The sequence below is a fragment of the Pseudophryne corroboree genome, chromosome 11 (genome assembly GCF_028390025.1).
Source record: "Pseudophryne corroboree isolate aPseCor3 chromosome 11, aPseCor3.hap2, whole genome shotgun sequence".
Lineage (NCBI taxonomy): Eukaryota > Metazoa > Chordata > Amphibia > Anura > Myobatrachidae > Pseudophryne > Pseudophryne corroboree.
In genome coordinates, this window is record NC_086454.1 from 185,066,923 (window position 1) to 185,211,101 (window position 144,179).

General features: G+C 40.0%; 25 non-coding genes across 25 annotated transcripts; all 25 read right to left on the reverse strand.

Moving 5' to 3' along the window:
- Positions 1–219: 219 nt before the first annotated feature.
- TRNAV-UAC (transfer RNA valine (anticodon UAC)) lies at positions 220–292 on the reverse strand. Its single transcript has one exon. It is a non-coding gene; the product is annotated as a tRNA-Val (tRNA).
- Positions 293–2,226: 1,934 nt separating this feature from the next.
- On the reverse strand, positions 2,227–2,299 carry TRNAV-UAC (transfer RNA valine (anticodon UAC)). Its single transcript has one exon. It is a non-coding gene; the product is annotated as a tRNA-Val (tRNA).
- Positions 2,300–4,230: 1,931 nt separating this feature from the next.
- Positions 4,231–4,303, reverse strand: TRNAV-UAC (transfer RNA valine (anticodon UAC)). The gene has a single exon. It is a non-coding gene; the product is annotated as a tRNA-Val (tRNA).
- A 1,933-nt stretch (positions 4,304–6,236) lies between these two features.
- Positions 6,237–6,305, reverse strand: TRNAV-UAC (transfer RNA valine (anticodon UAC)). The gene has a single exon. It is a non-coding gene; the product is annotated as a tRNA-Val (tRNA).
- Positions 6,306–8,986: 2,681 nt separating this feature from the next.
- Positions 8,987–9,059, reverse strand: TRNAV-UAC (transfer RNA valine (anticodon UAC)). Its single transcript has one exon. It is a non-coding gene; the product is annotated as a tRNA-Val (tRNA).
- Positions 9,060–10,991: 1,932 nt separating this feature from the next.
- On the reverse strand, positions 10,992–11,064 carry TRNAV-UAC (transfer RNA valine (anticodon UAC)). Its single transcript has one exon. It is a non-coding gene; the product is annotated as a tRNA-Val (tRNA).
- Positions 11,065–12,996: 1,932 nt separating this feature from the next.
- TRNAV-UAC (transfer RNA valine (anticodon UAC)) lies at positions 12,997–13,069 on the reverse strand. Its single transcript has one exon. It is a non-coding gene; the product is annotated as a tRNA-Val (tRNA).
- A 1,934-nt stretch (positions 13,070–15,003) lies between these two features.
- On the reverse strand, positions 15,004–15,076 carry TRNAV-UAC (transfer RNA valine (anticodon UAC)). Its single transcript has one exon. It is a non-coding gene; the product is annotated as a tRNA-Val (tRNA).
- A 1,932-nt stretch (positions 15,077–17,008) lies between these two features.
- Positions 17,009–17,081, reverse strand: TRNAV-UAC (transfer RNA valine (anticodon UAC)). The gene has a single exon. It is a non-coding gene; the product is annotated as a tRNA-Val (tRNA).
- A 1,934-nt stretch (positions 17,082–19,015) lies between these two features.
- On the reverse strand, positions 19,016–19,088 carry TRNAV-UAC (transfer RNA valine (anticodon UAC)). The gene has a single exon. It is a non-coding gene; the product is annotated as a tRNA-Val (tRNA).
- A 1,932-nt stretch (positions 19,089–21,020) lies between these two features.
- Positions 21,021–21,093, reverse strand: TRNAV-UAC (transfer RNA valine (anticodon UAC)). Its single transcript has one exon. It is a non-coding gene; the product is annotated as a tRNA-Val (tRNA).
- A 1,931-nt stretch (positions 21,094–23,024) lies between these two features.
- On the reverse strand, positions 23,025–23,097 carry TRNAV-UAC (transfer RNA valine (anticodon UAC)). Its single transcript has one exon. It is a non-coding gene; the product is annotated as a tRNA-Val (tRNA).
- A 1,932-nt stretch (positions 23,098–25,029) lies between these two features.
- On the reverse strand, positions 25,030–25,102 carry TRNAV-UAC (transfer RNA valine (anticodon UAC)). Its single transcript has one exon. It is a non-coding gene; the product is annotated as a tRNA-Val (tRNA).
- A 1,929-nt stretch (positions 25,103–27,031) lies between these two features.
- On the reverse strand, positions 27,032–27,104 carry TRNAV-UAC (transfer RNA valine (anticodon UAC)). Its single transcript has one exon. It is a non-coding gene; the product is annotated as a tRNA-Val (tRNA).
- A 1,929-nt stretch (positions 27,105–29,033) lies between these two features.
- TRNAV-UAC (transfer RNA valine (anticodon UAC)) lies at positions 29,034–29,106 on the reverse strand. The gene has a single exon. It is a non-coding gene; the product is annotated as a tRNA-Val (tRNA).
- Positions 29,107–31,039: 1,933 nt separating this feature from the next.
- TRNAV-UAC (transfer RNA valine (anticodon UAC)) lies at positions 31,040–31,112 on the reverse strand. Its single transcript has one exon. It is a non-coding gene; the product is annotated as a tRNA-Val (tRNA).
- An 8,603-nt stretch (positions 31,113–39,715) lies between these two features.
- On the reverse strand, positions 39,716–39,788 carry TRNAV-UAC (transfer RNA valine (anticodon UAC)). The gene has a single exon. It is a non-coding gene; the product is annotated as a tRNA-Val (tRNA).
- Positions 39,789–41,719: 1,931 nt separating this feature from the next.
- Positions 41,720–41,792, reverse strand: TRNAV-UAC (transfer RNA valine (anticodon UAC)). The gene has a single exon. It is a non-coding gene; the product is annotated as a tRNA-Val (tRNA).
- A 1,933-nt stretch (positions 41,793–43,725) lies between these two features.
- Positions 43,726–43,798, reverse strand: TRNAV-UAC (transfer RNA valine (anticodon UAC)). Its single transcript has one exon. It is a non-coding gene; the product is annotated as a tRNA-Val (tRNA).
- A 790-nt stretch (positions 43,799–44,588) lies between these two features.
- TRNAV-UAC (transfer RNA valine (anticodon UAC)) lies at positions 44,589–44,661 on the reverse strand. The gene has a single exon. It is a non-coding gene; the product is annotated as a tRNA-Val (tRNA).
- Positions 44,662–46,589: 1,928 nt separating this feature from the next.
- TRNAV-UAC (transfer RNA valine (anticodon UAC)) lies at positions 46,590–46,663 on the reverse strand. Its single transcript has one exon. It is a non-coding gene; the product is annotated as a tRNA-Val (tRNA).
- Positions 46,664–56,007: 9,344 nt separating this feature from the next.
- TRNAV-UAC (transfer RNA valine (anticodon UAC)) lies at positions 56,008–56,080 on the reverse strand. Its single transcript has one exon. It is a non-coding gene; the product is annotated as a tRNA-Val (tRNA).
- Positions 56,081–72,970: 16,890 nt separating this feature from the next.
- TRNAV-UAC (transfer RNA valine (anticodon UAC)) lies at positions 72,971–73,043 on the reverse strand. Its single transcript has one exon. It is a non-coding gene; the product is annotated as a tRNA-Val (tRNA).
- Positions 73,044–73,497: 454 nt separating this feature from the next.
- TRNAV-UAC (transfer RNA valine (anticodon UAC)) lies at positions 73,498–73,571 on the reverse strand. The gene has a single exon. It is a non-coding gene; the product is annotated as a tRNA-Val (tRNA).
- Positions 73,572–90,799: 17,228 nt separating this feature from the next.
- Positions 90,800–90,872, reverse strand: TRNAL-UAA (transfer RNA leucine (anticodon UAA)). Its single transcript has one exon. It is a non-coding gene; the product is annotated as a tRNA-Leu (tRNA).
- Positions 90,873–144,179: the final 53,307 nt, after the last annotated feature.

Sequence of the window (144,179 nt, forward strand, 5' to 3'; positions counted from 1 at the left end):
AATCTGCTCCAGATTTTTAATCAGTTGTTTGCTGTAATAAGTTATTTTATAATGAAAAGCTAATAGATATTAAAAATAACATTTATTTCCATATTTAGAGAAGAAATTGAATTTTGTAAGTGAACAAATGACATATTTCACATTGAGCAGTAGCAGGTCAGATGTTATAAGAATGATAGTGAAGAACATTTTCATAAGTCATAAATTAGTGCAAAAATATGGTTCCACTGGGGATTGAACCCAGGACCTTCTGCGTGTAAAGCAGACGTGATAACCACTACACTATGAAACCAATATGCAATACAATAACAAACTGTTCAATTGTTTGGTTGTCCTGACAGTCGTAGTGATTTTTTTGTAAACTGTTCCGGATTATCGGTGAAACGTCAAAGTGATTGTTCTTTCATTATATATAATTTAAAAAAAAAACAGAGCACCATATTTTTGGCAAATTGACCCAATACTTAATAGTGGTACACCTAGCTAAAGAAAGTTATAGCCTGGTTGACCAACCTTGCATAATTAAACATTTAATATTAATCTTTATTAAAAAGCAATGACTGAAATGATAAATAAATGTGTATATCCATTTTAAAGTAAGCATTTTGCAAAGTTTTTTAAGTGATTATTTTTAATTTTAAGAAAACAAATATACAAAATTATTTATTTCTAACATCTTGACCAATTATTATCTACTGTAAGTACTCTTATCAAGATCACATTTTACTGGATTTTTAATAAATATGGGTTCACTTTGGATTAAACCCAGGTCTTTCTCCGTATAAAGCAGATGTGCTAACCACTATGCTATGAAACCACAACATAAACTGTTCTCACACTAGAAGAGATTTTTAGTCATCTTGACAATCAAATGCCCCAAAATCTGAGGTACACACTAAGTGATTTTGTTTAAAAATCCAATTATATGTTGCACAACACTGAATTTTCATATGTCCGCAATTAAGCAGCATGACTTAGTCGTGAAAAAATGCAGAAAATATGGTCAGTTTATCGAGAACCTCCAAGTACCACACAGTGCACTATTATAGTAGGCTGAGATTTTTTTTTTTATCTTGGCTGACCGATTCAATAACCGAAGGAGTGTGTTTGTGACCATCAGTTCTCTGGTTTATCGGAAATACACCAAATGGTCATTTAAAAACACTACCCAGTAAAACAGGAGGAGCAACCACTTTTTTGCAATTTACTTTAATAATTGTATAGTGGGTACAAAGCTAAAGACAGTTGTAACATGGTTGACCAAACTTGCATTACCCAACATTTCAAATAAAACTTTAGTAAAGAGCAATGTGTGCAATGTTGAATAAACCTGCATATTCCCATTTTAAATAAAGATTTTTTTAAGCTTTTCAAGTGAATATTTATAATTTGAAAAACTATATACACAAAAATCATTATTTCTAACATTTTTACCAATTATCATCTGCAGTTGTCACACTTCTCAAAATCACTTTTCAGTGATTTTTCTTGCCATGTTACCATAAAGTGCCTGTATTACAAATACTACATATAAATAAATGCCATTTCACAACATAACTTAAGCATAATACTCGAAAAAGACTTTAGTAATAATCAATATACTATCTATCCAGAAGTCAAATCTATCAGCATTTTTGCTAAACTTGCACATCACATAGTAATTATGGAAATATTTATTTACATTTAAAGTAAATGATCTGGAAGTGAATATTAGCTACTTTAAAACATGATTGCAGTTTATCATGCATTAATCATGCAATACCAAACTTTGGCAGCATTATCAAGTTGCTAGTAAAGTCATGTGAACAGTGAAGTCATGGAAAGAATAGCTGTGCTTTGGTGAACTGGTGATGGAAATGTTGGTTTAAGTGATTTATTTAACTGTACTCAGTTAAGATGATTTATGGAAAAAGGTAGTTAGATATGATACTACTATTTATTTGTTTACTATAAATGAAATATATGATACATTGCTACCAATTTCTTATAAAACAAGAAGATTATTTGAATCTGCTCCAGATTTTTAATCAGTTGTTTGCTGTAATAAGTTATTTTATAATGAAAAGCTAATAGATATTAAAAATAACATTTATTTCCATATTTAGAGAAGAAATTGAATTTTGTAAGTGAACAAATGACATATTTCACATTGAGCAGTAGCAGGTCAGATGTTATAAGAATGATAGTGAAGAACATTTTCATAAGTCATAAATTAAGGCAAAAATATGGTTCCACTGGGGATTGAACCCAGGACCTTCTGCGTGTAAAGCAGACGTGATAACCACTACACTATGAAACCAATATGCAATACAATAACAAACTGTTCAATTTTTTGGTTGTCCTGACAGTCGTAGTGATTTTTTTGTAAACTGTTCCGGATTATCGGTGAAACGTCAAAGTGATTGTTCTTTCATTATATATAATTTTTAAAAAAACAGAGCACCATATTTTTGGCAAATTGACCCAATACTTAATAGTGGTACACCTAGCTAAAGAAAGTTATAGCCTGGTTGACCAACCTTGCATAATTAAACATTTCATAATAATCTTTATTAAAAAGCAATGACTGCAATGATAAATAAATGTGTATATCCATTTTAAAGTAAGCATTTTGCAAAGTTTTTTAAGTGATTATTTTTAATTTGAAGAAAACAAATATACAAAATTCTTTATTTCTAACATCTTGACCAATTATTATCTACTGTAAGTACTTTTATCAAGATCACATTTTACTGGATTTTTAATAAATATGGGTTCACTTGGGATTAAACCCAGGACTTTCACCGTATAAAGCAGATGTGCTAACCACTATGCTATGAAACAACAACATAAACTGTTCTCACACTAGAAGAGATTTTTGGTTATCTTGACAATCAAATGCCCCCAAATTTGAGGTACACACTAAGTGATTTTGTTTAAAAATCCAATTATATGTTGCACAACACTGAATTTTCATATGTCCGCAATTAAGCAGCATGACTTAGTCGTGAAAAAATGCAGATAATATGGTCAGTTTATCGAGAACCTCCAAGTACCACACAGTGCACTATTATAGTAGGCTGAGATTTTTTTTTATCTTGGCTGACCGATTCAATAACCGAAGGAGTGTGTTTGTGACCATCAGTTCTCTGGTTTATCGGAAATACACCGAATGGTCATTTAAAAACACTACCCAGTAAAACAGGAGGAGCAACCACTTTTTTGCAATTTACTTTAATAATTGTATAGTGGGTACAAAGCTAAAGACAGTTGTAACATGGTTGACCAAACTTGCATTACCCAACATTTCAAATAAAACTTTAGTAAAGAGCAATGTGTGCAATGTTGAATAAACCTGCATATTCCCATTTTAAATAAAGAATTTTTGAAGCTTTTCAAGTGAATATTTATAATTTGAAAAACTATATACACAAAAATCATTATTTCTAACATTTTGACCAATTATCATCTGCAGTTGTCACACTTCTCAAAATCATTTTTCAGTGATTTTTCTTGCCATGTTACCATAAAGTGCCTGTATTACAAATACTACATATAAATAAATGCCATTTCACAACATAACTTAAGCATAATACTCGAAAAAAACTTTAGTAATAATCAATATACTATCTATCCAGAAGTCAAATCTATCAGCATTTTTGCTAAACTTGCACATCACATAGTAATTATGGAAATATTTATTTACATTTAAAGTAAATGATCTGGAAGTGAATATTAGCTACATCAAAACATGATTGCAGTTTATCATGCATTAATCATGCAATACCAAACTTTGGCAGCATTATCAAGTTGCTAGTAAAGTCATGTGAACAGTGAAGTCCTGGAAAGAATAGCTGTGCTTTGGTGAACTGGTGATGGAAATGTTGGTTTAAGTGATTTATTTAACTGTACTCAGTTAAGATGATTTATGGAAAAAGGTAGTTAGATATGATACTACTATTTATTTGTTTACTATAAATGAAATATATGATACATTGCTACCAATTTCTTATAAAACAAGAAGATTATTTGAATCTGCTCCAGATTTTTAATCAGTTGTTTGCTATAACAAGTTATTTTATAATGAAAAGCTAATAGATATTAAAAATAACATTAATTTCCATATTTAGAGAAGAAATTGAATTTTGTAAGTGAACAAATGACATATTTCACATTGAGCAGTAGCAGGTCAGATGTTATAAGAATGATAGTGAAGAACATTTTCATAAGTCATAAATTAGTGCAAAAATATGGTTCCACTGGGGATTGAACCCAGGACCTTCTGCGTGTAAAGCAGACGTGATAACCACTACACTATGAAACCAATATGCAATACAATAACAAACTGTTCAATTGTTTGGTTGTCCTGACAGTCGTAGTGATTTTTTTGTAAACTGTTCGGGATTATCGGTGAAACGTCAAAGTGATTGTTCTTTCATTATATATAATTAAAAAAAAAAACAGAGCACCATATTTTTGGCAAATTGACCCAATACTTAATAGTGGTACACCTAGCTAAAGAAAGTTATAGCCTGGTTGACCAACCTTGCATAATTAAACATTTAATATTAATCTTTATTAAAAAGCAATGACTGCAATGATAAATAAATGTGTATATCCATTTTAAAGTAAGCATGTTGCAAAGTTTTTTAAGTGATTATTTTTAATTTGAAGAAAACAAATATACAAAATTCTTTATTTCTAACATCTTGACCAATTATTATCTACTGTAAGTACTTTTATCAAGATCACATTTTACTGGATTTTTAATAAATATGGGTTCACTTTGGATTAAACCCAGGACTTTCTCCGTATAAAGCAGATGTGCTAACCACTATGCTATGAAACCACAACATAAACTGTTCTCACACTAGAAGAGATTTTTGGTCATCTTGACAATCAAATGCCCCAAAATCTGAGGTACACACTAAGTGATTTTGTTTAAAAATCCAATTATATGTTGCACAACACTGAATTTTCATATGTCCGCAATTAAGCAGCATGACTTAGTCGTGAAAAAATGCAGAAAATATGGTCAGTTTATCGAGAACCTCCAAGTACCACACAGTGCACTATTATAGTAGGCTGAGATTTTTTTTTTATCTTGGCTGACCGATTCAATAACCGAAGGAGTGTGTTTGTGACCATCAGTTCTCTAGTTTATCGGAAATACACCAAATGGTCATTTAAAAACACTACCCAGTAAAACAGGATGAGCAACCACTTTTTTGCAATTTACTTTAATAATTGTATAGTGGGTACAAAGCTAAAGACAGTTGTAACATGGTTGACCAAACTTGCATTACCCAACATTTAAAATAAAACTTTAGTAAAGAGCAATGTGTGCAATGTTGAATAAACCTGCATATTCCCATTTTAAATAAAGAATTTTTGAAGCTTTTCAAGTGAATATTTATAATTTGAAAAACTATATACACAAAAATCATTATTTCTAACATTTTTACCAATTATCATCTGAAGTTGTCACACTTCTCAAAATCACTTTTCAGTGATTTTTCTTGCCATGTTACCATAAAGTGCCTGTATTACAAATACTACATATAAATAAATGCCATTTCACAACATAACTTAAGCATAATACTCGAAAAAGACTTTAGTAATAATCAATATACTATCTATCCAGAAGTCAAATCTATCAGCATTTTTGCTAAACTTGCACATCACATAGTAATTATGGAAATATTTATTTACATTTAAAGTAAATGATCTGGAAGTGAATATTAGCTACATCAAAACATGATTGCAGTTTATCAAGCATTAATCATGCAATACCAAACTTTGGCAGCATTATCAAGTTGCTAGTAAAGTCATGTGAACAGTGAAGTCCTGGAAAGAATAGCTGTGCTTTGGTGAACTGGTGATGGAAATGTTGGTTTAAGTGATTTATTTAACTGTACTCAGTTAAGATGATTTATGGAAAAAGGTAGTTAGATATGATACTACTATTTATTTGTTTACTATAAATGAAATATATGATACATTGCTACCAATTTCTTATAAAACAAGAAGATTATTTGAATCTGCTCCAGATTTTTAATCAGTTGTTTGCTGCAATAAGTTATTTTATAATGAAAAGCTAATAGATATTAAAAATAACATTTATTTCCATATTTAGAGAAGAAATTGAATTTTGTAAGTGAACAAATGACATATTTCACATTGAGCAGTAGCAGGTCAGATGTTATAAGAATGATAGTGAAGAACATTTTCATAAGTCATAAATTAGTGCAAAAATATGGTTCCACTGGGGATTGAACCCAGGACCTTCTGCATGTAAAGCAGACGTGATAACCACTACACCAGGCTTTTTCAACTAGTGTGCCGCGACCAGTTGCAATGTGTGCCGCGGAGCCAGAGCAGCTTCCTGCACCTCCAGAGTGAACTGTTGGCCCGGGGTCTTCTTAGAGGATCATTCATGCTTCGGCTGTGACCTGTGCCTTGATGACACGGCGGGGTTATATCATAGGTCACGGCCGCCGCATCTCACCACCCAGCCAGCCCACCCGCCTGCATACACATCTTCCAATTTCCGCCTGCATCCACAGCTTTCCTTGCCCACCCACATCCACACCTGCCCGCCCGCCCGCTGCTCAGTATTTGCAGCACTCCACTATGAACAACCCCCACCACTGAGGGACAGGGAGGAGGACAGCTGACCGGTAGGGGCTAATATTTGATATGTTATTTCTCCTGTGGGGAGCAATAGGATTTATGGGAGGAACAAGGTAAATAATTCAATAGGATTTATGTGGGGAGAAATGTGATTGATTTATGTGTGAGCAACATGATTTATGTGGGGAGCATTGTGATTGATTTATGTGGGGAGCAATAGGATTTATTTAAGGAGCAACATGATTTATGTGGGGAGCAATGCCATTGTTTTTTTCTGTGTAGGCCAATGTATGTGTGGATTTTTTATTACTGTGAGGGCCATTGTGTGTTTTTTGGGGGGTTTTCTGTGGGGAACGGATGGTGTGCCTTGGCAATTTTAAAACATTGTTTGGTGTGCCGCGAGTTAAAAAAGGTTGAAAATCACTGCACTACACTATGAAACCAATATGCAATACAATAACAAACTGTTCAATTTTTTGGTTGTCCTGACAGTCGTAGTGATTTTTTTGTAAACTGTTCCGGATTATCGGTGAAACGTCAAAGTGATTGTTCTTTCATTATATATAATTTTTTTAAAAACAGAGCACCATATTTTTGGCAAATTGACCCAATACTTAATAGTGGTACACCTAGCTAAAGAAAGTTATAGCCTGGTTGACCAACCTTTCATAATTAAACATTTCATAATAATCTGTATTAAAAAGCAATGACTGCAATGATAAATAAATGTGTATATCCATTTTAAAGTAAGCATTTTGCAAAGTTTTTTAAGTGATTATTTTTAATTTGAAGAAAACAAATATACAAAATTCTTTATTTCTAACATCTTGACCAATTATTATCTACTGTAAGTACTTTTATCAAGATCACATTTTACTGGATTTTTAATAAATATGGGTTCACTTGGGATTAAACCCAGGACTTTCACCGTATAAAGCAGATGTGCTAACCACTATGCTATGAAACAACAACATAAACTGTTCTCACACTAGAAGAGATTTTTGGTTATCTTGACAATCAAATGCCCCCAAATTTGAGGTACACACTAAGTGATTTTGTTTAAAAATCCAATTATATGTTGCACAACACTGAATTTTCATATGTCCGCAATTAAGCAGCATGACTTAGTCGTGAAAAAATGCAGATAATATGGTCAGTTTATCGAGAACCTCCAAGTACCACACAGTGCACTATTATAGTAGGCTGAGATTTTTTTTTATCTTGGCTGACCGATTCAATAACCGAAGGAGTGTGTTTGTGACCATCAGTTCTCTGGTTTATCGGAAATACACCAAATGGTCATTTAAAAACACTACCCAGTAAAACAGGATGAGCAACCACTTTTTTGCAATTTACTTTAATAATTGTATAGTGGGTACAAAGCTAAAGACAGTTGTAACATGGTTGACCAAACTTGCATTACCCAACATTTCAAAAAAAACTTTAGTAAAGAGCAATGTGTGCAATGTTGAATAAACCTGCATATTCCCATTTTAAATAAAGAATTTTTGAAGCTTTTCAAGTGAATATTTATAATTTGAAAAACTATATACACAAAAATCATTATTTCTAACATTTTGACCAATTATCATCTGTAGGTGTCACACTTCTCAAAATCACTTTTCAGTGATTTTTCTTGCCATGTTACCATAAAGTGCCTGTATTACAAATACTACATATAAATAAATGCCCTTTCACAACATAACTTAAGCATAATACTCGAAAAAGACTTTAGTAATAATCAATATACTATCTATCCAGAAGTCAAATCTATCAGCATTTTTGCTAAACTTGCACATCACATAGTAATTATGGAAATATTTATTTACATTTAAAGTAAATGATCTGGAAGTGAATATTAGCTACATCAAAACATGATTGCAGTTTATCATGCATTAATCATGCAATACCAAACTTTGGCAGCATTATCAAGTTGCTAGTAAAGTCATGTGAACAGTGAAGTCCTGGAAAGAATAGCTGTGCTTTGGTGAACTGGTGATGGAAATGTTGGTTTAAGTGATTTATTTAACTGTACTCAGTTAAGATGATTTATGGAAAAAGGTAGTTAGATATGATACTACTATTTATTTGTTTATTATAAATGAAATATATGATACATTGCTACCAATTTCTTATAAAACAAGAAGATTATTTGAATCTGCTCCAGATTTTTAATCAGTTGTTTGCTGTAATAAGTTATTTTATAATGAAAAGCTAATAGATATTAAAAATAACATTTATTTCCATATTTAGAGAAGAAATTGAATTTTGTAAGTGAACAAATGACATATTTCACATTGAGCAGTAGCAGGTCAGATGTTATAAGAATGATAGTGAAGAACATTTTCATAAGTCATAAATTAGTGCAAAAATATGGTTCCACTGGGGATTGAACCCAGGACCTTCTGCGTGTAAAGCAGACGTGATAACCACTACACTATGAAACCAATATGCAATACAGTAAACAAACTGTTCAATTGTTTGGTTGTCCTGACAGTCGTAGTGATTTTTTTGTAAACTGTTCCAGATTATCGGTGAAACGTCAAAGTGATTGTTCTTTCATTATATATAATTTAAAAAAAAACAGAGCACCATATTTTGGCAAATTGACCCAATACTTAATAGTGGTACACCTAGCTAAAGAAAGTTATAGCCTGGTTGACCAACCTTGCATAATTAAACATTTAATATTAATCTTTATTAAAAACCAATGACTGCAATGATAAATAAATGTGTATATCCATTTTAAAGTAAGCATTTTGCAAAGTTTTTTAAGTGATTATTTTTAATTTGAAGAAAACAAATATACAAAATTCTTTATTTCTAACATCTTGACCAATTATTATCTACTGTAAGTACTTTTATCAAGATCACATTTTACTGGATTTTTAATAAATATGGGTTCACTTTGGATTAAACCCAGGACTTTCTCCGTATAAAGCAGATGTGCTAACCACTATGCTATGAAACCACAACATAAACTGTTCTCACACTAGAAGAGATTTTTGGTCATCTTGACAATCAAATGCCCCAAAATCTGAGGTACACACTAAGTGATTTTGTTTAAAAATCCAATTATATGTTGCACAACACTGAATTTTCATATGTCCGCAATTAAGCAGCATGACTTAGTCGTGAAAAAATGCAGAAAATATGGTCAGTTTATCGAGAACCTCCAAGTACCACACAGTGCACTATTATAGTAGGCTGAGATTTTTTTTTATCTTGGCTGACCGATTCAATAACCGAAGGAGTGTGTTTGTGACCATCAGTTCTCTGGTTTATCGGAAATACACCAAATGGTCATTTAAAAACACTACCCAGTAAAACAGGATGAGCAACCACTTTTTTTGCAATTTACTTTAATAATTGTATAGTGGGTACAAAGCTAAAGACAGTTGTAACATGGTTGACCAAACTTGCATTACCCAACAATTAAAATAAAACTTTAGTAAAGAGTAATGTGTGCAATGTTGAATAAACCTGCATATTCCCATTTTAAATAAAGATTTTTTGAAGTTTTTCAAGTAAATATTTATAATTTGAAAAACTATATACACAAAAATCATTATTTCTAACATTTTGACCAATTATCATCTGCAGTTGTCACACTTCTCAAAATCACTTTTCAGTGATTTTTCTTGCCATGTTACCATAAAGTGCCTGTATTACAAATACTACATATAAATAAATGCCCTTTCACAACATAACTTAAGCATAATACTCGAAAAAGACTTTAGTAATAATCAATATACTATCTATCCAGAAGTCAAATCTATCAGCATTTTTGCTAAACTTGCACATCACATAGTAATTATGGAAATATTTATTTACATTTAAAGTAAATAATCTGGAAGTGAATATTAGCCACATCAAAACATGATTGCAGTTTATCATGCATTAATCATGCAATACCAAACTTTGGCAGCATTATCAAGTTGCTAGTAAAGTCATGTGAACAGTGAAGTCCTGGAAAGAATAGCTGTGCTTTGGTGAACTGGTGATGGAAATGTTGGTTTAAGTGATTTATTTAACTGTACTCAGTTAAGATGATTTATGGAAAAAGGAAGTTAGATATGATACTACAATTTATTTGTTTACTATAAATGAAATATATGATACATTGCTACCAATTTCTTATAAAACAAGAAGATTATTTGAATCTGCTCCAGATTTTTAATCAGTTGTTTGCTGTAATAAGTTATTTTATAATGAAAAGCTAATAGATATTAAAAATAACATTTATTTCCATATTTAGAGAAGAAATTGAATTTTGTAAGTGAACAAATGACATATTTCACATTGAGCAGTAGCAGGTCAGATGTTATAAGAATGATAGTGAAGAACATTTTCATAAGTCATAAATTAGTGCAAAAATATGGTTCCACTGGGGATTGAACCCAGGACCTTCTGCGTGTAAAGCAGACGTGATAACCACTACACTATGAAACCAATATGCAATACAATAACAAACTGTTCAATTTTTTGGTTGTCCTGACAGTCGTAGTGGTTTTTTTGTAAACTGTTTCGGATTATCGGTGAAACATCAAAGTGATTGTTCTTTCATTATATATAATTTTTTAAAAAACAGAGCACCATATTTTTGGTAAATTGACCCAATACTTAATAGTGGTACACCTAGCTAAAGAAAGTTATAGCCTGGTTGACCAACCTTGCATAATTAAACATTTAATAATAATCTTTATTAAAAAGCAATGACTGCAATGATAAATAAATGTGTATATCCATTTTAAAGTAAGCATTTTGCAAAGTTTTTTAAGTGATTATTTTTAATTTGAAGAAAACAAATATACAAAATTCTTTATTTCTAACATCTTGACCAATTATTATATACTGTAAGTACTTTTATCAAGATCACATTTTACTGGATTTTTAATAAATATGGGTTCACTTGGGATTAAACCCAGGACTTTCACCGTATAAAGCAGATGTGCTAACCACTATGCTATGAAACAACAACATAAACTGTTCGCACACTAGAAGAGATTTTTGGTTATCTTGACAATCAAATGCCCCCAAATTTGAGGTACACACTAAGTGATTTTGTTTAAAAATCCAATTATATGTTGCACAACACTGAATTTTCATATGTCCGCAATTAAGCAGCATGACTTAGTCGTGAAAAAATGCAGATAATATGGTCAGTTTATCGAGAACCTCCAAGTACCACACAGTGCACTATTATAGTAGGCTGAGATTTTTTTTTTATCTTGGCTGACCGATTCAATAACCGAAGGAGTGTGTTTGTGACCATCAGTTCTCTGGTTTATCGGAAATACACCAAATGGTCATTTAAAAACACTACCCAGTAAAACAGGATGAGCAACCACTTTTTTGCAATTTACTTTAATAATTGTATAGTGGGTACAAAGCTAAAGACAGTTGTAACATGGTTGACCAAACTTGCATTACCCAACATTTCAAATAAAACTTTAGTAAAGAGCAATGTGTGCAATGTTGAATAAACCTGCATATTCCCATTTTAAATAAAGAATTTTTGAAGCTTTTCAAGTGAATATTTATAATTTGAAAAACTATATACACAAAAATCATTATTTCTAACATTTTGACCAATTATCATCTGCAGGTGTCACACTTCTCAAAATCACTTTTCAGTGATTTTTCTTGCCATGTTACCATAAAGTGCCTGTATTACAAATACTACATATAAATAAATGCCCTTTCACAACATAACTTAAGCATAATACTCGAAAAAGACTTTAGTAATAATCAATATACTATCTATCCAGAAGTCAAATCTATCAGCATTTTTGCTAAACTTGCACATCACATAGTAATTATGGAAATATTTATTTACATTTAAAGTAAATGATCTGGAAGTGAATATTAGCTACATCAAAACATGATTGCAGTTTATCATGCATTAATCATGCAATACCAAACTTTGGCAGCATTATCAAGTTGCTAGTGAAGTCATGTGAATAGTGAAGTCCTGGAAGGAATAACTGTGCTTTGGTGAACTGGTGATGGAAATGTTGGTTTAAGTGATTTATTTAACTGTACTCAGTTAAGATGATTTATGGAAAAAGGTAGTAAGATATGATTCTACAATTTATTTGTTTACTATAAATGAAATATATGATACATTGCTACCAATTTCTTATAAAACAAGAAGTTTATTTGAATCTGCTCCAGATTTTTAATCAGTTGTTTGCTGTAATAAGTTATTTTATAATGAAAAGCTAATAGATATTAAAAATAACATTTATTTCCATATTTAGAGAAGAAATTGAATTTTGTAAGTGAACAAATGACATATTTCACATTGAGCAGTAGCAGGTCAGATGTTATAAGAATGATAGTGAAGAACATTTTCATAAGTCATAAATGAGTGCAAAAATATGGTTCCACTGGGGATTGAACCCAGGACCTTCTGCGTGTAAAGCAGACGTGATAACCACTACACTATGAAACCAATATGCAATACAATAACAAACTGTTCAATTGTTTGGTTGTCCTGACAGTCGTAGTGATTTTTTTGTAAACTGTTCCGGATTATCGGTGAAACGTCAAAGTGATTGTTCTTTCATTATATATAATTTAAAAAAAAAACAGAGCACCATATTTTTGGCAAATTGACCCAATACTTAATAGTGGTACACCTAGCTAAAGAAAGTTATAGCCTGGTTGACCAACCTTGCATAATTAAACATTTAATATTAATCTTTATTAAAAAGCAATGACTGCAATGATAAATAAATGTGTATATCCATTTTAAAGTAAGCATTTTGCAAAGTTTTTTAAGTGATTATTTTTAATTTGAAGAAAACAAATATACAAAATTCTTTATTTCTAACATCTTGACCAATTATTATCTACTGTAAGTACTTTTATCAAGATCACATTTTACTGGATTTTTAATAAATATGGGTTCACTTTGGATTAAACCCAGGTCTTTCTCCGTATAAAGCAGATGTGCTAACCACTATGCTATGAAACCACAACATAAACTGTTCTCACACTAGAAGAGATTTTTAGTCATCTTGACAATCAAATGCCCCAAAATCTGAGGTACACACTAAGTGATTTTGTTTAAAAATCCAATTATATGTTGCACAACACTGAATTTTCATATGTCCGCAATTAAGCAGCATGAGTTAGTCGTGAAAAAATGCAGAAAATATGGTCAGTTTATCGAGAACCTCCAAGTACCACACAGTGCACTATTATAGTAGGCTGAGATTTTTTTTTTTATCTTGGCTGACCGATTCAATAACCGAAGGAGTGTGTTTGTGACCATCAGTTCTCTGGTTTATCGGAAATACACCAAATGGTCATTTAAAAACACTACCCAGTAAAACAGGAGGAGCAACCACTTTTTTGCAATTTACTTTAATAATTGTATAGTGGGTACAAAGCTAAAGACAGTTGTAACATGGTTGACCAAACTTGCATTACCCAACATTTAAAATAAAACTTTAGTAAAGAGCAATGTGTGCAATGTTGAATAAACCTGCATATTCCCATTTTAAATAAAGAATTTTTGAAGCTTTTCAAGTGAATATTTATAATTTGAAAAACTATATACACAAAAATCATTATTTCTAACATTTTTACCAATTATCATCTGCAGTTGTCACACTTCTCAAAATCACTTTTCAGTGATTTGTCTTGCCATGTTACCATAAAGTGCCTGTATTACAAATACTACATATAAATAAATGCCATTTCACAACATAACTTAAGCATAATACTCGAAAAAGACTTTAGTAATAATCAATATACTATCTATCCAGAAGTCAAATCTATCAGCATTTTTGCTAAACTTGCACATCACATAGTAATTATGGAAATATTTATTTACATTTAAAGTAAATGATCTGGAAGTGAATATTAGCTACATCAAAACATGATTGCAGTTTATCAAGCATTAATCATGCAATACCAAACTTTGGCAGCATTATCAAGTTGCTAGTAAAGTCATGTGAACAGTGAAGTCCTGGAAAGAATAGCTGTGCTTTGGTGAACTGGTGATGGAAATGTTGGTTTAAGTGATTTATTTAACTGTACTCAGTTAAGATGATTTATGGAAAAAGGTAGTTAGATATGATACTACTATTTATTTGTTTACTATAAATGAAATATATGATACATTGCTACCAATTTCTTATAAAACAAGAAGATTATTTGAATCTGCTCCAGATTTTTAATCAGTTGTTTGCTGTAATAAGTTATTTTATAATGAAAAGCTAATAGATATTAAAAATAACATTTATTTCCATATTTAGAGAAGAAATTGAATTTTGTAAGTGAACAAATGACATATTTCACATTGAGCAGTAGCAGGTCAGATGTTATAAGAATGATAGTGAAGAACATTTTCATAAGTCATAAATTAGTGCAAAAATATGGTTTCACTGGGGATTGAACCCAGGACCTTCTGCGTGTAAAGCAGACGTGATAACCACTACACTATGAAACCAATATGCAATACAATAACAAACTGTTCAATTTTTTGGTTGTCCTGACAGTCGTAGTGGTTTTTTTGTAAACTGTTTCGGATTATCGGTGAAACATCAAAGTGATTGTTCTTTCATTATATATAATTTTTTAAAAAACAGAGCACCATATTTTTGGCAAATTGACCCAATACTTAATAGTGGTACACCTAGCTAAAGCAAGTTATAGCCTGGTTGACCAACCTTGCATAATTAAACATTTAATAATAATCTTTATTAAAAAGCAATGACTGCAATGATAAATAAATGTGTATATCCATTTTAAAGTAAGCATTTTGCAAAGTTTTTTAAGTGATTATTTTTAATTTGAAGAAAACAAATATACAAAATTCTTTATTTCTAACATCTTGACCAATTATTATCTACTGTAAGTACTTTTATCAAGATCACATTTTACTGGATTTTTAATAAATATGGGTTCACTTGGGATTAAACCCAGGACTTTCACCGTATAAAGCAGATGTGCTAACCACTATGCTATGAAACAACAACATAAACTGTTCGCACACTAGAAGAGATTTTTGGTTATCTTGACAATCAAATGCCCCCAAATTTGAGGTACACACTAAGTGATTTTGTTTAAAAATCCAATTATATGTTGCACAACACTGAATTTTCATATGTCCGCAATTAAGCAGCATGACTTAGTCGTGAAAAAATGCAGATAATATGGTCAGTTTATCGAGAACCTCCAAGTACCACACAGTGCACTATTATAGTAGGCTGAGATTTTTTTTTTATCTTGGCTGACCGATTCAATAACCGAAGGAGTGTGTTTGTGACCATCAGTTCTCTGGTTTATCGGAAATACACCAAATGGTCATTTAAAAACACTACCCAGTAAAACAGGATGAGCAACCACTTTTTTGCAATTTACTTTAATAATTGTATAGTGGGTACAAAGCTAAAGACAGTTGTAACATGGTTGACCAAACTTGCATTACCCAACATTTCAAATAAAACTTTAGTAAAGAGCAATGTGTGCAATGTTGAATAAACCTGCATATTCCCATTTTAAATAAAGAATTTTTGAAGCTTTTCAAGTGAGTATTTATAATTTGAAAAACTATATACACAAAAATCATTATTTCTAACATTTTGACCAATTATCATCTGCAGGTGTCACACTTCTCAAAATCACTTTTCAGTGATTTTTCTTGCCATGTTACCATAAAGTGCATGTATTACAAATACTACATATAAATAAATGCCCTTTCACAACATAACTTAAGCATAATACTCGAAAAAGACTTTAGTAATAATCAATATACTATCTATCCAGAAGTCAAATCTATCAGCATTTTTGCTAAACTTGCACATCACATAGTAATTATGGAAATATTTATTTACATTTAAAGTAAATGATCTGGAAGTGAATATTAGCTACATCAAAACATGATTGCAGTTTATCATGCATTAATCATGCAATACCAAACTTTGGCAGCATTATCAAGTTGCTAGTGAAGTCATGTGAACAGTGAAGTCCTGGAAGGAATAACTGTGCTTTGGTGAACTGGTGATGGAAATGTTGGTTTAAGTGATTTATTTAACTGTACTCAGTTAAGATGATTTATGGAAAAAGTTAGTAAGATATGATTCTACAATTTATTTGTTTACTATAAATGAAATATATGATACATTGCTACCAATTTCTTATAAAACAAGAAGTTTATTTGAATCTGCTCCAGATTTTTAATCAGTTGTTTGCTGTAATAAGTTATTTTATAATGAAAAGCTAATAGATATTAAAAATAACATTTATTTCCATATTTAGAGAAGAAATTGAATTTTGTAAGTGAACAAATGACATATTTCACATTGAGCAGTAGCAGGTCAGATGTTATAAGAATGATAGTGAAGAACATTTTCATAAGTCATAAATTAGTGCAAAAATATGGTTCCACTGGGGATTGAACCCAGGACCTTCTGCGTGTAAAGCAGACGTGATAACCACTACACTATGAAACCAATATGCAAGACAATAACAAACTGTTCAATTGTTTGGTTGTCCTGACAGTCGTAGTGATTTTTTTGTAAACTGTTCCGGATTATCGGTGAAACGTCAAAGTGATTGTTCTTTCATTATATATAATTTAAAAAAAAAACAGAGCACCATATTTTTGGCAAATTGACCCAATACTTAATAGTGGTACACCTAGCTAAAGAAAGTTATAGCCTGGTTGACCAACCTTGCATAATTAAACATTTAATATTAATCTTTATTAAAAAGCAATGACTGCAATGATAAATAAATGTGTATATCCATTTTAAAGTAAGCATTTTGCAAAGTTTTTTAAGTGATTATTTTTAATTTGAAGAAAACAAATATACAAAATTCTTTATTTCTAATATCTTGACCAATTATTATCTACTGTAAGTACTTTTATCAAGATCACATTTTACTGGATTTTTAATAAATATGGGTTCACTTTGGATTAAACCCAGGTCTTTCTCCGTATAAAGCAGATGTGCTAACCACTATGCTATGAAACCACAACATAAACTGTTCTCACACTAGAAGAGATTTTTAGTCATCTTGACAATCAAATGCCCCAAAATCTGAGGTACACACTAAGTGATTTTGTTTAAAAATCCAATTATATGTTGCACAACACTGAATTTTCATATGTCCGCAATTAAGCAGCATGACTTAGTCGTGAAAAAATGCAGAAAATATGGTCAGTTTATCGAGAACCTCCAAGTACTACACAGTGCACTATTATAGTAGGCTGAGATTTTTTTTTTTATCTTGGCTGACCGATTCAATAACCGAAGGAGTGTGTTTGTGACCATCAGTTCTCTGGTTTATCGGAAATACACCAAATGGTCATTTAAAAACACTACCCAGTAAAACAGGAGGAGCAACCACTTTTTTGCAATTTACTTTAATAATTGTATAGTGGGTACAAAGCTAAAGACAGTTGTAACATGGTTGACCAAACTTGCATTACCCAACATTTAAAATAAAACTTTAGTAAAGAGCAATGTGTGCAATGTTGAATAAACCTGCATATTCCCATTTTAAATAAAGAATTTTTGAAGCTTTTCAAGTGAATATTTATAATTTGAAAAACTATATACACAAAAATCATTATTTCTAACATTTTTACCAATTATCATCTGCAGTTGTCACACTTCTCAAAATCACTTTTCAGTGATTTTTCTTGCCATGTTACCATAAAGTGCCTGTATTACAAATACTACATATAAATAAATGCCATTTCACAACATAACTTAAGCATAATACTCGAAAAAGACTTTAGTAATAATCAATATACTATCTATCCAGAAGTCAAATCTATCAGCATTTTTGCTAAACTTGCACATCACATAGTAATTATGGAAATATTTATTTACATTTAAAGTAAATGATCTGGAAGTGAATATTAGCTACTTTAAAACATGATTGCAGTTTATCATGCATTAATCATGCAATACCAAACTTTGGCAGCATTATCAAGTTGCTAGTAAAGTCATGTGAACAGTGAAGTCCTGGAAAGAATAGCTGTGCTTTGGTGAACTGGTGATGGAAATGTTGGTTTAAGTGATTTATTTAACTGTACTCAGTTAAGATGATTTATGGAAAAAGGTAGTTAGATATGATACTACTATTTATTTGTTTACTATAAATGAAATATATGATACATTGCTACCAATTTCTTATAAAACAAGAAGATTATTTGAATCTGCTCCAGATTTTTAATCAGTTGTTTGCTGTAATAAGTTATTTTATAATGAAAAGCTAATAGATATTAAAAATAACATTTATTTCCATATTTAGAGAAGAAATTTAATTTTGTAAGTGAACAAATGACATATTTCACATTGAGCAGTAGCAGGTCAGATGTTATAAGAATGATAGTGAAGAACATTTTCATAAGTCATAAATTAGTGCAAAAATATGGTTCCACTGGGGATTGAACCCAGAACCTTCTGCGTGTAAAGCAGACGTGATAACCACTACACTATGAAACCAATATGCAATACAATAACAAACTGTTCAATTTTTTGGTTGTCCTGACAGTCGTAGTGATTTTTTTGTAAACTGTTCCGGATTATCGGTGAAACGTCAAAGTGATTGTTCTTTCATTATATATAATTTTTTAAAAAACAGAGCACCATATTTTTGGCAAATTGACCCAATACTTAATAGTGGTACACCTAGCTAAAGAAAGTTATAGCCTGGTTGACCAACCTTGCATAATTAAACATTTCATAATAATCTTTATTAAAAAGCAATGACTGCAATGATAAATAAATGTGTATATCCATTTTAAAGTAAGCATTTTGCAAAGTTTTTTAAGTGATTATTTTTAATTTGAAGAAAACAAATATACAAAATTCTTTATTTCTAACATCTTGACCAATTATTATCTACTGTAAGTACTTTTATCAAGATCACATTTTACTGGATTTTTAATAAATATGGGTTCACTTGGGATTAAACCCAGGACTTTCACCGTATAAAGCAGATGTGCTAACCACTATGCTATGAAACAACAACATAAACTGTTCGCACACTAGAAGAGATTTTTGGTTATCTTGACAATCAAATGCCCCCAAATTTGAGGTACACACTAAGTGATTTTGTTTAAAAATCCAATTATATGATGCACAACACTGAATTTTCATATGTCCGCAATTAAGCAGCATGACTTAGTCATGAAAAAATGCAGATAATATGGTCAGTTTATCGAGAACCTCCAAGTACCACACAGTGCACTATTATAGTAGGCTGAGATTTTTTTTTTATCTTGGCTGACCGATTCAATAACCGAAGGAGTGTGTTTGTGACCATCAGTTCTCTGGTTTATCGGAAATACACCAAATGGTCATTTAAAAACACTACCCAGTAAAACAGGATGAGCAACCACTTTTTTGCAATTTACTTTAATAATTGTATAGTGGGTACAAAGCTAAAGACAGTTGTAACATGGTTGACCAAACTTGCATTACCCAACATTTCAAATAAAACTTTAGTAAAGAGCAATGTGTGCAATGTTGAATAAACCTGCATATTCCCATTTTAAATAAAGAATTTTTGAAGCTTTTCAAGTGAATATTTATAATTTGAAAAACTATATACACAAAAATCATTATTTCTAACATTTTTACCAATTATCATCTGCAGTTGTCACACTTCTCAAAATCACTTTTCAGTGATTTTTCTTGCCATGTTACCATAAAGTGCCTGTATTACAAATACTACATATAAATAAATGCCATTTCACAACATAACTTAAGCATAATACTCGAAAAAGACTTTAGTAATAATCAATATACTATCTATCCAGAAGTCAAATCTATCAGCATTTTTGCTAAACTTGCACATCACATAGTAATTATGGAAATATTTATTTACATTTAAAGTAAATGATCTGGAAGTGAATATTAGCTACTTTAAAACATGATTGCAGTTTATCATGCATTAATCATGCAATACCAAACTTTGGCAGCATTATCAAGTTGCTAGTAAAGTCATGTGAACAGTGAAGTCCTGGAAAGAATAGCTGTGCTTTGGGGAACTGGTGATGGAAATGTTGGTTTAAGTGATTTATTTAACTGTACTCAGTTAAGATGATTTATGGAAAAAGGTAGTTAGATATGATACTACTATTTATTTGTTTACTATAAATGAAATATATGATACATTGCTACCAATTTCTTATAAAACAAGAAGATTATTTGAATCTGCTCCAGATTTTTAATCAGTTGTTTGCTGTAATAAGTTATTTTATAATGAAAAGCTAATAGATATTAAAAATAACATTTATTTCCATATTTAGAGAAGAAATTTAATTTTGTAAGTGAACAAATGACATATTTCACATTGAGCAGTAGCAGGTCAGATGTTATAAGAATGATAGTGAAGAACATTTTCATAAGTCATAAATTAGTGCAAAAATATGGTTCCACTGGGGATTGAACCCAGGACCTTCTGCGTGTAAAGCAGACGTGATAACCACTACACTATGAAACCAATATGCAATACAATAACAAACTGTTCAATTTTTTGGTTGTCCTGACAGTCGTAGTGATTTTTTTGTAAACTGTTCCGGATTATCGGTGAAACGTTAAAGTGATTGTTCTTTCATTATATATAATTTTTTAAAAAACAGAGCACCATATTTTTGGCAAATTGACCCAATACTTAATAGTGGTACACCTAGCTAAAGAAAGTTATAGCCTGGTTGACCAACCTTGCATAATTAAACATTTCATAATAATCTTTATTAAAAAGCAATGACTGCAATGATAAATAAATGTGTATATCCATTTTAAAGTAAGCATTTTGCAAAGTTTTTTAAGTGATTATTTTTAATTTGAAGAAAACAAATATACAAAATTCTTTATTTCTAACATCTTGACCAATTATTATCTACTGTAAGTACTTTTATCAAGATCACATTTTACTGGATTTTTAATAAATATGGGTTCACTTGGGATTAAACCCAGGACTTTCACCGTATAAAGCAGATGTGCTAACCACTATGCTATGAAACAACAACATAAACTGTTCTCACACTAGAAGAGATTTTTGGTTATCTTGACAATCAAATGCCCCCAAATTTGAGGTACACACTAAGTGATTTTGTTTAAAAATCCAATTATATGTTGCACAACACTGAATTTTCATATGTCCGCAATTAAGCAGCATGACTTAGTCGTGAAAAAATGCAGATAATATGGTCAGTTTATTGAGAACCTCCAAGTACCACACAGTGCACTATTATAGTAGGCTGAGATTTTTTTTTATCTTGGCTGACCGATTCAATAACCGAAGGAGTGTGTTTGTGACCATCAGTTCTCTGGTTTATCGGAAATACACCAAATGGTCATTTAAAAACACTACCCAGTAAAACAGGATGAGCAACCACTTTTTTGCAATTTACTTTAATAATTGTATAGTGGGTACAAAGCTAAAGACAGTTGTAACATGGTTGACCAAACTTGCATTACCCAACATTTCAAATAAAACTTTAGTAAAGAGCAATGTGTGCAATGTTGAATAAACCTGCATATTCCCATTTTAAATAAAGAATTTTTGAAGCTTTTCAAGTGAGTATTTATAATTTGAAAAACTATATACACAAAAATCATTATTTCTAACATTTTGACCAATTATCATCTGCAGGTGTCACACTTCTCAAAATCACTTTTCAGTGATTTTTCTTGCCATGTTACCATAAAGTGCCTGTATTACAAATACTACATATAAATAAATGCCCTTTCACAACATAACTTAAGCATAATACTCGAAAAAGACTTTAGTAATAATCAATATACTATCTATCCAGAAGTCAAATCTATCAGCATTTTTGCTAAACTTGCACATCACATAGTAATTATGGAAATATTTATTTACATTTAAAGTAAATGATCTGGAAGTGAATATTAGCTACATCAAAACATGATTGCAGTTTATCATGCATTAATCATGCAATACCAAACTTTGGCAGCATTATCAAGTTGCTAGTGAAGTCATGTGAACAGTGAAGTCCTGGAAGGAATAACTGTGCTTTGGTGAACTGGTGATGGAAATGTTGGTTTAAGTGATTTATTTAACTGTACTCAGTTAAGATGATTTATGGAAAAAGGTAGTAAGATATGATTCTACAATTTATTTGTTTACTATAAATGAAATATATGATACATTGCTACCAATTTCTTATAAAACAAGAAGTTTATTTGAATCTGCTCCAGATTTTTAATCAGTTGTTTGCTGTAATAAGTTATTTTATAATGAAAAGCTAATAGATATTAAAAATAACATTTATTTCCATATTTAGAGAAGAAATTGAATTTTGTAAGTGAACAAATGACATATTTCACATTGAGCAGTAGCAGGTCAGATGTTATAAGAATGATAGTGAAGAACATTTTCATAAGTCATAAATTAGTGCAAAAATATGGTTCCACTGGGGATTGAACCCAGGACCTTCTGCGTGTAAAGCAGACGTGATAACCACTACACTATGAAACCAATATGCAAGACAATAACAAACTGTTCAATTGTTTGGTTGTCCTGACAGTCGTAGTGATATTTTTGTAAACTGTTCCGGATTATCGGTGAAACGTCAAAGTGATTGTTCTTTCATTATATATAATTTAAAAAAAAAACAGAGCACCATATTTTTGGCAAATTGACCCAATACTTAATAGTGGTACACCTAGCTAAAGAAAGTTATAGCCTGGTTGACCAACCTTGCATAATTAAACATTTAATATTAATCTTTATTAAAAAGCAATGACTGCAATGATAAATAAATGTGTATATCCATTTTAAAGTAAGCATTTTGCAAAGTTTTTTAAGTGATTATTTTTAATTTGAAGAAAACAAATATACAAAATTCTTTATTTCTAATATCTTGACCAATTATTATCTACTGTAAGTACTTTTATCAAGATCACATTTTACTGGATTTTTAATAAATATGGGTTCACTTTGGATTAAACCCAGGTCTTTCTCCGTATAAAGCAGATGTGCTAACCACTATGCTATGAAACCACAACATAAACTGTTCTCACACTAGAAGAGATTTTTAGTCATCTTGACAATCAAATGCCCCAAAATCTGAGGTACACACTAAGTGATTTTGTTTAAAAATCCAATTATATGTTGCACAACACTGAATTTTCATATGTCCGCAATTAAGCAGCATGACTTAGTCGTGAAAAAATGCAGAAAATATGGTCAGTTTATTGAGAACCTCCAAGTACTACACAGTGCACTATTATAGTAGGCTGAGATTTTTTCTTTTATCTTGGCTGACCGATTCAATAACCGAAGGAGTGTGTTTGTGACCATCAGTTCTCTGGTTTATCGGAAATACACCAAATGGTCATTTAAAAACACTACCCAGTAAAACAGGAGGAGCAACCACTTTTTTGCAATTTACTTTAATAATTGTATAGTGGGTACAAAGCTAAAGACAGTTGTAACATGGTTGACCAAACTTGCATTACCCAACATTTAAAATAAAACTTTAGTAAAGAGCAATGTGTGCAATGTTGAATAAACCTGCATATTCCCATTTTAAATAAAGAATTTTTGAAGCTTTTCAAGTGAATATTTATAATTTGAAAAACTATATACACAAAAATCATTATTTCTAACATGTTGACCAATTATCATCTGCAGGTGTCACACTTCTCAAAATCACTTTTCAGTGATTTTTCTTGCCATGTTACCATAAAGTGCCTGTATTACAAATACTACATATAAATAAATGCCCTTTCACAACATAACTTAAGCATAATACTCGAAAAAGACTTTAGTAATAATCAATATACTATCTATCCAGAAGTCAAATCTATCAGCATTTTTGCTAAACTTGCACATCACATAGTAATTATGGAAATATTTATTTACATTTAAAGTAAATGATCTGGAAGTGAATATTAGCTACATCAAAACATGATTGCAGTTTATCATGCATTAATCATGCAATACCAAACTTTGGCAGCATTATCAAGTTGCTAGTGAAGTCATGTGAACAGTGAAGTCCTGGAAGGAATAACTGCTTTGGTGAACTGGTGATGGAAATGTTGGTTTAAGTGATTTATTTAACTGTACTCAGTTAAGATGATTTATGGAAAAAGGTAGTAAGATATGATTCTACATTTTATTTGTTTACTATAAATGAAATATATGATACATTGCTACCAATTTCTTATAAAACAAGAAGTTTATTTGAATCTGCTCCAGATTTTTAATCAGTTGTTTGCTGTAATAAGTTATTTTATAATGAAAAGCTAATAGATATTAAAAATAACATTTATTTCCATATTTAGAGAAGAAATTGAATTTTGTAAGTGAACAAATGACATATTTCACATTGAGCAGTAGCAGGTCAGATGTTATAAGAATGATAGTGAAGAACATTTTCATAAGTCATAAATTAGTGCAAAAATATGGTTCCACTGGGGATTGAACCCAGGACCTTCTGCGTGTAAAGCAGACGTGATAACCACTACACTATGAAACCAATATGCAATACAATAACAAACTGTACAATTTTTTGTTTGTCCTGACAGTCGTAGTGATTTTTTGTAAACTGTTCCGGATTATCGGTGAAACGTCAAAGTGATTGTTCTTTCATTATATATAATTTAAAAAAAACAGAGCACCATATTTTTGGCAAATTGACCCAATACTTAATAGTGGTACACCTAGCTAAAGAAAGTTATAGCCTGGTTGACCAACCATGCATAATAAAACATTTAATATTAATCTTTATTAAAAAGCAATGACTGCAATGATAAATAAATGTGTATATCCATTTTAAAGTAAGCATTTTGCAAAGTTTTTTAAGTGATTATTTTAATTTGAAGAAAACAAATATACAAAATTCTTTATTTCTAACATCTTAACCAATTATTATCTACTGTAAGTACTCTTATCAAGATCACATTTTACTGGATTTTTTTTATAAATATGGGTTAACTTGAGATTGAACCCAGGACTTTCTCTGTGTAAAGCAGATGTGCTAACCACTATGCTATGAAACCACAACATAAACTGTTGTCACACTAGAAGAGATTTTTGGTCATCTTGACAATCAAATGCCCCAAAATCTGAGGTACACACTAAGTGATTTTGTTTAAAAATCCAATTATATGTTGCACAACACTGAATTTTCATATGTCCGCAATTAAGCAGCATGACTTAGTCGTGAAAAAATGCAGAAACTATGGTCAGTTTATCGAGAACCTCCAAGTACCACACAGTGCACTATTATAGTAGGCTGAGATTTTTTTTATCTTGTCTGACCGATTCAATAACCGAAGGAGTGTGTTTGTGACCATCAGTTCTCTGGTTTATCGGAAATACACCAAATGGTCATTTAAAAACACTACCCAGTAAAACAGGATGAGCAACCACTTTTTTGCAATTTACTTTAATAATTGTATAGTGGGTACAAAGCTAAAGACAGTTGTAACATGGTTGACCAAACTTGCATTACCCAACATTTCAAATAAAACTTTAGTAAAGAGCAATGTGTGCAATGTTGAATAAACCTGCATATTCCCATTTTAAATAAAGAATTTTTGAAGCTTTTCAAGTGAATATTTATAATTTGAAAAACTATATACACAAAAATCATTATTTCTAAGATGTTGACCAATTATCATCTGCAGGTGTCACACTTCTCAAAATCACTTTTCAGTGATTTTTCTTGCCATGTTACCATAAAGTGCCTGTATTACAAATACTACATATAAATAAATGCCCTTTCACAACATAACTTAAGCATAATACTCGAAAAAGACTTTAGTAATAATCAATATACTATCTATCCAGAAGTCAAATCTATCAGCATTTTTGCTAAACTTGCACATCACATAGTAATTATGGAAATATTTATTTACATTTAAAGTGAATGATCTGGAAGTGAATATTAGCTACATCAAAACATGATTGCAGTTTATCATGCATTAATCATGCATTACCAAACTTTGGCAGCATTATCAAGTTGCAAGTGAAGTCATGTGAACAGTGAAGTCCTGGAAAGAATAGCTGTGCTTTGGTGAACTGGTGATGGAAATGTTGGTTTAAGTGATTTATTTAACTGTACACAGTTAAGATGATTTATGGAAAAAGGTAGTTAGATATGATACTACAATTTATTTGTTTACTATAAATGAAATATATGATACATTGCTACCAATTTCTTATAAAACAAGAAGATTATTTGAATCTGCTCCAGATTTTTAATCAGTTGTTTGCTGTAATAAGTTATTTTATAATGAAAAGCTAATAGATATTAAAAATAACATTTATTTCCATATTTAGAGAAGAAATTGAATTTTGTAAGTGAACAAATGACATATTTCACATTGAGCAGTAGCAGGTCAGATGTTATAAGAATGATAGTGAAGAACATTTTCATAAGTCATAAATTAGTGCAAAAATATGGTTCCACTGGGGATTGAACCCAGGACCTTCTGCGTGTAAAGCAGACGTGATAACCACTACACTATGAAACCAATATGCAATACAATAACAAACTGTACAATTTTTTGTTTGTCCTGACAGTCGTAGTGATTTTTTGTAAACTGTTCCGGATTATCGGTGAAACGTCAAAGTGATTGTTCTTTCATTATATATAATTTAAAAAAAAACAGAGCACCATATTTTTGGCAAATTGACCCAATACTTAATAGTGGTACACCTAGCTGAAGAAAGTTATAGCCTGGTTGACCAACCATGCATAATAAAACATTTAATATTAATCTTTATTAAAAAGCAATGACTGCAATGATAAATAAATGTGTATATCCATTTTAAAGTAAGCATTTTGCAAAGTTTTTTAAGTGATTATTTTAATTTGAAGAAAACAAATATACAAAATTCTTTATTTCTAACATCTTGACCAATTATTATCTACTGTAAGTACTCTTATCAAGATCACATTTTACTGGATTTTTTTATAAATATGGGTTAACTTGAGATTGAACCCAGGACTTTCTCTGTGTAAAGCAGATGTGCTAACCACTATGCTATGAAACCACAACATAAACTGTTGTCACACTAGAAGAGATTTTTGGTCATCTTGACAATCAAATGCCCCAAAATCTGAGGTACACACTAAGTGATTTTGTTTAAAAATCCAATTATATGTTGCACAACACTGAATTTTCATATGTCCGCAATTAAGCAGCATGACTTAGTCGTGAAAAAATGCAGAAACTATGGTCAGTTTATCGAGAACCTCCAAGTACCACACAGTGCACTATTATAGTAGGCTGAGATTTTTTTTATCTTGTCTGACCGATTCAATAACCGAAGGAGTGTGTTTGTGACCATCAGTTCTCTGGTTTATCGGAAATACACCAAATGGTCATTTAAAAACACTACCCAGTAAAACAGGATGAGCAACCACTTTTTTGCAATTTACTTTAATAATTGTATAGTGGGTACAAAGCTAAAGACAGTTGTAACATGGTTGACCAAACTTGCATTACCCAACATTTCAAATAAAACTTTAGTAAAGAGCAATGTGTGCAATGTTGAATAAACCTGCATATTCCCATTTTAAATAAAGAATTTTTGAAGCTTTTCAAGTGAATATTTATAATTTGAAAAACTATATACACAAAAATCATTATTTCTAAGATGTTGATTAATTATCATCTGCAGGTGTCACACTTCTCAAAATCACTTTTCAGTGATTTTTCTTGCCATGTTACCATAAAGTGCCTGTATTACAAATACTACATATAAATAAATGCCCTTTCACAACATAACTTAAGCATAATACTCGAAAAAGACTTTAGTAATAATCAATATACTATCTATCCAGAAGTCAAATCTATCAGCATTTTTGCTAAACTTGCACATCACATAGTAATTATGGAAATATTTATTTACATTTAAAGTAAATGATCTGGAAGTGAATATTAGCTACATCAAAACATGATTGCAGTTTATCATGCATTAATCATGCAATACCAAACTTTGGCAGCATTATCAAGTTGCTAGTGAAGTCATGTGAACAGTGAAGTCCTGGAAGGAATAACTGTGCTTTGGTGAACTGGTGATGGAAATGTTGGTTTAAGTGATTTATTTAACTGTACTCAGTTAAGATGATTTATTGAAAAAGGTAGTAAGATATGATTCTACATTTTATTTGTTTACTATAAATGAAATATATGATACATTGCTACCAATTTCTTATAAAACAAGAAGTTTATTTGAATCTGCTCCAGATTTTTAATCAGTTGTTTGCTGTAATAAGTTATTTTATAATGAAAAGCTAATAGATATTAAAAATAAGATTTATTTCCATATTTAGAGAAGAAATTGAATTTTGTAAGTGAACAAATGACATATTTCACATTGAGCAGTAGCAGGTCAGATGTTATAAGAATGATAGTGAAGAACATTTTCATAAGTCATAAATTAGTGCAAAAATATGGTTCCACTGGGGATTGAACCCAGGACCTTCTGCGTGTAAAGCAGACGTGATAACCACTACACTATGAAACCAATATGCAATACAATAACAAACTGTTCAATTGTTTGGTTGTCCTGACAGTCGTAGTGATTTTTTTGTAAACTGTTCCGGATTATCGGTGAAACGTCAAAGTGATTGTTCTTTCATTATATATAATTTTTTAAAAAAACAGAGCACCATATTTTTGGCAAATTAACCGAATACTTAATAGTGGTACACCTAGCTAAAGAAAGTTATAGCCTGGTTGACCAACTTTGCATAATTAAACATTTAATAATAATCTTTATTAAAAAGCAATGACTGCAATGATAAATAAATGTGTATATCCATTTTAAAGTAAGCATTTTGCAAAGTTTTTTAAGTGATTATTTTTAATTTGAAGAAAACAAATATACAAAATTCTTTATTTCTAACATCTTGACCAATTATTATCTACTGTAAGTACTTTTATCAAGATCACATTTTACTGGATTTTTAATAAATATGGGTTCACTTGGGATTGAACCCAGGACTTTCTCCGTATAAAGCAGATGTGCTAACCACTATGCTATGAAACCACAACATAAACTGTTCTCACACTAGAAGAGATTTTTGTTTATCTTGACAATCAAATGCCCCCAAATTTGAGGTACACACTAAGTGATTTTGTTTAAAAATCCAATTATATGTTGCACAACACTGAATTTTCATATGTCCACAATTAAGCAGCATGACTTAGTCGTGAAAAAATGCAGATAATATGGTCAGTTTATCGAGAACCTCCAAGTACCACACAGTGCACTACTATAGTAGGCTGAGATTTTTTTTTTATCTTGGCTGACCGATTCAATAACCGAAGGAGTGTATTTGTGACCATCAGTTCTCTGGTTTATCGGAAATACACCAAATGGTCATTTAAAAACACTACCCAGTAAAACAGGATGAGCAACCACTTTTTTGCAATTTACTTTAATAATTGTATAGTGGGTACATAGATAAAGACAGTTGTAACATGGTTGACCAAACTTGCATTACCCAACATTTAAAATAAAACTTTAGTAAAGAGCAATGTGTGCAATGTTGAATAAACCTGCATATTCCCATTTTAAATAAAGAATTTTTGAAGCTTTTCAAGTGAATATTTATAATTTGAAAAACTATATACACAAAAATCATTATTTCTAACATCTTGACCAATTATCATCTGCAGGTGTCACACTTATCAAAATCACTTTTCAGTGATTTTTCTTGCCATGTTACCATAAAGTGCCTGTATTACAAATACTACATATAAATAAATGCCCTTTCACAACATAACTTAAGCATAATACTCGAAAAAGACTTTAGTAATAATCAATATACTATCTATCCAGAAGTCAAATCTATCAGCATTTTTGCTAAACTTGCACATCACATAGTAATTATGGAAATATTTATTTACATTTAAAGTGAATGATCTGGAAGTGAATATTAGCTACATCAAAACATGATTGCAGTTTATCATGCATTAATCATGCATTACCAAACTTTGGCAGCATTATCAAGTTGCTAGTGAAGTCATGTGAACAGTGAAGTCCTGGAAAGAATAGCTGTGCTTTGGTGAACTGGTGATGGAAATGTTGGTTTAAGTGATTTATTTAACTGTACACAGTTAAGATGATTTATGGAAAAAGGTAGTTAGATATGATACTACAATTTATTTGTTTACTATAAATGAAATATATGATACATTGCTACCAATTTCTTATAAAACAAGAAGATTATTTGAATCTGCTCCAGATTTTTAATCAGTTGTTTGCTGTAATAAGTTATTTTATAATGAAAAGCTAATAGATATTAAAAATAACATTTATTTCCATATTTAGAGAAGAAATTGAATTTTGTAAGTGAACAAATGACATATTTCACATTGAGCAGTAGCAGGTCAGATGTTATAAGAATGATAGTGAAGAACATTTTCATAAGTCATAAATTAGTGCAAAAATATGGTTCCACTGGGGATTGAACCCAGGACCTTCTGCGTGTAAAGCAGACGTGATAACCACTACACTATGAAACCAATATGCAATACAATAACAAACTGTACAATTTTTTGTTTGTCCTGACAGTCGTAGTGATTTTTTGTAAACTGTTCCGGATTATCGGTGAAACGTCAAAGTGATTGTTCTTTCATTATATATAATTTAAAAAAAAACAGAGCACCATATTTTTGGCAAATTGACCCAATACTTAATAGTGGTACACCTAGCTAAAGAAAGTTATAGCCTGGTTGACCAACCATGCATAATAAAACATTTAATATTAATCTTTATTAAAAAGCAATGACTGCAATGATAAATAAATGTGTATATCCATTTTAAAGTAAGCATTTTGCAAAGTTTTTTAAGTGATTATTTTAATTTGAAGAAAACAAATATACAAAATTCTTTATTTCTAACATCTTGACCAATTATTATCTACTGTAAGTACTCTTATCAAGATCACATTTTACTGGATTTTTTTATAAATATGGGTTGACTTGAGATTGAACCCAGGACTTTCTCTGTGTAAAGCAGATGTGCTAACCACTATGCTATGAAACCACAACATAAACTGTTGTCACACTAGAAGAGATTTTTGGTCATCTTGACAATCAAATGCCCCAAAATCTGAGGTACACACTAAGTGATTTTGTTTAAAAATCCAATTATATGTTGCACAACACTGAATTTTCATATGTCCGCAATTAAGCAGCATGACTTAGTCGTGAAAAAATGCAGAAAATATGGTCAGTTTATCGAGAACCTCCAAGTACCACACAGTGCACTATTATAGTAGGCTGAGATTTTTTTATCTTGTCTGACCGATTCAATAACCGAAGGAGTGTGTTTGTGACCATTAGTTCTCTGGTTTATCGGAAATACACCAAATGGTCATTTAAAAACACTACCCAGTAAAACAGGATGAGCAACCACTTTTTTGCAATTTACTTTAAAAATTGTATAGTGGGTACAAAGCTAAAGACAGTTGTAACATGGTTGACCAAACTTGCATTACCCAACATTTAAAATAAAACTTTAGTAAAGAGCAATGTGTGCAATGTTGAATAAACCTGCATATTCCCATTTTAAATAAAGATTTTTTTTTTTTTAACATCAATAATTTTTATTGGGTTTTAAATCGAATACATAAAGAAAAAAAAAGGGGGGGGGTACAGAAGAAAAACAGGGTGGGGAGGGATGTACGCGTCAATGAAATGCAACATACACATGAAACAGATAACATATCACTAAGCAGGTATTCAGGTATCCTAGTCATGTTAACAGTTGGAAGTGTGCAGAGCTAATTCGGTATAGTTTTTTTTTTTTTTTACTCCGTCTCTAGCATCAGGGGGAAAGTAGCTGATAGCATTATAAGTGTAATACCTAGTATAAACCTAAGGGGAAAACATGAGAGATGGGGCACTCAAGAAGCAGAAGATTCCTCATTCAGGCTAAATTGTAAAGGGGATGTCTTCCCCGGGTGCGATATGAGGGCAGAGCCTTCCCCCTCCATAACGTATTCATGCCAATGGAACCATTTCACTATGGGAGAGGAAGCAGAGGAGGAGTAGGGCACACATTCAGTTTCCATAGTATAATGGAAGTGGACTTTATGAAACACCCTTAGAGCTGGAGGGACCACCGCCTGTTTCCAGGCTTGGGCCAAGGTTGCCCTTGCTGCTATACAGATGTGTCCCAATAAGTATCTTTGGGAGGCTGAGACCTCTAGGGGATACATATGTAGGAGAGCTAAAGCTGGGGATGGGTTTAAAGATAGGCATAAAACTTTATTTATCAGCTTAAATACTTCTGCCCAGAAAGTTCGGAGGAGGGGACATGACCAGAAAATGTGGTACAAATGTCCTATTTCTCCGCAATTTCTCCAACATAATGGTGAGCAGGAAGGCCAGAAGGTGTGGAGTCTGTCCGGGGTCAGATATAATCTATTCAGTAATTTAACATGCATTTCTGAGTGGTTTAAACAGCGTGACATGCGGAATGTTAAACTATATAATTTCTCCCATTGTGTCTCTGCTATGGGAATACCTAAATCCCCCTCCCAGCGCTTCTGAGCATTAGACTTTTGGTATGGGACCAGTGAAATGAGTGTATTGTACCAATAAGTGATATCTTTAGTTGATGTAGGCAACACCACGCGGGATCGGATAGACTGAACTAGAGAGCTGGGGGGAGTTTGTACAATGGGCAGACTCCTAAACCAGTGTCTGATTTGAAAGTAGTGGAATAGTTCAGTACTCGGGAGGGAGAATTTATCGTGCAATTGGGCGAATGAAAGGAAGGCAGTGCCATCTAATAAGTCTCCTAGGGTATAAATATTACAAGCAGTCCACGTAGATATATGTAAGTTAGGAATTAACTTACTCACTGCTTTAAGTGAGAGGGCTGTGTAAGGGGTAGTAATGCCAGGGAGCCTACTCATCAAGCCATCCCATACTCGTAAAGAGGAAGCCGTAGAGGGAAGGATGTCCAAGTCATTGGGACAGAGGGCTTTAGGAGTCCACAGCAAATCTGCTAAGGGGTATCCTATGCAACCGACTTCTTCAATATGAGCCCACAAGGATACGGGATTGGAGAGGTTCCAGGATTTCAGTTGGGCAAGCACACATGCTTCCTGATACATACTCAGGTCGGGTAATGCAAGACCTCCTCTGTGTCGAGGGAGTATCATTCTAGCGTGTGCCAATTTTGGGGGGTGCAATTTCCACAGGTACCTTGTCAAAACAACTCTGCATTTATCGAGATATGGCTTGGGGAAAGTATAAGGTATAGTGCGAAATAAATACATAAGTTTGGGTAATAGGGACATTTTAAAGGCAGATAAACGACCTAGCCAGGATATTTCATACAAAAGCCACGAAGATGTCAGGGTCTGGAGAGTGAGTATCAGGGGAGGGAGATTTAAATCAAAAACAGTAGAGGAGGTAGGGGGAATATGTATCCCGAGGTATACAAGTGAGTTGAGTTTCCAGTTGTATGGATATTGAGATCGGAGAGCAGCCGTGAGTGTATCGGGTAAGTGGACAGGTAAAGCGTCAGTTTTAGTTGTGTTCAGTTTGTAGTATGAGGCCTCACTGAAGTCGTGTAGTATTGAATGTAGATGCGGGAGAGAAGAGGAGGGTCGAGATACAAAGAGAAGAACGTCGTCAGCAAAGAGACACAGCTTATGGGAGAGTTTCCCATGGGTCAGGCCGGGGAATGCAGCATCCGCTCTGATTTTAGCCGCCAGGGGTTCAATGCTAAGAGCATATATTAAAGGTGAGAGAGGGCAGCCTTGGCGGGTACCATTAGTGATTGGGAAGGCGTCCGACAGGAATCCATTGCTAAAAACTCTCGCTGACGGTAGGGTGTATAATGCTAAGATTGACGCCAGAATCTGGGCCGAGAAACCAAATTTACCCAAAACAGTTCGCATATATAGCCAATTTAATCTGTCGAACGCCTTCTCAGCATCCAATGAAAGTAATAAAAATCCCTCGGTGTCAGGAGCCCTATCTATCAAGTTGAAGACCCTGTGGGTGTTGTCAGAGGCCTGTCTGCCAGATACAAACCCAACCTGATCGGGGTGAATCAACAGTGGTAAATAAGCGCTAAGTCGGGATGCTATAATTTTAGCATAGAGCTTTACATCACTATTAAGTAATGCAATTGGTCTGTAATTATGGCAGTGGGCAGGGTCTTTCCCAGGTTTGGGGATAGCTACCACCTGAGCCTCCAGCATTTCCTTAGGGAAGGTACCAGTACTGGTTATATTATTAAACAGAGCGGTCAAAGTGGGGGAGAGACGGTCCGCAAAGGAAGCATAAAAATCGTTAATAAACCCATCGGGGCCAGGGGCTTTATCCTTAGGGAGGGATTTAATCGTAGATTCGACCTCTATTGCGGTCCAAGGAGCATTTAAGGCATCTAGCTGATCAGGGGTCAAGGTGGGGAGGTTAATAGAAGAAAGAAATGCTTGTATAGAGTCAGGAGTAGGCTGGAATGTGAGGGGGTCAGAGTGTAAATTGTACAATTTAGTATAGTAGTCTGCAAATTGGTTAGCAATATCAAGAGGGTTGGCGAGCTTAGAGCCTGTGGAGGAAAGGATAAATTTAATTCTGTTGCGAGCTCGTTGGGCCCGAAGTCTGCGAGCAAGCATTTTACCGGGTCTGTTACCCACTAAATAGAATTTCTGTCGTAATCTATTGAGGGCTGCTTGGGTTCTAAAAACCAAGAGTTTTTGTAGTTGGCTGCGGATGTCAGACAGTTCTTTACGTAAAAGCCGGGTGGGGTGCTTCTTATTCTTATCTTTAGCTATTTTAAGTCTCTGTTTCAGGTCTAGTTGAAGTTGTTTAGCTTGCTTTTTAAGCGTAGCTCCAGCCTGAATAGCGGAGCCGCGGACAACCGCTTTTAACGCACACCAGTAATTTGGTAAAGAAGTGTCTGACGGGGAATTTGTGTCTGTATACAAGGACAGGCAATCTGAGATAATTTTTTGGGCCAGCGGGTCGTGTAATAGATGGGGGGATAATCGCCATGGTCTGGGGGGCACGGAAGCGGACCCAATGCTCCACTTCCAATATAGTGGAGCATGGTCGGACCAGGTGATAGGCAGAATATCAACCGCACCAGAATCCTGTAAGGTCCATTTATCACATACCACGAGGTCAATTCGTGAATATGAATTGTGAACTGGTGAAAAGAACGTGTAGTCTCTACCTGAGGGGTTGCGAATGCGCCAGCTGTCATATAAATCAAACTCCGCTAGCACATTACGTAGCGCTAATGAGGGGCCAGGGCGGGTTTTAGATGTAGTTGAAGAGGGCTGGGACGATTTATCTAGTTTGGGATCTAATACTAAGTTGAAGTCTCCTAGGAGGATTAGAGAGCCAACCCGGACCTTTTGGATAAGCAAGCATAGCTTCCGAATAAAGGCCACCTGGTTCGAGTTAGGTGCGTATAGAGAGACTATAGTGACAGGTTTACTTTCCAAAACACCCGTGAGGATCAAGTATCGGCCTGCTTTATCTGCAATTTGGGAGTGGAGAGTAAAAGGGACATTATCTCTAAACAACACAGCTACTCCATTTCTTTTAAAGGGGCCGTTAGCGAAATATCCTGTAGGAAACCTGCAGTCCTTCAATACAGGGGGACTGTGAGAGGAAAAGTGAGTTTCTTGCAAGGCGACTATATCGGCTTTATACTTGTGGAAGATGGATAGAGCTAATCTACGTTTGCTGGGGGAGTTTAAGCCCTTAACATTTAATGAGAGAATACCAACCATACTTATTCAATTAAAATACCATGTAAGTGGCGACATCCCATCCAGATGGGGGGGGGGACACAAAAAACATGGGAAAGGGGCGAAATGCTCAAAAATAGTAAAACAAAAGGAAAGGAAAAGTAAACCGACCCAGTATATCGGGTCTGCATAGCTACTGCAGGGGAAAAATGAATGCAGTAGATAAACGAGGGGCAGGAGGACTCTTCGATCCAACCAGAGTCAATGAAAAAACAAATAGCTAATGAGTAGGGGGAATAAATGCACATCTCCATCTAAACATAAGTGGCACGTGGGTAATGAACATATATTAAAGAAACACAAATGCAGCACAAAATGGAATGGCTTATCTTACTAGCGGAAGTACATCAGTCTGCCGTAATCAGCGTGTACTATAAAGATAAACTATTAAACAGATAAACAGGTAATTGGGGCGAAAACTGAACGACCACGTTTAAGTGGGAGAGTATGCGCTATGAAAACCAGCGGGGAGAAAGTGTAACTCACCTAGAGGGATTTAATAACTATATGAGCAGCAATAAACAGAAATATAATAAAGTCGATATCTCTAACGAAATATAGAAAGACATGTTAGAACATTCATTAATTATATAGTGCGTTCACTCCGTGGACCATTCCGACCGAGGTGGAGGACGTCTCTCTTGAGAGGATGGTAGTTTCACCGAGATGTCCCAGTCCTCGAGCAGCTTCACTCCGGCTTCCAGCTCTGATATAATAAACGAAGAGCTGTCGTAAAATACAATCAGCTTCACTGGAAAGCCCCACCTATATCGGATATCTTGGGCTCGGAGGGCGGAGGTGATCGGGGCTAGACTACGTCTTTTAGAAAGGGTGAGTGCGGAAAGGTCCGGGAACAGTTGCAATCCTCCTAGGGTATCAGAGTTCTCTGCATCTCGAGTAGCTTGGAGAATACGTTCTTTGACGGTGAAAAAGTGTACCCGGAGTAGCGTATCTCTAGGTAGGGAGTTGGAGAGAAACCGAGGTTTAGGAAGGCGATGAATTCTGTCAATTAGCAGTTCCGCATCGGGTACTCCAGGTAGCAGTTTACGGAACAAGGCCATGGCATATTCCGTCAGATCCGAGTTGTCGACCGAATCGGGTATTCCACGTATTTTAATATTGTTCCGTCTGGAACGGTCCTCCAAATCTGCCATTTTGTTTTTAAATGTGTCCAACTCGTTTTGTTGTTGGTCATGAGCTGTAATGAGATCATTATGCGACGTCACCAGTTCTTCCAATTTGCGCTCTAGAGTGTCGGTTCTATCCCCAATGGCTGTCAGCTCAACCTTAACTTCACGTATGGCAGCTGTGAAGTCGTGAGTTAAGTCTGATTTGAAGGCTGTCAAGACCTGGCAAAGGGTCTTCACAGTAAGGGGAGCATCAGAGTTCGGATCCACGCCCGACACTGAGAGCGAGCTGGTTAGGTCCGATGGACATGGGCTTTTCGTGGAAGGGACCGACACTCCTCGAGGTGGCGGGGACGCCTGATATTGTTTCCGGATCGGGAGAGATATCCGAGGAGGTAGTGTGCCTTTTGCTTTTTTAGGCGCCATATTGAGATGGAAGATAAAATGGAGGAAAAAAAAAAATGATCTGAGAGTGATGCAGCAGACGGATCCCTCTAGGCTGGTGTGTTATAAAGTAGACAGGGTGCTGATTTTCAAACGTAGTCCCATGTTAAACGGTAAGACTCTGGGCGGAGAGGGCTCATATTAGGGGTCACATCCCGGCTGTATGAGTATGGAGACGAGGGCCGCCTCAACCCCGATAGTGATGGTAGGAAAGTTCCAAACAGGGCTTGAAAGCAGTCTCAGATTAGTATGAAAGGGCACAATTAGATAGCAAAACGTACCTCATTAGCTGCAGCCAGAAGTGTATTATATATCTTCAATAGGCAGAGGTTACTTGTAGATATACAGCAGACAGGGTTTGTGGGCTAAGAAGTTGCTACAGAGCTGCTATGTAGTGACCCTGGGTTATGCTGCTTGTGTTAACAGGAGCTGAGATGTTTTTCAAGATGGCCGCCGCCAGCACCAACAGCACAGAGACTCTTCTTCCACCCGCTGTCTCAGGCACAGGAGGAGATCTGTTGGCCCTCTACAGGTACCTGAGGGTCTGGGGAGGGTCTCCGCCAGTCAGGGGGTATGTGGAGTGCCCGCAGGAGGTCCGTCGGGTCCCGTCGCGGCCGCGAACGGGTCCCGGAGCTCGGCGCCGGGATGCCTCCAAACTCAAGGCCCCGGCTTCTGGAAGTCGCGTAGGCCGCGGGCTCGTAGCGGCGGAAAACCTCCCTCAGCGGTGCAGGAGTCCTCTTAAAAGATCCCACACCCGACAGCAGCTCACTGGGGGAAAGATGAGGGGCCAGTAAAAGCTATTTTGAGCAGATTTTGGGTATTTTAGAGTCCTTATTAGCAGGAGCTCCAGCTTAGGGTGACTATCCAGGACAGCGTCCAAGCCACGCCCCCTAAATAAATAATTTTTGAAGCTTTTCAAGTGAATATTTATAATTTGAAAAACTATATACACAAAAATCATTATTTCTAACATTTTGACCAATTATCATCTGCAGTTGTCACACTTCTCAAAATCACTTTTCAGTGATTTTTCTTGCCATGTTACCATAAAGTGCCTGTATTACAAATACTACATATAAATAAATGCCCTTTCACAACATAACTTAAGCATAATACTCGAAAAAGACTTTAGTAATAATCAATATACTATCTATCCAGAAGTCAAATCTATCAGCATTTTTGCTAAACTTGCACATCACATAGTAATTATGGAAATATTTATTTACATTTAAAGTAAATGATCTGGAAGTGAATATTAGCTACATCAAAACATGATTGCAGTTTATCATGCATTAATCATGCAATACCAAACTTTGGCAGCATTATCAAGTTGCTAGTAAAGTCATGTGAACAGTGAAGTCCTGGAAAGAATAGCTGTGCTTTGGTTAACTGGTGATGGAAATGTTGGTTTAAGTGATTTATTTAACTGTACTCAGTTAAGATGATTTATGGAAAAAGGTAGTTAGATATGATACTACAATTTATTTGTTTACTATAAATGAAATATATGATACATTGCTACCAATTTCTTATAAAACAAGAACATTATTTGAATCTGCTCCAGATTTTTAATCAGTTGTTTGCTGTAATAAGTTATTTTATAATGAAAAGCTAATAGATATTAAAAATAACATTTATTTCCATATTTAGAGAAGAAATTGAAATTTGTAAGTGAACAAATGACATATTTCACATTGAGCAGTAGCAGGTCAGATGTTATAAGAATGATAGTGAAGAACATTTTCATAAGTCATAAATTAGTGCAAAAATATGGTTCCACTGGGGATTGAACCCAGGACCTTCTGCGTGTAAAGCAGACGTGATAACCACTACACTATGAAACCAATATGCAATACAATAACAAACTGTTCAATTTTTTGGTTGTCCTGACAGTCGTAGTGGTTTTTTTGTAAACTGTTTCGGATTATCGGTGAAACATCAAAGTGATTGTTATTTCATTATATATAATTTTTTAAAAAACAGAGCACCATATTTTTGGTAAATTGACCCAATACTTAATAGTGGTACACCTAGCTAAAGAAAGTTATAGCCTGGTTGACCAACCTTGCATAATTAAACATTTAATAATAATCTTTATTAAAAAGCAATGACTGCAATGATAAATAAATGTGTATATCCATTTTAAAGTAAGCATTTTGCAAAGTTTTTTAAGTGATTATTTTTAATTTGAAGAAAACAAATATACAAAATTCTTTATTTCTAACATCTTGACCAATTATTATCTACTGTAAGTACTTTTATCAAGATCACATTTTACTGGATTTTTAATAAATATGGGTTCACTTGGGATTGAACCCAAGACTTTCACCGTATAAAGCAGATGTGCTAACCACTATGCTATGAAACCACAGCATAAACTGTTCTCACACTAGAAGAGATTTTTGGTTATCTTGACAATCAAATGCCCCCAAATTTGAGGTACACACTAAGTGATTTTGTTTAAAAATCCAATTATATGTTGCACAACACTGAATTTTCATATGTCCGCAATTAAGCAGCATGACTTAGTCGTGAAAAAATGCAGATAATATGGTCAGTTTATCGAGAACCTCCAAGTACCACACAGTGCACTATTATAGTAGGCTGAGATTTTTTTTATCTTGTCTGACCGATTCAATAACCGAAGGAGTGTAATTGTGACCATCAGTTCTCTGGTTTATCGGAAATACACCAAATGGTCATTTAAAAACACTACCCAGTAAAACAGGATGAGCAACCAATTTGTTGCAATTTACTTTAATAATTGTATAGTGGGTACATAGATAAAGACAGTTGTAACATGGTTGACCAAACTTGCATTACCCAACATTTAAAATAAAACTTTAGTAAAGAGCAATGTGTGCAATGTTAAATAAACCTGCATATTCCCATTTTAAATAAAGAATTTTTGAAGCTTTTCAAGTGAATATTTATAATTTGAAAAACTATATACACAAAAATCATTATTTCTAACATTTTGACCAATTATCATCTGCAGGTGTCACACTTCTCAAAATCACTTTTCAGTGATTTTTCTTGCCATGTTACCATAAAGTGCCTGTATTACAAATACTACATTAAAAAAAAATGCCCTTTCACATTATAACTTAAGCATAATACTCGAAAAAGACTTTAGTAATAATCAATATACTATCTATCCAGAAGTCAAATCTATCAGCATTTTTGCTAAACTTGCACATCACATAGTAATTATGGAAATATTTATTTACATTTAAAGTAAATGATCTGGAAGTGAATATTAGCTACATCAAAACATGATTGCAGTTTATCATGCATTAATCATGCATTACCAAACTTTGGCAGCATTATCAAGTTGCTAGTGAAGTCATGTGAACAGTGAAGTCCTGGAAAGAATAGCTGTGCTTTGGTGAACTGGTGATGGAAATGTTGGTTTAAGTGATTTATTTAACTGTACTCAGTTAAGATGATTTATGGAAAAAGGTAGTTAGATATGATACTACAATTTATTTGTTTACTATAAATGAAATATATGATACATTGCTACCAATTTCTTATAAAACAAGAAGATTATTTGAATCTGCTCCAGATTTTTAATCAGTTGTTTGCTGTAATAAGTTATTTTATAATGAAAAGCTAATAGATATTAAAAATAACATTTATTTCCATATTTAGAGAAGAAATTGAATTTTGTAAGTGAACAAATGACATATTTCACATTGAGCAGTAGCAGGTCAGATGTTATAAGAATGATAGTGAAGAACATTTTCATAAGTCATAAATTAGTGCAAAAATATGGTTCCAATGGGGATTGAACCCAGGACCTTCTGCGTGTAAAGCAGACGTGATAACCACGACACTATGAAACCAATACGCAGTACAATAACAAACAGTTAAATTTTTTGGTTGTCCTGACAGTCGTAGTGATTTTTTGTAAACTGTTCCGGATTATCGGTGAAACGTCAAAGTGATTGTTCTTTCATTATATATAATTAAAAAAAAAAACAGAGCACCATATTTTTGGCAAATTGACCCAATACTTAATAGTGGTACACCTAGCTAAAGAAAGTTATAGCCTGGTTGACCAACCTTGCATAATTAAACATTTAATATTAGTCTTTATTAAAAAGCAATGACTGCAATGATAAATAAATGTGTATATCCATTTTAAAGTAAGCATTTTGCAAAGTTTTTTAAGTGATCATTTTTAATTTGAAGAAAACAAATATACAAAATTCTTTATTTATAACATCTTGACCAATTATTATCTACTGTAAGTACTTTTATCAAGATCACATTTTACTGGATTTTTAATAAATATGGGTTCACTTGGGATTGAACCTAGGACTTTCTCCGTATAAAGCAGATGTGCTAACCACTATGCTATGAAACCACAAAATAAACTGCTCTCACACTAGAAGAGATTTTTGGTTATCTTGACAATCAAATGCCCCCAAATTTGAGGTACACACTAAGTGATTTTGTTTAAAAATCCAATTATATGTTGCACAACACTGAATTTTCATATGTCCGCAATTAAGCAGCATGACTTAGTCGTGAAAAAATGCAGATAATATGGTCAGTTTATCGAGAACCTCCAAGTACCACACAGTGCACTATTATAGTAGGCTGAGATTTTTTTTTTATCTTGGCTGACCGATTCAATAACCGAAGGAGTGTGTTTGTGACCATCAGTTCTCTGGTTTATCGGAAATACACCAAATGGTCATTTAAAAACACTACCCAGTAAAACAGGATGAGCAACCACTTTTTTGCAATTTACTTTAATAATTGTATAGTGGGTACATAGATAAAGACAGTTGTAACATGGTTGACCAAACTTGCATTACCCAACATTTAAAATAAAACTTTAGTAAAGAGCAATGTGTGCAATGTTGAATAAACCTGCATATTCCCATTTTAAATAAATAATTTTTTGAAGCTTTTCAAGTGAATATTTATAATTTGAAAAACTATATACACAAAAATCATTATTTCTAACATCTTGACCAATTATCATCTGCAGGTGTCACACTTATCAAAATCACTTTTCAGTGATTTTTCTTGCCATGTTACCATAAAGTGTCTGTATTACAAATACTACATATAAATAAATGCCCTTTCACAACATAACTTAAGCATAATACTCGAAAAAGACTTTAGTAATAATCAATATACTATCTATCCAGAAGTCAAATCTTTCAGCATTTTTGCTAAATTTGCACATCACATAGTAATTATGGACATATTTATTTACATTTAAAGTAAATGATCTGGAAGTGAATATTAGCTACATCAAAACATGATTGCAGTTTATCATGCATTAATCATGCATTACCAAACTTTGGCAGCGTTATCAAGTTGCTAGTGAAGTCATGTGAACAGTGAAGTCATGGAAAAAATAGCTGTGCTTTGGTGAACTGGTGATGGAAATGTTGGTTTAAGTGATTTATTTAACTGTACTCAGTTAAGATGATTTATGGAAAAAGGTAGTTAGATATGATACTACAATTTATTTGTTTACTATAAATGAAATATATGATACATTGCTACCAATTTCTTATAAAACAAGAAGATTATTTGAATTTGCTCCAGATTTTTAATCAGTTGTTTGCTGTAATAAGTTATTTTATAATGAAAAGCTAATAGATATTACAAATAACATTTATTTCCATATTTAGAGAAGAAATTGAATTTTGTAAGTGAACAAATGACATATTTCACATTGAGCAGTAGCAGGTCAGATGTTATAAGAATGATAGTGAAGAACATTTTCATAAGTCATAAATTAGTGCAAAAATATGGTTCCACTGGGGATTGAACCCAAGACCTCCTGCGTGTAAAGCAGACGTGATAACCACTACACTATGAAACCAATATGCAATACAATAACAAACTGTTCAATTTTTTGGTTGTCCTGACAGTCATAGTGATTTTTTGTAAACTGTTCCGGATTATCGGTTAAACATCAAAGTGATTGTTCTTTCATTATATATAATTTAAAAAAAAACAGAGGACCATATTTTTGGCAAATTGACTCAATACTTAATAGTGGTACACCTAGCTAAAGAAAGTTATAGCCTGGTTGACCAACCTTGCATAATTAAACATTTAATATTAATCTTTATTAAAAAGCAATGACTGCAATGATAAATAAATGTGTATATCCATTTTAAAGTAAGCATTTTGCAAAGTTTTTTAAGTGATTATTTTTAATTTGAAGAAAACAAATATACAAAATTCTTTATTTCTAACATCTTGACCAAATATTATCTACTGTAAGTACTTTTATCAAGATCACATTTTACTGGATTTTTTAATAAATATGGGTTGACTTGAGATTGAACCCAGGACTTTCTCTGTGTAAAGCAGATGTGCTAACCACTATGCTATGAAGTATATGATACATTGCTACCAATTTCTTATAAAACAAGAAGATTATTTGAATTTGCTCCAGATTTTTAATCAGTTGTTTGCTGTAATAAGTTATTTTATAAGTAAAAGCTAATAGATATTAAAAAATAACAGTTATTTCCATATTTAGAGAAGAACTTGAATTTTGTAAGTGAACAAATGACATATTTCACATTGAGCAGCAGCAGGTCAGATGTTAAAAGAATGATAGTGAAGAAAATTTTCATAAGTCATAAATTAGTGCAAAAATATGGTTCCACTGGGGATTTAACCCAGGACCTTCTGCATGTAAAGCAGATGTGATAACCACTACACTATGAAACCAATATGCAATACAATAACAAATTGTTCCATTTTTTGGTTGTCCTGACAGTCGTAGTGATTTTTTGTAAACTGTTCCGGATTATCAGTGAAACGTCAAAGTGATTGTTCTTTCATTATATATAATTAAAAAAAAAAACAGAGCACCATATTTTTGGCAAATTGACCCAATACTTAATAGTGGTACACCTAGCTAAATAAAGTTATAGCCTGATTGACTAACCTTGCATAATTAAACATTTAATATTAATCTTTATTAAAAAGCAATGACTGCAATGATAATAAATGTGTATATCCATTTTAAAGTAAGCATTTTGCAAAGTTTTTTAAGTGATTATTTTTAATTTGAAGAAAACAAATATACTAAATTCTATATTTCTAACATCTTGACCAATTATTATCTACTGTAAGTACTCTTAGCAAGATCACATTTTACTGGATTTTTTAATAAATATGGTTTCAGTTGGGATTGAACCCAGGACTTTCTCTGTGTAAAGCAGATATGCTAACCTCTATGCTATGAAACCACAACATTAACCCTTCTCACAGTAGAAGAGTTTTTTGGTCATCTTGACAATCAAATGCCCCAAAATCTGAGGTACACACTAAGTATTTTTGTTTAAAAATCCAATTATATGTCGCACAACACTGAATTTTCATATGTCCGCAATTAAGCAGCATGACTTAGTCGTGAAAAAATGCAGAAAATATGGTCAGTTTATCGAGAACCTCCAAGTACCACATAGTGCACTATAATAGTAGGATGAGATTTTTTTTTATCTTGGCTGACCGATTCAATAACTGAAGGAGTGTGTTTGTGACCATCGTTTCTCTGGTTTATCGGAAATACACCAAATGGTCATTTAAAAACACTACCCAGTAAAACAGGATGAGCAACCAATGTTTTTGCAATTTACTTTAATAATTGTATAGTGGGTACCTAGCTAAAGACAGTTGTAACATGGTTGACCAAACTTGCATTACCCAACATTTAAAATAAAACTTTAGCAAAGAGCAATGTGTGCAATGTTGAATAAACCTGCATATTCCCATTTTAAATAAAAAAAAATTGACGTTTTTCAAGTGAATATTTATAATTTGAAAAACTATATACACAAAATTCATTATTTCTAACATCTTGACCAATTATAATCTGCAGGTGTCACACTTATCAAAATCACTTTTCAGTGATTTTTCTTGCTATGTTACCATAAAGTGCCTGTATTACAAAGACTACATATAAATAAATGCCCTTTCACAACATAACTTAAGCATAATACTCGAAAAAGACTTTAGTAATAATCAATATACTATCTATCCAGAAGTCAAATCTATCAGCATTTTTGCTAAACTTGCACATAGTAATTATGGAAATATTTATTTACATTTAAAGTAAATGATCTGGAAGTGAATATTAGCTACATCAAAACTTGATTGCAGTTTATCATGCATTAATCATGCAATACCAAACCTTGGCAGCATTATCAAGTTGCTAGTGAAGTCATGTGAATAGTGAAGTCCTGGAAAGAATAGCTGTGCTTTGGTGCTCTGGTGATGGAAATGTTGGATTAAGTGATTTATTTAACTGTACTCAGTAAATATGATTTATGGAAAAATGTAGTTAGATATGATACTACAATTTATTTGTTGACTATAAATGAAATATATGATACATTGCTACGGATCTCTTATAAATCAAGAAGATTATTTGAATCCGCTCCAGATTTTTAATCAGTTGTTTGCTGTAATAAGTTATTTGTATAATTAAAAGCTAATAGATATTAAAAATAACATTTATTTACATATTTAGAGAAGAAATGGTATTTTGTAAGTGAACAAATGACATATTTCACATTGAGCAGTAGCAGGTCAGATGTTATAAGAATGATAGTGAAGAAAATTTTCATAAGTCATAAATTAGTGCGAAAATATGGTTCCACTTGGGGATTGAACCCAGGACATTCTGCATGTAAAGCAGATGTGATAACCACTACACTATGAAACCAAAATGGAATACAATAACAAATTGTTCAATTTTTTGGTTGTCCTGACAGTCGTAGTGATTTTTGTAAACTGTTCCGGATTATCTGTGAAACGTCAAAGTGATTGTTCTTTCATTATATATAATTAAAAAAAAAAACAGAGCACCATATTTTTGGCAAATTGACCCAATACTTAATAGTGGTACACCTAGCTAAAGAAAGTTATAGCCTGATTGACTAACCTTGCATAATTAAACATTTAATATTAATCTTTATTAAAAAGCAATGACTGCAATGATAAATAAATGTGTATATCCATTTTAAAGTAAGCATTTTGCAAAGTTTTTTAAGTGATTATTTTTAATTTGAAGAAAATAAATATACAAAATTCTTTATTTCTAACATCTTGACCAATTATTATCTACTGTAAGTACTCTTATCAAGATCACATTTTACTGGATTTTTTAATAAATATGGGTTGACTTGGGATAGAACCCAGGACTTTCTCCGTTTAAAGCAGATATGCTAACCACTATGCTATGAAACCACAACATAAACTGTTCTTACACTAGAAGAGATTTTTGGTCATCTTGACAATCAAATGCCCCAAAATCTGAGGTACACACTAAGTGATTTTGTTTAAAAATCCAATTATATGTCACACAACACTGAATTTTCATATGTCCGCAATTAAGCAGCATGACTTAGTCATGAAAAAATGCAGAAAATATGGTCAATTTTTTGCAATTTACTTTAATAATTGTATAGTGGGTACAAAGCTAAAGACAGTTGTAACATGGTTGACCAAACTTGCATTACCCAACATTTAAAATAAAACTTTAGTAAAGAGCAATGTGTGCAATGTTGAATAAACCTGCATATTCCCATTTTAAATAAAGAATTTTTGAAGCTTTTCAAGTGAATATTTATAATTTGAAAAACTATATACACAAAAATCATTATTTCTAACATCTTGACCAATTATCATCTGCAGGTGTCACACTTATCAAAATCACTTTTCAGTGATTTTTCTTGCCATGTTACCATAAAGTGCCTGTATTACAAAGACTACATATAAATAAATGCCCTTTCACAACATAACTTAAGCATAATACTCGAAAAAGACTTTAGTAATAGTCAATATACTATCTATCCAGAAGTCAAACCTATCAGCATTTTTACTAAACTTGCACATAGTAATTATGGAAATATTTATTTACATTTTAAGTAAATGATCTGGAAGTGAATATTAGCTACATCAAAACATGATTGCAGTTTATCATGCATTAATCATGCAATACCAAACCTTGGCAGCATTATCAAGTTGCTAGTGAAGTCATGTGAACAGTGAAGTCCTGGAAAGAATAGCTGTGCTTTGGTGATGGAAATGTTGGATTAAGTGATTTATTTAACTGTACTCAGTAAAGATGATTTATGGAAAAAGGTAGTTAGATATGATACTAGAGCGATAAAAAATACCCGGGCGCTGACCAACAATAGATTCTGGGATATTAATTAAACTGATAAAGGACTGCTGCTTCACTTAAGAGGTCACTGTTAACCCCACAAAACAACAAATCTACAACTACAAGAAATGAAGCGCTGTCCAGATCAGTACATTTTTAAAACATAAAACATTTATTTATACATTACATACAAACATTAATCACACGGCCGGTGTGTAACAGCAAATTAAAAAATGTAAATAAAATACATATAGAAAGGCTTGTGGCCACTCCTGAATAGATTTGGCTTGATTGCTGCACTAATAATTAGCAGCATAAGATGATATTTTGCAGACAAATTATGACTTCCATTTTTTGCTCAATATAAATGATAAAGCTCAAAGATGATAACAAGCGCAGGAAGCACTAAGGGTTAATGCCATGTAGCATTGGTGAGTTGACAGTTCATGGTATTTGTCAATTGGTGATAATATGAATTCAAAGCATATGCATGCAAACTTGGTTAGTAGCAGAAATTTTGTATTAGTGGTTTTCTATATAATCTCTTGGCAGAGATAAACTTATACTTATCAGTACAGCGTGGCAATGCTATTAAGTATCCAGCTCGACGTGTCTTCAGACCTGGGGTCTAAAATGCAGGCTGACGTCTCACTGCTATTAACGCACTCCGGTCCTCACGTATAACCGCTGGATAGACGCTGTGTCACAGCCGTGAATGGCACTCCTCTCTACGCGTTTCTCCGCCTGTGTGCAGATCGGTGGCTTCTTCCAGAGAATCAATAGATAGAGGTATAGCATTATAGGATCACTATTTATACCGGATCCGACTCTATTACCACTTCCTGGTCCCGTAAGATGCGCATGCGCACACCGTGCGTTCCACTCATGCGTTCCGGAACTACAGCCTAGTTCCTTATCAGCTTGGTCCCATAAGATGCGCATGCGCACACCGTGCGTTCCACTCATGCGTTCCGGTACTATAGCTTAGTTCCTTATCAGCTGACCGGTTTTTAGATCTTATAGCTGACGCATGCGCACGCGGTCCAATCATGCGTTCCACTTGTACTATAAATCTTTATTCACATGCTTAGCCAAATATGTTACTAGGCTGTATATTATATATATCCAATAATGCCTCTCACCAATAAACACATCCTTTTTCCATATAGAATATTAATATTAATATAATGTAATTATACCATAAAAGTAGTATATTATCTAATTAAAATAAATTAATATAAATATAAATATCCCAGAATCTTTCTATACCGCTGATAACTAACAATTAAATGCATAGATGAACAAATCAATACATAGATAAATACATAGACAAATAAATGCCCATATATATATATATGTATATATATATACACGTAGATACAATTTATTATATATAGGTAGCCAATACCTCAACCTTGAAACCCAAACATATATTTATCTAATTGTCCATTGAGCCAAAATTGTATTATTATAATAACTTTAAAATCCCAATTTCATATATTATTTAGCTCAACTGTATCGTTTAATCCTTGTGGTTTCAAGGTACATAGTCTAAATATCCAAAAGGCTTCACACCTGCATAACATATTGTAGCGATCACCCCCCCTTTGTGTACCGCTAATTTGTTCAATACCTTTAATTCTAATTTTATCACGTGTGCCATCCGGACAATTAGATATATGGTGTAACGATTTCTAGAGTTCTCTGTGTGTGCGTGCTTGGAAAGATGTCAGCTGAAGCCAGGTGAAAATTAATTAAAGTTTATTGTGGAAAAAGTGGTGGTAAAAATAAATATAAACTGGATGCTTGATTACATGGAACAAAACACGATAAATGGAATATTTCAGGTTAAACATAGATGCAAAATAAACATGAAGAAATCCGGGTTTAAATCAAGCAGGGGAAAAATAACATACCCAAAAATGAAGTGATCAGGCAGGAATGGAAACAAACTGCAAATAATAGTCCAGAAATGTAGATGTTGAACCGGCAGGGTAAGAAGTCCAGAAGCAAGGCACATGCGTTTTAGCAAACTGCAGGGAAGTCTCCAAGAAGCAAATAAGGCAGAATCTGGACAGGGTTACTGGAGAGAGCCCAGTCTCACTCCATACGGAACCGCAATGATCTGCAACTAGGTGCCTGTGAGCTGGAGTTAAATAGCAGCAGGGTGTTGGGCTCCAGGTGCACACAATCAGGTAATTACCCTGCAGAGGCAGTGTGCAACTGCCATTCAGACCTGAGGCAACAAGTGAGACCCCTAGAGGCAGGAATGAGGTAATGCAAGGCAAAACAAACACAAATATTCCTAACATTATCCCCCCCTTTAAACAGGCGGATTCCAGACGCCTCAAAGTTCATCTTCTCTTCTTTTTTCCTCCTTTCTTTTTGGGTTGCCTAGACTTACTAGAAGGTGTCACAAAGACACTACTTGGCAATACAGGTCCATCAATAACAAGTCTAGGATCATACAGAAGCTCACTCTCAGAGTCGGAGCCACAACCCAGCGGTAGAACTGACTTCTTATTTTCCTGGATGGAATCAAGAACGGAAGGTAAATTTGAAGATGCTAAACTTGCCGAGCAATCTGCGTGAACACCTAGAGATACCTGCACACATCTGAAAAACTGAGGGTGCTCCCCAGACTGCAAAGGCAGGTTCTCAGACGGGCACACCTTTATAGACTCATCTAGGAGAGTGAGGACAGTTGATGGACAGAATCTTTCGGTCACAGCCTTGAGGAAACCGGGCAAATCTTGTAACACTGGATCTCCCTTATCTATAAGACCATTTACCCACTTCAAGGCCCTCCCTCTGAATCTCATACATACGTTAGCAATGATATCAATAGGGGACAAGTCATCAAAACTCAGATAATATCTGAAGAGAGCTAAACAGTGAGAGATATTTCCATAAAAGTAAGGCAGATCCTCGGGCAAATCTTGGATCTCGGGCATGGCAGGCACCTCTATCTGGTGTTGGACAGGCGGAACCCCCTCCTGGGGCTGGACAGGCGGAACCCCCTCCTGGGGCTGGGCAGGCAGAACCCCCTCCTGGGGCTGGGCAGGCAGAACCCCCTCCTGGGGCTGGGCAGGCAGAACCCCCTCCTGGGGCTGGGCAGGCAGAACCCCCTCCTGGGGCTGGGCAGGCAGAACCCCCTCCTGGGGCTGGACAGGCAGAACCCCCTCCTGGGGCTGGACAGGCCTTGGCCGGACCTCTGGCAAGGTGGACACCTCTCGGACCTCTGGCGAAGCGGACACCTCTCGGACCTCTGGCGAAGCGGACACCTCTCGGACCTCTGGCGAAGCGGACACCTCTCGGACCTCTGGCGAAGCGGACACCTCTCGGACCTCTGGCGAAGCGGACACCTCTCGGACCTCTGGCGAAGCGGACACCTCTCGGACCTCTGGCGAAGCGGACACCTCTAGGACCTCTGGCGAAGCGGACACCTCTAGGACCTCTGGCGAAGCGGACACCTCTAGGACCTCTGGCGAAGCGGACACCTCTAGGACCTCTGGCGAAGCGGACACCTCTTGGACCTCTGGCGAAGCGGACACCTCTTGGACCCCTGGCGAAGCGGACACCTCTCGGACCTCATGCCGTGAGGCAAGGGCAACGGGGACCTCATGCCGTGAGGCAAGGGCAACGGGGACCTCATGCCGTGAGGCAAGGGCAACGGGGACCTCATGCCGTGAGGCAAGGGCAACGGGGACCTCATGCCGTGAGGCAAGGGCAACGGGGACCTCATGCCGTGAGGCAAGGGCAACGGGGACCTCATGCCGTGAGGTAAGGGCAACGGGGACCTCATGCCCGAAGGCAAGGGCAGCAGGGACCTCATGCCCGAAGGCAAGGGCAGCAGGGACCTCATGCCCGAAGGCAAGGGCAGCAGGGACCTCATGCCCGAAGGCAAGGGCAGCAGGGACCTCATGCCCGAAGGCAAGGGCAGCAGGGACCGACACCCCTCCTGGAGTCGCTGGGCCGGACACCCCTCCTGGGGTCGCTGGGCCGGTCACCCCTCCTGGGGTCGCTGGGCCGGACACCCCTCCTGGGGTCGCTGGGCCGGACACCCCTCCTGGGGTCGCTGGGCCGGACACCCCTCCTGGGGTCGCTGGGCCGGACACCCCTCCTGGAGCCGCTGGGCGGGACACCCCTCCTGGGGTCGCTTGGCCGGACACCCCTCCTGGGGTCGCTTGGCCGGACACCCCTCCTGGGGTCGCTTGGCCGTACACCCCTCCTTTCGAAATTTGAGCACCACAGTGGCATAACTGAGCAGAATTTGGCACTATGGCAGAATGAGAAAAGCTCTTTTTATGTTTGCGAGCAGGACATAACTGAATAAAATGTCCCGACCTGCCGCAATAAAAACAGAGCTTCTTATCCCTTCTATGTCTCCTTTCTTCCTCAGAGAGACTGGGTCGTGGAAAACTCCAAAACTTGCCTTTGCTTACGCTAGAAAAACAGCAGCCAGAATTGAGAGCACCAGACTGATCTTTTCCCCTTTTTTCCTGCGTCTCCTTAAAGGGAGCAGGTAATCTTACTGAATCTTCAGGCAGAGCAGACAGTATCTCTGAAGATAGGATTTGAATACCCTCCAGTTTCTCTCTGAAATCCACCAGCAATGCAGAACTCAAAAACGGCAAAAACTTGAGAGGCAGGGAACCTTTCTGAAGTGAAGCCATCTTATGAGATTCAGCTGAATCAAAACAAAACTCCTGCACACGTTTATTTTGGCAGATCATTCTGTAACGATTTCTAGAGTTCTCTGTGTGTGCGTGCTTGGAAAGATGTCAGCTGAAGCCAGGTGAAAATTAAGTAAAGTTTATTGTGGAAAAAGTGGTGGTAAAAATAAATATAAACTGGATGCTTGATTACATGGAACAAAACACGATAAATGGAATATTTCAGGTTAAACATAGATGCAAAATAAACATGAAGAAATCCGGGTTTAAATCAAGCAGGGGAAAAATAACATACCCAAAAATGAAGTGATCAGGCAGGAATGGAAACAAACTGCAAATAATAGTCCAGAAATGTAGATGTTGAACCGGCAGGGTAAGAAGTCCAGAAGCAAGGCACATGCGTTTTAGCAAACTGCAGGGAAGTCTCCAAGAAGCAAATAAGGCAGAATCTGGACAGGGTTACTGGAGAGAGCCCAGTCTCACTCCATACGGAACCGCAATGATCTGCAACTAGGTGCCTGTGAGCTGGAGTTAAATAGCAGCAGGGTGTTGGGCTCCAGGTGCACACAATCAGGTAATTACCCTGCAGAGGCAGTGTGCAACTGCCATTCAGACCTGAGGCAACAAGTGAGACCCCTAGAGGCAGGAATGAGGTAATGCAAGGCAAAACAAACACAAATATTCCTAACATATGGTTTGACAAACAATGTGTTTTTATGTTATTTGTGATATTACGTTTATGTTCCATGAACCTTATATGCAATGTCCTTGTGGTGCGGCCCACATATTGTTTCCCGCAACCACAGGTCAGTACATATATCACATAGATAGAGTTACAATTAAGGAAATCCCTTATATCATAACTCTCCTTTGTGACAAAAGATGTAATATTAACAGCCTTTTTGTCTGTATATTTACAGGTTTCGCATCTCTCTTTTCCACATCTGTGGAATCCCGCTGGTCGTTTGATGGGTAACCAATTCCCTTCTTTAATCTCATCCTTTAAATAGGGAACTTTCTTTTTAAAGTGACTGGGTTCTAATTTTCCTTTAATATTTTCTGCTCTCCGAAATGTAACTCCCCCCTTCCCTATAATGGTCATCCAACTTTAATAATTGACAATTCTTCCTTATAATATTTTTAATTTCTGTGGCGTGTGAGTTATATTGAGTGATAAAATTAGTTGTCATATCTCTTACCTTCTTTTCACTATTAACTTTATTTCTAGATCCAGAGAACAATGACTCTCTAGCTATTCCCTGTACTTCCTTGTATGCCTTATCAACTATCTCTGTTGGGTACCCATGTTCTACGAACGACATATATAACTTTCGTGCTTGTCTCTCAAAACTATTGTCTGATGAGCAATTCCTTTTCATACGAATAATTTGTCCCTTAGGAATGTTATCACACCATTTCCTAAGGTGGCTGATTTGATAATTCAAAAATTTATGCTGATCTACTTCCTTGATATATGTCTCTGTGACTATTCTATTGTCCACAACAGAGAGAGCTATATCCAAATACGTAATGTATTCCATACTAGAACAACTTGTAAATGTAAGACCAAATTGATTATTGTTTAAACTATCTAAAAAAGGTGCTAAAGGTGCTCGGTGTTGATCCCAAATGAAAAATATGTCATCTATAAACCAACAATAGAGAACCAGGCCCACCCCAAGCTCGCTCCCCCACACATGTTGGTCTTCAAACCCACCCATGTATAGGTTCGCAAAGCTCGGGGCGAACCTGGTTCCCATCGCCGTACCCCGTGTCTGTAAATAATAACGTGCATCAAAAACAAAATAATTATGATGTAATATAAATTTAATAGACTCCAATATGAAATTACAAAGATCATTAGACATTGATTCATCTCTGGATAGATACTGTTCGATCACCTGTGTGCCCTGATCTTGTGGTATATTTGAATACAATGACTCCACATCACAAGTGACCATACAGTAACCATCCTTCCATGCCGAGCCATTAATAAATTTAAGAATTGTGTGGTGTCTTTAATATAAGACTTCAAATCTTTGACGTGACATTGTAAAAATGAATCAACATAATGTGATAAGTTATTAGTTAAAGAACCTACTCCCGAAATAATAGGTCTCCCAGGAGGTGCAGTGAGGGACTTGTGTATCTTGGGTAAATGATAATATGTGGGAACAATGGGGTGAGGTGTAAACAAAAAAATTATATGTGTCTTTGGATATAGCTCCCTTCGCTAGCCCCTTCAAGAGCATCTCTTTTAATTTGGATTGGAACAGATCAGTCAGGTCCCCCCCCAATTTTTTATATATCTGAGTATTACTAAGCTGTCTGTCTGCTTCCAATAAGTAGTCACTTCAATTTTGCACTACTAACCCCCCCCCCCCATCCTTATCTGCAGCTTTTATAATTATATCTTGGTTTTTACATAAATCCCTCATGGCCAATCTCTCTGCTTGAGTCAAGTTATCCCGAAGATGTTTTTTATCTGCATTATTGCACATTACACGGAAGTCATCCAGAGTTTTCTTATAGAAACTTTCTATGTAGGGGCCTCTATGTTGTAATGGGTAGAAATCAGATTTACGTTTGAACTTACTTCTTGCATTTATATCATAAATCTTTTCATATGATGTACCCATATAATCTGTATCGCACCCTGTATCTAATGTTTCCAGAATGGATAAAGCAACTGCATCATTGTCATCTAAGATAATGGGAAAGTCAGTGCTATCTCTTTTAGCTAAATTTTTTATCGCAAAATAAAGGCCACAAGCCTTTCTATATGTATTTTATGTAAATTTTTTAATTTGCTGTTACACACCGGCCGTGTGATTAATGTTTGTATGTAATGTATAAATAAATGTTTTATGTTTTAAAAATGTACTGATCTGGCCAGCGCTTCATTTCTTATAGTTGTAGATATGATACTACAATTTATTTATTAACTATAAATGAAATATATGATACATTGCTACCAATCTCTTATAAAACAAGAAGATTATTTGAATCTGCTCCAGATTTTTAATCAGTTGTTTGCTGTAATAAGTTATTTGTATAATTAAAAGCTAATAGATATTAAAAATAACATTTATTTCCATATTTAGAGAAGAAATTGAATTTTGTAAGTGAACAAATGACATATTTCACATTGAGCAGTAGCAGGTCAGATGTTATAAGAATGATAGTGAAGAAAATTTTCATAAGTCATAAATTAGTGCGAAAATATGGTTCCATTGGGGATTGAACCCAGGACCTTCTGTGTGTAAAGCAGATGTGATAACCACTACACTATGAAACCAATATGCAATACAAAAACAAACTGTTCAATTTTTCGGTTGTACTGACAGTCGTAGTGATTTTTTGTAAACTGTTCCGGATTATCGGTAAAACGTCAAAGTGATTGTTCTTTCATTATATATAATTTAAAAAAAAAAACAGAGCACCATATTTTTGGCAAATTGACCCAATACTTAATAGTGGTACACCTAGCTAAAGAAAGTTATAGCATGGTGGACCAACCTTGCATAATTAAACATTTAATATTAATCTTTATTAAAAAGCAATGACTGCAATGATAAATAAGTGTATATCCATTTTAAAGTAAGCATTTTGCAAAGTTTTTTAAGTGATTATTTTTAATATGAAGAAAACAAATATACAAAATTATTTGTTTCTAACATCTTGACCAATTATTATCTACTGTAAGTACTCTTATCAAGATAACATTTTCCTGGATTTTTTAATAAATATGGTTTCACTTGGGATTGAACCCAGGACTTTCCCTGTGTAAAGCAGATGTGCTAACCACTATGCTTTGAAACCACAACATAAACCATTCTCACACTAGAAGAGTTTTTTGGTCATCTTGACAATCAAATGCCCCAAAATCTGAGGTACACACTAAGTGATTTTGTTTAAAAATCCAATTATATGTCACACAACACTGAATTTTCATATGTCCGCAATTAAGCAAGATGACTTAGTCGTGAAAAAAGGCAGAAAATATGGTCAGTTTATCGAGAACCTCCAAGGACCACACAGTGCACTAATATAGTAGGCTGAGATTTTTTTTTATCTTGGCTGACCGATTCAATAACCGAAGGAGTGTGTTTGTGACCATTAGTTTTCTGGTTTATCGGAAATACACCAAATGGTCATTTAAAAACACTACCCAGTAAAACATCTTGACCAATTATCATCTGCAGGTGTCACACTTATCAAAATCACCTTTCAGTGATTTTTCTTGCCATGTTACCATAGAGTGCCTGTATTACAAAGACTACATATAAATAAATGCCCTTTCACAACATAACTTAAGCATAATCCTCGAAAAAGACTTTAGTGATAATCAATATACTTTCAAACCAGAAGTCAAATCTATTAACATTTTTGCTAAACTTGCACATAGTAATAATGGAAATATTTATTTACATGTAAAGTAAATGATCTGGAAGTGAATATTAGCTACATCAAAACATGAATGCAGTTTATCATGCATTAATCATTTAATACCAAACCTTGGCAGCATTATCAAGTTGCTATTGAAGTCCTGGAAAGAATAGTTGTGCTTTGATGCTCTGGTGATGGAAATGTTGGATTAAGTGATTTATTTAACTATACTCAGTTAAGATGATTATGGAGAAAGATAGTTAGATATGATACTACAATTTATTTGTTGACTATAAACAAAATATGAGATACATTGCTACCAAACTCTTATAAAATATACATTATGGTAATAACTTACCATTGATTATGGTATTTCTTCTATGTCCACAGGTTTCCACAGGATAACAATGGGATATGATGGAGCGATAGTGGATTGGCACCAAATGATCACATGCTTTCAGTCCTCCCAAGATGGAACGGGCCCGTCCATATATCCCTGCCCACTGGCTCAGGCAAATCAGTTGGATTCCAAAGCATTTATGCTTTCTGTAGAACCCTATTCAGGCGAGAAGAATACACATGCACACCCTTCCATGCAAGAGGGAAGAGTTTAGTGAGTATAAAGATCTTCAAATCAGGTGCGTCATGGTGGGATCCCTGTGGAAACCTGTGGACATAGTAGAAATATTGTTATCAACGGTAAGTTCTTACCATAACGTATATTTCTTTGGCAGGGTACACAGTTTATCCACAGGATAACAATGGGACTTCCCAAAGCAATTTTTTGTGGTGGGGACGTTCCTGATTGGTAGAAGATCCTTTCGCCCGAATTCAGCATCATGGGAGGCAAAAGTATCCAAGGCATAATGTCTATGAGTGGGTTAATGTAAGACCATATGGCTGCCTTACATAGCTGTTCAGCTGAAGCACCATGCTGTGCTGCCCATGAATGACCTACCTTACGAGTAGAGTGAACAGAGACATTAACTGGAACAGGGAGATCAGCTTGAGAATATGCTTCTGAAATCGTCATTCGAAGCCATCTTGCCAGCGTCTGTTTAGTAGCAGGCCATCCTCTCTTTTGAAATCTGTAGAGAATGAAGAAAGAATCTGTCTTTCTGACGGCACTGGTTAATGCCTGGACTATGTCCAGCGGCGCATCTCCCGAAGAAAGTCCCGATACCTGAAAAAATCAGGACTACAATTTCTACACTAAGGTTAAATTTAGATCCCACCTTTTGAAGATACCCAGATCTAGTTCTGAGAACTACCATTTCTGTATACACATCAGAAAAGGAGATTAACATGACAGTGCTCCTAAATCTGATACTCTTGTAACTGATGCCATAGTCAGCATAAAGAGAACTTTAGCTGTTGACCATTTAAGATCCACTTTTTTTTCAAAAGGAAGGCTGAATACACGGCATTCCGTGGAAAAAGTGCGCACATCCTGAAAATTTGCCATTTTCTTTCGGAACCATGCATTCAATGCTGACACTTGCACTTTCAAGAAAGCCATCCTTAACCTTTATCCATTCCCGTCTGAAGGAATGCTAGAACTCTGGAAATTCTGAAAGATTTTGGGTCCATAACTCTTCCTTTATACCATTGATTATAGGCTTGCTATATTCGGTGGTAAATATGAGCCGAGGAAGTCTTTCCTGCTCTGAACATTGGGGGTAATTCTGAGTTGATCGCAGCAGGAACTTTGTTAGTAGTTGGGCAAAACCATGTGCACTGCAGGGGAGGCAGATATAACATGTGCAGAGAGAGTTAGATTTGGGTGTGGCTAGTTCAATCTGCAATCTAAATTGCAGTGTAAAAATAAAGCAGCCAGTATTTACCCTGCTCAGAAACAAAATAACCCACCAAAATCTAACTCTCTCTGTACATGTTATATCTGCCCCCCCTGCAGTGCACATGGTTTTACCCAACTGTTAAAAAATGTCCTGCTGCGATCAACTTGGAATTACCCCCATTGTTTAATTTACCTGTGAGAATCCTCTTGACTTCAGGATATAGATTTCAAGAGCCACGCCGTAAAAGACAGCTGATCCAGATGTCTTGTGATAACAAGGACCCTGCATTAGCAAATCTGGGTGTTTGAGGAATCAGAAATGGAACATCCATCGACATTTTCTGTGGATCTGTGTACAAACGCCTTCTGGCCAAGCTGGAGCTATTAGAATATCGGCACCCTTAGCTTCTTTTATCTTCCTCACTACCCTGTAGCAGGATGATTGGAGGAAAAAGATACAGCAACTTTGTTGTATTTTCCTCACCATCCTGTGCTAGCAGGATGATCTGAGAATAAACACAAGTGAAATGAAATTCCCACTTTATCAAAAGACGTACACAAAGATCACTACCTGATCCCTTGTTCCTGACCCTTGTATGGGTCTTTTGCTGATGGGATGTCCTGAGATCTATATCTGGCAAACCCCACTTGTTTACCCGAGTCTGAAATGACTTTTGGGTGTAGAGCCCATTCGCTTAACTGAATGGCGTGTCGACTGTGAAAGTCTGCTCTCCAGTTTAGGACAGCTGGAATGAATACTGCGGACAAGGCTGGAAGATAGAGTTCTGTCCATTTTAGTATGCGACTTACCTCCTTCCTTGTTGTTTAGCTGCGTGTTCTTCTCTGAAGGTTGAGGTACACTATTGCCATTGCATTGTCCCTGTGGATCTGGACCAGTTTCCTTTTTAGGAATGTTCCTTGCCCAAAACATGACCATGTATGTGGCCCGAATTGCTAACAGGTTAATTAGCAGGCAACTTTTTTCTGTGATTCATAGTTCCAGAATATTAATCTTTTGGACAATGGCCTTCCCCAGCCCCGAAGACTGGCATTTGTTATCAGGAACTCCCAACCTGATATCCAACAAGGTTGTCTCCTTCTCTAAATGGGATGTCTGAGGCCACCAGGTTAATGACTTTCTTACCTTCTGTGACAGTACCACTTTTGTTTGTTTACTGTCCTTCTGGCCCACATACAACACCTGGTATTCACAGGTGGTCTCCTATCAGAAATTTTTAATCAGGCACAACACTGGTTAACTTCCAGCATCAGATGAGATTGGACCGATCAGGTGTGATACGGCTGTAGACAAAATCAGAAGCTGCAGAAGTCTCGAGTGGAATCGTTCATACTCCACCATGTCAAATGTTGACCCCATCAAACCCATCATTTGCATGCTGCGTGAATTGATATTGTTTGACTCTGTAACACCTTTGAGTGTACCTTGGATATCTTATTCTGAGGTAAATGCTTTCTGCAGGCTTTGATTCAGTTCAGCCTCCCCATGAGTCATCCATTGTGATGGAACCAGGGATGACCTTGCCCCATTTATGAACCACCCATACCTCTTCAGACAAGTTATTGTTTGTTCGGGATGACACAGAAGCCTTTCCTGTATTTGTTCCAGAAAAAAGTGGTCGAGGTATGGCAATTTTTCTTATCTCCTGCTTGTGGAGATAAACTGCCATAATTAATTTTAGAACATACTCTGGAGCTGTGGTTACCCAACGGTTAAGACCTAGAACTGAATGTTGTTGAAGGATGGTAAACATTGAAATAACACTGATGGACAGTGCTATAGGAACCTGTAGTTAAGCATCCTGACTATCCAGTGATAATATGTAATATACTGGCGCCTTACCCAACTATGAAATGCTTCCATGTGAACCGTGGTACCCAAACCTATCTGTTTAGGATTTTAGAGAATGAGAATGGAGTAAAGAATCCTTCTGAATCAACCCCAGGTTGGAGTAAACCCCTGTCCCCATTGTGCATGGGTTACCGGGATGACCACTCCTTACAAAAGCCATTTCTGAACGGTTTCCTGCGATCCCCTTATCTTTGCCTCTGCCCGGAATGGGCTGGAGCTGAAGAATCTTTGAGGAAGATGCTCTTGAAAAGGAAAGCATAAACTAGAGCTATTGCTTCTTGCACCCAAGCATCTGTTACCACATCTGTTCAACCTAAGAGATTTGCCCCTTTCCCTGGGATCCCCCAGAAGAAGGCCTATACCATCATGCTGATGGGTTATCCTCTGGTTTGGAAGCTGGCCCTCTGGTCATTGTTACAAACCTATTGCTTTTCTTTTATGACCGAAAAGGCCTAAACCAGACCCCTAACTAGGTTATATGTGGAAGGAAACGTGACCTTCCTGGAGTCTGCTTCTGACTCTCCACTATCTTCCTACTCAACAGAGACTTTAAACCAAAGTCATGTTCCCAGAACCGTCTTTGATTCTGAATCAGCTTTGCCTGTATTAAGCAAATTGATCTGTTAACAGCTATTGTTAAGGTTGATGCCCCAAAAGCATAACCCATATCTTTGCTGCCTGTTATGTAAACTTGTATGGGATTCCTGCTCTCCTGCAGGTACTGAAAATCCATCTTCCAGTACCTCAACCCAGGCAGCTATTTGCTTTCATGCCAGCTGAAGTCATGGCTAGCCTTATGACTGCCCTAGATAGACATTATGGGTTTTTTGAAAACCATTACTCTTATGTTGATGGCAGAGGCCATATACAGTAGGTTTTTTCACTATCCAGTATGCATAGCTATTTTAGGAGGCACTTCCCCTTTAACAGTTTGTTGTCAGGCATTAATGAGTTAACTGCCATTACATTAGCAAGCTTTCAATATGCCTCACCCCTGCCGCAGTGCACCCCCTCCCCGCCATTTGGTCAAGGTGTCTAAGCTTCTCTCTGCCACCGCTGCCTCTCTGGAAGTGAGGGGAGCACAGCGCTACTCTGTGAGGGGAGCTGGTCACGCAGTCCCCAACGCCCACTCGGTGCCACCTGAGGCGGCGGTGAGCGGTCACCCACCTCCCTCTCCCTCAGTGCTGCGGGCCTGGCTGTTGGGTGTTACAGCCAGCCCTGCAAGCACACCAAGCCAGCCACAGTCAAATATAAGCAGTGGGTCCGGTGCATCAGCCCCCCGCTGCAAAAAGCCACATCGCCATTTCAGCAGGTGCAATAGCCATTAGCCCTCCTCCCACAGCTTTAGGAGCTGTGGGGAGCACGACTTCAAGGGGTATTAGTTCACTAGCAGAGCTCCAAGGGAGAGGCAGTCTATTGGCCTTTCCCTTAGCAGGGGCAGTAGATGTTGATTTTAATCAGGTGGGTATGATAAGGGATAAATTCAATTCCCCAGGGCCTGCAGTGGCAGTTTCAGATTTGACAGGGGGATTACTTAGAATACCCCCCTCCCCCTCCTTCCTCTCAATTTCTAAACCAGGCAGGTGGGGCTTTTAGCCCCCACAGGTATCATGGTCCCCATATTTCAGCCAAGGGGCACAACAAAATGTAATGCATCTGCCTTTGGTGGGGGAGCAGCATTTGTTTAATCCTCAATTTTCTCATTTAGGTCAGTTGTATCATCCATATGCTGTACCTCAATTTGTGCAATTTTCGGGCCCCCCCACAGGCAGGCAATTAATATGCACATTGGTTGCAGCCTGCGCCTAATCAATTGATGGGCGCTCATCAGATAGGGCTGCTGCCCCTGCCCCAAGTTCCTCCACTGGCCAGACCTCCATCACCATGGCAGTCAGAGGAGAAAATTCCACGCGGTCAATCTCATGTACGCATGCCCTTGGTAGTGACCGGCAGGTCAGAAGGGGCCAGTTGAGCAGGAAGTAACGCTGTTTTATTGAGTCTGCAGGTTTTGACTTATAATGCAGCTTCGCTGGACACGTCTGGATCAGGCGGGATTTCAATTGATCAGCAGTCAGTTCAAGCTGCGGCGGACAGTCGCACAATGCGGGACAAGAAGTCTCAGGAGATGTTATGAACCACAGGTAGTGGTTCATTCCTATTTTATGTTATAAAGTTGTCTTGCATGCCAGGATTTCCTGTTGCTCTGTTTTAGAATACTCTTGTCTGCTGCCGCTTGTGAGTCTGTGTAATTGCAGCTTGTTCCCTTGTGTTCAGCCTCACCTGGCTGCTAATTGCATCTGGTCAGTTTGGAATCATGCAACAAGGCAGCTGCATGGGATTATTAATTAGGCCTCTCTGTTATATGCTGGCTGTTTGCAATTCACAGATGCTGGTGATATTTCTGGGTTTTCAGTCTGCTTGAGTTCTGAGCTTGGCTCCTGCTAGTTCCTGAGCTTCCTGTGTCGATTCCTGTGTCAGTCCCTGTGTCGATTCCTATGTATGATCCCGTGTCCTGCCATGAGGCGTTCCTGTCCTGAGGTCCAGTACCTTTGCCTGTGCAAGTTTCTGGCTACTTGGTGTCCACCGGTCTGTCGTTTGGGATTCTGCCTGTCCTCCAGTTCTGAGAGTCTGTGTCAGCAGCATTGGGAGTTCCTGTCCGTTTGCCAGTATTCGTACCGGTTCCGTGAGTAGCGGCACGGCCGCGTCCGTCGGCCTAGGCCGCTGTATTCCCTTATTATTTCTGTCACTGGTGTTTTGCAGAGGGTTCTGCTTATGCTGTCACCGCCGGTACACAAAAGTATTGTGTCGGCGTGTGGTCAGCATTTCCTTTGTTGTTCTTTTCCTTTGGCGGCAAGCCGCACATACTTTGGTTTTAGGTTTGTTAGTAGCCCCTGGCCTTGTTGTTTAGTCAGAGGGCCCCTTGTTATCACCCTGTCTCGGTTCACTCTTTGTCTCTCATTAAGACCTGAGGGGACATCGAAGTTGGGCAGACGTAATCCGCCCTTCAAACGCGGCTGCCATGGGCTCAAGCAACCATAGTCTCGCAGGAGTGTACTGACAGCACGGGTGAGACAACGGAGATAGGGCGCCAGGGGCTGTTCCCTTTCCATTCCCCTTTCCCAGCGTTACGTCCTGGTGCTCTGGACTCGCTTCATAACATCTCTCTTGTTCTGAGCACCAGGAACCTAACATTATCACCAGCCATACCACAAAAAAGAAATAAAACTTTTTTTTTTCTTTTTTGGCCCAGTCCAGTGTCTAGTTTAGAATCCAGTCCGGTGTTCAGAATCCAGTCCGGTGTTAAGAATCCAGTCCGGTGTTAAGAATCCAGTCCGGTGTTAAGAATCCAGTCCGGTGTTTAGAATCCAGTCCGGTGTTTAAAAAAAAAAAAAGTCTAGTTTTGTTTAGTAAAATTTAGTCTTGCCTTGCCTTGTCTTGTCTTGCCTTGCCTTGTCTTGTCTTGTCTAGTTTTAAATCCTCCTATGTCTACTATGCAAGCCCTGCAGGCATCTCTCGCAGCCCTGAACTCTGTATTCAGTGCTTTGAGACCAGAGCGACTAGAAGTTTTGCAGCAATCCCTAAAGCAACTGCAAAACCTACTGACTAAAATCTTGCTCATCTTGCCAGAAGTCGTTGAGAGTACATCTATCTCTAAAGAGACTCTTGTTCACAGTATGGTGACAAGAGAATCCTCTGGTTTAATTGAAGAGAAAAGATTTAAAAGTTTTCTGCGGCCCAGGCTCTCAGAAGAGGAGCATCTGCGTCGCAGAAACTTAAACTTGTGCCTATATTGTGGGGGTTTAGGCCACTATCTGCAGACCTGTGAGTTGCGCAAGCCAAAGTGTGGTGACGAGTCTTGCCCTCTGGCCAAGTTGAGTCAGGATACAAGACCTACTCCTGTCTCTACTGTGGCAGAGGTACTTGTCACACAACCCACACTAAAAAGCTCTCTGTCCTATAATTGGGGTCCTTGGGCAAGGGAGCCCCATTATAGATTCAGGAATAAAAAAAAATGTTTTTCTCCTCTCTTGAGGTTCCTGTGGAAGCGGAGTTGCAAGCCCCTGGAGTGGTGCCCGTAGCCCAGGGTCCTGGAGTGGTGCCCGTAGCCCAGGGTCCTGGAGTGGTGCCCGTAGCCCAGGGTCCTGGAGTGGTGCCCGTAGCCCAGGGTCCTGGAGTGGTGCCCGTAGCCCAGGGTCCTGGAGTGGTGCCCGTAGTCCAGGGTCCAGCAGTGGTGCCCGTAGTCCAGGGTCCTGGAGTGGTGCCCGATGCTCAGGTTCTTGGTGCGGTACCCGATGCCCAGAGTGCTGGAGCGGTACCCGATGCCCAGAGTGCTGGAGCGGTACCCGATGCCCAGAGTGCTGGAGCGGTACCCGATGCCCAGAGTGCTAGAGCGGTACCCGATGCCCAGAGTGCTGGAGCGGTACCCGATGCCCTAGCTTATAGAGGGACATCAAATATTATAGTTCAGGTGTCCATACCGGAAGGGGTCTCAGAACCTGTCACCCCAGGTAGGGACTTGAAAAGCGCAACCCAAGAAAGGGTCTCTAAAACCATAGTTCTTGAAGGGAACTCGAGAAGCAAAACCCCAGAAGGGATCTTTGAAGTAATATCCCCAAGTGGGGTCTCGAGAGACGCAGCCCCAAAGAAGGGTCTAGAAGTCGCTTCCCCAGGAAAGAACTTAAGAAGCATAGCATTAGTGGAGGATCTGAACGTTATTGCTTCAGCAAAAGTCCCGGAAGTCATAGTCCCGGGAGAACTTTCGATAATTATCGACTCAGAGAGGGAGGCCGATGGCCCGATCCCAGTCAGGGAGGCCAACGGCCCGGTACCAGTAAAAGAATCCGAGGTGCTGGCCCCAGCGGGGTTCCTGGAGGCCACTGCCCCAGCGGGGTTCCCGGAGGCCACTGCCCCAGCGGGGTTACCGGAGGCCACTGCCCCAGCGGGGTTCCCGGAGGCCACTGCCCCAGCGGGGTTCCCGGAAGTCACTGCCCCGGGTGGGGTTCAGAAAGTCACTGCCCCGGGTGGGGTTCAGAAAGTCACTGCCCCGGGTGGGGTTCAGAAAGTCACTGCCCCGGGTGGGGTTCAGAAAGTCACTGCCCCGGATGGGGTTCAGAAAGTCACTGCCCCGGGTGGGGTTCAGAGAGTCTCAGCCTCGAGTAAGGTCAATAGTGACCAGGTCCTAGCAAAGCACTCCAGTCAGTCAGATGAGAAGGAAACAGATCCTGACTCTGATATCTCAACATCCATAACCTTTGATGGGGACTTCTCCCAATTTCTGGCGCTTTTCAAACACTATTACACTATTATGTTGTCTAGACCATTTCTGGGCATCACTTCAGAAAACCTTGGGCTCTATCTGATTTATTCTTTTAGAGGAGAGCCTTCTGAGTGGGCGACCAGTCTAATGAAAGCTGAAGATCCCATTCTTCAGGATCCCCTAGCATTCTGTGATGCAATTGTTAAAAGATACGGTTCCAAAGAAATTGGTTCAGGTTCCTCTAAGTCACCCGTCTTGTCTGCTGAGAGTCCACCAAATACTGTAAACTCTGCACAAGAGTCCCAGCCCGTTGTTTTGACTGCAGGATGTGCTTTTTTGACTTCTTCTTCTAATAATAGTACTTTACCAGAAAGTTCAGCTCCCAAGGGTAAGAGACCTGTCTCTGATTTGAACGCAGCCTTGCTGGGTGGTACCATCAGTTCAGACAATGTTTGGGGAATTACCTTGGTCAGACCTAAAGAGCTTTGTAAAAAGAAGAAGAAGAAAAATAAATAATTTTTGACTCTTGCCTTGATAAAAAAAAAAAAAGATTTTTTTTTCCTTGTCTTGTGTCCAGTGGCCACCATCAAGGGGAGGGCACTGTTACAAGTTGTTGCTACAACTTGTTTTTTTTTTGTTTTCTTGTCTGTTAGACCAGTGTGTAAGGTTTTTTTTTTGTATCCCTTGTTCTGGATAGTCTGAATTTTGGGGTCTTTTGACCCCTCCTCAAGGGGGGGGTAATGTTATGAGCCACGGCTGTGGCTCATTCCTGTTTTGCAGTTTTGTTCTGTATTTCATGTTATACTTCTGTTTATGTTCCCCGTGGGTGTCATGGGGTGCTCGGAGCTCACCCTTAAGGAGGGGATACTGTTATGAACCACAGGTAGTGGTTCATTCCTATTTTATGTTATAAAGTTGTCTTGCATGCCAGGATTTCCTGTTGCTCTGTTTTAGAATACTCTTGTCTGCTGCCGCTGGTGAGTCTGTGTAATTGCAGCTTGTTCCCTTGTGTTCAGCCTCACCTGGCTGCTAATTGCATCTGGTCAGTTTGGAATCATGCAACAAGGCAGCTGCATGGGATTATTAATTAGGCCTCTCTGTTATATGCTGGCTGTTTGCAATTCACAGATGCTGGTGATATTTCTGTGTTTTCAGTCTGCTTGAGTTCTGAGCTTGGTTCCTGCTAGTTCCTGAGCTTCCTGTGTCGATTCCTGTGTCAGTCCCTGTGTCGATTCCTATGTCTGATCCCGTGTCCTGCCGTGAGGCTTTCCTGTCCTGAGGTCCAGTACCTTTGCCTGTGCAAGTTTCTGGCTTCTTGGTGTCCACCGGTCTGTCGTTTGGGATTCTGCCTGTCCTCCAGTTCTGAGAGTCTGTGTCAGCAGCATTGGGAGTTCCTGTCCGTTTGCCAGTATTCGTACCGGTTCCGTGAGTAGCGGCACGGCCGCGTCCGTCGGCCTAGGCCGCTGTATTCCCTTATTATTTCTGTCACTGGTGTTTTGCAGAGGGTTCTGCTTATGCTGTCACCGCCGGTACACAAAAGTATTGTGTCGGCGTGTGGTCAGCATTTCCTTTGTTGTTCTTTTCCTTTGGCGGCAAGCCGCACATACTTTGGTTTTAGGTTTGTTAGTAGCCCCTGGCCTTGTTGTTTAGTCAGAGGGCCCCTTGTTATCACCCTGTCTCGGTTCACTCTTTGTCTCTCATTAAGACCTGAGGGGGCATCGAAGTTGGGCAGACGTAATCCGCCCTTCAAACGCGGCTGCCATGGGCTCAAGCAACCATAGTCTCGCAGGAGTGCACTGACAGCACGGGTGAGACAACGGAGATAGGGCGCCAGGGGCTATTCCCTTTCCATTCCCCTTTCCCAGCGTTACGTCCTGGTGCTCTGGACTCGCTTCATAACATCTCTCTTGTTCTGAGCACCAGGAACCTAACAGGAGATGCGGACGTGGGTCCTTCTACATCTGGAACTGATAAGAAAAATTCAGAAGTTCAGCTTAGCACAATTTTTTCTCATTCTGATGAATCATATTATACGTCTAGTTCACTGGAGAATCTGTGCAAATTTATGCTGACATTCATTCAGCACCTTAGAAGGAAACTTAAAAGTTCAAAGGGAGGGCGTAGCGTAGCAAGCAGCTTGGCTCCTGATGCAACTGGTGATAGTATTGCTGTATTCACGTAATGTACGCTAAGAGAAGTTAGGTCTAAGGTTAGGGAAAGAATAAAGAAAGGCCGATTTGTAGACATGTTTGCGATTACGCATGATGCTAAAAAAGCTTTGCATACAGCAAAGGCTGGAGGGCAGGCTGCTGAGGAAGCAAGAAGGAGTTATCATAACTGACTTGCGGGGATGTATATATTTGTGGCCTGCTATACGGAGTCTCTTTCATCAGAATTTATGAATGTTCTGAAGTATTTTCATCTGATACATAATATGTATCTGACGGTGAGGCACAATGTTTGGAGGAATTATGATGAGTTATTCAGGAAAAAGCAGGATGGCCAAAACATTTTTAGTTTGGGTTTTAAAGATGCAGAGGTATGGTTAACTCAAAGCAATAAGCCTTTAAAGGAACAGATGGGTAGAAGGCAGCCCTTTCAGGTCAGACCAGGTTTTAACACGGTAGGAAGAGGGAAATGTTATGCGTTTAATAACGCGCAATGTAATAGGGGAACATTGTGTCGATATAGGCACGTCTGTATGCTGTGTGGGGGAAATCACCCAGCAAAGAACTGCAACAGACTGTTCAGTCAGCAGGTAGAGGTGAACAGAGAACCATCCCTAAATAAAGCAAAGTCACCAGTGATTTTAGAAGTTTTAGAACGGTGGTTGGGCCGCTATCCTCTTAGGGAGGAGGTAGCATTTTTATTGCAAGGTTTTAAATTCAGTTTCAATCTACCTGTAGTTAGGCCAGTTATAGTTTTAGCCAGTAGGAACCTAAAATCAGCTAGAGATTTCCCAGAGATCGTAAGAGCAAAGATCGCAGCTGAAGTTGCTTTAGGGTGTATGTGTTGCCCTTTCGAAAGTCCACCTCTAGCTGAATTTTGCGTTTCACCATTGGGTGTAGTTCCAAAGAAGGAGCTGGGAAAATTTAGGATTACTCAGCACCTTTCCTACCCGGAAGGGGACTCAATAAACGAGGCTCTTGCCCCTTCTTTGTGTAGCATAAAATATCAGTGTTTTGAAGAAGCTGTGACTATGGTTAAAGGTTTTGGTTTGGGCGCGCTGTTAGCGAAGGTGGATATAGAATCAGCTTTTAGACTGTTGCCGCTGCATCGTGATTCGTTTAAGTATATGGGTTTCAAGCTGGATGGTCATTTTATACAGATAGGTGTTTGCCTATGGGCTGTTCAGTTTCGTGTTCTTATTTTGAATGTTTTAGTTCATTTCTGCAATGGTGTGTGCGGGCAGGCACCGGTCAGTTAGGCGTCACCCATTATTTGGATGATTTCTTGTTGGCAGGTCCTGTGGGTAGCTCAGTATGCCAGGAATTACTTTTTTTGGTGCAAGTGCTTGTTTCAGTTATGGGAGTACCGATAGCTAAAGATAAAACAGAGGGACCTGTGACTTGTTTGTTTTATCTGGGCATAGAAATGTATACTGAGGCAGGCCTTTGTAGATTGCCAGCAGAAAAAGTGAATCATTTAAGGAGTTTGTTAGAAAATTTAATTTCAGCTAAGATGACGTTGAAGCAAGTACAATCACTACATGGGTTATTGAATTTTTCGTGCAGGGTCATTCCGATGGGTAGGATTTTTAGTCGTAGGTTGGAAAGAGCCACAGCAGGGATTAAGAAATAACAACATTTTATTCAGATTTCATTCGATTTGAAAGAGAATTGTAAGGTTTGGTTGAAATTTTTGAGAGAGTTCAATGGTGTACGCATTTGGTTGCATGAAGAAGTGAGTAATCGTGAGCTGCAATTTTTCACAGACGCATCAGGGTCGTTAGGTTTCAGCGCGTATTTTGAAGGAGAATAGTGCGCCGAAGTTTGGCCTAAGGAGTGGCGCACAAGGAAGCTTACTGATAGTATGCTTTTGCTTGAGCTTTTTCCAATTATTGTTGCAGTTGAGATATGGGGTTTTAGGCTCAGGAATCAGAGGATTTTATTCTGGTGTGATAGTTTAGGGGTGGTTCAAGCGATCAATAATCAAAAATCTTTGTGTTCGCATGCTTTGAGGTTATTACAGCATTTGACTTTTAGGTGTTTGCAGTTGAATATAGATTTGAATGCTAGGCATATCCCTGGAGTTGAGAACAAGAGAGCTGATGCTTTGTCTCATTTTCAATGGGCTAGATTTAGAATTTCATATTTTTCACGTTTGGAATTGTCGTCAGACCCAACTAAATATTTTATTTTAACAAAGGCTTTGAGGGGTTGGGCTAAAGAACAGGCAGGCGGAAGCGACGCGCGTAGACCAATCGAAATTGAGTTATTGAAGGATTTAATTAACGCTGTTTCTGGTATTGCATTAGAGGGATTTGAGGTGGCCCTTTTTAGTTTAGCATTTGCTATAGCTTTTTTCGTCGCTTTAAGATTAGGTGAGTTAGTGGCAAAAAGCAAAAGTTCAGTGGATTCAGGTATATCATTAGATAATGTAGTGTTGAAGGATAATAAGCTGCTTATTAAAATACATCGTTCAAAAATGGATCAACTAGGGAGAGGTAAATGGATTTCTGTTCCTATGCATATGGAGCCGAGCATTTGCCCAGTAAGATTAGCAGAGGCTTATGGCCGGATTTGTCTGAAAAGGGGAGAGCAGTGGTTGGTCCATAAGGATCTTAATCCTTTATCTAAATTTCAATTTACAAGTGTTTTCAATAGGTGTTTGATAGCATTGGACCTTCTACTGTAGAGTTATGGGACCCATTTTTTTTATGATAGGTGCAGCGACTTGCGCGGCATCGACAGGTTCTTCCAGCGAGGATATTAAAAGGTTAGGGTGGTGGAAGTTGGATGCTTATAAGGGATATATTAGGAGTGATAGGTTGCATTAGTAGTAGGCATCCTGTGAGTTTGTTGTTTGGGAATCCCAGGGCCATAAGCCACCCGACATTAAAAGGGGGATTGGAGTTCTTTTCACCTTTTTCCTCACAAAATTTTTGAGGTTTGGTGTTGTTCACCTCCATCTAGGTCGCCTAAACAACTAAGTTTTTTACCCTTCCCTGTTTTTCTTTAGCATTTTCGTTAAATATTAAGTAAATATTAAATAAAATTTTCTTTGTTTTGCTGTTTTTTTTCTTCAGGTTTTTTGTCATTATCAAGCCGGGTGTGGATTGTAGATCACTCATATGTTTATTGGGCCAGTAGGCACAGGATGTCCAAGTTGTTCCCCTTTGAAGTGAGGTGGATAGGTTTAAGGGGAATGAGATGGAGCAACCTATTAAGTGTGCTCTGGGACTTCGAAGAAAAGTGGGGTGCACCTGATTGTTTATTGATACATTTAGGAGGTAATGACTTAGGTACGTGTAAAGGTATAGAGCTTATTAATGCCATAAAAAAGGATTTTCAGCTAATCACAGAACATTGGCCTTTGGTTAAGGTGGTATGGTCAGAAGTGGTACTGCGCAGATTTTGGAGGGGCACCCAAGGGGGAGTGGCTTTAGATAAAGTAAGAAGAAAACTCAATGCCGCAACCTCCAGATATGTCATTAGTTTAGGGGAAAAAGTTGTTAAACATCCAGATTTGCGTTACGAGAAGGAAGATTTATATAGGTTAGATGGAGTGCATTTATTGGAGAGTGGTTTGGAGTTATTTGTCACAGCCTTATTAAAGTATTTAAAGGAGGATTGAGATTTAAAGTTTTGTGGTGGCGGTTTTCGTAGTCTAGAGCCTTCGAATCTGGCGTAAAGCAGTGTTATTCAGTGGCTCAATTTAGCGCAGCAGAGCTTGGCTAGCATTCCCCTTTGAGAAAAGGCGAGTCGGTCACTACATTAGGGGAGGACCAGGTCACCATCTTATGGAGGGATCAGCACTGTGCTAATTAAGGGGAGATGGTTCTTACCCAGGACGGATTGCGCAAGGGGTGGAAACTCCGCCCCATTTGTTTAAAGATTAAAGTTTTAAGCCATGGCCAAGATAAAACTGCTTTTTCGCCACCGATGATTAATATTTTCAATTCTGATTCGAATTTAATAAATCTGGCTGTGACCTCCACTTTTCCAATTTATACAGTTGTCTGTGTCATTATTTCTAGGTTTATTGGTTCTCGTTTGTGTAATAATAAAACATATGGGTGACTTATCAATATACTATCAAACCAGAAGTCAAATCTATCAGCATTTTTGCAAAAATTTACACATAGTAATTATGGAAATATTTATTTACATTTAAAATAAATGATCTGGAAGTGAATGTTAGCTATATCAAAACATGAATGCAGTTTATCATGCATTAATCATGCAATACCAAACCTTGGCAGCGTTATCGAGTTGCTAGTAAAGTCATGTGAACAGTAAAGTCCTGGAAATAATAGTTGTGCTTTGGTGCTCTGGTAAAGGAAATGTTGGATTAAGTGATTTATTTAACTGTACTCAGTTAAGATGATTTATGGAAAAAGGTAGTTAGATATGATACTACAATTTATTTGTTGACTATAAACAAAATATATGATACATTGCTACCAATCTCTTATAAAACAAGAAGATTATTTGAATCTGCTCCAGATTTTAAATCAATTGTTTGCTGTTTTAAGTTATTTGTATAATTAAAAGCTTATAGATTTTAAGATAACATTTATTTCCATTAGTAGAGAAGAAATGGAATTTGTAAGTGAACAAACTACATATTTCACATTGAGCAGTAGCAGGACAGATGTTATAAGACTGATAGTGAAGAAAATTTTCATAAGTCATAAATTAGTTGAAAAATATGGTTTTATTGGGGATTGAACCCAGGACCTTCTGTGTGTAAAGCAAACGTGATAACCACTACACTATGAAACCAATATGTAATCCAAGAACACACTGTTCAATTTTTTGGTTGTCCTGACAATCGTAGTGATTTTTTTGGAAACTGTTCTGGATTATCGGTGAAACATCAAAATGATCGTTCTTTCATTACACATAATTTTTTTTAAAACAGAGCACCATATTTTTGGCAAACTGACACAATACTTTAATAGTGGTACACCTAGATAAAGAAAGTTGTAGCATGGTTGACCAACCTTGCACGATTAAACATTTAATATTAATCTTTAGTAAAAAGCAATGAAGGCAATGATAAATAAACATGTGTATATCCATTTTATAGTAAGCATTTTGCAATGAGTTGTGAGTATTTTAAATTTGAAGAAAATAAATATACAAAATTCATTATGTCTAACAAGATGTTACCAATTATCATCTACAGTTAGTACTCTAAGCAAGATCATATTTTACTGGATTTTAAAAAAAAATATGGTTACACTGGGGATTGAACCCAGGACTATTCTGCATGTAAAGCAGACATGATAACCACTACACTATGAAACCATAACATAATCTCTGAACACACTGTAAGATGTTTTGGTCATCTTGACAATCAAATGCCTCAATATGTGAGGTACACCGATGCAATTTAAGTTTTAGCAGCTGTAACAATAAAGTAGTACTAGTCCCAAGTAGGATTTGAACTACAACCCTTGGTTTACAAGACCAGTGCTCTATCCCCTGAGCTATGGAGTCACATGAGTAGAAAGAAGTGTGACCAATATGGGGTCTGAATTATGGTGGAAAACAGTCTTCTTCAAATTTCAGTAACCTTATTGGATATTATTAATTGTAGCACATTCTCCAAATGTACACTTCTTACAAATTACCCATGCTGAAATGCTTGCTTGGAACATGCAGTGGATAACCTATTAAACAATTTGAAGAAATTTTCAGATTAGCTGTTGTATGTTGAATAGGGGTATATATAAATAAGGAAATGTTGGTCATATTTTCAATGCGTCGCAAACCTTGTGCACCTTAGTCTGGAATGCCTTCAGAATGATATGGGTGAATGTCTTTGTTGAGTTATTTGTGATACATAGTGGTCATTTCCTTGAGTATGCTTGCATTTGTACTTTATGTATGCTTACATGTCCAAAACAGCCTTCAGTTGTGCCTTCTTCAAGCTACAGTTGTCAGTTCAAAACTCTTCTGGGTCAACTGATGAAGAAACCTGCACGGTGCAATATAGGCTGATACACTGTACATACCATTGTTGCTATCATTAAAGTTTATTTATGGGAAATCGCTTTCTTCAGTTTGTAATGATATTGAATAATTATGAAGGAATTATTAGCATGTCTGACAATAAATCTATTAAAATAATTCTCAGACATGCTCTTGGAACCAATTAGCAGATTAAACTGAACATCATAAATCTCTGTCCAAATTGAAATGTATATCCTCACTTAAAGCTCTTGAGCAGATTATTTTAACACTGATAGCTGCAATTTAAGTTTTAGTAGCTATAAACAATGAAGTAGCTCTAGGCCCCACTGAGATTTGATCTCACAACCACTGATTTATAAGACCAATGCTCTAACCCCTCAAATATGGAGCTGAATACGTGAAAAGAACTGTGACCAATATGGGGGCTGAATTATGGTGGAAAGCAGTCTTCTTTTTTTTCCCCAATACAGTTGTGCTCATATGTTTACATAACCTAGCAGAATTTGTGATTTTCTGGCCATTTGTCAGAGAATATGAATGATAACTCACAAACTTTTCTTTCACTCATGGTTAGTGGTTGGGTGAAGCCATTTATTGTCAAACAACTGTGTTTACTCTTTTTAAATCATAATGACAACAGAAACTACCCAAATGACCCTAATCAAAAGTTTACATTCCCTGGAGATTTTGGCCTGATAACATGCACACAAGTTGACACAAACGGGTATGAATGGCTACTAAAGGTAACCATCCTCACCTGTGATCTGTTTGCTTGTAATCAGTGTGTGTATTAAAGGTCAGTGAGTTTCTGGACTCCTGAAAGACCCTTGCATCTTTCATCCAGTGCTGCACTGACGTGTCTAGATTCTGAGTCATGGGGAAAGCAAAAGAATTGTCAAAGGATCTGCGGGAAAAGGTAATTAAACTGTATAAAACAGGAGAGGGATATAAAAACATATCCAAGCAATTGAGAATGCCAATCAGCAGTGTTCAAACTCTAATTAAGAAGTGGAAAATGAGGGATTCTGTGGAAACCAAATCACAGTCAGGTAGACCAACAGAAATTTCAGCCACAACTGCCAGGAAAATTGTTCGGGATGCAAAGAAAAATCCACATATAACTTCAGCTGAAATACATAACTCTCTGAAACAAAGTGGTGTAGTTGTTTCAAGATGCACAATAAGGAGGCATTTGAAGAAAAATGGGCTGCATGGTCGAGTCGCCAGAAGAAAGCCATTACTACGCAAATGCCACAAAGCAACCCGCTTACAATACTCCAAACAGCACAGAGACAAGCCTCAAAACTTCTGGAACAAAGTAATTTGGAGTGATGAGACCAAAATTGAACTTTTTGGCCACAACCATAAACGTTACATTTAGAGAGGAGTCAACAAGGCCTATGATGAAAGGTACACCATTCCTACTGTGAAACACAGAGGTGGATCGCTGATGTTTTGGGGATGTGTGAGCTACAAAGGCACTGGAAACTTGGTCAAAATTGATGGCAAGATGAATGTAACAAGATCAAAGTGTCTGGCGCTAGATTAATGATAAGTACTGTCTCTATAAAAAGAGAGAGGACAACCTATATTCAGCTGCCTTCACAATGTGGACCTAGAAATCCACCCAACATACATATGCAAACAAGAAAAAATATAAGTGAAGGCGCACAGAAAAATATAGTAACCGACTGCTGTTTTGATACAAATTAATGATTTATTACTAATTAAATGTAAAATCTTAAAATGCACACACTAAAACAAGAGTAATTACCATAAGACCAAAAAACATTAATTTTGTTAATTACTCCACATATATTAATATTAGCTCCACACAGACTAATGCTTTGGTTAGTATAATGCTCATTCAGGAAAAAGGGCTTAAATGCATGCACCTATCTAGATTAGAACAATTGTGTATTAGTTCTCCTTCAGCTGATATGGTCAGATTCCATGCACATATGTAAACAGAATTAGATTAGTTTTAGTCTGTTAGTTGTGCAGAAAGTTGGCTGTTAGTTGTGCAGAAAGTAAATCACAAGGAAGAGAGCTTAATTGCATGCACCTGTATAGATTAAAGAAATTACAGGATAGTTCTCCTTCAGCTGAATTGGTTTGATTTCATGCACACGTGAATACAATATTGACTCCAAACCGGCTGATTAATAATTTGTGTAGAGAATATTCACAGATAATGATGTAAACACACGCCACTTAGGAGAAAGGTGCTGTTTTTTGTAAAGATGTTGTAAATACTTCACTCATTCATAGGTATCAGGAGCGCTCCTGTGATGTGCAAAACCTGGATGTCTTCCTATTAATTCCTCCTGCCTGGTCCACAATCGCTGGGGTCCTGATGTCGGGTGCAGGGGATGGGGGACTCGTAGCTGTGTCCACAGGTTCGTGCACAGCCGCAGCAGCTGTGGGAAAGTGGAGACGCCTGTGTGTGTCGCGTACCGCGACTTCCGGTTTCGGGCTACCGGCTTCTGGACTTTGCGTTCCACTTGCGGTTCACTTGAAAACGAGTCACCTGATGCATTTCTCCGCCCACAAAGATGGCGGTTTCATCAGAGGATGATAGGCTCATTTCCATGGTCTCTTTTTATCCCCTCAAGGGGCTCCCAATTGGATAATTCATATGAACTCTTAAGCTCCCTTAATTGGAATACGCTCCCATTCTGTTCTATCAGCATTATTTCATATCCACAGCAAATAATTAATAAGTGAATCATTAGCTCGTTAATATGTCCTTGCTAACATTTACATAGTACAAAACAGTTATATTATATTATTGAGGTGCCTGTCTATTACTCAATTCAGAATAAAAGAGATAATAAAACGAATATACAATCTATAATCCAACAATTATTAAATACTAGATAAACAAAACAAATATGCATATATATGCATATACATACATACATATAAACACATAGACAATACATAAATCTGAGAAAGATTTCTTTTAAATATCTGAATAAATATATAAACATATTACATATTATCATATCTTCTCAGATTTCAATTAAATTTAATCTTCCATGTATATATTGATATTAAATACTTGTTTGACAGATTATTTATATATATATATATATATATATATATTTATTTATAACGATCTTATTAAAAAATAAAATAAAATATATGCAAATATTTATAGGTCAGACAGGTCAAAGTATATAGAGAGATGTTTATAGAAAAAACAGTCATATATCCAGTTATCCTATAGGAAGAGACAGAGATCATATATAGAGACATATATTTTAATTTAATATTCAATATTTAATAATTAATAGTTTATAGGGAGGAAGAAACAAAGAAAGACAAATAGAGAACATCCCTTCAGTTTTCCTTCTCATAAGGGGACAATATTAGTATATTTAATACCTAATCATTATAAATACTCATCCAGATATAATTATTTTTATATATTTATTATTTTAATTATTATTCATATTTAGATTAATTATTGTTATTTTTCGTTTCGTTTCGTCTATAGAATACCAAATATTCAATTTGGAAAGAGGCATCATAATTCCTGTATGTTATTTAATTCAATGTTCTCATTGAGCCCTAAGGGTTCCAATGTCTTTAATCGGAATATCCAATAAGCTTCCCTTCTGCATAGCAGATTAAACCTATCTCCCCCTCTTTCAGTCATTCTAACTTGTTCAATTACACATATGGTAATATTCTTTAATTCCCCTTGTTGGCAGTGGTATGTGTGTCTAGATATACTGTGTAATAAACTTTTCTTCAGGATGTTACGTCTATGTTGCAAAAAACTTATTTTTAATTTTCTAATGGTGCGACCAACATATTGTCGGCCGCACCCACAAGTAAGTAGATACACAACATAAGAAGATTCACAATTAGTAAAATTTTCTATAAGATGGATTTCTCCTGTAATAGTTGACTTATAACTGGTTACTTTCCTTGAACCAACATAATTACAAGTAAGACACTTATTTTTAGCACACTTGAAGAAGCCCTTTGGTCTTTCTAATCTCCAATCTTTAATACCCATACTCTTTTTTATCTTATCATTCTCTTGTTTGGGTTTCCTCTTCCCAAACATACTGGGAGCTAATTTTGATTGCAAAGTGTCCGACTTCCTATATACCACTTTAAGATTAATGTCAGACCCTACATTCAATAAAGTGTCTACTTTAAATATAGCCGAGTTCTGATTAATAATTCTTCTTATGTCCGCAGCATGAGTATTATACTGTGTCACAAAAACTAATGTATCCCTGATGGAGTCTTCTTTATCTCTTTCCCCTCACCTTTACTAATAATTCTATTAATATTTTTATTTTTATTACTATTTACATTTTTTACAAGTAATGCACATCTATCTTTCTTGTTAGTATCCTCTAACGCATTTTTCAAAATATAAGAAGGGTAACCTTGATCCTCAAAAGCTTCATATACTATTTTAACATGTTCTTGATAGGTATCTTGTCTGGAACAATTTCTTTTAATCCTATAAAATTGGCTTTTGGGGACATTATCCCGCCATGCACGCAGATGACTACTACCATACCTTAGAAAGTTATTTGTATCAACTGGCTTGAAGAAAGTTTTAGTTTCTATATTTTCTGCCCTAGACAGGAGCACAACATCCAAAAAAGTAATAAAGTGAGGGTGTGCCGAGTGCGTAAATTTTAAACCAAAATTATTACAATTAAAGTGATTAACGAATGAAGTGATAGAAGTTAAATCCCCATCCCAAATAAAAAAATAAATCATCAATGTACCGCTTATATAGGACCAGGTTTGCCCCAAAGTCACCACCCCAAATGAGCGCATCCTCAAGTGTGCCCATATAGAGGTTTGCATAATTCGGGGCGAACATGGTCCCCATAGCGGTACCCCGTGTCTGTAAATAAAATTGTTTATTAAATGTGAAGTAATTGTGTTCCAATATATATTTTATTGATGCCACTATAAACATCCTCAGTTTTTCTTCTAAGGATGGATCTTTATCTAACACCTGAGTAATTACTTCCAATCTGGAATAAAGCGATTCTACATCGCATGTAAGGAAGTAATATGATTTTTTCCATCTGATTTCTTTAATAATATTTAGAAATTGTGTTGTGTCTCTAGTATATGATTCTAATTTAGTGACATACTTTTGTAAATGTGCATCAACAAAATGTGACAAATTAGAAGTGATAGACCCGATACCAGAAATAATGGGATTCCCCGGGGGTCAAATAAGTGTTTTGTGAATTTTAGGTAAATGATAATAAATTGGAGTGATAGGGTAAGTGGTATAAATGAACTGCCAGGTATCTTTTGGAAATTGCGCCCATGTCCAGGGCATCATCCAAAAGAACCTTTAATTTTTTCTGAAAAGTTAATGTAGGGTTCGAGGATAAGGTTTGATAAAACAGTTTATTACCCAACTGAGAAGAGGTTTCTTTGAGATAATCACTTGTATCTTGGATTAAAAGATCACCACCTTTATCGGCTTTCTTAATGGTGATATTAATGGTGATAAGGTTATAAGGTGGTGTTTGGTATCCAGCTGAAGGGTATTTTAAGGGTAACATTCTGGTGTTGTTTGAGAAAGATTGCATGTTCCTGCGGAAAGTTATGTGCAGGAGCAGAATATAAATATAAACTGTATTTACTGTACATTATGTATGCGGCGGGAATCCAGAGGAGACCACCCACAAGAGCAGTTGGGAAAGACATCGCCTACCTATTCAAACCGACCTATGACCTCTCCTGTACTGTAAATGTGCATCCTTGTGTCCAATGGACAAAGAGATTACAGTCTCTATTGTATTGCTTTTTGGAAGAATTGTATAAAGAGAGCCTGCTGCAGGCCTGGTCAGACACAAGACTCACAACGTTATCTATCAGATGATGGAGGACCGGACCGGGTAGCGCAAGCGAATCCACTCACGTATGTAACATTGACTGTAACCATTATTCTGTTGTATTGTCTTTCTTTCCCTGCTAAGGTTTAAAGTGTAATAGCATCACACTGCATTGCTGCATAAGGTTTAAAGTGTAATAGCATCACACTGCATTGCTGCATAAGGTTTAAAGTGTAACAGCATCACACTGCATTGCTGCATAAGGTTTAAAGTGTAATAGCATCACACTGCATTGCTGCATAAGGTTTAAAGTGTAATAACATCACACTGCATTGCTGCATAAGGTTTAAAGTGTATTAGTAATGCATCACATTGCTGTACAAGGTTTAAAGTGTATTTAAGGTGTGTTTAAGGTATAGCTTTCATTCCTAAGGATAAATCAGCATTATCAATTGGGGGCTCTCACGTTCTTGATGATGCACTGTACATTACAAACGCGGCTGTAATTGACCGGCTCCAATGGACGCATTGAGAAGCTGATGAAAATTACATCCACGTTAATGTATTGTTGTGGTATCAGTAAGCCGCTGATATGAAATTCAAGGGACAATGCGTTTCTCATAATATTTAAGATGCTAAAATGTATTTTTATTGTTGCAAAACAAGGTTCAAATAAGTCATATTGTGTTTGATTCAGATTGGATTGTTTATCTGTTAAGTAGGTTTAAAAGTACATTTAAAAGTTGCTGCATAGCCTTGATATAGTTTTTATTTTTAAATCAGGCCTAAAATAACTTCTGGTGCTTGTATGATGTGTGATTTCTTTGTGAAAGGAAGCTGCATGGTCTGTCCTCCATTTTGGACTAACCACATGGCCTGTCCACCATTTTGTGTAACCCTCATGGATGTGGAAGGGGGAGGAGCAGCGGCCATTTTGGGAAGGTCATTTTTCTAAATGGCTGATTTTCAGTCTGCTCAGAATAATCAGCTTTCATTGGTCACATGAAACACGGTTTATGAGTTACCAATGCATTTATTTAACCCATGCCATAGTCAATTACAAATAGTTTCAATGGGGCCTAGTGAAAATTAATAGTGAGATGAATACTTGATGTAAGAATTACACACAGATATAAACAAAGTTTTTTTTTCTTTTACCTCTAGGATTTAGTTAACTCTGCTTGCTATAAGATAGCCATTGAAATGCAAATTAACCTGTGTAACTGCTTTTTCCTAACAGTGAAAAACCACCTTTACATAGCATTGATATGCAAATTAGAAGCACTGAATGGGTAAATGAGTCCCATAGGAGACCAGTGAATGGTACATATATATAATATTATAATTATGTGTGTGTTTATATCAATGTATATTCTGCAAGATGGCTATCCAATCTGAATCATATCATTTAAATTATTAATCATTGCTAGATTCATATAGATCTGTGTGAAACCGAATACATTTGTTGCTTTATAGTTAAGACAAAAAAAAATGTTTAAGGATGTAAATGTAAAAGACACAAAATGCAGGTCTGGCCCAGTCGTAATAGGTTTTATACAGAAAGAATGTGTGTTGTGTTAAGTGAGCAATTATAGTTGGTATTGCTCACATTTATAGAAGTTGTGGGATTTGTTTAATTGCAGACGTACGGTTTTGTACACGTCTCGGACAAAGTACAGAACTGCACACGCGTCGTAAGAGACACGCACGGTAGCGTGTTTACGCAAATTGCATAAGAAGTACGGTCGCTAAGTACAAATTACACAATAGTTCGTTTAGTTTAAAGGCGGGACAGTAGCCACGCTACAATAGCACCAAACTACCCGGTTTCTAAAGAAATTTTATATAAAAACAAAATTTAGTATAAATAATTTTTTTAATTGCCTCTGGGGGTAAAGCTGCCAACTTGAATGAATCCTAATTTTCTGTACAGAAAAACCAAGTATACCTGAGTGAGCGAACGTAGGAGTGAGTGAAATTCGAACCCAGTACTTCGGGATCCCGTCGTTCGGTACATCAAGTGAGTGGAGGCTTGGTGGCGTGAGAAGGCTGACTCACGTTAGTATAAGGTTTAATACGCAAATCGTGAGGTGATTTGTAGAGGAGCGTGATAGTGCATTGTATTGCGAAGTATTGAAGTTAAAAGTTTTTTTTTGTATTACGCTCCGGACTGAGGGTCCCAGTTTGTACAACGACCCGTGGTCGTACGGCAGATAAGTAACAAGTACCTATATGCTGTGCGATTGGACCGCGCGTTTGTGGGTGCGATAGATAGCGCAACTTGATATCCTTTTTACGAGCTTTTGCATAAAATCGCGGTATCATTAGCGCTGCATAGAGCATACGCAAGCGTGATTTGTGTATAACAAAGTGCATAGGGAGTTTTCGCTGGTCTCTCTCAGGAAAATCTCCAACGGTGGATACTTTACTGGAAAGGGTTAGTTAAACCTAAAAACTTCCAGTAAATATAGGTCAGATAGGGCCCTAGGTTGGGTACATTGCCTTCGCTATGGACAGTGTATGGTAGTACTGGCCAACGTGGGCGTTGAGTGGGTGAAAGCGCTCTAAGAACTTTCACAGTCTATTCGTATTGTGCATTAGGGATTGCGTAAAAGGAAAAAGCCCATGATGGGATCCAATTGCACAAGCGGTGGACGTTTTGTCACCAGGGTTCAGGTTGAAGAGCCACGGCCCATGGGGTCAGCGAGGTTTGTTATGTGTGGGAAATATGGTCCACACATGGAAGGCTTTTTGTCTGAATGGGTACGTATGACTAACAATGATAGGGAACCATTCCCTAGGGTGGGCGGCTTTGAACCAGAGGCACTGCAGAATGTAGGCAGTAAAATATGTCTTCTTAAATCCAGAAAACAAAGGATTAGACAGATTGTTTAAATTTATGGCAACAGGAGGGGGATATACAAAGAGAATTAGCTCGCGCAGCAGGTTCCAAACCTAGCGGGAAAATAATGGCGACCGCACCACCACCACTACCGTATGTTGCGGGAGAGAAGATGGCTGCAGTCAATGGTATATCCGTAAAATATAGTAGTATGTAAAAACATTGTATTAACCCTAATTATTTTTTTTGCAAGATGTATCCTGTTTTTGAAGTCTTTTCGAGGTTATAGGTCACAAGAGGATGATGGACTTGCTGGCGACATAAGATGCATTGAAGGGAATGGTAATTGTATCGCTGGCCTGTAACTGTAATTGTATGTAACTATATGTTTTAGCTGCTTACTGTATGAGTTGTAACTATAGGTATACTGTACTTTGTAATATATATATTGAATTTATATTTTTTTTTAATAACAAATATATCCAGCCAAATCGCAGCTCTTCTCCAAGCAGTCACCTTGCTGCAGGAAACTCAGGTGGAGCCTGTCCAACCAGGTAGAGCAGTAACAATATTCCCCAATGAAAGAACTGGTGAGGTCACAGCTACCGGTAAGAGTGAGACAGTTCATTGCACAGAGACAAGAACACCTCACAGTAAACAGATTAGGAACGGAATGGTAGGATTACACCCTGTCTTGGAAATAGTAACCCCCAATGGGGGAACCGATAGTCAGGGAATAATCCTCACCAGGAATAATGTCATGTATTGGCCATGGCCCAGAGATGAGCTGCGATCAATCATTTCAGAATTCCCCGACCCTCGGAAGCATTTAGCCAGATGTCAGAAATTTTTCAGAGATCTGGGTAATGCGTATGAACCGACAAACAAACACTGGCGGATATTTTTGAAAGCGTGCCTACCTCCTAATATTGACACCCAAAAAATGTATCACTGATTGTAGATTAGAGTCGGATAGTCTTATGACTGACAAAACACAATCAGGAGAACTTAGAGCAAATTAACATGCAACTAGAGTTGTATTTCCCCACAACTGTTAAATGGAGAAAAATTTTCTCCATAAAACAGAGGGAAAATTCAATGACATCTAAATACTTCCATCAGGACCTGCAAATAATAGATAGATACATGGGCGTGTTAGATACAGGGAACGATGCAAATTACAGGGAGGTAGCGGTTTCTGTATTAATGGACGGACTCAATCAGACAGTAAGGGACAGGTACAAACATTTTTTGCCTGATTGGAGAGGGGCCACAGTAGCTTGTCGTAGACAGTGCGCAATTGAACAGCATAAGAATATTGCTAGGCGTAGTGAACTGCAGGAGGAGAGGCTGAGGATTGAAAGTATACAGGCTCTTGCACCAGAGTCTCATCAGCCTAAACCCCAAAACCCTGGTGATAAGAAAAGACCGAGAAATTGTTAAATTTGTAAAACAATAAAGGACATTTTTCTAGAGAGTGCAATAGTAGTAGAGCACATAGCCAATATAGACCCCTAGACATAGAAAACAAGCCACATTATTAAACACATAGACGGGATCAAGGGACATATAGTAAGGAGTCACGAGCCATATAGAAAACACAGATTCGGTTAATGGGAAGAATGAAATAAAAGCAACTTTACCCTTTTGACAGAACTTACTGGGGTTAGGAGGAGGCCTCTAAACTTTTGCTTCTCTCTCTAGCAGAAGTGACCTCTAATTAACTTAACAGAAGTTTTGTTAGAGATGGTATACATATAGCGTGCTCCCGCCCAGGAAGTACGAATTATGTTGGATACCCACAAAGACTAAGGTTGCATTTCGCTGTTCTAGATGCATGTCCATCACAGGTAGAGGAAATTATCTCAAAGATACCGGGTTCCCTATGAATTTAGAATGGACAGGACACTGGATTGATGGCTGGGATAGTCCCAGTAGAGATATAACACACATAGATTTTTTTGGGGGGGAGCAGACCGAGTAGAGAATCATTCCCCTTAGTGCCCAATACAGATGTCAAACTTTGTAAAATCTTCTTTGCCTCTACCAACTTATCTGTTACTAAACTCTATGTGATTTGTCTTCAAAGTTTCCTCTTCATCTCTTATGTTCACCAACAGGGTTACAGTTCAGATGCCACAAGCCTACTCGGTCTTTCAGAGTTCTGCCCAAATCCAGTATATCTCACCAGCATAGGGACACCAGTATCAGTGTGCCTGGTCATGCACAAAGGGTGGAGAATGTGATACGGGTGAAGGGAGACTGTATATAGACACCGATATGCATGATGGCGTGACAACCTGATGGTAAACGCAAATCTGAAAAATTTTCTTTTTATTATTTCCTCTTTTCACTTTCCACAGATGGTTTACTTCACACAACTGATAATACACAACAGTTAAACACATTGAAATGCAAGATTTATGTTCCCTACAGAAAGGCCGCTGACCCGGAGAGAACTTGTGACAAAGAGCAGAGTGTAGAGAACCTCGTATCACTGGAGTGTCTGTTCCGGGAAGGTTGAGAGGCAGGACTGTTGAAGGGCATCCGAGCACAGATCTAGAACGGTTGTAGTATCATTCTTTGTTTTCACCTCCCCCTGCATTTTCCTGTTTTTGCCCCTTCTTATTTTCCTCCTTTCCTTAAACGAAATGGATCGATCACAAGAGACTGCGTTTAGGGTTCTGTTAGTATTTCTGATAAGGACAGTATGTTTATGTTTTGTTCTGATAAGGACAGTATGTTTTGGTGAGGGTCCCAGAGAGGTCGAGCAGGGATCTGGAATGGGTTCTGATGGCAAGTATGAATTTGTATCTCAGGATCAGCACATCATTTGGTAAAGGCTGGCATCAGTAAGCGCTCTGGTAGTCAGGGAGCTCGGAGGCACTGTGAGGGGTTATTGTCTGATGAATATTGTATTTGTAGGAATTGTGAGAATATAGATGAGGATGGGTGCATCCAGAGATGTCAGTCCAACCTTAATATCGACGTGGACCGTCATCCGTTGAGTGATTACCACTCACTAGTGGGTAAGGTCTTAAACCAGACAGAATGCTGGGTGTGCTCACAGGTACCTCAAGGTCAGAGCAAGTCAGGATTAGTACCGTACCCTTTAGCAATAGATGAGGTACTCAAATTACGGGGTGGGAGACCGGTAGACAAGAAATTCAATATCTATAGGCCCCCTAGGTTGAAGCTCCACCAGTATCATGTAGACAGGTCCTTATTGTGTTTTAATATTTCCAATTACCGAAAACCGGGAAATTGGGAAGTGACGTGGAATAACCAGACAATGACCTTTTCACACAGAGCTGATAGGATACCCATAGACTCTGAACTTGTACGCCAAATAACCAACAGTGGGAGGTATTTTCGGTATAGGTATACTCGTGGAAGCAAGACCATGTGGGTTGGAAAAGTATCGCCAGGGTATTGTGCTCATATCATCCAGCCCGATACTTGTACTGAGCAGATGGGAGAACTAGGGATTGGTTTCTTTAATTTGAAAATTTGCAATATGGTGATGTTATATTTTGTCCCCTATGTTCTCCCAGATGATGCCTATTTCATATGTGGGAGGAAGGCGTACAAGTGGCTTGCCCCGAGCTCAGAGGGATTGTGTTATATTGAGAGAGTACTACAAGAGGTCATGACCATAACCCAAGATAAGATGAAAGACTTTCACCGCAGTGCTCAGGCTCCTTATACTCATACTCACTATGAACACATCATCAAGAGACACCTCATAGATAGGACAGAGCACGCAGCCTCTGATTTGATCCACGAATCCACCGGGATTCAATTCCTTCTCGCATTAGACATCACCCGTACTGCCAGAGGAATTATAAATTCTAGGTATATCCATGCGCTAGCGAACTTGATAGATAATATCACTGAGATGTATGACGACACCTTCAGGTATACGGGAAGGGAGTTACAAGCTTACAAGAAGGAACTGATTCAGCACAGGATGGTCCAAAATTATATCACAGCCGTGACGGGTGGGTACTGTGTTACTCTGGCAACTCAATATGGGGTGAAGTGCTGTACGTATATTACGAACAGTACTGACGACCCAACGGAGATCATCGATCAAAAGATGGACGATATCTTGCAGTTGAAGTGCGAGTTCAGGAGGAAACACAACCTTACCTTGGCGACTGTGAGTAATGAACTGACCGGCTGGGTCTCATGGTTGAACCCACGAAATTGGTTCTCAGGTTTAGGAGAGTGGGCTCAAAATGTTATTATGAGTGTAGTGAAGGTTCTACTTTGTATCCTGGGAGTGGTCATAATTATTGGTTTGATATTTAGGTGTGTTCGAATTCTGATGCGGCGCAAGCACGGCACAAAGTTGATGAGTCTAAGGAGCGAGGGCACTGTTATAGCAGCAGATTTAATTTATGACCCATCCATAGAGACTGTGATATGCTAAGGATTGCAAATGAATTCATGGCCTGTTTCATTCACCCGTTTTTCTTTTGTCTCCCCCTCTGCCCAGATACATCCATCCGGAAAAAGACATCAGCCCTACCCAAAATGTTTATGTGAATGTATTTTACTTATATGTCTTATCTTCATCTCTGCAACTTTCAGTTAATAGCACACATAGTCGACAGGTGATATCCACATATACTAGTACTTACTTATGTTTCCCCCTCCATGTATCATCAACTAAATGTGCACCCCATTTGTTTTAACAAGAAGCCGAAAAGAGCTCGGTAGTGTTTGTTGGCCCATTTACAGACCCTTAGTATGGGATGAGAAGGATTTAATGTATACTTCGCAATACCTTGAAGCTTATTTAGAACATATACGGCACAATGATACATGCCCCTCAGACATGGATTCATACATACATGCTTTCTACTATCCCACTAGGTCATACATTTCCCACCTACAACTCTCCCCCGACCATCCAAACTTCTGTAGAAATTGTATTGATATTTTTTTGTTTAGTGATTAGATAGTGGCAGTTATTGGTGACTGCCAAAGTGTGGACTGTCAAAGTCGAAAAATATTGCAGTACACACATCACGTACAAACTACGCACAGATGGCCTCCGTGCGCGTACTTGCTCTGCTGTGCGTGCGCATATTCGCAATTTGCGTATGGTCGCTCCCACGGTCCTGCGTATTAGTGTGTGGTATGAGTATTTACGGTAGAGTTTGTTGGTGCATGGAAGGCTATCAAAACATCTCCTATATAATAGCCCAGATCTGTGACTTTGTGCCTCACTTGCTAACACAGGGCGGAGTTTGTCAAATGAGTCACAGATCTTGGCAAATCTATAGGAGACTAGGAGCAGATGGTATGGACATGGCACAGACAGGGGGTGCATACCTCCCAGCTTTCTTCAGGCAGAAGGAGGGACACACACACACGTGGCGAAAAGGGGGCGTGGCCAACAGAAAGGGGTGCGGCTTCGTGGGAGGATCGTGATCGCGAGCCATGCCTACATTTTCGTCAGTAAGGGGGAATGCCCAGCGCTCTGTGAGCTGCTGGCATGCCCCCAGGGGTGGATCCCGGCGCACAGTATACCAGCGCCGGAATCCCGACACCCGGCATACCGACAGCTATTCTTTCTCGTGTGGGTCCACGACCCCCCTGGAAGGAGAATAAAATAGCGCCACCGTACCCACAGCGTGGTGAGCGCAGCGAGCCCACAAGGGGCTCCTTTGCACTCGCCACACTGTTGGTATACCGGCGGTTGGGCTCCCGGCGCCGGTATGCTGGTCGCCGGGAGCCCGGCCACCGGCATGCCATACTACACCCCTACAGACCTGCCAACACGCAGCAGCGTGTGCTGACTGTAGCTGGCAGGATGGGGGAGATTCAGAGCAGAGACAGAGCTACTCCAGCCGGGGGGCCCCCTAAAACTGTGGGGCCCACAGTACATACCCCCTGGGCCCCCCTCTTAATCCGGCTCTGCTGCCGGAACCCCCCTTAATCCGTACCCCCTGATGCCCCCTCTCCCTACACTAAATAGACGCTGTACGTATGCGCACAGCGTCTATTCACCGCTGCCCTGCTAAGCAGAACAGCAAGTACAGGAGCTTCCCACCTGACACACCTCCCCCCCCCCGCGGGACACTGCGGCCCGCAGGTGGGACAGCGGGACACCCCCGTAAAAATGTGACTGTCCGGCGAAAATCGGGACAGTTGGGAGGCATGGGGGTGTGTGAGGGGGTATGCCATACAGACAGACCCCCCACATCAGCAAACTCAGCAGGGTCTCTCTGGCGCGGAGGAGCATCACTTTCTGGCACACTCTATGCTTCTTAGCTGCAGTTTTGTGGGGCACCTGCCGCTGTGCAGGTTCCGTACTGCCTCTGTTATCTCCAGCCCCGGCAACCCCACCGCTAGCTGCAGTGCTGCCGCCCACAGTGAGGTGCGCCCAGCTCCTTCACACACTTTAGCCGGCAGGGAAGCACTGCAGAAGTCCACGGATGGGGAAGGGAGTCCGGAGGTGCTGCAGGTGGTGGAGTGGCAGATGTGGGGGTGCCGTGGGTGGGGGAGGGGTGGGTGAGGGTGGGGGGACCGCGGAGGGAGAAGGATGTCTGCAGATGCTGCAGCTGGAAGGGGGGCTGATGTGGGGGGTGACATATATGGGGGGTGGATGGTGGAGGGGGTCTGAAGGTGCTGTAGGTGGTGGAGGGGAGGGGGAGTGGGAGCAGCGGGTGGTGTAGGGGGTCTGGAGGCACTAACAAAGGAATGCAGGTAATACTCCATATAATACAAATATTGAACCCCAGATAGACATGCAAGGGTTAAGGGGGCGTAGCCCCTTGCGACGGTGTGAAGAGCGCCCATAGGGCGCGATGAAGCACCTAGTATTACATATTTAATCCAAATAGTGCACAATGTACACATAGTTTCCCTGCACCACATCAGAAAGAAACAGCAGTTTAAATAGTATCAGAACAAAGGGATTCACCTTTACAGGATAGGAGGGGACAGAACAAGGTTATAAGGTGGTGTTTGGTATCCAGCTGAAGGGTATTTTAAGGGTAACATTCCGGTGTTGGTTTGAGAAAGATTGCATGTTTCTGCGGATAGTTATGTGCAGGAGCAGAATATAAATATAAACTGTATTTACTATACATTATGTGTGCGGCGGGAATCCAGAGGAGACCACCCACAAGAGCAGTTGGGAAAGACATCGCCTACCTATTCAAACCAACCTATGACCTCTCCTGTACCTTAAATGTGCATCCCTGTGTCCAATGGACAAAGATTACAGTATCTATTGTATTGCTTTTTGGAAGAATTGTATAAAGAGAGCCTGCTGCAGGCCTGGTCAGACACAAGACTCACAACGTTATCTAGCAGATGACAGAGGACCGGACCGGGTAACGCAAGCGAATCCACTCACGTATGTAACATTGACTGTAGCCATTATTCTGTTGTATTGTATTGATTATATTGTAACCCCCTTTCAGCAATAATACGCTGTGGTGTCGGAACCCAGTGGTTTAGCCACAGACTGGTGTCGTGTCTTTCTTTCCCTGCTAAGGTTTAAAGTGTAATAACATCACACTGCATTGCTGCATAAGGTTTAAAGAGTATTAGTAACGCATCACATTGCTGTATAAGGTTTAAAGTGTGTTTAAGGTATAGCTTTCATTCCTAAGGATAAATCAGCATTATCACTACCAATCTCTTATAAAAGAAGATTATTTGAATCTTCTCCAGATTTTTAATCAGTTGTTTGCTGAAATACGTTATTGGGATAATTAAAAGCTAATAGATTTTAAGATAACATTTATTCCCATTAGTAGAGAAGAAATGGAATAAGTGGAATAAGTGGTACACCTAGCTAAAGAAAGTTGTAGCATGGTTGACCAAATTTGCATAATTGATAAATTTGCGCAAAACTATGATTTCACTAGGGATTGAAGCCAGGACATTCTGCGTTTAAAGCAGATGTGATAACCACTACACTATGAAACCAATTTTCAATCCAAGAACACACTGTTAAATTCTTTGGTTGTCTTGACATTTGTGGTGATATTTTGGAAATTTTTCCTGATTATCGGTGAAACATCAAAATGATCGTTTGTTCATAATATATAAACAAAAAGCCAGAGCACCATATTTTTTGCAAATTGACCCATTACTTTAATAGTGTACATTGCATCTGGAAAGTATGCACAGCACTTCACTTTTTCCACATTTTGGTATGTTACATCCTTATTCCATATTGGAATGAATTCATTTTTCCCCTCAAAATTCTACACACAATACACCATAATGAGAATGTGAAAAAAATGTTTTGAGAATTTTGCATATTTATTAAAAACAAAAAACTAAGAAATCACATGTACATAAGTATTCACAGCCTTTGCTCAATACCTTTGCTCAATACCTTTAGCAGCAATTACAGCCTCAAGTCTTTTTGAATAAGATGACACAAGTTTGGAACACCTATCTTTGGCCAGTTTTGCCTATTTCTCTTTGCAGCACCTCTCAAGCTCCATCAGGTTGGATGGGAAGTATCGGTGCACAGCGATTTTCAGATCTCTCCAGAGATGTTCAATTGGATTCAAGTCTGGGGTATGGCTGGGCCACTCAAGGACATTCACAGAGTTGTCCTGAAGCCACTCCTTTGATATCTTGGCTGTGTGCTTAGGGTCATTGTCCTGCTGAAAGATGAACCATCGCCCCAGTCTGAGGTCAAGAGTGCTCTTGAGCAGGTTTAATCCAGGATGTCTCTGTACATTGCTGCATTCATCTTTACTTCTATCCTGACTAGTCTCCCAGTTCCTGCAGATGAAAAACATCCCCACAGCATGATGCTGCCACCACCAAGCTTCACTGTAGGGATGGTATTGGCCTGGTGATGAGCGGTGCCTGGTTACCTCCAAAGATGATGCCTGGCATTCATGCCAAAGAGTTCATTTGTGTCTCATCAGACCAGAGAATTTTGTTTTTAATGGTCTGAGAGTCCTTCAGGTGCATTTTGGCATACTCCTAGCAGGCTCCCACGTGTTTTTTTTAACGAAGGATTGGCTTCTGTCTGGCCACTTTGCCTTACAGGCCTAATTGGTGGATTGCTGCAGAGATGGTTGTCCTTCTGGAAGGTTCTCCTCTCTCCACAGAGGAATGCTGTAGCTCTGACAGAGTGACCATCGGGTTTCTGGTCACCTCACTGACTAGGGCCCTTCTCCACCCAATCGCTCAGTTTAGACGACCGGTAAGCTCTAGGAACAGTCCTGGTGGTTATGAACTTCTTCCAATTGTGGATGATGGAGGCCACTGTGCTCATTGGGACCTTCAAAGCAGCAGATATTTTGCTGTAACCTTCCCCAGATTTGTGCCTCAAGCCAATCCCGTCTTGAAGGTCTACAAACAAATCCTTTGACTTAATGCTTGGTTTGTGCTCAGACATACACTGTTAAGTGCGGAACCTTATATAGACAGGTATGTGCCTTTCCACATCATGTCCAATCAACTGAATTTACCACAGGTTGACTCCAATTAAGCTGTAGGATGATCTCAAGGATGATCAGTGGAAACAAGATGCCCATGAGCTCAACTTTGAGCTTCATAGCAAAGGCTGTGAATACTTATGTACATGTGATTTCTTAGTTTTTTATTTTTAATACAATTGCAAAAATCACAAAAAACTTTTTTCATGTTGTCATTATGGGGTAATGTGTGTAGAAGTTTAAGAGAAAAATAAAATTTATTCTATTCTGAAATAAGGCTGTAACAAACTTTATTGGAAAAAGTGAAGAGCTGTGAATACTTTCCAGATGCCCCGAACACTTAGCTAAAGAAAGTTTTATCATGGTTGACCAAACTGGCATGATTAAACACTTAATATTAATCTTTAGTAAAGAGCAATGACTGCAATGATAAAATGCATTTTTTTTATAAAGAGCAATGTATGCAATGTTGAATAACCTGCATATTTCCATTTTAAAGAAAGCATTTTATAAAGCTTTTTGAGTCAATATTTATAATTTGAAAAACTATATATACAAAATTAATTTTTTCTAACATCTTACTAATCATCTGCAGGTGTCACACTTACCAAGAGTGCCTACCAGTGATTTTTCTTGCCTTGTTATCATCAAGCTGCTTGCAAAGACTAAAAAGTCATTTGACAACCTAATTCAAGCATATTCCTCGAAAAATTCTTTAGTGATAACCTATATACTATTAATCCAGAAGTCGAACCTATCAGAATTTTTGCTAAATGTGCACATAGTAATTATGTAAATATTTATTTACATTGAAAATGAATGATCTGTTACAACAAAACATTATTACAATTTATAATGTATTTGTTAGAAACCACGGTTCATGCGCTGCTTGCGCACGCCACTTATTGACATGCTGGTGTATTCTTTGCCGAAGATTAGCTGCTGGTGCGCTCTGTTGTTACTGGCATAATGTTCACTGACTCTGGCAGAGTCATATGATTCTGGTATCCAGGTAAATACTTTCTAGTTCTGTGAATGTTGCTGATGCTGCCAGCAGCAACCAATCAGCATCCTTCTTTGGGAATGTAAGCAGGCTTCCCAGAGACCTCATTGCCTTGAGCAACTTGTCAGTTCTCCTGCAAGTTCTCCAGCATTAGTTTCCGAAGCTCCAGGCTTGCTTTAGAGATCTGGTTAACCGTGTCCTGCTGTACTTGCCTTTCCTGGTTAATTACCTGCTGCCAGAGACTTCCACTATCTTCATCTCAGTGTGTTACCAGTCTGCTGTGCTCAGTCCGGGATTACCCTCACAGGCTCAGGATATTCTCGGCTACCAGGCTATACCATCAGTTCCCAGTCCGACCCTGCTCAAAGCTCTCAGGCCGCATCATCAGTTTCCTCACCTCCACAGAGAAACATGAGCAGGGGGCCGTGACCTGCTCATCAGGTGCAGCGAAGACCATATCCCCTGGCAGGGTTCACTGGCACAAACCCCGGGTGAGTTAGACTCCATGCCTCTGCTTCAGCTCTCACCAATTCTCTGTGCTCACTGTGTAATCTTCCAGAGTGCTCCAGCATATGATTTACCAATATCTCAAGCCACACAGGAACAAGTCATTATCTACCTACAGGAAGTGTCCACTCACGTAGATGCCATCCAGCAGTCGCTCAAGTCACCCGCTCCTGTAGTGTCCACTCCGCCAGCTACTCACTCTTCTGTATTTGTCTCTCGCTTAAAGCTTCCTGCTCCAAATAAATATGATGGCAATCCCAAGCTCTGTAGTGGATTTCTTAATCAGTGTGACATCCAATTTGAACTACAACCACAGAATTTCCCTTCTGCAAGGACCAAGATAGCTTACATTGTCTCCCTGCTAATTGGTTCAGCTTTAAGTTGGGTATCACCACTGTGGGAAAGGTCTGACCCCTTACTCACTGATTATGTCAAATTTGTTTCCACAGTCAGATGCATATTTGATGAGCCAGGTCGAATGTTGTCCACCTCTACAGAGATACTATGTATTAAACAAAGCTCCCGTCCAATGGGACAATTTGTAGTCCAATTCCAGACCTTGGCTTCCGAATGAAAGTGGAACAATGAAGCACTAACTGCTGCCTTCTGGATAGGAGTTTCAGAGCGCATTAAGGACGAGTTGGCTACCCCTGATCTTCCAGTTCAGTTAGATGATTTAATCTCCCTGTGTGTTAAGATAGGCCTACATCTCAGAGAAAGAGGTCTATAGCACCAGGGGAAAGTTTTCCCCAGAGTTTCTACCCCATCATCCAGTGACTGCTAGCACAGAAGAACCTGTGCTGATAGGAAGATCCGGGCTACCACCAGAAGAATGATCCAGAAGGCAAAAAGAGAAATTGTGTTTGTATTGTGCCGCTCCCAGTCATTTTATCGGGTTCTGTCCTGAGCGTCAGGAAAAACGCTAAGCCCTAACCTGTAATGGGGTAATCAGGTTAGGCCGTTTAATAAAGCCTCCTTCTCCTGACTTAGTACTTCCAGTTACCCTTGTGACTCCAGCAGGTTCCCATCACATCCCTGCCCTGGCCTACTCTGGGGCAGCAGGGAACTTCGTTACCTCAGACCTTGTCAAGAAATGTAATATTCCAGTCTCTTCATTGTCTCATCACCTCTGCCTGACTGCAGTCGATGGTAGTAAAATTCTTGGCAGTGATATCACACATCAGACAGCTCCTGTTACTGTCCAAGTGGTGGTTCTTCATCAGGAACAGATTGAGTTTCTCATCATTCCTAAATCTTCTTATGACATGATGCTAGGTTGCCGTGGTTATGACTCCACAATCCTCACATCAATTGGGTCCCGCTTCAGATTGAGGAAAGGAGTGATTATTGCCAGAAACATTACGGAGGTGAAGGAACTCCTATCCGGTCCACTGAGATAAAGTCCTTGTCTGGCCTACCCACAGTATATGAAGAATTTTTTTATGTATTCAGTGAACAGGCAGCTGTGTTACCTCCTCATCGTAAATGGGATTGCTCCATTGACCTTCTTCCTGGAAAGTCCCCTCCTAAGGGGTGCACATACCCACTCTCGTTACCCAAGACTAAAGCAATGTCTGATTACATTCAGGAAAATCTGCATGAAGGTTTCACCTGCCCTTACTCCTCTCCCCCTGGAGCAGGTTTCTTCTATGTAAAAAGAAAGATGGAGGCCTCCATCCCTGCATAGATTAAAGAGGCTTGAATGACATAAGTCAAAAACAGTTATCCTCTTCCTCTCATAACTGAGCTGTTCGACTGTGTCAAGGGATCAAAGATCTTCACCAAACTGGACCTCAGAAGAGCACATAACTTGATCAGAATCCGTGAGGGCAATGAATGACAAACAGCTTTCAACACCAGAGATGGGCATTATGATTACCTTGTAATGCCCTTCAGATTAAGTAATGCCCCTGCAGTTTGTGAATGATATATTCAGAGATGTATTACACAAGTTCCTCGTAGTATATCTCAAAGACATCCCGATATCTTCCCAAGATCTCCAAACCCATTGCAGTCAAGTGAAAAGTCCTGTCCCATTTACGTGCAAATTGTATGGTAAACTCTACAAATGTACCTTTGAAGTGCCCTCTATACCTTTCTTGGGGTACATTATCTCCAACACAAAATTACAAATGGACCCTGAAAAACCTGAGGCCATCAACGGTTGGTCCCAACCAAGTACACTAAAGGCTGTCCAGTGCTTCATTGGCTTTGCTAATTATTATAGAAAGTTTATCAGGGGATTCTCCAAGCTCATCTCTCCTATTACAACCCTGACCAAAAAAGGAGCAAATCCTGCAATCTGGTCCAAAGAAGCCTTGTCCGCATTCCACTTGCTAAAACAAGTCTTCATCTTAGCTCCTACTCTCCAGCAACCAGACCCTAATAGGCCTTTTTTCCTCTAATGTACGTGTCAGTGCAGAGCGTTCCCAGACTGCTGAAGATGGGAAGCAACATAAATGCATTTTTTTCTCATGAAAATTTCTTCCTGCAAAGAAAAAATACTCCATTGGCAAATAAGAGTTATTAGCAATCAAGTTTGCATTGGAAGAGTGGAGGTACTTGTTAGAGGGTGCCAAATTCCCCGTAACCATTTTTACAGACCACAAGCACTTGCTCTACCTCCAAGCGGCCCAGTGCTTGAATCCTCACCAAACCCGCTGGTCGCTATTGTTCTCACGCTTTGATTTCAAGATCTTGTATCGCCCAGGCTCCCAGAATGTAAAGGCAGATGCGTTATCATGGTCCATGGAGAAAGATGTCCTACCTCATGACCAGCATCCCATCATCATTACCTCTGCCTTTGCTACCACTCACATGTCTCCTGTGCCACCTCCAGGGAAGATGTTTGTGTTGTCTGAACTTCGGCTGAAGTGTTACTATCTTGGAATCACACCTCCCCCTTTTCCGGACATCCTTAGGTTCTCAAGATTCTTGAACTTGTTCGTTGCTCTTGCTGGTGGCCCAAAATGAGTAAAGACATCCAAGATTTAGTGGTTTCTTGTTCTGCATGTGCCCAACATAAAGTACATCTCCAAGCTCCTGCAGGTACTCTGCCTACCATTGCCCGATCCTATGCCTCCATGGCCACACTTATCCATGGACTTCATCTCAGAGTTCCCAAAGTCCCAACAGTGTAATACTATCTAGGTAGTGATGGATCGATTCTCAAAGATGGCGCAATTTATACCACTCACCAGTCTACCTTCGGCTGCCAAGCTCGCCCAAGTATTCATACTGCATATTTTCAAGATTCATGGGCTCCCTACAGAAATGGTCTCCGACCGCGGTGTACAATTCGTAACCCGCGTCTAGAAAGCCCTTTGTTCTGCCTTACAAGTGAAGTAAAATTTCTCCACAGTGTACCACCCCCAGTCCAATGGGCAAACAAAGAAGGTAAACCAGGACCTTGAAGCATTCCTCTGGCTGTACATTTCCTCTTCACAGGACAACTGGGCAGAGTTTGCCCATAATTTCAGGTACCATACGGCTACGGGTTATTAACCTTTTCTATATTGTGTACGGTCAACATCCGCCTTAACTTCGAGGTGCTGCCAGGTTTAGAAGTGCCAGCTGTATCTTCTACACTCAAGCACTTCTCTCTAGTTTGGAAAAATGTCCATGTCTCGCTCAAGAAAGCTTCCAAGCGATATAAAGTCTTTGCTGATCGCAAAAGGCAAGCTGTACCTCTGCTAAAACCTGGAGATAAAGTTTGGCCCTTCACTTGGAATCTACATTTAAGGGTTCCTTCCATGACGTTTGACCCTTGATTCATAGGTCCATTCTACATAGAACAAATGATCAATCCTGTGACATACAAGTTAAAGCTACCAGCCTTCCTGAGAATACCTAATTCTTTCCACATCTATTTGCTGCAGCCTCTCGTTCTCAATCGCTTCCAAAAATCTTTTCCTGAGTCTCCCAGAGAGTTTAAACCCATCGAGGAGTTGAGTTAGAGGTCAATAAAATTGTGGATTCTTGCTAGAGATATGGGCATATCCAGTATCTTATCGATTAGAAGGGCTATGGCCCAAAGGAGAGAAGCTGGGTTAATGCCTCTGATGTTCATGCTCCTCGTCTAATCTTAGCCTTCCACAGACACAATCCTTCCAAACCTCGTGGATGTTCAGTGCCCACCCTAAGAGGGGAGAGTACTGTCAGGAACCACGGTTCACATGCTGCTTGTGCACGCCATTTACTGACACGCCGGTGTATTCTCTGCTGCAGATCTGCTGCTGGCGTGCTCTATGGTCACTGGCATAATGTCCACTGACTCTGGCAGAGTCGCATGAGTCTGGTATCCAGGTAATTACTTCCTGGTTCTGTGCATGCTGCTGGTGCTGCCAGCAGCAACCAATCAGCATCCTTCTGGGGGGATATAAGCAGGCTTCCCAGAGACCTCATTGCCTTGAACAACTTGTCAGTTCTCCTGCAAGTTCTCCAGCATTAGATTCCAAGGCTCTAGGTTTGCTCCAGAGATCCGGTTACCTGCTTCCTACTGTACCTGTCTTTCCTGGTTACTTACCTGCTGCCAGAGACTTCCACTATCTTCATCTCAGTATGTTACCAGTCTGCTGTGCTCAGTCCGGGATTACCCTCACAGGCTCAGGATATTCTTGGCTCCATCGGTTCCTAGTCTAACCCTGCTCACGGCTCTCAGGCCGCATCATCAGTTTCCTGACCATCTCTGTTATCAGCCATTTGGCTGCACCATCAATACACAGACTGTCCTCACGCAATAGGCTGCCATACTGATTTAGTCATCCTCAGCTACCAACGTACTCCTGGGGTCACCATCTCCAACATACTTACCTTCCAACAACCTTATCGGGCTCACCATCGATGGTTAATCAAGTATTAAGCATCCCAGTATACCAGAGTGTCTCCACAGAAAAACATGAGCAAGGGGTTGCAACCTGCTCATCAGGTGCAGAGAAGACCAAATCCCCTAGTGGGGGTCACTGGCAAAAAACCCTGGTGAGTTAGACTCCATGCCTCTGCTTCAGGTCTCATCAATTCTCTGTGCTCACTGTGTAATCTTCCAGAGTGCTCCAGCATATGACTTATCCATATCTCAAGCCACCTAACTTCTGCTTCCTTGCGCCCTCCACTGGCTCACTCAGGTCATTACCTGGGACGCAATCAAACCAGCCCGTGAGAGAATTAATTATGCCACAACAAATCTTGGCAGCATTATCAAGTTGCTCGTGAATTCATGGTTCTCCTCACTATCATGGTGATTTTTTGGCAACTTTTCCGGTTTATCAGTGAAACATCAAAATGGTCGTTCTTCATAATATATAATAAAAAAGCCAGAGCACCATATTTTTGGTAAATTGCTCCAATACTTTTAGAGTGTGTACCTAAAGAACGTTGCATCATTGTTGACCAAACTTTCATCAAAATGATCAAACATTTAATAATAATCTTTAGTAAAGAGCAATGACAAATAAATGTGTATATCCATTTCAAATTAATCATTTTGCAAATTTAAATGAGTATTTATAATTTGAAGAAAACAAACCATGTCCACAGCTAGATCAGCATTCAATTTGGGCGTGATCTGTGAATACGCTAACAGTTATGCAGCTATGTTTGATGGTAACCGCAAACAGCATTTGCAGCTACAGCAGCTAGGTCACAATGCACCAGTGGTATAAACATTTATTTGTGTGGTTAGCAAGAATGCTCAATATTCAAAACAGAAATACTAATATACAGATGGAGCCATGCTAATCATGGATCCACCTGTGTGTGGGTATGCCCACCTAGGTGTGCCTATAGATGAGCGCAGCTCCACCTGTATGAAGTGGGAGAAATGCATATTCAGGGGGAGCTGATTGATATAAATATGACAAAGTGTACAGACAATAGTTGTATGGACTAACCGCCAGGTGGTACATCCTGAGTAGTGGAATTCCTATAGTGAAATAGGTTGGTTTTAGAAAGGAGAGAATTTTACTAAGGAGCCTGTATATAAAGTGCAGTTATAGGAGGCACTAATATATCTCAATATTCCACAGCACTTACAGGCAACCATCTCTCTAAAAGCATAAACCCAAATCACAATTCTAGTGATTAGGTGGAGTGTACAGCTGCCATTAATGATACACCTGTAAGTGATACTATCACAACCAGAAGTGATATCACTAAGATGAAAAACTTAGGTGGTAACATGAGCTAATACCTTAACATGGGGAACCCCATTGTTACGTATGGTGGTGATGTATAATTACTAAATAAACAACAATTGCTAAAACTACTCAAAACAGGAAAGGTGTATGTGTGATTATAATTATCTGGCAGTCTGATTACAATATCAGAACAATTCAATCATCTACTGTACATATGTGGGATAAAATTAAACTGCTCCAAGTGAGTTGGATATTTGAAACATTTATTTGATACAGGGTATTGAATGAGATGGTCTGAGACAAATGTAACTTCCCACACGAGACAGGCAGTTCTAGGAGTGGACATTGCAACAAAAATAAGAATTTACTCACCGGTAATTCTATTTCTCGTAGTCCGTAGTGGATGCTGGGGACTCCGTCAGGACCATGAAGAATAGCGGCTCCGCAGGAGACAGGGCACAAAATTTAAAAGTTTGACCACTAGGTGGTGTGCTCTGGCTCCTCCCCCTATGACCCTCCTCCAAGCCTCAGTTAGGATACTGTGCCCGGACGAGCGTACACAATAAGGAAGGATATTGAATCCCGGGTAAGACTCATACCAGCCACACCAATCACACTGTACAACTTGTGATCTGAACCCAGTTAACAGTATGATAACCGAAAAGAGCCTCTTAAACGAAGGCTCCCAACAATAATAACCCGATTTTTGTAACAATAACTATGTACAAGTATTGCAGACAATCCGCACTTGGGATGGGCGCCCAGCATCCACTACGGACTACGAGAAATAGAATTACCGGTGAGTAAATTCTTAATTTTCTCTGACGTCCTAAGTGGATGCTGGGGACTCCGTCAGGACCATGGGGATTATACCAAAGCTCCCAAACGGGCGGGAGAGTGCGGATGACTCTGCAGCACCGAATGAGAGAACTCCAGGTCCTCCTTAGCCAGGGTATCAAATTTGTAGAATTTTACAAACGTGTTCTCCCCTGACCACGTAGCTGCTCGGCAGAGTTGTAATGCCGAGACCCCTCGGGCAGCCGCCCAAGATGAGCCCACCTTCCTTGTGGAGTGGGCATTGACAGATTTAGGCTGTGGCAGGCCTGCCACAGAATGTGCAAGTTGAATTGTGCTACAAATCCAACGAGCAATCGTCTGCTTAGACGCAGGAGCACCCAGTTTGTTGGGTGCATACAGTATAAACAGCGAGTCAGACTTCCTGACTCCAGCCGTCCTTGAAATATATATTTTTAATGCTCTGACAACGTCCAGCAACTTGGAGTCCTCCAAATCGCTAGTAGCCGCAGGCACCACAATAGGCTGGTTCAGGTGAAAGGCTGATACCACCTTAGGGAGAAACTGAGGACGCGTCCGCAGTTCTGCCCTGTCCGAATGGAAAATCAGATATGGGCTTTTGTACGATAAAGCCGCCAATTCTGACTCTCCTGGCCGAAGCCAGGGCCAGTAGCATGGTTACTTTCCATGTAAGATATTTCAAATCCACCGATTTGAGTGGCTCAAACCAATGGGATTTGAGAAAATTCAAAACTACATTGAGATCCCACGGTGCCACTGGAGGCACAATCGGGGGCTGTATATGTAGTACTCCTTTTACAAAAGTCTGGACTTCAGGAACTGAAGCCAATTCTTTTTGGAAGAAAATCGACAGGGCCGAAATTTGAACCTTAATGGACCCCAATTTGAGGCCCATAGACAATCCTGTTTGCAGGAAATGTAGGAATCGACCCAGTTGAAATTCCTCCGTCGGGGCCCTCCTGGCCTCACACCACGCAACATATTTTCTCCAAATGCGGTGATAATGTTGTGCAGTCACCTCCTTCCTGGCTTTGACCAGGGTAGGGATGACCTCTTCCGGAATGCCTTTTTCCCTTAGGATCCGGCGTTCAACCGCCATGCCGTCAAATGCAGCCGCGGTAAGTCTTGGAATAGACACGGTCCCTGCTGAAGCAGGTCCCTTCTTAGAGGTAGAGGCCACGGATCTTCCGTGAGCATCTCCTGAAGTTCCGGGTACCAAGTCCTTCTTGGCCAGTCCGGAGCCACGAGTATCGTTCTTACTCCCCTTTGCCGTATAATTCTCAGTACCTTGGGTATGAGAGGCAGAGGAGGGAACATATACACTGACTGGTACACCCATGGTGTTACCAGAGCGTCCACAGCTATTGCCTGAGGGTCTCTTGAACTGGCGCAATACCTGTCCAGTTTTTTGTTGAGGCAGGACGCCATCATGTCCACCATTGGTCTTTCCCAATGGACCACAATCATGTGGAAGACTTCTGGATGAAGTCCCCACTCTCCCGGGTGAAGATCGTGTCTGCTGAGGAAGTCTGCTTCCCAGTTGTCCACTCCCGGGATGAACACTGCTGACAGTGCTATCACATGATTTTCTGCCCAGCGAAGAATCCTTGCAGCTTCTGCCATTGCCCTCCTGCTTCTTGTGCCGCCCTGTCTGTTTACGTGGGCGACTGCCGTGATGTTGTCCGACTGGATCAACACCGGCTGACCCTGAAGCAGAGGTTTTGCCAGGCTTAGAGCATTGTAAATTGCTCTTAGTTCCAGTATATTTATGTGAAGAGACGTTTCCAGGCTTGACCACAAGCCCTGGAAGTTTCTTCCCTGTGTGACCGCTCCCCAGCCTCTCAGGCTGGCATCCGTGGTCACTAGGACCCAGTTCTGTATGCCGAATCTGCGGCCCTCTAACAGATGAGCACTCTGCAACCACCATAGCAGAGACACCCTTGTCCTTGTCGACAAATTTATCCGCTGATGCATCTGCAGATGCGATCCGGACCATTTGTCCAGTAGATCCCACTGAAAAATTCGTGCATGGAATCTGCCGAATGGAATCGCTTCGTAAGAAGCCACCATTTTTCCCAGGACTCTTGTGCATTGATGCACAGACACTTTCCCTGGTTTTAGGAGGTTCCTGACGAGTTCGGATAACTCCCTGGCTTTCTCCTCCGGAAGAAATACCTTTTTCTGAACAGTGTCCAGAATCATCCCTAGGAACAGCAGACGTGTCGTCGGGATCAGTTGGGATTTTGGAAAATTCAGAATCCACCCGTGCTGTTGGAGCACTACTTGGGTTAGTGCTACTCCGACCTCCAGCTGTTCTCTGGACCTTGCCCTTATCAGGAGATCGTCCAAGTAAGGGATAATTAATACGCCTTTTCTTCGAAGAAGGATCATCATTTCGGCCATTACCTTGGTAAAGACCCGGGGTGCCGTGGACAATCCAAACGGCAGCGTCTGAAACGGATAATGACAGTTTTGTACCACGAACCTGAGGTACCCTTGGTGGGAAGGGCAAATTGGGACATGAAGGTAAGCATCCTTGATGTCCAAGGACACCATAAAATCCCCTTCTTCCAGATTCGCTATCACTGCTCTGAGTGACTCCATCTTGAACTTGAATTTTTGTATGTACAGGTTCAGAGATTTCAGATTTAGAATAGGTCTTACCGAGCCGTCCGGCTTCGGTACCACAAATAGCGTGGAGTAATACCCCTTTCCCTGTTGTAAAAGGGGTACCTTGACTATCACCTGCTGAGAATACAGCTTGTGAATGGCTTCCAATACCGTCGCCCTGTCGGAGGGAGACGTTGGTAAAGCAGACTTTAGGAACCGGCGAGGGGGAGACTTCTCGAATTCCAACCTGTAACCCTGAGATACTACCTGCAGGATCCAGGGGTCCACCTTCGAGTGAGCCCACTGTGCGCTGAAATTCTTGAGGCGACCCCCCACCGCCCCTGAGTCAGCTTGTAAGGTCCCAGCGTCATGCTGAGGCCTTTGCAGAAGCCGGGGAGGGCTTCTGCTCCTGGGAAGGAGCTGCTTGCTGCAGTCTCTTACCCTTTCCTTTGCCTCGGGGCAAATATGAATGTCCTTTTGCCCGCTTGTTCTTATAGGAACGAAAGGACTGCGGCTGAAAAGACTGTCTTTTTCTGCTGGGAGGTGACCTGAGGTAAAAAGGTGGATTTCCCGGCTGTTGCCGTGGCCACCAAATCCGATAGACCGACCCCAAATAATTCCTCCCCCTTATACGGCAATACTTCCATATGCCGTTTGGAATCCGCATCACCTGACCACTGTCGCGTCCATAAACTTCTTCTGGCAGATATGGACATCGCACTTACTCTTGATGCCAGAGTGCAAATATCTCTCTGTGCATCTCGCATATAAAGAAATGCATCCTTTAAATGCTCTATAGTCAATAAAATACTGTCCCTATCCAGGGTATCAATATTTTCAGTCAGTGACTCCGACCAAGCCACCCCAGCACTGCACATCCAGGCTGAGGCGATTGCTGGTCGCAGTATAACACCCGTATGTGTGTATATACTTTTTAGTGTATTCTCCAGCCTCCTATCTGCTGGATCCTTGAGGGCGGCCGTCTCTGGAGACGGTAACGCCACTTGTTTTGATAAGCGTGTGAGCGCCTTATCTACCCTAGGGGGTGTTTCCCAGCGCGCCCTAACCTCTGGCGGGTAAGGGTATAATGCCAATAACTTAGTTGAAATTAGCAGTTTTCTATTGGGGGTAACCCACGCTTCATCACACACTTCATTTAACTCCTCTGATTCAGGAAAAACTACAGGTAGTTTTTTCACACCCCACATAATACCCCTTTTTGTGGTACTTGCAGTATCAGAGATATGCAAAGCCTCCTTCATTGCCGTGATCATATAACGTGTGGCCCTACTGGAAAATACGTTTGTTTCTTCACCGTCGACACTGGATTCGGTGTCCGTGTCTGTGTCTGTGTCGACCGACTGAGGTAAAGGGCGTTTTACAGCCCCTGACGGTGTTTGAGACGCCTGGACAGGTACTAACTGGTTTGCCGGCCGTCTCATGTCGTCAACCGACTTTTGCAGCGTGCTGACATTATCACGTAATTCCATAAACAAAGCCATCCATTCCGGTGTCGACTCCCTAGGGGGTGACATCACCATTACAGGCAATTGCTCCGCCTCCACGCCAACATCGTCCTCATACATGTCGACACACGCGTACCGACACACAGCAGACACACAGGGAATGCTCTGATAGAAGACAGGACCCCACTAGCCCTTTGGGGAGACAGAGGGAGAGTTTGCCAGCACACACCCAAGCGCTATAAATATATAGGGACAACCTTAAATAAGTGTGTTCCCCTTATAGCAGCTTAAATATTATTAATATCGCCAAATAAGTGCCCCCCCTCTCTGTTTTTACCCTGTTTCTGTAGTGCAGTGCAGGGGAGAGCCTGGGAGCCTTCCTAGCAGCGGAGCTGTGTAGGAAAATGGCGCTGTGTGCTGAGGAGAATAGGCCCCGCCCCCTTTTCGGCGGGCTTCTTCTCCCGGTTTTTCTGAAAACCTGGCAGGGGTTAAATACATCCATATAGCCCCAGGGGCTATATGTGATGTATTTTAGCCAGAATAGGTACTTTTCATTGCTGCCCAGGGCGCCCCCCCCCCAGCGCCCTGCACCCTCAGTGACCGTTGGTGTGAAGTGTGCCGAGAGCAATGGCGCACAGCTGCAGTGCTGTGCGCTACCTCATGAAGACTGAGAAGTCTTCAGCCGCCGGTTTCTGGACCTCTTCTCTTTTCGGCATCTGCAAGGGGGTCGGCGGCGCGGCTCCGGTGACCCATCCAGGCTGTACCTGTGATCGTCCCTCTGGAGCTAGTGTCCAGTAGCCTAAGAAGCCAATCCATCCTGCACGCAGGTGAGTTCACTTCTTCTCCCCTAAGTCCCTCGTTGCAGTGAGCCTGTTGCCAGCAGGACTCACTGAAAATAAAAAACCTAACAAAACTTTTTCTAAGCAGCTCTTTAGGAGAGCCACCTAGATTGCACCCTGCTCGGACGGGCACAAAAACCTAACTGAGGCTTGGAGGAGGGTCATAGGGGGAGGAGCCAGTGCACACCACCTAGTGGTCAAACTTTTAAATTTTGTGCCCTGTCTCCTGCGGAGCCGCTATTCCCCATGGTCCTGACGGAGTCCCCAGCATCCACTTAGGACGTCAGAGAAACAATGTATATGAATAAATGAGCCATTGAGCCAATATTTAGCTACAGTATACCAGAAGAACACCCCAAGACAATTGAATTTTGATAGATTCTATATTATATAAATTTTCATCTCTTTATTTCACTATCTTTTTTTATATTTTACCATTTTAACAGACATAATACAATTGTGAAACATCTGAATGCATAACAATAAAGTATTACTTTTAAAATATTTACTATTAGCCCCAGTGCACCCTTGAAACGATTTACTTTTTCTTGAGATTGGTATGTGTCAGTAAATGACAATTTTCTGGTCTCGCACCATTGGGTAGAAGGAAAGCTTTTGCGTAATTTTCGCTTAATATCAGCAGCTAACTAATCAATATACCCTTCTCAAATCTCAAAGAACATTTAAGTACTGAAACTACTTACTTTTTCATGAGATTGTGATGTGTCAGTAAATAGTGTCTGTGTCGGTAGGTATAAGTCAGGAAATGGTGTCTGTGTCAGCAACTGTGTGTGTGTCATTAAGTAAGTAGTCCAATATATTGAAATTGCAGATGTGCGCACCCCCTGGGGTCATACGGGGTCAATACTTGAATGATAAAAATCGAAATTCCTCTTATTTCCATGGTTTAAAGCTCACCTGCCAAACTTATGGGTTTTAAAGGTCAGACAGTCACCAATACAACTTCACAAATGTGCTTACCTGGTTTAAAGCAGGAAAGCACATTTGTGAAGTTGTGTTGTGACTGTCTTAACTTTAATAGCCATAAGTTTGTGTGTTACAGTCTGCTGCCAGGATGTCTGAGATGCTAGTCCTATCTGATGTTAGGCAGCAGTGAAGCTGTCAGTATTATGGAGGCATTCAGCTGCAGTCAACCTGTAATCAAGCTCTAAGTGCGTGTGCAGCTCATCTGCAATTTAGTCTGCAATCAAGGAAGTTGGCTTGCATTGGTTTTCTTCCTTTTAAATTGCAGTAAGCTCCAGTACTCACTGCCAGTTATAGTCCTCAGTTTCTGTGGGAGCCCATGTCACTCTGCGTTGAACTTTGTATCTTTTTGGCTCTACCTGTCTGCCACAGCTATTCCCAAAAACCTGGCCTGTCTACCAACTTCTTGCAGGACCAAGTCACAGTTGTTCACTACATCCTGGTTTGTCTGATGACATCCTGCAAGGCTAAGCTATAGCCATTGCTGCACACCTGGACTTTCTGCTAACAAGTTGTATTCGTGCTTCAGACTATTCTGATGTCACTTGGTGCTTCAATTCAAACTTGATCAAACGGTGAACATAAAAAATAAAAACAAGTGTAGAAAAGTTTTAAAAATGTCAAGACCGTGTTCATTTGATTTATGATTTTTTTATCCAATACATGCTTTAAAGCTGTACTACTTACTAGGTAATTTTATTTCATACTAAGGTGCTCCCACTCATTCCCCCTTCCACACTCTATCAGCCAGTATTACCATTTCTCAATTTCAGATCTGCCCGTCTCGTGTGTGAACTTCCTGTTAGTATAAACCATTTGCATTGAATTTTCTCCTCAAACAGAGACCTTGGAAATTCCCGGGTTGATAGACCTGGGTCGTACCCATATATTTCCCAGGTCTTAGGTCTGAAATTATTCTGAAAAGGGGAATAAGATTTATATACCGCTCATAGTTTCATGTTTGAATTCATGAATAGATACTCCTTGTTTGTCCCAACCTTTTAAACCTGCTTATTACATTGGATCATTACCTCACAACTGCATGTCTGCAACCTCACTCTGGATTTCATAATTACTAATACTGTTTTTACACCATACTGTTGGGACACACCTGGTATTTTGTAGTCGGCTCCAACCCGAATGTGACTCTGCTGAATAGCAGCTTTGCAACTGCACTCCTTAGTGAATTAGATCCTCAGAGCCCTATGCAGGTTTGTTAGCAAAGCAAAAATATTTGTTTTGGTAAAACTTTCCGTTGATTACATTATTTCTCCTAAGACCACAGGATAACATTGGGATGACGCGACAGTGGATTTGCACCAAACGGTCAAAGCTTTCAGCCTCCCAGCATGCAATGGGCCCGTCCACATACCCCCGCCTACTGGCTCAGGCAAATCCGTTGTTTTTCCAAAGCTCAAGGCAGGAGCATCATAGAGAGCCCTAATCAGGCGGTAAGGAAACACATGCAAAACCTTCAATAAAAGAAGGAAGAGGTTAGTGAATGAACGGATCCTCAAATCAGGTGCGTCACGGTGGGATCCCTGTGGACTTAGGAGATATAACGTTATCAATGGTAAGTTTTACAATAATGAATATTTCTTCGGCAGGGTCCACAGGATAACATTGGGATGTCCCAAAGCAATTTAGTGGTAGGGACGAAATCAGTGTCCTGAGAGGCAAAGGTATCAAAGGCATAACTTCTAATGAATGTGTTAATGGAAGACCATATGGCTGCCTTACATATCTGTTCTGCTGAAGCACAGCGTTGTGCTGTCCATGACGGACCTACCTTACGAGTAGAGTGAGCAGACACATTAGCCAGAATAGGGAGATCAGCTTGAGAATATGCTTATGAAATAGTCATCCAAAGCCACCTTGCCAGTGTCTGCTTATCAGCAGGCCATCCTCTCTTGTGAAATCCGTAGAGACCGAAGAGAGTGTCTTTCTGATGGCACTGGTTCAATCCATGTAGATCCTTAAGGCACAAACTACATCCAATGATGCATCTCTGCAGAAAGGTCCAGCCCCTGTAGGGCCGGGACTACAATTTCTTTGTTAAGGTGGAATTTAGACACCTTAGGAAGATACCCATATTTGTTTCTGAGAACTGATCTATCTGGATAAAAAAAATCAGAAATGGAGGATATCATAACAAAGCCCCTAAATCTGAAACTCTTCAAGCTAAAGTTATGGCCAGTAGAAAGAGAACTTTAGCTGTCAACCATTTAACATCCACTCTTAAGTGGTTCAAATGGGGCAACCTGAAGGGCCTTAAGTTTAGTCCTAAAGTCCCAAGGCACTGTAGGAGAATCAAAAGGAGGTTGAATGTGCAGCATTCCCTGGAAAAAAGTGCACACATCCTGTAGGTTAGCAATTTTCTTTTGGAACCATACAGTCAATACTGGTACTTGCACTCTCAAAGAAGCCACCCGTAAACATTTATCCATTCCTGCTTAAAGGAATGCCAAGACTCTGGAAACTCTGAAAGACCTAGGGTCAAATTTTCGATCATTGCACCATTGAATATAGGCATGCATTATTCGGTGACAAATGCGAGCTGAGGAAGGTTTCCTTGCTCTGAGCATATTTTGAATTACCTGTTGTGAGAGTCCTCTTGCCTTCAGGACGGAAGTCTCAAGAGCCACGCCGTCAAAGACAGTTGATCCAGGCGTCTGTGATAACAAGGACCCAGAGACAGTAGATCTGGACGTTGTGGGAGTAGGAATGGAGCATTCATTGACATCCTCTGCAGAACTGTGTACCAAGGGCTTCTGGGCCAAGCCAGAGCTATTAGTATCACAGCACTCCTTCCTTGTTTTGCCTTACGCATCACCCTGAGTAATAGGGCAATTGGTAGAAACACACAAGCCAGACGAAAGTCCCATTTCACTGATAGGGCATCCAGAAAAATCGCTTTGGGATCATTTGTTCTTGACCCGTATGCAGGAACTTTATTGTTCTGACGGGACGCCATGAGATCCATCTCCGGCATCCCCCCCTTGTCTACCAGGGTTTGGAAGACCTCAGGGTGTAAAGCCCATTCATTTGCATGAATGGTTTGTTGACTGAGAAAATCTGCTTCCCAGTTTAGGACTCCTGGAATGAACACTGCAGACAAGGCTGGATGATAAAGTTCTGCCCACTTTAATGTGTGACTTACCTCCTTCATTGCTTTTTGGTTACGAGTTCCTCCCTGATGGTTGAGGTACGCAACTACCATTGCATTGTCCGAGCGTATTTGAACTGGTTTCCCCTTAAGGATGTCCTTTGCCTGAATAAGTGCCATGTATATGGCCTGAAGTTCTAACATATTTATTGGCATGCAACTTTCTACCTTGGTCCACTGCCCCTGGAAACAACTCCTTCCTGACACCGCTCCCCAGCCCTGGAGGCTGGCATTTGTTGTCAGAATTTACCAATCGGATATCCAAAAGGGTCTCCCCTTTTCCAGATGGGATGTCTGTAGCCACCAGACTAACAAACTTATTACTTCCAGAGGAAGGACCATAGCCTGCGTTTTTATGGTCTGATGAAAACCATTACACTTGGCAAGGATCAGACAGTGCAGAAGCCTTGAGTGAAACTGAGCATACTCTACCATGTCGAATGTTGACAGCATCAATCCCATCACACACATTCCTGCATGAATGCACACTTTTCGACTGCGTAGCTGTTCCTGAATCTTTGACTGAACTTTGGATATTTTGTTCAGAGGTAAAGTTACTCTCTGAAGGCTCGAATCCAACACAGCCCACAAGTGGAGTCATCCGTTGTGACGGAACCAGAGACGAGTTTGCCCAATTTATGAGCATGCAAGAAAAAATCCCGCACCTGGAGTCTGCAATAATAGTAGATTTTAATGTTGGGAATTATATATTTAGTTCTTAATGTGCATAACACATATCTATATAAATATCGGTGCTACCCACTGATCCAAAAATATATATAGAAAGGAAAATTATAGCAGGAATCAGTTTCTTGGGGTGCACTCCATCCCATTTACAAATAATTTAATAATTTCATAGATTCGTTACTGAGTGCATATTCTCGAACAGAAATGACCAATAACCACGTGGAATATTCCTGGATTATGTTCCACCTATGATATTATTATGGCCTAATTATTCGGCCATACTAAAGCGAAGTATTAAAAACAATATAGAAATAGAAAAATGTGAAGAAAAGAAAATCTTTATTAGACAGATTTCTGTCTTGTGTAAAAATAAAATATGATTAAAACCAAATCGTGTGCCGCCTATTATTTCTTATATATTCGATATGCTCTTATGATGAGTACAAATGTTTAAAGCTCCAACTATTTATGGGACACTGGGACATTTAACATACCTGATATTAATAGACTGACAAATTATCTGGGACGTATTTTCCCTATTGGGGGATAATGTCAGTAATTACAGGTCTGTAATCATATACATCTGTACCACGCAGTTATATATACAGGAAAATATCCGGGGTATTAATTTCATGCGCAGCCAAGAAGCCTGGTATATGTAATATCTGCACAATGTCCCTAGTATACAAATAAGGGCAGAGTGCTGAGAACTTGAAATACAACATATATGGCAACATTTGTTGCCATTCTCTGCAGATAACATTAAATGGATACATTATAAATACCAAGGCTGTTATTAAACATTTGTTGCCACTTCCTATATACTAGGTAATACTATACTGAAAATAGCTGGTATTAACATAAGAAAGTGAATGGACATATTATAAGTATTAAGGCTGTGATTTAAATGTTAACATTTATGGTTACTCCTCCAATTTCTGTGGTTAATCCATTACAACATATATAACAAGTGGAATACTATTCGGGTATAGGTGCAAGTATATATTAAATATAGAATTCCATGGCAAGGACAACAGTACATTATTACCTATAAGTGGAAATATACATAAATAGTTGGAGCTTTAAACATTTGTACTCATCATAAGAGCATATCGAATATATAAGAAATAATAGGCGGCACACGATTTGGTTTTAATCATATTTTATTTTTACACAAGACAGAAATCAGTCTAATAAAGATTTTCTTTTCTTCACGTTTTTCTATTTCTATATTGTTTTTAATACTTCGCTTTAGTATGGCCGAATAATTAGGCCATAATAATATCATAGGTGGAACATAATCCAGGAATATTCCACGTGGATATTGGTCATTTCTGTTCGAGAATATGCACTCAGTAACGAATCTATGAAATTATTAAATTATTTGTAAATGGGATGGAGTGCACCCCAAGAAACTGATCCCTGCTATAATTTTCCTTTCCAATTTATGAGCAGTGTTTCCGCAGACAAGCAATTTTGTTGCAGATGCAACAGAAAGCAATTCCTGGTCATTACCACCATAATCTTGGTGAATACTGTGACCTGGAACTGAAAATGCTGTTGGAGGATAGCAAACCTGAGATAGGTATAGACAGTGCTATAGGAACATGTAGGTAAGCATCCTGGATATCCAGGGATATCATAAAATCCCCTGGCTCCATGACCAAAATTATGGGACGTAAAGTCTCTATATGAAACCAAGGCACCCAAATGTACTTGTTCAGCACTTTGAGATTGAGTATGGGCCGGAACGACCCATTTGGCATCTGGACTAGATACAGGTTGTAATAAAAACCCCTGTCCTCGTTGCGCAGGAGGAACTGGGATTGCTCCTGACTGAAGCAATTTCTGAACTGCCTCTTGCAAAGCCCTCGCCTTCGTTTCCACTGAAGATGGCTGGTACCTCCGATCCAGCATGCAATAGACTGCCTAGAAGATCTGGATACCAAGCCCTCCTTGGCCAGTCTGGAGCAATAAGAACTGCTCGAACCCTTGTTCTTCTGATGATCTTGAGAACTTTTGGTATTAGTGGAAGTGGAGGGAACAGATACACCGACTGAAAACACCCACTGGGTCACCAGTGCATCCACTGCTATTGCTTGTGGGTCTCTCGACCTGGAACAATATTTCTGAAGCTTCTTGTTGAGACGTGATGCCATCATATCTACTTGAGGAAAGCCCCAACGATCTGCTACCTCTGCAAAGACTACTGGGTGGAGGCCCCATTCTCCTGGATGGAGATAGTGTCTGCTGAGGAAGTCTGCTTCCCAGTTGTCCACTCCCGGAATGAAAATTGCCAACAGAGCTTTTGCATGTCTTTCTGCCCAGAGGAGTATCTTTGTTACCTCTGCCATTGCTGCTCTGCTTTTTGTTCCGCCCTGGCGGTTTATGCAAACTATTGCCGTTACACTGTCTGACTGGATCTGTATGGGACGACCTTGAAGAAAGTGAGCCGCTTGATGAAGGCTGTTGTACACAGCTCTCAATTTCAGAATGTTTATGTGAAGGAGTACTTCTTGACCATCATCCTTGGAAGCTTTCCCCTTGCGTGACTGCTCCCCAACCTCGGAGGCTTGCATCTGTGGTCACCAGGATCCAAGTCTGAATCCCGAACCTGCGTCCCTCCAGGAGGAGAGAACTTTGAAGCCACCACAAGACTGAAATACTGGCTTTTGTTGACAGGATTAACCTCCGGTGCATGTGTAGGTGCGATCCGGACCACTTGTCCAGTAGGTCTCACTGGAACACCCTGGCGTGGAATCGGCCAAATTGTAGAGCCTCGTAGGCCACTACCATCCTCCCCAGCAGGCGGATGCACGTATGAATCGATACGCGTGCTGGTTTTAAAACTTGTTTGACCATCCTCTGGATCTCCAGAGCCTTTTCCACCAGTAGGAATACTTTCTGTGCTTCAGTGTCCAATATCAGTCCCAGAAATGATAAACTCCTTGTGGGTTCCAATTGTGATTTTGGAAGGTTTATGATCCAACCGTGCTGTTGAAGCACCGTCAGGGAAAGTGCAATGTTCTGCACTAGTTTCTCCCTGGATCTCGCTTTTATGAGATCGTCCAAGTATGGGATGACTTTGTCTACTTTCTTGCGAAGAAGAACCATCATCTCCGCCAACACCTTGGTGAATATTCTCGGAGCCGTGGAGATCCCGAAAGGCAATGTTTGGAACTGGTAGTGGCAGTCCTGCACCGCAAACCTCAGGTATGCCTGATGCTGAGAGTAGATGGGAACATGTAAATAAGCATATTTGATGTCCATCGATACCAGAAATTCCTTTTCCTCCAAGCTGGAAATCCCCGCTCTCAGGGACTCCATCTTGAATTTGAACCTTTCCAAATAAAGGTTCAGAGTTTTTAGGTTTAAAATCGGTCTGACCGAGCCATCCGGTTTCGGCACTACAAACAGGCTTGAATAAAACCCTTTTTCCTGTTGCGACACAGGAACTAAGGAAATTACGTCGTCTTGACATAATTCTGTATTGCGCTCAGCACTTTTGGTCTGACCTGAACAGAAGCTGGTAAAGCTGATTTTAAAAATCGACATGGGGGAAGGTCCTGAAATTCCAATTTGTACCATTGGGATACTATCTGCAATAGCCAAGGATTCAGGTCTGAGTGAAGCCAGACCTGGCTGAAAGACAGTAGACGTGCCCCCACCTGATTGTACTCCCGCAGGGGAGCCCCAGCGTCATGCTGAGGTTTTAGCAGAAGTAGCTGTAGACTTCTGCTCTTGCGAGCCTGATGGTGTTGTAGATTTTTTTACCTCTTCCTCGCCCTCTTCTTCCGAAGTAGGGGGTACCCTTTGCCTTTTTGGACTTGGTGGGCCAAAAGGATTGCATTGTATGAGAATTAAATCCTTACATAGGTGGAGTAGCTGCGGAAGGCAGAAATGCTGACTTGGCTGATGTAGTTGTTGAAATCATGCCATCCAGCTTGTCTCCAAAAAAAGGGCTTCTCCATTCTAAGGAAGCGCCTCAATATTCTTTTTTGATTCAGCATTCCATTGGCGGATCCACAGCGCCCTGCGGGCTGAAATCGCCATAGCGGAGGATCTTGAACTCAGCAACCCAATATCCTTCATAGCTTCAACTAAGTATCCTGCAGCATCTTTGATATGGCCGAGAGTTAGGACTATTTCATACCTGTCAACTGTCTCTATGTTAACAAGCAAGTTGTCAGACCATTTTTCCACAGCAGTACCTACCCACGCACAAGCAATGGTGGGCCTGAGCACCGTTGTTAGCCATAAATATGGATTTTAGGGTTGTTTCTAATTTACGGTCAGCTGGATCTTTTGAAGAGGCTGAACCAGGGGCAGGCAAAACTATTTTTTTTTTTAAGACAGCCGAGAAACTGAGGTGTCTATCACTGCTGGTGTCTCCAATTTGTGCCGGTCTTCCTCAGGAAAAGGGTACGCTACACGTATCCTTCTGGGAAGGGTAAATTTCTTCTCTGGGTTAGCCCAGGATTCTTCAAAGAACGCATTCAAATCCTTTGAAGAAGGAAAAGTCACAACCTGCTTTTTATTTAATTTAAAATAATCCTTTTCCTCAGGGACCAGTGTTTCAGGAAACTCAACACTTCCTTTATAGCAACTATCATACAGTGTATGCTTTTGGCTAATTTGGGGTCTACCCCTCTCAAATCCCCAGTGTCAACATCCGAGTCCGAATCTGTGTCTGTGTCCCCTTGCATTATCTGAGCCAGAGACCTTTTCTGGGAACTGGATGGGACCCGAGTGGATGATATGGAGGGGTCAGTAAACAGTGCATCTTCCACAGACTGCCTCCAATATTTAGTCTGTTGTTCAGACTCAGAGAATTTCTTTGCAAGCATTGACATATTCTTTTGCAACATTCTCACCCACTCCGGCTCCTTCTGAGAGGGAAGGGCCACCACATTACCCTCTTGTTCATCTAAAATGGGTTCTTCCTGGGAAGAACCCTCCCCAATGTCTGACATGTTACACACTTGTACGTACACACACACACACACACACACACACACACACACACACACACACCTATCACACAGGGGAGCTATTGGGGACAGACCCACACTAAAGACTGTCAGAGAGACACAGAGGGATTTGCCAGTCCACACACTGCGCCTTATTGTGAATTGTGGGAATATTACCCACTTACAGCGCACATACCAATAATAGGCCCACAGACCTAATTGTAATGAACATTCTCTGCCCCTTCTATAACACCCTATACTTGTATCAGCGTTGTCATGAGGAGGAACAGTGTTCAGGAGCTTCACACTGGAGTTTCTGCAGGAGAAAATGGCACCCAGTGAGTGTTCTGGCAAGTCTGAGGAGAAGCCCCGCCCTTCAGCCTCAGCAATCTAATATTCATACTGGCTGGGGATGGCACATCAGCGGCTGTACATGTATGTACCCTTTTTGCCAGTGAGAGTAAGGTTTTAAAAATATGCCCTCAGAGCGCCCCCCCCCCCCCGCGCTCTGCACCCTTGTGCTGAGAGACATGGCGTGCGCTGCGCGTGTACCTGTATGCCGCCAATGATGACTGGAGGATCCCCTCTCTGCAGGACTCTGGTGATATACTCTCCAGCCTTCTGACTGTTAGGGGGTGGCGGCAGTACTGTGGGAGTGAACGCTGGCCAGGCTTGGGCTGTTTAGTATCCTTCAGGAGTTAATAGTGTCCTGTCAGCGGAAGCAGAACCATTAACTAATTGATAAGTTGGTTCCTACTTCCCCCCCTAAGTCCCCCGAAGCAGGGAGGCTGTTGCCAGCAGCTTCCCTGTAAAATAAAAAAACCTAAGAAAGTATTTTTCCAGCAAAGCTCTGTAGAGCTCCAATAGTGTGCATCCAGACTCCTGGGCACATTTCCTAAACTGAGGTCTGTAGGAGGGGCATAGAGGGAGGAGCCAGTTCACACTGTTGAAAATTCTTAAAGTGCCGAAGGCTCCTGTGGAACAGTCTATACCCCATGGTACTAAAATGGACCCCAGCATCCTCTAGGACATAAGAGAAATACTGTTTGATGCTTTACCAAAAAGAATATCTCCAGTAAAAAGCAGAGACTCCAGAACCTTCTTGGATTCTGAATCAGCTTTCCATGTACGCAGCCAAACCGCTCTGTGAGCTGCTACTGCCCGAGAGGCAATTGTACCAATATCCTCCTCCAATGCATCAGCCTAGGCAGCCACTGCTTTCACCATCCAGACTGAAACTATGGCTGGTCTTATGATTGCCCCAGACAACTCTCCATCCGTGACATCATTTAATGATGTTGAAAGCAGAGGGAATGTAGATTTTCGTACCAATCGAATGACATGTGTATCTACTTTGAGAGCCACCTTCCTTTTTAAACAGTCCCCAGCTGGAAGAGGATAATTGGAATTCCATTTCCTTGGAATTCTAAACGTCTCACTGGGCGTAACCCAAGCCTCTTGCATAATTCCCGTCAGCTGTTCTGACCCAGGAAACTCAGTCCTAACTGTTTTGGGATGTTTATACACAGGTGCCTTATATTTTTACACAGGCTCTGCTGCCTCCTCTAAGGATAGAATGGCTTTCATCGCACTAATTAGCTCAGATATGTCCACTGAGCTGAGGCCTTCCTCCTCGTATCTGTATGCAGAACCAGAGTTATGAGTCTTCATCCTCCGATGAATCCTCATCTGAGACATGTGTAGACTGAAGATATTGCCTCTTGTCTACGTGATTTACTTACCACCAGCCTTTCAGCCTGTTTTTGTTGAGAGGCTGCTGCTTCCCCTGCTGGATGTAATAATCCCCAAACGGAATGTTGCATGTAAGGGTTAATAGTGTAACCTATCCCTGGAACAGAAGTTGCCATTATCCACTCAGCTATACTGGATGTCTGTGCAAAAGTAGCCCATGGGGGATCCACTTGCACTGGTGTCTGCCTTGGATTTTTCAAGAGACTTTGGTGAAAGCTAAAACAATTTGCAAACAAACAATTCTGAACCACATCCTGAGAGGTTAATCCAGCTTTGCAAGACAAACATGACATGAGTGTTGGTGCTGCTGTGAGTATTTTCCTCACCCTTGTCGCTCTTAGACATGATAATCACACACCTGTACAGTGTTAACTACACAATTTGTGACTGTAATCACTTTCAATTTAATTAAAGTGACATACAATCCGACCTTACCCTGCTTTGCAACAGCATTGAGGATCAGAATACACAGAAAACTGACAGAATTATAGTAAAGTCATCAATCACACTAGCAATCAGTCACAGGTTATACATTAGTATAATAAGCAATATGAGCACATAATCAACTACAAAATAAATTTAAAGTCTGTAGGAGAACATATTACTGTATTACCATATACAAGAGTTTTAAAAGTATTCCGTCGCACAGCGAAATATAAGTTATGGTAAGAACTTACCGTTGATAATGGTATTTCTCCTATGTCCACAGGTTTTCACAGGCTAACAATGGGATATGATGGAGAGACAGCGGATTGGCACCAAACGATCACAAGCTTTCAGTCCTCCCAGGATTCAATGGGCTCGTCCATATATCCCCGCCCACTGGTTCAGGCAAATCAGTTGTATTCCAAAGCATTTAGGCAGGAGCACTATGTAGAACCCTATTCAGACGAGAAGAACACACATGCACACCCTTCTATGCAAGAGGGAAGAGTTTAGTGAGTATAAAGATTCTCAAATCAGGTGCGTCAGGGTGGGATCCCTGTGGACTTAGGAGAAATACCGTTATTAACGGTAAGCGTAACGTCTCCATGTGGAACTGTGGGACCCAAATGTATTTGTTTAACATTTTGAGATTGAGAATTGGCCAGAATGACCCATTTGGCTTCTGAACCAAAAATAGGTTGGAGTAAAAACCCTGCCCCCGTTGTGCCGGGGGTACTGGAATAATTACCCCGCACTGAATGAATTTCTGAACTGCCTCTTGCAGGGATCTGGCCTTCGCCTCTATACGAGATGGACTGGGGCAAAAAAACCTTCGAGGAGGCTGCTTCTTGAAAGGGAAAACATAACCCAGAGATACCACTTCTTGCACCCGAGCATCTGTTGTCAACTGATGTCATATGTGTGCAAACTGAAGAAATCGGCCCGCTACCTTGGGGTCCCCCAAGTGGAGGCCCGCACCATCAGGCTGATGGTTTCTGTTATGTTATGGTAGCTGGCCCTCTGGTGGCCCATTGCTTCTTTGCTTTACCAGACTTATTGTACTGGGTCTGCTTAGAATAATTTTTGCCTTTTGTTTTACCTTGCCACCAAAATGGCCGAACCCCTAGGCTTAGAGTTATAACTGGCAGGAAACCGGACCTTCTTGGATTCTGCTTCTGACTCCAGAATATCTGTCAACTCCTTACCAAAGAGATGTTCCCAACAAAAGGCAGATTCCAGAACCTTCTTGGATTCTGAATCAGCTTTCCATGTACGTAGCCAAATTGCTCTGCGAGCAGCTACCGTTAAGGCTGACGCTTTGGAGGTAATAGTACCCATATCCATTTCTACTTTTTCTAAGAATAACACAGTCTGTTTCATATGAGCTATATGGGATTCCTGCTCCCTGGTAGGTGCCGAAAGGCCGTTTTCCAGTTAGTCAGCCCATTCAGCTACCACCTTTGCCATCCAGGCTAAGGCCATAGCTGGCCTTATGACTGCCCCCCGACAGAGAAAATATGTTTTTCAAAAAACCATCCACTCTTCTGTGAACATGATTTAATAATGTTGATGGTAAAGGCAAAATAGATTTTCGCACTAAACAAATGATGTGCGTATCTACCTTAGGAGGCACTTCTCTTTTTAAACAGTCCCCAGTGGGAAAAGGGCAATAGGAATCACATTTTTTTTTAATTCTATATTTCCTAGTGGGTGTAGCCCAAGCTTCCTCCATAATTTCCGTCAGCTCCTCTTATCCTGGAAACTCAACCCTAACTGTTTTGGGACGTTTAAACACAGGTGCCTTAGGTTTGATTATTGGCTCTGCTGAATCCTCTAGAGACAGAATAGCCTTCATTGCTCCAATTAACTCAGCTATATCCTCTGAGCTGTTACCTTCTACCTGTTCTTCATATGGTGAAGTAGAGTATATGGAGCTATCCTCATCTGATGTATCATCCTGTGTAGCTTGTGAATTTGATGATATATTTACCCTTGGTTTATCAGCTGTTGATTTGTAGAAGCTGTTGGGGCTATACCATAAGAAGCTGTAGGGACCAACCAGTCAGCTATACTGGATAAGGTTTGTGCAAACATAGCCCAAGGTGGATCTATTTGTCGTTGAACAGGGATCTGCCTTGCAATCTGCTGAATGTAAAACAATTTGCACATAACCCATCATGTGCCAGATGCTGAGTAGATAATCCCACCTTGCAGGAAAAACATTCTCAAAGTCGAAAAATATTGTTATACATATCCCTTGCACTAACCCCATGCACATGCCCGCTGCTCGTGCACTCAGTCCTCCGTGCGTGCACATATACGCAATTTGCGTAGGAGTCGCTCCGGCGACCCTGCACGTGATATGTGTATTTACGGCGGAGTTTGTGAGCGTGTAGCGTGCAACTCGAACATAGCATAATTAACCCAAATAGTGCATTTTGTAGATATTGTTCCCCTAGACCATGTCAGCGAGTAATGTTTAAACAGTTCCTGGACAGAGAGATTCCTCTTTGCATGATAGGAAGGGTCAGATAAAGGTTGGTAGGTGATGTCTAGTATCCAGCTGTAGGGTATTTTAAGGGTAACATTCCGGTGTTAGTTAGGAAAGGATCGCTCGCTCCTGCGTATAGTTATGTATAAAAGTAGAATATGAACATTAGTTGTATTTGCTGTAAATTACACATGCGGCGGGAATCAAGAGGATACCTCCCACCAGAGCAGTTGGGAAAGGACATCGCCTACCTGTTCAAATCCACCTATGACCTTTGCTGTAATGTAGAGACACATCCCTGTGTCCAATGAACAATGAGATTACAGTGACCATTGTATTGTGAATGTATGTTGTGTATAAAAAGACCACTGTTGCCTGGCCGGACACAAGACTCTGAAGGCTTTCTCCCTGATAGCTGAGGACTGGTCCAGGACGCGCTTGCGAATGATTCCCCACGTATGTATATTCTCTGTAGCCATTATTCTCTATTATTCTGTTTAGATTTCCATGTTAGCCTGTAGTGTATAATTTGTAACTGTTTACCCCTTTTTCTCTGAATAATCCACTGCGGTGTTAGAGCCCAGTGGTTTACCACAAACCGGTGTTGTGTGTTCACTTTCCTGCAAAGGGTTTTCTTAGCGTCTTAATCGCTATAAGGTGTATAGGCATTGTTAAGGTTTTGAGGTATTTCATCATTGCAGTACTTGGCTGCTAAGGTTTAAAGTATAAGCATATCCTTACATTGTTTCATTACTAAAGGTTTACTGTATATCACTGTGTGCGTCCGCGCCGCGTGTACATTGTACCCACGGCACGGTGTCGGATACGCTAATAGCGTATCAGTACGGTACTCAGTACGCCAATAGCGTGCTTAGTACGAAGCGTGAATCCGTGTGCGTCGCGCCCACGGCTCAGCATGTTACGCTAAGTGCGTATCCATACGGTAATCAGTACGCAAATAGCGTACTTAGTCCGTAGTGTGTGTAATAAGTCTAGCGGGCATAGCGGCTCCACGGTAATAGTGTATAGCTTTATGTTTTAAGGTAATATTTGACATTATCAATTGGGGGCATCGTCCGGTCCTCCTCATATCCGCAGCCTAGCAGGACAAGGCAGACTTTATCTATCAGCAAAGGGCGGGAAGGTAGTATCCCCTGTTAGCCTTTGTGTGGTCGGGGATACACTGGTGCTGATTAGATAAGCGTCTGCTCCGCATGGTTTGTAGGGATGCTGGTGGGATCCGAAAGGTAAGAACGTAAAGCTATTGTTTTTTAAATCTGTTAAATTTCTGTTTGGTGCCAACTGCGCATGCAACACACGCACACATCTGTATTTTATTTGTGTATTTTGCATATCTACTCGCTTGTTGCCATTAGCATTGATTACGTGCTGAGAACTTTGTTGCTATTTAGTTAAAATTAAAGAGTAATATTTAAGGGAGTACGTGTAAAACACACACGCAGCCAGGCCCAGTTATAAAGGTTTATACAGGAGATACTGTGTGGTGTTTGGTAAGCGATTATAGTTAAATATCGTTTACATTTATAGAAGCGTGTTATTTGTATTACTGCGGACGTATCCGGTCTTTGTATATGTGTCTCGGACAGCGTGCGAGACTGCGTACACAACGCAAAGGCCTACACACGTGGCGTATTTTACGCAACGTGCGTACAGATACGCCCACTAAATACAAATCACACGATAGCATTGTTTCAGTTTAGGCGATACGGTAGCCACGCGATAATAGCACAAATTGATCAGTGTCCAATACTTAGTTTAAAAGAACCTTCTCTTAATGTGTCACCTCTGGGACTAGGCTGTTTCACCTGAATGAAAGTTAATTTTCTGTACAGAAAAATCAAAGTGTATATGAGTGAACGAGTGTGAGTGTGCAAACAATAAAGGTTTTGGACCCAAGGGAATTCGGGATCCCGTAGGACAGTACACCGGTGGAGTAAACACTTGGTGGCGTGAGATTGGCTTGCTCACGTTAACATTGATAAGAGTACAAAGGAGCAAGGTAGCAAGTTTACCAAAGGCCAGTAGGTCAGTGAAGCTCTGAATACTGCAGCCTGAGAGGTCAGCAGAGAGATATCGCAGCCACGGGGGTTGGCGAGATACCCATATAGGCCCGTTTTAAGGATACGCTCCAGCTGAGGTTTCGCAGCCTGAAAAATGATTCCATTGGTCGTATAGCAGATAAGTAACGGTTACTTATACGCAGTGCGACTGTACCGCGCGTTAGTGTGTGCAATAGTTAGTTCAACTTGATACCCATTACGCAATTTGCGTACAATCGCGGGATCATAGATGCTATTTGTACACGCAGACGTGATTTGTGTACCAGTTTTTATTTTATTTTAAGGGAGTTTCGCTGTTCACTCAGGAAATCTCCAACAACTGATATTTACTGGGAGGGGTAGCACACTCCCACACACTCTCGGTAAATAAAGGTTACGCAGGGCCCTAGGTTGGGTACGACCAGCATTGGGGACAGTGTGTGGGTCTACTGGCCAACGTGGGCGAGAGTGGGTGAGAGCACTCGTTGAACTTTCACCGCTGCCTTATATTGAGTATTTTGTTTTTTGCAGGAATAGCCAAGAGAGTAATATCTGCAAATATGGGGGCCAGTTGCTCAAATAAGGGACGATCAACCAGGGTTCAGGTTGAAATTCAGCGGCCTAAAGGGTCAGCGAGGTACATAATGTGTGAGAAATATGGATCTCACACAGAGGTTTTATGCAATGAATGGGCACGTATGACTGTGGGAGATAGGGAACCGTTCCCTAGGGTAGGCAGTTTTAGTCCTGAGGTGTTGCAAAATGTAAGGAGAAGGATATGTCTGATAAAATCCTGAAAACAAAGGATTAGACATTATGATTATTTACAGTTATGGCAACAGGAAGGTGAGATACAACAGGGATTAGCTCAAGCAGCTGGTTCCAACCCTAGCAGGAAACTGATAGCAACTGCACCACCACCACCAGAATTACAGGGGAGAAAATGGCTACAGAGAATGGCATACTGATATACGATAAGAGTGCACTTAATAAATGTATTAATGATAAGAGTAAAGTAGATAAATGTATTAATGCTAATGCTAACCCGTGCAAGTTGTATCCCATCTTAAACTTCCCTCAGGACTGCGACCCAGAAGATGAGCCCAGCACGATATCGGCACTCTCTTTAGCAGCCACCATACAAGATACTCAAGTGGGCACGGCCCAACCAGTAAGAGCAGTAGTGAAGGCCCCTAGTGGAGGGACAGGTGAGGTCGTGTCCACAGGTAAGTACGGTACAGTACATTATGCAGAGTCAATTGCACCTCACATTGTAGAGTCAACACAAAATGATGTAATTGAACTGAATCCTGTCAGGGTGATCGCAGTCCCCAATGGAAAGACTGACGCTCTGGGAGTCACTCCCATCAGAAACATTGCTATGCATTGTCCCTGGTCCTGGGCAGAATTGAGGACAATTATGTCTGAATTTCCCGATCCAAGGAAAGATCTAGCCGCATGTCAGAGGTTTATTAGAGAACTAGGTAACGCCACCGAACCCAATAACAAAGATTGGCGTACAGTGCTACAGGCATGTTTGCCCTCCAATATTGACCCCGTGAAATTCATTGCGGACTGTAAATTAGACGCAGAAGTACCTCTAACTGATGAATACAATCAGGAGAACGTAAAACAGATCAATCTGCAGTTAGGATTATATTTCCCAACTGTTGTCAAGTGGAATAAAATTTTCTCCATTAGACAAAAAGAAGGTGAAACGGCTTCTGACTATTTCCATCGAGCACTGCAGGAAATGGCTAGATATACTGGGATCGAAGACATTAAGGATAATGTACATCATAGGGAGGTAGCTGTGTCCGTATTAATGGACGGTTTAAAGGAAGTGTTGAGAACCAGGGTACAAACCACTCAACCTAGCTGGAGAGGTATCTCGGTGGCTGCCTTAAGAGAGTCCGCTATTGAACACGATCAGAACATCATTAAACACAGGGAGTCACAGGGGGATAAGCTGATGACAGTAAGTATACAGGCCCTTACAACAACAAGGCCACATCAGCTGAAACCCCAGACCCCTGATGGTAAGTCGTATGTAGTAAAATGTTATAACTGCCATAAGGAAGGACATATTGCACGGAATTGCAGATCTAACAGTACACATAAGATATATCGACCCCCTAGACCAGAACATGACCCACAATATAACATACAAAATTGGGATCAGGGACCGCAGAGGAGAAGTTATGAACCGCATGCAGGGGAAACAAAGAGGTACCCACCAAAGAGAGACTGGCAGGTCTCTGAAAATTCTCAGTTACCCCCCTCACATATTGTAGCTGCCAGCGCGCTGCGGGGGGGTCACCACACGCAATAGGGGTGGGGCCACACCTGTAGTCTGCAGCCAGTGAAATTGATTGCGAGCCTTGGAAGTGAACCTGAGGTCACAATTGATGTAGCTGGTAGATCACTACCTTTCCTTGTAGATACGGGGGCGGCCAAGTCAGTGTTAAATTCAGCGGTAGGTATGAAAACCACGGGTAAAACAATTTCAGCAATGGGAGTAAAAGGAGTAGTACAACACTACCCTTTAAGTAAACCAGCAGAGGTTACGATAGGGCCCTTGCAGACCAAGCACTCCTTTTTGCTAGCTGCATCGGCTCCGACTAATCTACTTGGGAGAGATTTACTGTGTAAGATGGGGTGTGTCATATATTGTACTCCTGAAGGTGTTTTCTTAGACATACCTGAGAATCACGCTCAGGAAGTGCAGGATATGTTAGACTCCCCACAAAGGTTAATGTCACACACTGCTGTTACAGACAAGTGTCCATCCAAGGTAGAGGAAATGATCTCCCAGATACCGGAGTCCCTCTGGACCAAAGATGGACAAGACACTGGATTGATGGTAAATGTAGCTCCTGTAGTAGTACAAGTAAAAGATGGTAGGATAGCTCCAAAAATCCCACAGTATCCTCTGAAGCCAGAGGTGGAATTAGGAGTGTACCCAATCATAGAGCGCTTGCTGCAACAGGGCATCCTAGTTAGGACGTCCAGCACAGCCAATAGTCCCATCTTCCCTGTGAAAAAGAGTGGGGGGAGGGGTTACAGACTAGTGCAGGATCTAAGGGGGATAAACAAAATAGTTGAGAGCCAATTCCCCGTAGTGCCAAATCCAGCTGTCATCCTTATGCAAATCCCTCCTACTGCGAAATTTTTCACTGTTATTGACCTCTGCTCCGCCTTCTTCTCGGTCCCTCTGCACCCTGAAAGCCAATACTTGTTGGCATTTACATACAGAGGAGTACAGTACACCTGGACTCGCTTACCCCAAGGTTTCATTGACAGCCCAAGTATTTTCTCACAGGCTTTGCATGACTGTTTACAGTCCTTTCAACCTGAGAGCGGATCAGTATTAATACAGTATGTAGATGACTTACTGTTGTGTTCTGATTCACTCGAATCGTCCTTGAGACATGAAACAGCTTTTGTTTCATCTTTCTGATACGGGACACAAGGTTTCAAAGGACAAGTTGCAGTTATGCCAGACCAAGGTAAAATATCTGGGACATTGCTTAACACAAGGACTGAGACACCTCACCGCTGATAGAATACAGGCGATTCACGACATGACTCTGCCACAAACCCAGCTACAGATCCGCACTTTCCTAGGAATGTGTGGGTATTGCTGAAACTGGATCCCAGGGTTTTCCATACTAGCCCTACCTTTGCAAGAGATGGTCTCGTCAAACAAACCAGATCGGATTTCGCACACAGATGAGTCCGAACTGGCATTTGAGAGACTCAAACAGTGCCTATCACAGGCACCAGCATTAGGTATGCCAGATTATGGGAAACCCTTTGAATTGTACGGTACGGAGAGTGCTGGGTGTGCGGCAGGTGTTTTAACCCAGAGACATGGTGATGCCAGCAAGCCAGTAGCTTACTACAGTGCACAATTGGACACCGTAGCACGGTCTCTCCCCACATGCTTGCGCAGTGTTGTAGCGATAGCATTGCTAGTGAGTAAGAGCGAAAATGTAGTGTTAGGACACAACCTGACCATCCATACACCTCATGCAGTGTCAGCCTTGCTGAATTCTGCCCAAACCAGACACGTCTCATCAGCACGGTTTACAAGGTGGGAATTAGCACTAATGGCCCCTGTAAACATCACCATAAGGAGATGCAGCGCACTAAATCCTGCAACGTATCTCCGAGGTGTGCCTGGATAGGCACAAAGGGTGGGGGATGAGAGTGATGGTGAAGGAGGATTTAGTACAGACACTGACACACATGATTGTATGGAATATTTGAAACAAACTTTCACTGCAAGGCCCGACATCAGTGAAAACCCACTGGAAGGTGTAGATTTTACTTTTTACACTGACGGTAGTTGCCACAGACAGACGGACTCGGGAGACTGGTGTACTGGATACGCAGTCGTAGATGACAAAGGTACCATAGAAGCGGAACCGCTGGGCCCACCACACTCAGCACAAGTTGCTGAGCTGGTCGCCCTAACCAGAGCGTGTGAATTGGCTAAGGGTAAGTCAGCCAATATCTACACGGATTCTAGGTATGCCTTTGGAGTAGTGCATGATTTTGGGGCCCTATGGCGCCTCAGAAATCTCATGACGGCAGCTGGCATACCCGTGGCGCATGCAACCCACATCAAAAGACTTCTAGCAGCGATACAGGAACCTGACAGAGTGGCTGTTATCAAGTGTAAAGCCCACACGTACAGCCAAGACCCAGTGTCACTTAGTAACAGCCGGGCAGACGAAGCTGCTAAATCAGCAGCCAGCACCCCCATACAGACAGACATCACACAACTGATGGTATTCAATACCGTCAACACACAGAAATTGAGTGAAATGCAAAATTTGTGTTTCCCACAGGAAAAGGCAGTCTGGAGGTCAAAAGGAGATGGCCAGGAGTCCTCAGGACTCTGGACAGGGTAAGCCAGTGGCACCCAGAGCATACCTTCCAAGTTTAGCTGAAGCGGCACATGGTCTGACTCATCTGGGCAAAGAGGGTATGTGCAAGTTGGTAAGAGCCTACTGGTGCGCGCCAGGATTCTCTTCTCATGCGGGTAAGAGAGCAATGACATGCCTTACCTGCTTGAGGAAGAATATTGGAAAGGCAATACCAACAGAACCATCCCATATCCCGCCAACAGACGGCCCTTTTCAGGTAATACAAATTGATTTCATACAATTGCCACCCTGTAGAAATTTGAAGTATGTGTTGGTTTGTATTGATGTGTTTTCAAATTGGGTAGAAGCGTTCCCCGCTGCCACAAATACTGCTGTGTTTACTGCAAAGAAAATTGTGCAGGAATTTGTGTGCAGGTATGGTATCCCTAGGATAATTGAAAGTGATAGGGGTACCCATTTTACAGGTGAAGTCTTTCAGGTAATGTGCAAATTAATGGGAATTAATAGTAAGCTGCATACTCCGTACTGCCCACAGGCGAGTGCGAAAGTGGAAAGAGTAAACAGCACAATTAAGAACAAGCTGAGCAAAGTGATGGCTGAAACTGGATTGTTGTGGCCAGAAGCTTTGCCACTTGTATTGTACAGCATCAGAACCACTCCCAGGTCCCCTCTTAACCTATCACCCTTTGAGATTCTTTTTGGTCGACAGCCCCATGTAATGATTGACCCCCAGGATGATTTGAAATGCAATAATGAACTGACTGTAAAGTATTTGGTTAAGATGAGCAAGCAGTTGAGGAATCAAAACAGCAATCTAAAGCTGGTGATTCCTGATCTGCCAGACAGTAATTGTCATGACATTGAATCTGGGGATTATGTAATGATTCAAAATTTTCTACGCTCAGGTTGCCTGATTGACCGGTGGGAAGGACCGTACCAAGTCTTACTAACCAGCACAACAGCATTGAAGGTTGCCGAAAGAGAGACTTGGGTCCACTCGTCCCACTGTAAGAAGGTCGCTGACCCAGAGAAAGCCCGTGACAAAGAGCAGAGTGTAGAGGAAACCGTAACACTGGAGTGCCTGTTCCGGGAAGGTTGAGAGGCAGGACTGGTGTCACGGCACCTGAGCACAGAGAACTACAAGATCAGAGGCGGTTGTCGCACCAGTTTTCTTTCCCTTCTTTTATTTTCTTTACTTCCCATTACCACTCTTTCTTTCTCCTCCTGCAAGATGGACTTACCCCAAGAGACTGCGTTCCAGGTTTTCCTGTTGACCCTGTTGTTGACCAGAGTAGTCTATTTCGGTGCGAGTACCAGAGAGGTCGAGAAAGGATCTGGAATGGGTTCTGATGACAAGGACGGATTAGTAGAATTCCAAGAGCAACACAGTCACCGAGCAAAGGCGAGTATCAGAAAACGATCTGGTAGTCATGACACTAGGAGACATTGTGAAGGGTTATTGGCTGAGGAAAATTGTATCTGTAGAAATTGTGAAAACATAGTTGAGGACGGGTGCATCCAGAAAGGTCAGTCCAGCCTTAATATCAACATGGACCGTCATCCATTGAGTGACTAGCACTCATTAGTGGGTAAGGTTTTAAACCAAACGGAATGCTGGGTGTGCTCACAAGTACCTCAAGGTCAGAGCAAGTCAGGATTAGTACCGTATCCCTTAACAATAGATGAGGTACTTGAATTAAGGGGTGGGAGACCGGTGGACAAGAAATTTAATATTTCCAGGCCTCCTAGTTTGAAGCTCCACCAATATCATGTGGATAGGTCCTTAATATGTTTCAACATTTCCAATCCCCGAAAGCCGGGAAATTGGGAAGTGACATGGAATAACCAAACCATGGCATTTTCACACAGAGCCGATAGAATGCCCGTAGACCCTGAACTTATACGCCAAATAGCCGACGGTGGGAAATACTTTAGGTACAGGTACACTCTAGGAAGTAGGACCATGCGGGTTGGAGAAGTATCTCCAGGGTACTGTGCGCATATCATACAGCCTGATACGTGTACTGAACAAATGAGAGAGTTAAGGATAAGATTTTTCACCTGGAAGGTTTGCAATATGGTAGTGTCATATTCTGTCCCATATGTTCTCCCCGAAGATGCATATTTCATATGTGGGAGGAAGGCGTATAAGTGGCTTGCCCCAAACTCAGAGGGATTGTGTTACATTGGAAGAGTGTTGCCAGAAGTAATGACCATTACCCATAATAAGATGAAAGACATTCACCGCAACGCTCAAGCTCCTTACACTCACTACGAACACATCGTTAAGAGACCCCTTATAGATAGGACAGAGCACGCAGCCTCTGATTTGATCCACGAATCCACCGGGATTCAATTCCTACTCGCGCTAGATATCACCCGTACCGCCAGAGGAATTATAAATTATAGGTATATTCATGCGCTAGCGAACCTGATAGACAATATCACCGAGATGTATGATGACACCTTCAGGTATACTGGGAGGGAATTACAAGCTTACAAAACAGAACTGATCCAGCACAGGATGGTTCTCAATTACATCACAGCGGTGACAGACGGGTATTGTGTCACCCTAGCAACTCAGTATGGTGTGAAGTGTTGTACATATATCACAAACAGCACTGATGACCTAACCGAGGTCATAGATCAAAAGATGGACGATATCTTGCAATTGAAGTGGGAGTTTCGAAGGAGACACAACCTTACCCTTACTGCTTTGAGTAATGAACTGACCGGCTGGGTTACATGGTTGAACCCACGCAATTGGTTCTCAGGTTTAGGAGAATGGGCTCAAAATGTTATCGTGAATGTAGGAAAGTTTCTCCTTTGTATCCTGGGAGTTGTCATAATGATTGGTTTGATATTTAGATGTGTTCAGATTTTAATGCAGTGCAAGCACAGTACCAAAGTGATGAGTTTGAGGAGCGGGGGCATTGTTACCACAACGGATTTAATTTATGACTCATCAATTGAGACAATGCTGTGATAAGACGTGACTCCACGGTCCGTTTCTTTCACCCGTTTCTCCTTTGTTTTTCTCCCAAGAAAGAAACACATCCATTCAGAAGAAAACTACAGACTTTGATAGACACTTTAGAGACTTTTTATGTACACTTGAAAGACTTTGATTATCATCCATGGCAGGGATGCATCCATCCGGACAAGACTTCAACAGACACCCAAGGACAATTGCACACATTATCATATGAATGTATTTGTGACACATGTTTCTTATCTTCATCTCTACAACCTTCAGGTAGTGACACACATAGTCAACATGTGACATAGGTACATATATTAGCATTCACATGTTTCTCCCCCTCCATGTATCATCAACTAATGTGCACCCCATTTGTTGGAACAAGAAGCCGAAAAGAGCTCGGTAGTGTTTGTTGGCCCACTTACAGACCCTTAATACGGGATAAGGATTTAATGTATACTTCGCAATACCTCGAAGCTTATCTAGAACATGTACGGCACGATGATACATGCCCCATAGACATGAAGTTCATACATACATACTTTTACTATCCCACTAGGTCATACATTTCCCGCCTACTCCTCTCCTCCCTCCACCCAATCATTTATAGGTATTTCATTGTATTGTATATTTTTCTGCTTAATGGTTTAGATTGTGGCAGTTATTGTTGACTGCCAAAGGGTGGACTGTCAAAGTTGAAAAATATTGTTATACATATCCCTTGCACTAACCCCATGCACATGCCCGCTGCTCGTGCACTCAGTCCTCCGTGCGTGCACATATACGCAATTTGTGTAGGAGTCGCTCCGGCGACCCTGCACGTGATATGTGTATTTACAGCGGAGTTTGTGAGCGTGCGACTCGAACATAGCATAATTAACCCAAATAGTGCATTTTGTAGATATTGTTCCCCTAGACCATGTCAGCGAGTAATGTTAGTTTAAACAGTTCCTGGACAGAGAGATTCCTCTTTGCATGATAGGGTCAGATAAAGGTTGGTAGGTGATGTCTAGTATCCAGCTGTAGGGTATTTTAAGGGTAACATTCCGGTGTTAGTTAGGAAAGGATCGCTCGCTCCTGCGTATAGTTATGTATAAAAGTAGAATATGAACATTAGTTGTATTTACTGTAAATTACACATGCGGCGGGAATCCCGAGGATACCTCCCACCAGAGCAGTTGAGAAAGGACATCGCCTACCTGTTCAAATCCACCTATGACCTTTGCTGTAATGTAGAGACACATCCCTGTGTCCAATGAACAATGAGATTACAGTGACCATTGTATTGTGAATGTATGTTGTGTATAAAAAGACCACTGTTGCCTGGCCGGACACAAGACTCTGAAGGCTTTCTCCCTGATAGCTGAGGACTGGTCCAGGACGCGCTTGCGAACGATTCCCCACGTATGTATATTCTCTGTAGCCATTATTCTGTTTAGATTTCCATGTTAGCCTGTAGTGTATAATTTGTAACTGTTTACCCCTTTTTCTCTGAATAATCCGCTGCGGTGTTAAACAAACCGGTGTTGTGTGTTCACTTTCCTGCAAAGGGTTTTCTTAGCGTCTTAATCGCTATAAGGTGTATAGGCATTGTTAAGGTTTTGAGGTATTTCATCATTGCAGTACTTGGCTGCTAAGGTTTAAAATATAAGCATATCCTTACATTGTTTCATTACTAAAGGTTTACTGTTTATCACGTTGTACCCACAGCACGGCGTCTGATACGCTAATAGCGTATCAGTACGGTACTCAGTATGCCAATAGCGTGCTTAGTACGAAGCGTGAATCCGTGTGCGTACGTGCCGCTCGTGCGTCGCGCCCACGGCTCAGCGTCTGTTACTCTAAGTGCGTATCCATACGGTAATCAGTACGCAAATAGTATACTTAGTCCGTAGTGTATGTAATAAGTCTAGCGGCTCCACGGTAATAGTGTATAGCTTTATGTTTTAAGGTAATATTTGACATTATCAACATGTTATGAGCGTTGGTGCTACTGTTAATGTAACCTCGTCACCTTTGCCACTCTTAGACATGATAAATCAGCTTTTCACAGTATACTACACAATCTGTGTTCATAATCACTTTATTGTATTAAAGTGATATCAATCTGACCCCAACCCAAGCCCAGCATTGAGGCTCAGAAGAAACTACTGACAAACATATATAAAGTCAGCAATCACACTAGCAGTCAGTCACATGTATTAGTCATATGAGCATATTATCAACTATGAACACATTTCAAAGTATGTAGGAGTAAATATTTCTGCATTCTGTTCTATAGTATTTTAACATATTCAGACGCATTGCAAAGAAAACCGTAATGTACACAGACTCATATGCAATAGGCACTAAAGTTAACTATTCATACTAACAAAAGTGGATAGAATTTTAGTGCTGTATAACCCGTACTCCGTAGAGTGAGATACAGGGAGACTCACCCACATCCAGGATCGAAGTACGTTAGTGAACGCTGAGTGGATCCAGATGCTACTAGTGTACACTGCCGCTCCGGGAACTTTTTAGTGGACACAGACGCTCAGTGAATGCTTAGTGCATGCAGACGTACCCGTCTGCAACCCAGTCTCCTAGCGGTAACCTTAGTGTACAGACGCCTATGCTGAGACAGAGACGGAAGTGAGGCAATCAGTTCTTGGCGGGAGACGCACGGAGTCTGACATGAACTGGGGGAGGTATGAGCAGGAGAGCGTCTGACTCCCCACCACTGTCATCAACCCTAGGGATCGCAGCCTCAAACTAATCCTGGTGCCTTATGATCCCTAAGGCCTAGCGCTGGAGCACCCATGGTGGCGGCACGCCAGCTGTTTGGTAGTCTGCTTCCAAATCAGTGCGGCTGTGTATGTATTCCCCTTCTAAGCAGAACCGATGCCTTACCTTCTCCCCGTGCTCCGGCCACAGCCTGGTAACATCTGCTGGATCTGCTAGTATATCCGACACAGACGCCCGTCGAGACAGCACTTGTACCATGGGTAAGCATTGTTGCGAGCTGGCAGAGAGTTGTTGGAGTGACTCTTTCCGATATGCGTGTTAGACGCTGTTAGGAAAGATCACTCAAAAACAATGTAGTAAGACTATAAAAATAAAATAAGAAAGCTTAGGGTTGCCAAACACAGTAGCCCTGTGACCATGGTCCGGCTCCTGTCCAACAAACAAAACTGATTTGCCTGAGCCAGTGGGAGGGGATATATAGACAAGCCCATTACATCCTGGGAGGACTGAAAGCTTGGGATCATTTGGTGCCAATCCGCTGTCGCTCCATCATATCCCATTGTTATCCTGTGGATAACCTGTGGTCCCTGCCGGAGAAAGAAACAGCAGCAATATTTATCAGATTCACATGCATCAGGCACTTATTCAACTATTCGTACTCAAAGGTAGATAAAGACTTAGTGCTGTATCACCCGGCTCAAGAGAGTGGGATACAGGGAGACTTTACCCCACTTCCAGAATAGATCAATTACTTTAGCGAACGCTGAGTGGATCCAGACGCAACTAGTGTACACACTCACCCTGTGAACCTACAATGAACACAGATGCCCAAATGAATACTGATGCACCAGTCACCCAGCCGCCTATGCTGTGACTGGGTCCTTTTATATACACAACGTCTCAGATGGAAGAGGGAACTCCGTTCATGGCGGGAAACTCGGAAGAAACTGGTCATGAGCCGGGGGGAGGGACAACCAAGGGAGTGTCTGACTCCCCACTGCTAACATTAACCCTAGGAATCGCGGCCTCATACTACCGCCTGGAGCCTATGATCCCTAGGTGGCAGCCGCGCCTGCAACTGTTTGGTAGTCTCCTCCCAAAACAGCGCAGCTGTGTCCGTGGTCTACCTGTAAGAGGAACCGATGCCATACCTTCTCCCCGTGCTCCAGCCACAGTCTGGTAACGTCTGCTGGATTTGCTATTATATCAGACACAGACACCCGCTGAAACAGCACTGTATTCGTGGGTAAGCGTTGTCGCGACCTGGTGGGGAGTTGTTGGAGCGACTCTTTCCAAGGTACATATATGACACTTTTTAGAAAGATCGCTCAAAAAATTGTAAGACTATAAAAATAAAATAAAAAAAGCTTATGGCTGCTAAAAAACCAGCAGCCCTCTTGAGCATGGTTCCGGTTCCTGCCGAACCAAACAAAAAACTGATTTGCCTAAGCCAGAAGGCAGGGATATATGGACGGCCCATTGCATGCTGGGAGGCCGAAAGCTTTGACCGTTTGGTACAAATCTGCTGTCGCGTCATCATCCCAATGGTATCCTGTGGATAACCTGTGGAACCTGCCGGAGGAAAAAAAAAAAAAAACACTAATGGGCAAAACCATGTTGCACTGCAGGAGAGGTAGATGTAACAAGTGCAGAGATATTTAGATTTTAAAAATAAAGATACCAGCATTTACCATTCACAGAAACAATATAACCCACCCAAATCTAAATCTCTCTGCACATGTTAAATCGGGTCTGGGACTGAGGGTCGACAGCAAAAAGGTCGACACACCTTAGGTCGACGCCAATTGGTCGACACCTTAGGTCGACATGGACAAAAGGTCGACAGGAACAAGGTCGACATGGAAAAAGGTCGACATGAGTTTATGGTTTTTTTGTGTCGTTTTCTTCGTAGAGTGACCGGGAACCCCAATTAGTGCACCGCGTCCCCTCGCATGGCATGCTTCGGGCATGGTGCCTTCGCTTCGCTCGGCACACTTTACCGTTCCAATCGTAGTCCACGTGGATCGTTAAGTATGAAAAGGTTCCAAAAAAGAAAAAAATCGTGAAAAAGTCATGTCGACCTTTTTCCATGTCAACCTTTTGTCCATGTCGACCTAAGGTGTGTCGACCAATTGGTGTCGACCTAAGGTGTGTCGACCTAAGGTGTGCCGACCTTTTTGCTGTCGACCTGGAGTACTGATACGTTAAATCTGCCCCACCTGCAGTGCAACGTGGTTTTGCCCTATAGTGTGCTTTTTGTTTGCTAACAGATCTGAATAACTAACTTGGGGGGTATCCAATTACTTGTGCGCAATGTCTCGCCAGGGGCTATCCAATTAGCCCCGTTAAGCCGACACGAGACAGTTTATAAGAGATTGTGTGTCACCTGCCTCAGGCAGGTTTTCATGTGAAAACACACAGGTTTCACTGAACTTGTTTTTTCAAGAGAAAATACATTTTTTTTTATGGGTGATCTATTTAAAAAAAATTTTTATTGGTGAACCATCAGGAAACAGTGCAAAAAACTGACATTTTTCGCACCCAATGTTTTACAGCATCTAATTGGATACCGCCCATTGTGTTAGTGGTGTTTTAAAGTTTGAGGTCATGAATATACCCCATAGGAACATTTTTTCTTCAATCTATGAAACATACAGTCCTATAAAATAATTTGACAATTCTTGTCTACACACATTATAGTGAGTCAAACCTATGTGTACATACGTTAACCAGATATCAGCCCAAATAACAACATTGTGGAATTGGCAGTGATTGAAAATACATGGCTTAACTATTATACGTGCTTAATAAATTAACTAAGTGCATGTTTACTAATGCAATTCGGATAGTAATGGTTAGTCAGCAGGTGGAGGGTGTATAGCAGGGCTGGCCAAACTGGTACTCGAGATCTACCAACAGTTCACATTTTCCAGACCACCTATCTGGTGCACAGGTGTAGTCATTACTAATTAAGATGAGCTGCATTCATTCCTAACTGACAATTCTACAGATCTCCAGGAAGCCTGGAAAACATGAACTGTTGGTAGATCTCGAGGACCGGTTTGGCCAGCCCTGGTGTATAGCATTAATACTGACCAGGGCAAAATTGTTCTAGAAGTAATATTTTTATATTTTCTTATAGTTCCCAGTACAGATTACTTCTGTGAATTTATGCTATGATGATTATTGGTATTAACCATACATGGCTAGTTTCTACTTTTCCATTAGCAAACCTTTTTATTTTCTATGCATTTCTATTATTGGATATTTACTTGTTAAAGTGTGGTTATTTTTTATACTTGTATTTTCATTTTTGACTGAAGTGCTTCTTAATTAAATTTTAAGGTAAATATTTTAAACAAAAATGTACATGTTCCTACTGATTAAAGTGTTAACACAAAAATATATCAAAGAATTGACTTCACTATGACACAGCACAAAAAGTACTTTCCAATATATTTCCAAGGACAAGGAGGATAAACACAGAGCACCTGTAACCACTGGGATATCTATAATGGGTGTACATGGGTCCATGGGTCCAAGGGGGCTTACACATTGCATACCTTGCTCCCATTTAAGTATGCTCACCTCTCCGTCAGCCCGGAGCTGGCTGCAGCATATATCACTCGTAAAATGTCCTTAGGAACACACACCATGTTCCCGAAGACCTGTGCATGCGCAGTAGACTCTGGCACAATGCAGGAGTTTACTGCACCACCAGAGAGGGGGCCCAATCGGAGACTGCACACAGGCCTCCTCCTCTCTTTAAGCACTAAAAGACATAACATTAGATCCACCTCCCTTATATTATATAAGCCCCCCTCGAGCCAACAAGACAGCTCTAAACCACCAAGGCATGGACTCTGCAAGAATCTGAAGGTGTCCTGTGCTATCTGACACCAAGATGTTAGCAGCAAATCCTTTAAGATCTCGAAGTTGCAAAGTGAGGAATCCATGGTTCTACTTGTTTTTCCAGCACATACCACAGATGCTAAATCAGATTGAGATCTAGGGATTTAGGGGGCCAACACCTTGAACTCTTTGAGGTAAATAAACTAAAGATCGATTTTCGGTCGGCATCATGTGTGTGTCCATTTAGAAAAATGTGCCAAATAGACAATTTGCACTTCAGAGAGAGTAACAAAAGCAATAGACATAGCCTGAATCCTAGGTGTAGTCATAATACACATACAAACATACAATTAACATGTATAGTTTTCAAATGTAAGCATTTAAACATATACTTTACTTACCTAGCAGCCATCCCTCTGCCATTAATGACACATTGAGCATTACAATCTATATTGTCTACCACAAATTGTTGTTTCTTTTTTGAGGGGGGGGGGGAAAGCAATTAACCTATAACTGTATTTTTGGATTGTGGGAGAAAATGAGAGTACCCGGAGGAAACACACTCAAACACGGCAAGCATATACAAACTCCACACAGTTAGGGCCATAGTAGGATGAATCAGGACAGTCAATGAACAAAGTCAGAATTTTTTATTTTGCCCTCCACCTGCACATTTATGGAATTGGTAACAGTTTCTGAGGTTGAAAAATATACGTTACGGTAAGAACTTACCATTGATAACGGTATTTCTCCTATGTCCACAGGTTTCCACAGGATAACATTGGGATATGCTGGAGCGTCAGCGAACTGGCACCAAATAGATCACGAGCTTTGTGGCCTCCGAGGATGCACCAGGCTCGTTCATATAATCCCGCCCACCGACTCAGTCAAATCATTTGTTTCCAAAGCATTTAGGCAGGAGCATTATGTAGAACCCTATTCAGAAGAGAAGCACACACATGCATACCGTTCCACGCGAGAGGGAAGAGGTTAGGGAGTATAAAGAGTCTCAAATCAGGTGCGTCAGGGTGGGATCCCTGTGGACATAGGAGAAATACCGTTATCAACGGTAAGTTCTTTCCATAACATATATTTTTCCGGCAGGTTCCACAGGTTATCCACAGGATAACATTGGGATTTCCCAAAGCTAAGTTTTAGTGGTGGGGATGCTCCTGATTGAACATGAGAACCTTTCGCCCGAATTCAGCGTCATGAGAGGCAAAGGTATCCAAGGCACAATGTCTAATGAATGTGTTATTGGAAGACCATGTGGCTGCCTTACATACCTGTTCTGCTGAAGCACCATGTTGTGCTGCCCATGAAGGACCTTCCTTACGTGTAGAGTGAGCAGAGACATTAGCCGGAACAGGGAGATCAGCTCGAGAGTATGCTACTGAAATCATAATTCGAAGCCATTTTGCTAGCGTCTGTTTAGTAGCAGGCCATCCACTATTATAAAATCCGTAGAGAATAGAGAGAGAATCTGTCTGTCTGATGGCACTGGTACGATCTATGTAGTTTTTAAATGCCCGGACCACGTCCAGCGACGCTTCTCCCGCAGACAGTCCCAATACCTGAAAAGCCGGGACTACAATTTCTTCATTAAGGTGAAACTTCGATACCACCTTTGGAAGATAACCAGACTTAGTTCTGAGAACTGCTTTATCTGGATAAAAACTCAGAAAAGGAGACTTACACGATAGTGCTCCTAAATCTGATACTCTTCTAGCTGATGCCATAGTCAGTAGTAAGAGTACTTTAGCTGTTAACCATTTAATATCCACTTTAAGTGGTTCAAACGGAGCCCCTTGAAGGGCTTTGAGAACCAGACTTAAATCCCACAGCACTGCAGGCGAAACAAAAGGTGGCTGAATGTGCAGCATTCCCTGGAAAAAAGTATGCACATCCTGTAAAGCAGCAATTTTTTTTTGAAACCATACAGTCAATGCCGAAACTTGAACTCTCAAGGAAGCCACCTTCAAACACTTATCCATTGCTGCCTGAAGGAAATGTAAGATTCTGGATACCCTGAAAGATTTTGGATCCATATTTCTTTCACTGCACCAAATGAATATAGGTTCACTATATTCGGTGATAAACACGAGCAGAGGAAGGTTTCCTTGCTTCAAGCATTGTTTGAATTACCTGTTGTGAAAAAAATCTTGATTTTAGGATAGAGGTTTCAACAGCCACGCCGTCAAAGACAGCCGTTCCAGATGCCTGTGACAACTGGGACCCTGCATTAGTAGATCTGGACGTTGAGGAAGCAGAACTGGCGCATCCAACGACATCCTCTGCAGATCTATGTACCAATGCCTTCTGGGCCATGCCGGAGCTATTAGAATCACGGCACCCTTTGCTTGCTTTATTTTCCTCACCACCCTGGGTAGCATTGAGATTGGAAGAAAAAGATAAGCCAGATGAAAGTCCCATTTCACTGACAGTGCGTACACCAGGATCGCTCTGGGGTCTTTTGTTCTTGACCCGTATGCAGGAACTTTGTGGTTCAGACGGGACGCCATGAGGACCATCTGTGGCAACCCCCACTTGTCTACTAGCGTCTGAAATACTTCCGGGTGTAGAGCCCATTCGGTTTCTTGAATGGTGTGCCGACTGAGAAAGTCTGCTTCCCAGTTTAGGACTCCTGGAACGAACACTACGGACAATGCAGGAAAATGGAGTTCTGCCCATTTTAGTATGTGACTTACCTCCTTCATTGCTCTTTGGCTGAGAGTTCCTTCCTGATGGTTGAGATACGCTACTGCCGTTGCATTGTCCGAGCGGATCTGGACTGGTTTTCCTTGCAGAATGTCCTTTGCCTGAATCCGTGCCATGTATATGGCTCACAGTTCCAACAAATTTATTGGCAGGCAACTTTACTCTTTGGTCCATTGTCCCTGGAACCATAATTTTCCGAACACTGCTCCCCAGCCCTGCAGACTGGCATCCGTTGTCAGGATCTCCCAATCTGATATCCAAAAGGGTCTCCCCTTGTCTAGATGGGATGTCTGTAGCCACCAGGCTAATGACCTTTCTACCTTTACTGGAAGTACCATCCTTTGTTTTGTTTTATCGTCTGATGTACTCCATTCCATCTGGTTAGAATCAGATGTTGCAAAGGTCTTGAGTGGAATTGTGCATATTCCACCATGTCAAATGTTGACACCATCATTCCCATCACTCGCATTGCCGTGTGAACGGATATTGTCTGACTGTGCAACAATACCCGAGTCATTAACTACACCTTGGATATTTTTTCCACAGGTAAAATTATTTTCTGCAGACCTGAATCCAATACAGCCCCTAAGTGAATCATCCGTTGTGACGGAATCAGAGACGACTTTGCCCAATTTATGAGCCATCCATGCTTCTGTAGACAAGTTATTGTCTGTTGGAGATGGATCAAGAGCAATTCCTAGGATTGTGCCAGGATTAAAAGATCGTTGAGGTATGGAAAAATCCTTATCCCCTGTTTGCGGACATAAGCTGCCATAACAACCATGATCTTGGTAAATACTCTGGGGGCTGTGGCCAACCCAAAGGGTAAGGCCTGGAACTGAAAATGTTGCTGGAGTATAGCGAACCTGAGGTAACCCTGATGAGACAAAGCTATCGACACATGCAAGTAAGCATCCTGTATATCCAGAGATACCATGTAATCCCCTGGTTCCATGGCCAAAATTATGGAACGTAATGTTTCCATATGGAACCTTGGCACCCAAATGTATTTAACATTTTGAGATAGAGGATGGGTCGAAACGACCAATTTGGCTTCTGGACCATAAATAGGTTGGAGTAAAACCCCTTCCCCCGTTGTTCCAGAGGTACTCCTGACTGCAGCAATTTGTGAACGGCTTCTTTCAGTGCCCTGGCCCTCGTCTCTATGTGAGACGGGCTGGTACAAAAAAACCTTCGAGGAGGCAGCTTTTTGAATGGGAAAACATAACCCCGAGATACCACTTCTTGCACCCAAGCGTCCGTTGTCGACCGCTGCCATATTTGTGCAAACTGAAGACGGCCCCCTACCTTGGAGTCCCCCAAGTAGAGGCCCGCACCCTCAGGCTGAGGGTTTCTGTTCTGGTTTGGAAGTTGGCCCTCTAGTTGCCCACTGCTTCCTTGTTTTACCAGACTTATTGTGCTGGGTTGCTTAAATTCATTTTTACCTTGTGTTTTACATTGCCACCGAAATGGCCTAAATCCTGAACCCTTAGGCTTAGGAGTATAACTGGCAGGAAATTTAACCTTCTTGGATTCAGCTTCTGACTCCAGAATCTCTGTCAACTCCTTACCAAAAAGAATGTTCCCAACAAAAGGCAAAGCTTTCAGAACCTTTTTGGATTCTAAATCAGCTTTCCATGTACGTAGCCAAATTGCTCTGCAAGCAGCAACCGTTAAGGCTGATGCTTTGGAAGCAATCGTACCCAAATCCATTGCTGCTTCTTCTAGAAATAGCGCAGCCAGTTTCATATGAGTTATATGGGACTCCTGCTCCCTAGTAGGTGCTAAAAGCCCATTCTTTAATTCTTCAGCCCATTCAACTACCGCTTTTGCCATGCAGGCTGAGGCCATAGCAGGCCTTATGACTGCCCCTGACAGAAAAAATAAGATTTTAAACCTACCAGTAAATCTTTTTCTTCTAGTCCGTAGAGGATGCTGGGGACTCCGTAAGGACCATGGGGTATAGACGGGCTCCGCAGGAGACATGGGCACCTAAAAGAACTTTCGTGTATGGTGTGCATTGGCTGCTCCCTCTATGCCCCTCCTCCAGACCTCAGTTAGAGAACTGTGCCCAGAGGAGATGGACAATATGAGGAAAGGATTTTGTTAATCTAAGGGCAAGATTCATACCAGCCCACACCAATCATACCATATAACCTGGAATACACCTAACCAGTTAACAGTATGAACAAACAACAGTATCGGTCCAAGACCTATTCTAACTGTAACATAAGCCTTATGTAAGCAATAACTATATACAAGTCTTGCAGATTTTCCGCACTTGGGACGGGCGCCCAGCATCCTCTATAGACTAGGAGAAAAAGATTTACCGGTATGTTTAAAATCTTATGTTCTCTTACGTCCTAGAGGATGCTGGGGACTCCGTAAGGACCATGGGGTTTATACCAAAGCTCCCAATCCGGCGGGAGAGTGCGGATGACTCTGCAGTACCGACTGAGCAAATGCTAGGTCCTCATCAGCCAGGGTATCAAACTTGTAGAATTTAGCAAAAGTGTTTGACCTCGACCAAGTTGCTGCTCGGCAAAGCTGTAATGCCGAGACGCCCCGGGCAGCCGCCCAAGAAGAGCCCACCTTCCTAGTGGAATGGGCCTTTACTGAATGCGGTAACGGCAATCCAGCCGTAACATAAGCCTGCTGTATCGTGTTACAGATCCAGCGAGCAATAGTCTGCTTCGAAGCAGGCGCGCCAATCTTGTTGGCAGCATACAGGACAAACAATGCATCTGTTTTCCTAATTCTAGCCGTCCTGGCTACATACATTTTTAAGGCCCTGACTACATCAAGGGACATGGAATCCTCCAAGTCACTCATAGCCACAGGCACCACTATAGGTTGGTTCATATGAAATGAAGACACCACCTTGGGTAAAAATTGAGGACGAGTCAATTCCGCTCTATCCACATGAAAAATCAAGTAAGGACTCTTGTAAGACAAGGCCGCCAATTCTGACACACGCCTCGCAGATGCCAAGGCTAACAACATGACCACCTTCCAGGTGAGAAATTTTAACTCCACCGTTTTAAGGGGTTCAAACCAGTGTGATTTAAGGAACTGCAACACCACGATCAGGTCCCATGGTGCCACGGGGGGTACAAAAGGAGGCTGGATGTGCAGTACTCCTTTTACAAAAGTCTGGACTTCTGGAAGAAAAGCCAATTCCTTCTGAAAGAATATTGACAAAGCCGAAATCTGTACTTTAACAGAGCCTAACTTTAGGCCCATATCCACTCCTGTCTGTAGGAAGTGGAGAAAACGACCCAGATGGAAATCTTCCGTAGGATCATTCTTGGTTTCACACCAAGAGACATATTTCCGCCAGATACAGTGATAATATTTTGACGTCACCTCCTTCCTAGCCTTTATTAAAGTAGGTATGACCTCCTCCGGAATACCCTTCTCCGCTAGGATCCGGCGTTCAACCGCTATGCCGTCAAACGTAACCGTGGTAAGTCTTGGAACAGACAGGGCCCCTGCTGTAACAGGTCCTCTCTTAGAGGAAGAGGCCAAGGATCTTCTGTGAGCATCTCCTGAAGATCTGAGTACCAGGCCCTTCGAGGCCAGTCTGGAACAATGAGTATTGTCTGTACTCTTTTTCGTCTTATGATCCTCAACACTTTTGTGATGAGAGGAAGCGGAGGAAACGCATAGACCGACTGGAACACCCATGGAGTTACCAGAGCGTCTACTGCTATTGCCTGAGGGTCCCGGGACCTGGCACAATACCTCCAAAGCTTCTTATTGAGGCGTGACGCCATCATGTCTATTTGAGGAACTCCCCAGAGACCAGTTATCTCTGCAAAGACTTCTTGATGAAGTCCCCACTCTCCTGGATGGAGATCGTGTCTTCTGAGGAAGTCTGCTTCCCAGTTGTCCACTCCCGGAATGAAGACAACTGACAGAGCGCTTACGTGATTTTCCGCCCAGCTCAGAATCCTGGTGGCTTCCGCCATCGCAACTCTGCTTCTTGTCCCGCCTTGTCGGTTCACATGAGCTACTGCTGTGACATTGCCTGATTGAATCAGAACCGGTAGGTTGCGAAGAAGATTCTCCGCTTGTCGAAGGCCGTTGTATATGGCCCTTAGCTCCAACACGTTGATGTGTAGACAGGACTCCTGGTCTGACCATAGTCCCTGAAAATATCTTCCTTGGGTGACTGCTCCCCATCCTCGGGGGGCTCGCGTCCGTGGTTACCAGGATCCAGTCCTGAATGCCGAACCTGCGACCCTCTAGAAGGTGAGCACTTTGTAGCCACCATAGAAGAGACACCCTGGCCCTGGGGGACAGTGTTATTTTTTGATGTAATTGTAGATGGGACCCGGACCATTTGTCCAGAAGATCCCATTGAAACGTCCTTGCATGGAACCTGCCGAAGGGAATGGACTCGTAAGTTGCCACCATTTTTCCCAGAACCCGAGTGCATTGATGAGCTGACACTCTTTTCGGCTTCAGTAGCTCTCGGACCATGTTCTGGAGGTCCTGGACTTTTTCCAACGGGAGGAAAACTTTCTTTTGTTCCGTGTCCAGTATCATGCCTAGGAACGGTAGTCGAGTTGTCGGAATAACTGTGACTTTGGTAGATTGAGAATCCACCCATGTTGTTGAAGCACTCTCTGAGAGAGTGACACGTTCTCCAGTAATTGCTCTCTTGATCTCGCTTTTATCAGATCATCGTCCAAGTATGGGATAATTGTGACTCCTCGCTTGCGCAGGATCACCATAATCTCC